The 108,639-nt window shown below is 37.1% G+C and overlaps 5 protein-coding genes across 6 annotated transcripts; 1 reads left to right on the forward strand and 4 right to left on the reverse strand.

The window, feature by feature from the left end:
- Positions 1 to 6,830: 6,830 nt before the first annotated feature.
- On the reverse strand, positions 6,831 to 8,168 carry LOC149948063 (uncharacterized protein F54H12.2-like). The gene is made up of 2 exons (XM_090171009.1): positions 7,449 to 8,168; positions 6,831 to 7,286 (listed from the first exon to the last, which is right to left on the reverse strand). The coding sequence occupies exons 1-2, from the start codon at positions 8,166 to 8,168 to the stop codon at positions 6,831 to 6,833; spliced, it is 1,176 nt and encodes a 391-aa protein (XP_090027135.1).
- Positions 8,169 to 31,179: 23,011 nt separating this feature from the next.
- Positions 31,180 to 32,571, reverse strand: LOC149948064 (uncharacterized). The gene is made up of 6 exons (XM_090173545.1): positions 32,545 to 32,571; positions 32,337 to 32,463; positions 31,721 to 31,941; positions 31,547 to 31,660; positions 31,333 to 31,484; positions 31,180 to 31,270 (listed from the first exon to the last, which is right to left on the reverse strand). Exons 2-6 carry the CDS (start codon positions 32,437 to 32,439, stop codon positions 31,234 to 31,236), a joined length of 627 nt encoding a protein of 208 aa, XP_090029671.1. The 5' UTR covers positions 32,440 to 32,463; positions 32,545 to 32,571; the 3' UTR covers positions 31,180 to 31,233.
- A 7,600-nt stretch (positions 32,572 to 40,171) lies between these two features.
- sona (sol narae metalloprotease) lies at positions 40,172 to 107,197 on the reverse strand. Of its 2 annotated transcripts, none has more exons than XM_090172788.1 (13): positions 106,958 to 107,197; positions 61,876 to 62,261; positions 47,557 to 47,620; positions 42,907 to 43,500; positions 42,664 to 42,839; positions 42,521 to 42,592; positions 42,248 to 42,455; positions 42,042 to 42,168; positions 41,815 to 41,979; positions 41,627 to 41,753; positions 41,461 to 41,565; positions 41,121 to 41,403; positions 40,172 to 41,036 (listed from the first exon to the last, which is right to left on the reverse strand). In XM_090172788.1, the coding sequence occupies exons 2-13, from the start codon at positions 62,008 to 62,010 to the stop codon at positions 40,882 to 40,884; spliced, it is 2,211 nt and encodes a 736-aa protein (XP_090028914.1). In that variant the 5' UTR covers positions 62,011 to 62,261; positions 106,958 to 107,197; the 3' UTR covers positions 40,172 to 40,881. The 2 variants fall into 2 exon arrangements, with proteins under 2 accessions (XP_090028914.1, XP_090028915.1); XM_090172789.1 differs by lacking the exon at positions 106,958 to 107,197 and adding an exon at positions 70,705 to 71,106.
- Positions 80,224 to 81,850, forward strand: LOC149948066 (uncharacterized). The gene is made up of 3 exons (XM_090172779.1): positions 80,224 to 80,237; positions 80,405 to 80,420; positions 80,590 to 81,850. Exon 3 carries the CDS (start codon positions 80,755 to 80,757, stop codon positions 81,490 to 81,492), a length of 738 nt encoding a protein of 245 aa, XP_090028905.1. The 5' UTR covers positions 80,224 to 80,237; positions 80,405 to 80,420; positions 80,590 to 80,754; the 3' UTR covers positions 81,493 to 81,850.
- LOC149948067 (uncharacterized) lies at positions 81,470 to 85,088 on the reverse strand. The gene is made up of 4 exons (XM_090172778.1): positions 84,702 to 85,088; positions 82,188 to 84,638; positions 81,996 to 82,122; positions 81,470 to 81,822 (listed from the first exon to the last, which is right to left on the reverse strand). Exons 1-4 carry the CDS (start codon positions 84,957 to 84,959, stop codon positions 81,518 to 81,520), a joined length of 3,141 nt encoding a protein of 1,046 aa, XP_090028904.1. The 5' UTR covers positions 84,960 to 85,088; the 3' UTR covers positions 81,470 to 81,517.
- Positions 107,198 to 108,639: the final 1,442 nt, after the last annotated feature.

A 108,639-nucleotide genomic window follows, 5' to 3' on the forward strand; every position in this document is an offset into this window, starting at 1 on the left:
ATCAGCCGGAGCGTATGTATAAGTTTTACGCGGTTTTAGCCCGAGTGTTAGTTTTCTACTTAAGGCTATAAACTTTGGATTATTTTTTAATATCCTAGATTTTCATTTATTTAGGACATAGTCTATGCGCGAGAACGTTTAGGAATGTTGATTCCTACGAGAGTTTGAGATATGGTATAAGATTTTGCCAAGTGAAGGAACGTTTTTTGATTAAGAGGGGTACGGATTGAATATTGAATATGGCGCCCCCTTAAACGAAATTAAAAATAAGCTTTTGGCACCTATTTCCAATTGTTGCAGCCTACTTCCATGGGCTAGTAGGTCACAATTTGAAGCTCTCTGAGAGGGGCTGACCACTATCCGTAATCGGTGTACGAGCCCATAGCTTTGATTGCACTACAGTGATTACGTAATCGATTACAGATTTCGCACTACCAAAGGCTGTACTCGCTGTAATCGGTGTACAGAATTTAAGGTAGTGGTTAACCCCTTGACTCACTGGTGCTCTTTTAACTCATCGTAGGGAAATGGGACAAAAACAGGCATACTTCTCAGTAGGGTCTTCGAGCCGGTCCCAGGGAGTATACAGTGGAAGGCCTCCACCCAATCCTCCCATTCCTCCTATTCCCCCTGCTCCTCCCATTCCTCCAATTCCTCCCGCACCGCCGCACCGCCCGCACCGCCCGCGAGTACCGTGGTGGTGAACAGCCAAAGGTAGGGTTAACTAGCAAAGTTATGTTTAACGAAAGAGTGACGCAATACTTAGGTGGTGAACGTACAAAGGCAGAGCGGTGTCGGCAGTGAACAACCAAAGCTACAGTTGAGTGGTGAACGTGTAAAGGCAGCAGCCTTTTGTGTATTAATGGTTGACGCTCATACCTTTACCCCCTCGTCGAAAAGAAGGGTTATAATCCTGACTGACAGACCCCGCTTCCGTTGGGTGGTGAACTTGTAACGCTATAGAGAGTGGTGCATAAGAAAACGTACAGGCTGTACCCCGCTAAAATGAAAGGTTTATAGAAGGTAGCAGCCTTTCTCTGTATTATTAATTTCCTACCGAAAAGAAGGGTTTTAATCCTGATTGACAGTCCCCGCTTTTAGTTGGGTGGAGAACGAGTAAAGATAAGACATCAGAGGTGGTGTACGTGTAAAGCTATAGAGAGTGCCAAAGTGTCCCGAAGAAACCCATTATCCTAACTGGACACCTTAATTTGGAATACGTCACTTTCAGCCAATAGGGAAAAAGAGAGATGCTCCTCAAAAATTGCTCAATATTGTGTTTGGGGTAAACATAGAATTCACCGCCTTCTCGGACACCGTTTAGGTATACGTCATTTTTAACCAATGAGAATCTTGGTGGCGAACTGGTGGTGAACGCGCAAAGGCGGGGTGAGGGTGAAGTTTTCAAATCTAAAAAGGGTATAAAAAGTCCTGGTACGAGGTGAAAAAGGTATATTCAAGATGTATTCGTGTAGTATCTGTTCAACCGTTTTCTCCCAAAGGGGAAATTTCAACCGTCATATGATATCAGTTCATGGTAATACCAGGTTAAAATGTCCCGTGTGTGATAAGTCATTTTCGAGACGCGACCTTTTAAATCGTCACCAACGTAATTTTAATCACGGGGCGGTCCCCGTTACGGTACTGAATTCTCCGCATCCACCGCCGCCGATGACGTTTCTCCAACCCGGACCGTCTTCGAGGACCCAGCCGTCCCCGAGATCCGAAACGTTTTCCCGGCCAGAGCTGTCCCCGAAGCTAGAGACGTTTTTACGGTCCGATCTGACACCTCGTATCGTTGCCAACCCATCATTCACTCGTTCAGGCGCACCACATGAATTACCACCACCAAACTCGCCTGTAAAAAGGGTCTCATCACCCGAATCTTTTTCTCGTAAAAGAGTTAAAAATGGTAAGTTTCTTCAAGAAAATTTTATTATTTGTTACATAAAGTTTTTTTTTTATATAGATTGTCAAGAAGACAAAGTGATTCAACAATCGGATCCCTTAAACAATCTATTAGAGTCTCAAGCGGATGACGAGTGGCTTGGTGAGCATTGGGATAATATTCAAGCCCAACACCAACAACCAATCGCAGTTGGTTCAGCCGTTGTTGTCCAGCAAGCCGTCGACGCTCCGAACCCATTCACTAACCCATCCACTAACCTACCTACAAACCAACCCACTAACTCACCCGCTAACCCACCCGTTAACTTACCCATTGCCCTTCCAGTTGGTCAACAACCACCAGTGCTACCAGCTAATCCACCAGCAGTGCTACCAGCTGACCCACCGGCAGTACTACCAGCCAACCATCCACTTCAAATAGAGGAGGTTAATGCGCTTGGTGACGCAATTTTTTCGGCTCGTATAACGGCACCAGATGGCGTAACCGACCCTGTGTTATTTATAAATGAACACCGTGCTAAGGTTGAAACGTATCTTCAAAACAAACTAAATACCAATAAAGGTATCAAGTGGTATATGGTGGTGCGGGCACGATATACCCGTGAACTTGGCAATACTGGTACGGACGTTGAGGCAATGCCGTATTTCAGGGGTTTTACACACGCGACGCTTTCACCCGAGGTAATCCATGAACAAATAAACTCTAGTCGAGACAAAATTGCCGACTCTATGAACAATTATGAAGGGTTAGGAAGTGGTTGGGTTTTAGATAAAATTTTGTATTTACAAATAAACATTATTCAATATTTGCCTCTCGTAGGTGGTACATATTTTCAATTATCGCCCGTGATTGAAAATAAACGAGCTACGGTAAATGTGAACCCTGAAGACCCAAGTGACAATAAATGTTTCTTGTGGTCAATTTTAGCACACCTACACCCAACCAAAGACCACCCTAGCCGTATTTATAATTATAAACGATACGAGAACGAACTCGATTTGTGCGGTATTACTTTCCCATTCGAACTGGATGCTTATAAACTTAAAAAGCTCGAAGAGGCGAATAACCTATCAATTAACATTTTCGCGTACGAAAAGGGTTATTTCCCGCGTTATGTAAGTGAAAAACGTGTACCCGAGTCTAGGGAAATTGATTTACTTTTGGTGACAAACGGTAAAAATAAACATTACGTCTTGATCCGCCACCTAAGTCGTTTGTTCAGTGGATTCACCAAACGTGACCACAAGACGTTTTATTGTCGACGGTGTCTAAAAAGGAGTAATTCTGAAGACATTATCAAAGTTCATATGCGCGACTGTAATGTTCACCAACCACAACGCGTGGAGATGCCAACCAAAGAACCAATTTTAAAATTCAAAAATTTTGGTTGGAGACAAATGGTAAATAATTTAATACTTCTTTTAAATTCGAAATATTTATTTATTTGTTTCATATAGGTTCCTTACACCATTTTCGCCGATTTCGAGTCGATAATGTCAAAAATAGCGACATGTTTGCCAGACGCAACATTGTCATCGACCACGACCCTATCCGTACATGTCACGTGCGGATTTTCATACGCAATTGTCAGTCCCACTGGTACGTTTGATCACTTGAAATTCTTTTAATTCTTTATCTAATATTTATTTACTATGTAGGAAATCTCGTAAAGCACGAGACCTACAGGGGACAAGACGGTGCGTTGAAGTTTTTGAATATGCTTTTGGAAGAGTCTACGGCTATATCGGAAGCGTTGAAGGAAAACATTCCTATGCAACTTTCTGAAGCTGAAGAAACATCCTACCAAACCGCAACTCATTGTTACGTCTGCGAAGAAGCATTCACCAAAACTTCAATTAAAACACGTGACCATGACCATTATACAGGAGCGTATAGGGGCTGCGCCTGTCAGAACTGCAATTTGAAAATGAAGGCGCCAAAATTCATCCCGGTTTTCCTTCATAATCTGAGCAGGTAAGTTAAATGCAAATATGCTTAAGGTATTTTTTACTTATGACATGAAACATTTGTAGATATGACGCACACCTCATTATGCAACAAATTGCAAAAATCAAAAATAAAAATATAGACTGTATCGCTACCAACAGTGAAACATACATTTCTTTCACTTTGGGCAAACTACGGTTTGTTGATAGCATCCGATTCTTGCCAGCTTCTCTCGAGACCCTCGTCGGAAATTTATCGAAAGGTGGGGCTGACAATTTTCCGCTCTTAAACTCGGTTTTCACACCTGAAGAGGTTAATTTACTTCTGCGAAAAGGGGTTTATCCGTATTCATACATGGATTCGGAAGATCGTTTTAAAGAAACACAACTACCACCTATCGAGTGTTTCTTCAACGATTTAACCGATGAGCCTCTGAGTGAAGCCAACTACGTGCATGCGCAAAACATCTGGAAAACTTTCAACATCAGAAATTTGGGTATGAACACTATTAAAATAATAAATACGAATAATCTTCAATTGAAAATTTTATTTTTAAAGGACGTTATCACGATATTTATGTCTTGTCTGACACATTACTTCTGGCAGACGTCTTTCAAAGTTTCCGTCGTATGTGCATGACGTATTACCGACTAGACCCCGCCCATTCCTACACAGGTCCGGGTTTCGCGTGGCAGGCGGCCCTATGTATGACTAAGGTGCGTCTAGACCTTTTTCTGGATGAGGACATGCATCTTTTCATAGAAAAAGGGATACGAGGTGGAGTTTCAATGATCAGCCATCGTCTCGCACAGGGTAATAACAAGTACCTGGAAACACACGATCGTTCCAAACCAGATAGTTACATCTGTTATCTCGGTAAGAATAATCAAAATTTTAATAATAAATTTAATTATACAAAAAAAAAAATATATATATATATATATATTTTAAAAATTTTATTAAAAAAAAATAAAATAAATCATAAAAAAAAAATATTAAAAAAAAATTATTTAAAAAAAAAAATAAAAAAAAAATTATTTAAAAAAAAAAAAAAAATATTTTTTAAAAATTTTATAAAAAAAAATAAAAAAAAAAATTTAACGATGTTATTTTAAACAGATTGTAACAATTTGTACGGTACTGTCATGTGCGACGCGTTACCAATGAAAGGTTTTGAGTGGATTGAACCCACCCCTGACTGTCAACGCGAAATTCTAAGTTGCCCCGACGACGCCTCTGAGGGATATATTTTGGAAGTGGATTTGGAATATCCGGACGCATTACACGACGAGCATAACTGCTACCCGTTAGCTCCGGAGTCCATGTCCATTAAACCGGAAATGCTTTCCGAGTATTCCAAAACCCAGATGACTGAACTGAAAATCCCTGTTAAAGAGAGCCTACCGAAACTGGTGCCCAACCTAAACAACAAAGATCGATACGTTGTACACTATCGCAATCTCAAGTATTACGTGGAAAAAGGGCTAAAAATCACGAAAATCCACCGAATTATGAAATTCGAACAAGGTGCCTGGTTAAAGTCATATATTGACTTTAATACAGATAAAAGGAAGATGGCAGCCAACGATTTTGAAAAGGACTTTTTCAAATTAATGAACAACGCTGTCTTTGGTAAGTAATTAAAAATTAAAATTAAAAATTTTATTTAAAATTAATTTTTTTTTTTTTTGCAGGTAAAACCATGGAAAACTTACGTTTACGTAAGGATTTTAAATTGGTTACGACACCAGAAAAGGCTGTTAAAAAAGCTAGCTCGCCCGCGTTCGAAAAGTTCACCATCTTCCAAAACGACCTTGTTGGAATTCATTCCGCTAAGAAAAAGCTTATTCTAAACCGGCCCATCTATACAGGTTTCGCCATTTTGGATCTATCGAAACTTTTAATGTATAGATTTCACTATGACGTCATAAAGCCGCAGTACGGAGAAAAGGTCAAACTTCTTTTTACCGATACTGGTACGTATACCCTCTTGTATATAGTATAGCTCATTTCTAATGATTATTTGTAATTTACAGACAGCCTCACGTATGAAATCCAAACACCGGATTTATACGAGGATTTCGCCCAACAGAAGGAAATGTATGATTTTTCTGGATACCCCAAAAATCACACTCTGTTCGACGAAACCAACAAAAAGAGGTTAGGCAAATTTAAGGATGAGATGGACGGCACACCGATTGAAGAATTTTGCGGACTTAGACCCAAAATGTACTCTATATTGTCATCTAAAGGCGAGAAAAAGACTTGCAAGGGTGTGTGTAAACGCGTTGTGCAGAAGCGCGTCCGTCACGCGGAATATCGCGAGTGTCTTCTGAACCGTAAGTTAACTATCGCGGAGATGAAGCGCATAGTGAGTAATAAGCATATTGTGACGACTGTGCGACAAAACAAATTGTGTTTAAACCCGTGCGATGATAAACGTTATATTTTAGACGATGGTATATCAACGCTCGCGCACGGACATTATAAAACGAAACAATAAAATATTTTTATAACAAATTTATTGAGTATTTCTTATACATAAATTCTACAATCATACGATCATTAACATTTTTGTTTTTTGAAAATCTTTCCAATATACTAAACATTTTTATTCCCTGACACAAATTAATTGCAAAATATATACAGTAACCACCGCAAGCTTTACTAGAATTTCCTTGCAATTGAGCAGAATTATACGTGACAGTTAAGCTGTTTTTCTCTATAAAATAGTTAAATTTAAATAAATCAGGGCTGTTCCCGAAACTCTCGAAGAATGTACAATTGAGTGACCTTGAGAGATATATCAAACACCAATGTTCTCCTACCCCATTGGACGTATCAGTGTTCACGATGTAAAGTGAAGGATACGTTTTCACATTCTCGGGAAGTTTGTCGGCAGGGAAGACTCCTCTGAACAAATATTTGGTATACGGATCTTTCTTGAGTATGATTTCAAGTTGTTGCGAGTCCATTATGAACTTTGATCATATAAAACTGCTCTGTTCTTGTCGATCTCGACCAAAGATTGATATTCGGAATAGTAAATCACGCTAACTGTTGACGGCAACGATTCTCCGAATATTAATTCGAGACGAACGCTCCCGTTCTTTACCAGGTTGAAACAGTCAGTTGAACTTCCGTTGAGATCGGGAGTTAAATCGAATACGAATAGTGCGTTTCCATTGGCGAATTCATCACGGTCGATAAAATTTCCTTCGTCAATATTCCATTGCCCAGTTTGAAGAAAGAGATTAACGTATGATCGCATAAACAACTTATCTTTGAAATTTGGGTTTAACGGTTTTGCCGGGACACTACTACCATCAAGGTATAGGGCGATTTGAGTTAACGAAAAATTTTTAAAGTTAAAAGGTGACATTTTGTAGTCTCCCAAATACGCATTCTGGTCCACAAATCCGATCACCACCTTACTCGGTATTTGACCATTATATAAGTTGTCTTTGACGCATATTTTGTTGCCTTGGGAAATTGAAAATGAATTACATTCCGTACGGGTGATTGGATATTTCATTGTTGCCAGTTCCAAAGTTTTAGCGTGGGATAACATAATCTCTGGCGTCAATCTAACTTTTCTGACAAACATTGATGCGTGTGTGAAAATGACTTTGCATTTTTCACCGTCTGTGTGTAAACAAAACTCGTTTGAGCTTTTGATAAACTTGAAATTTAGATCTATCAGGTTAGGAATAAGTCGATTTTGTTGACAAATATCGGCTCGTACAACTCCTATCATGTCAATAACACCTTCTTGAGCAAATTTTGCACGTTTCTTAAATCCGTCGTTATTGGAAAATTCGTCAAATTTCCCGGCTTTGTCTTTATAGAATAGAGACGCGGTTAAGAAACTATCCTTGGCTGGTCCACCATATGTCAAGAGCGTTTGAATCATACTCTTGTAAGGATACTGTTGAGGGCATGACGTAACTGATCTGTCACCCAATGATACGTGAACTTCGCCAAAGAGACTATGTAAAAACAAATTTTCCGGACCAACTTTGTCCGCGGGAGTTGTGGTTTTAGATACAGCGTCGTAAATATCGGGTTTTGGTAGAGTTCCATCTGCTTTCACAATTTTCACTTGAACTTGAAGTAAAGTATTTTTCAAATCAATGTAAGTCTCCGAGTTTCCAGCGATACTAAAGATAATTGCTTGGTTTTCATTTATGTTCGATGTTGGATTATATTCAACCCATTGACTTCCTATTATACCAGTTTGAGTATAAGGTACGTGAAATAAATCAAGTTCCGAGCTAATGATGTTTTGTGAACTGGGGTGAGCTAGGGACATGGTTCAATGATTACGAGAATATATCAGACTGAAGCAGAGAACGTCTTTTCTTCTTCCTGGTTCGAACTGAACTGATGATGGGAGACGTTTTACGTTTCCTTTTACGTCCATTTCCACTAAGTTTACTCACTGCTTCGGCGGCTCTTCTTAAGGTTTCTTTCCCCGCCTCTTTCCCCCGAGATTTTAACGCGTCTTTAATAGACACACCACTCGAGACGTCGGAAGCAATTTTTGCCCCGGTATTTAAAAATTTTCGACCAAGGAATGTGGCACCCTTTTTGAGTAAAGGCATGGCAGACCGAAATGCCGAGGCTAATATATTTCCAAGACCATATCCTCTTTGCACGGCTACTCCACGGTATACCGGAATTGATCCGTGTCCAATTTGATTTAAGTAATAGTTATTATAATCGTTTACAGAAACGTGATCCAGATTACGTGGAGACATGTTTCTCCTTTGACCCGCTAACCACAAATGAACAAAAGAAAGATTTTACACCTGATTTTATAGATAAGTCCATGTTCTTCGGGGTCTAAAATGAAGAGTGACGTGAACTTTTCCTCGTTCGAAATGTACAGGCTGACCCATTTCACTCATAATATTAATTTCAATGGTTTGAAAATGGTTATGCGCAATAGGCATATAATGTGGTCGTGAAAACTCTTTCTCAACAGTGTCTCCGTCTTTTCCTTGAATACTTATAATACGTAATAAGGGAACATCCGAATCTCCAACCGATCGACTTTGTATAATGTCCGAGTATATGAACAGAGAATGTAACCCAGCGTCCATATCACAGCTAAAAGGCGCCGTCATGGAAGTCACTATAGTTACGTCTTTGCCTGGAGTTCTCGTGAATCCTAATATGATGGCGATTTCATGTGGTATGTAAACTTGGTTCATTTCATATAGTTCAACAATTACACGTCGGTTTGGTTTGTTGTAATATAACTTGACTCTAGAGCTAATATTTCGCCCGTCGTCATCAGTAGTCATGATTTCTAGTAAATCTTCAACTCCGTAATATCCTGGTGGTATTACTATATTAACGAAATCCATTATGTCGTTGAAATTTTCTATGTCAGTGTGTTTTCTCAGTGTTTTAGTTGTTTTAGTCTTTGATTCTTCTAAGGAATCCGGTAGAGAGATAGTTTTCCAAATTCGAACTACACATTCTTCTTGAACGTTATTCCACGTTCTAGGATAACTGATTTCAGCAAGTCCAACTTCGTAAGCTCCCTCAAGTTTAATGGGTTCTGGTAAATACGTTCTAAACTTGCTTATAGTATTGTTTTTGAAATAGCGCATAGACGAGTCGGACGGTAACGTGATATAGAAACTCATAATGTGACGATTTCTTGCACCCAAGAGTCAAAATCTGGACCGTAACCACGCCAACGTACTAGTAGTTCTTTAGTCCCGTCTGGTTTTGTTCTTTTCCTTAGAACTTTTTCGATTTTGAATAAGCAGTTTTCGAGGTCTTTCCCAATTTTCTGTATTTCCTCCTTGTAGAACACACCCGAAATGAGCTCAGTTTTCAAATCCTCCAGTTTATATACCGGAGGATCTCTTGGTATGCACTGAACTACTTTGAATATTTCCTCGGTATAATTGGCTTTGTAACCCTTTTCGAACGTTGTTTTATTCTTACTCATGCGAACCAAGTCACCTCTTTCAAAAGGGAACGAGACTGGGGGTGAAAAATTGACTTTCCCGTATAAGTTCTGCCACACTTGCTTCGAATTTTCATTCTTCACTTCAACGGGTTTGCATTTAATAGATTTGTGGTAGTTGTTATTATAAGCTTCCAATAAATCTGGTAAAACGTCGATATATTTGTGCGTATCTTTCTCCGTAAAATATCGGTACATTCGAGACTTCAGTGTTCGATTGAATCGTTCTATAATACTAGATTTTACTTCGGAGTGCGTTGCGAAAAACTTGATTCCTCTACGTTTTAATTCACCTTGAACTTCTTTGCATAGAAACTCGTTACCATGATCAGTCTGTACAACCTTCGGCTGTCGACCTGATTCTAAAATAGATTTGAATGACTTTACCATAGTTGATCCTTTCTTATCCTTGGTAGCCACAGCGAATGCGTATTTGCTAAATACATCGATACAACATAAGATATATCGGTATCCACTATTGTGATTTTTTATATCTTGCATGTCTGCCAGATCTAGTTGCCATTGTTCGTCTATTCCATACACTATCGTCTTGTTTCTTCTGAATTTATGTTTTATCGGCTTGTGTAACGTGTACGTATCTTGTCGTTTTAAAAATTCTCTCACATCGTTTATGGTCACTTTAATCCCCTTTGCCCGGGCAGCACGATAAAGACCGCGAATGCCTCCGTAACTACCGGCGTCCTTTACATTGAAGTATATTTCTTCTAACTTATCCATTCATCGTACAGTTCATTTTCCGTTCGTGATACCAGTACGCGAAATCAAATAGTTCAAAAACGATAATAATAAATAATAACAAAAACGCCGTAATAACTTTGGGTGATTTCAAGTATGATATCGATAAAGAGGTTATCAACCCAGACGGAGTAGGATCGATGCCACCTTCCATGTTGAGGTATAATTCGTGAATGAAAGAACTGAAACCTGATATATTATTATATTATTTATTTCAAATTTATCCAACTCAATAAACCATTGCCATACATTGATTCGGGACTTGGAGGTAAATAATCTGAATCATCGTACACCTTTTCTGGTGAATCGTTAGAAATAATAGGTACATTTTCAATAGGGGATTCAAAGGGGAATTTATTTTTTACAAGTGATTTGGGTACATTTTCCTTGGCCAACAATTCATAAAATTTATCCAATCCAACAATTTCATGTTTCGGTTTGGTTTTGTATCCTTTAACTGATTCGTGTAAAATGTCCATGATATTAGATCTAACTATAGGGCGTTCTTTATAAATAAGTTCACCACTGGTAGACCAATCAATTTTACTGTTTCGTTCAATCCACTTGTACAAAGCAATGACGGGTTTTAGATGTGAATCTGGTATCGCGATAGCTATTTCCGAATACCAGTCTTTCTTTCTTTTCGGTTCTTCAACGAGTTTCGCCTTCTTAGTTCTTTTGTTACGTTGTAATAAATGGTTGTACAACTCCACTTTTTGTGATTGATTAAGTTTCTGATTATTTAAAACAGTTTTCGTATCCAAGTTTTCGTCAAGTTTCGGTTGCGAATTGAGTCGTCGATAAACGTCTTCGGGGACTAAGATCATCTTCCTAGCCATTTTTGATAGCTCTACTTATAGCCGCGCCTGCCGCACTGCTTACAATTGAAAGAAGTGGTGCTAATAGTAACGGTAAAAATCCTCCCTTCTGTAATAAAATCTTTTTCCGTTTTGCGATGGTATTGGGTTTAGATATCTTCCGCAAAATATGACAATGCCGCTTCAATCGCTTCTTATGATCATCTGACAGTTTTACATTGCCACGCAGAACATTTATACAGCATTCCACAATAGCTTTAATCGCGTCGTTATTAGCATATTTGATGGCGGCATTTCTTTGACACGAATTACACTTAGACAGATATTTTAAAAACTCCTTATGATTATGAATTCTCTTCATTTTGGGATAAAAACGGCAGCCTCTTCTCCTGGTATAAGTCCGGTTCGTAGTCTGTGATCGTCTGACGTAGTTGGTTTCAAATCCACCCATAAATACCCAAAGTCTCTAGTGATTGCTTGATGAAAGGCGTCGATGACGTATTTACTGTTAGTTGGGGAAATCTGTCTAGCCAAATGAAATATCGCCGATTTGTCACGTGGTGTCTTGAAAATTATCAGATAGTGCGCGTTTAAATTCAACGTTCTAATTTCCTTCCCAGGATAATACAAATTTTGCATAAGTACAAAAACCGACGTGTTTTTATGATGAGAACCTCTTATAAACAAATTCGTGACATCCTTGTTATTTGATATTTCACAAAGTAAATCATCAAGAATAACAAAATTCTTGACATTTGGGTCTAAAATTTTAACGTCTAATAACCCTTCGTGAAATTCAACGGTGGGTGTATCATCTAATACCGAATTAAACAGTTTGGGTTGATATTCCGTATAGCACCATATAATTCTCTCTGGTGGGGGTGAAATACACGTATCTTTATATTTGATAAGACTAGCCACGAAAAAGGATTTCCCAGACTGAGTCGCACCCGCGATCAGACCGTTAAAAGGATGTTGCAACCTGAAATCCATTTTAAAGAATGACACATTTTTCTCAAATCAAATAGTTTTTATTCACAAAAGTTGTTTAGCGTTACAGACTATTCTGGCGACCATGCATTTACAAAATTCTTCATTTAAAAAGGTTTTTAAAGTAAAAATTTTATAAATCTCAATGTAGTCAAGATTTCTTATCGCAGTGTCGTAGTTCATTTCAACACGCATATCCCAGTCTTCTAGACAGTTGTGTTGAGTCTGTGACGGATGGTCCACGGTACATCCGTAGCAACACTGGCGGATATTAACACGCAACTGTTCCAAAATAGTGTCCTTTAAAAGGTCGTATATCCTATTTGCTTCATTTAGGTATGTTACAACGTCTTTATACATATCCATTAGCACTTTGGTGAGAGCGTAACCAATGGCGAAACCCTTCTTGGTTGGGAAAAACTTGCCGTACAATTCACCGTACCCCGGAACCATCTCCCGGATATCCAAAATTTTTCGATTCTGATACGTTCTTAGTTCAACACGTTTCGTCTCGGAACCGCTGAAAAAGCACGATGATCCTGGGGCGTCATCCTTCTCGAAGAAAGCTAGTATTTCATCCTTCTTTTGGTATAACTCATGAAAATCGGCTTCGTCTAAGGTGATTCCCGTAGCACTATCTCGAAGTCCTAGACGGACATCTAGTGTAGACGTAACCTCGATGAATTTCTCTGACGAGACGGCGAACAAAACTTGGGCAAACATGCTATGAAAATAAATATGTTAGGAACATATAAAAAAAAATATTTACTAAGTAAAAAAAAAAAAACTAATATACTTACATAGATGATTTCGTGTTGATACTTGTTCCTTAGAATGTTCTTTTAACAAGATCCCACCTATATTTATACTATAACATTACGGTGGAGATGCAACATTGCACCACCCTGCCTTCACCACCCACACCGCTCGGTGGTGTCACTTTATTAATTCACCACCTGTACCACCCCTGCATTTGTACGTTCACCACCTAAGTATTGCGTCACTCTTTCGTTAAACATAACTTTGCTAGTTAACCCTACCTTTGGCTGTTCACCACCACGGTACTCGCGGGCGGTGCGGGCGGTGCGGCGGTGCGGGAGGAATTGGAGGAATGGGAGGAGCAGGGGGAATAGGAGGAATGGGAGGATTGGGTGGAGGCCTTCCACTGTATACTCCCTGGGACCGGCTCGAAGACCCTACTCTTCTCAACTCACCCCCTACAACTAGATCTTTAGAATTTTTTCAAATAACCTTTTGAAACACCCTGTATATAGTTTCTAACACGAAGATATGATTTCATAATATTTAGCATTCCCTTCTAAGATAAAAAGAAAGTAAGTATACGCAACGCTCTAATGATTGCATTGAAAAGGAGCGATGTTGCGCGTTTTAAGCGAACAACATTACACTAATATATAAAATGGAGCAGTTTTAAATCATAAATCTGCAGTTAATTAATTAATTAATTAGGAAAGCAAGCAGTAGGTTTTTTACTAGAAATAAATAGGAAATTTGCTAGTTGCGCACAATGCAGCTAAAAAAGTGAATACGTAAGTTACAAAAATTATATTGTCTCTTAAAATTAAAAACAAACTTTTGTTGGACGATTAAGGCCCTCTAAAATAGCAACTAAACGGACGTAAACTCTCTCAGTACTTTTGATATAAATATCTGAACGTTGGAATTCAACGGAAGCCCGAGCGTAAAAGATGTCTGCTGAATAGCGACCGCCATGTAATAATTTGTGAAGAATTTCACTATAAATTGCAATGGACTGCTCACATATAGGGCACTCTGAATGTTTATTAGTTTTACTGATATCGGCAGATTTCCTAGGATAGCCAGAGTTCCTACACAGTACTGACGAGCCCCAAAAGGGTGAAACCGGTCTACCGTTGGAATCTCTTGCTAAAATTTTGACTTCTGATAAAGTCGGTGTGTTATCGGACAAGGTTTATTTTTATTATTTATACAAGTATTACCAGTATCCCACAATGCAAATCAGTAAAAATTCACCAAGAAACTAAAGAAAATGAAAAATAAGATAAGAAATCGAAGGGATATAATAATAATAATCGTCAATTGAAAGCGCATCGCGGCCCTATTTGTTTAAATTTTATTCAAAAACGGTAGAATGTGGAAACCCGGCTTTAACGCCTACAAAACATCAGATAACGCTATTTTCGCTGTGTTTTATCTGTAAATATTTTGTAACACTCACACCGAGTAGTTAGTTTGACAAAGATAATTTAGAAAAATAGGACAGGTGGCGGAGCGATTCACTTTTGAATTCATCTGTTGGTACTTGGACTATTTAAGGCTATTGTTGATTATTGCACTGTTATAGACTCCTCCCTACAATATCAGAAAGTCTCCTGGATATCCGATTTTAGTCTTAATATCACAGGTAGGTAATGTCCAAATATTGAAGATGTACATCTAATAATAATAATCTACTAGGCTAATACCTAAGGCACTACCTTAAGTCATCGAAAAACTATTAAAACCCTTAATTCAGGTCCGAATATCGTTTGCTGGTAAAATCTAAATATCCAAGCTGTATACCAATGCAATTATGTTCACTGTAAATCCTAATATGCTTTGCTAAATTTATCCGAATTTTGATTTTATCATCAGCCCCACGTTATCCAAAACGCATTAAAATCTAGGAATTTAAAGAATCGTCCTAGGGAAAATTCACTGCAAAAGGCCAATGTTTAAAAATTAATATCTTTGTAAATATTCATTTCCGGGAAAAAGTTATTTAACAATAAAATAACCCCCTACTTGCCCTCTATAAAAAAATCGGGTGGGGGGCAGCTATTCTACACTTTACCCAAAATTTCTGGCAAGTCACAATAGATTCCCCTTAATAAGTACGTTGGTATGGTGTAACTAAAAAGTGGAAACTAGGTGGCGGGCTATTGTTCAAAATAGCCAAGGGGAGGTAATGGTGCAAAAATTATAAGCCGCAAATAATTAATTTTAAAGATATTCTAATTAAAAGATGTACGAACCGAACGGTTCGGGGCGTAGAATTCACTCCACGACGAAGAGAGCTCTCCGTCGCGCCGTTCTTTCCCGGTCGAAAATCAGCCTTTCTTTATTTATTGGGAGTGGTAATGGAGCCAGTAGGACTGCAATATTCGCGAAATATGCTGATGGCGCCAGTAGGACCACAATATTTTCGAAATATGCTGCTGTAGTAGACGTGGGGTCTAAGGATTAAAATGATGGTGCCCGAAACAAAGCTTTTGTTAAAGGATTAAAATGACGGCGGGCTACTATATAGGTAGGATATATAGACGCCAAAACATTAATCGGCATAATCAAAAAGTTTAAATCGCAATTTATTATTTAGAAAGATATGATAAATATAAAATTGTTACTTGCCAGAAATTTTGGGTAAAGTGTAGAATAGCTGACCCTCACCTGATATATATATATATATATGTATATTTTAATGTTAAATAACTTTTTGCCGGAAATGAATATTTACAAAGATATGAATTTTTAAACATTGGCCTTTTGCAGTGAATTTTCCCTAGGACGATTCTTTAAATTCATAGAATTTAATGCGTTTTGGATAACGTGGGGCTGATGACGAAAAAGTAAAATATGGACATGCAAAACTTACTATTTTGGGTATTTTCGAGGTATTTCAACGAATTTTAGGGGTTTTGGTGGGGAAAATAGGTTAGGTTATTTATATTATTAGGTTAGTTGTATTAATATCGGGTTGACGATACTTGATGCGTCAGGCTTGGTGCTGTCCTCTAGGTTGCTTTTTTTAGTATGGGGTTGGGGAGGCGCCGCGCACCCCAGCGCTCGAGCGAAGTGAGTGCGCGGCGCCGTCAGGCGCCATTACTTAGAATACATTCGACGTTGTATAAGTCAACATCACACAGAAGCCATATAATATGACATAGTACGATTAAAAAAGCCTTAAATGCGTTGAAATATGGGGAAAAATCCCAACCCTTAAAAGGTAGTACTGTTTTGCATTTCAGCCTTCTTCTTTTTCGTCATCAGTCCTACGTTATTCAAAATGTATTAAAATCTAGGAATTTAAAGAATCGTCCACGTCATTAGTCCTACCTCATCCAACACGAGTGCTCGGCGCCGTCAGCCGCCAAGTTATAGTCTTTGGGCATTTTTTAATTAACTTTATAAATAATGCTTTGCGGGGAATAATTTTCGCACCATTGGAATCTCCTTAAAAAGTACTATAAGGGGGGTCGAGAAAGGGGGGCAAAGAGGGTGGCGGGGCTATTGTTCCATTTCGCAACTAACTTTTGTTCACAAAAATTGTTTAAATAAATAAATGACTCTTGTTATATTTTATATTGCATATCTACATCTATACTATATTATAAATAAAAAAAAGCTTCATGCTATGGATTGCGGCGGTTCTTCGGGTCTTGTCGGGTTTCCGGGCCTGGCAAAATCGATTTTTTAATTTATCGGGTCGGGCAAAAATAATTTTCATTTTTTACGGGTCGGGTCGGGTCGGGTCGGGCAAAATTTTATTTTAATTATTTTGGGTCGGGTCGGATGGGGCAAATTTATTTTTACGTTTTTCGGGTCGGGCCGGGTTGGGCCGTAAAAAAAGTGGGCCCGAATCGTCTTTAGTATTAGCCTAGCTGCTTATTATTAAATATAACGCAATAGTTGATTTTATAAAATAAAAAGTGGTCTTGCCGAACTTGTTAAAATGTTGCTCTTACGTCACAAGACTCAGCTTTATTAGTATATTTTGTGCACGAGCGATTTTCACGCGCGCTAAAAAAACTTATATTCCTCGCGACTGTAGCGCGCGCTAGTAGGCTTGTGAAAGTAAGAGACTGTGACGTAAGAGCAACATTTCAACAAGAAGGCCACGTTAGTTTATAAAAAGAACTATAGACGGTATTTTCCAAAATTATATAACGTGCGCGGATATGCTTAGAAATGCAACCGTAAACAGACCAAATTTTAAATTCCCAACGCCGATTTAAAGAAAATTCGTGGTAGGATCTTTCCGCCAAATGTACTAGATATTTTGCCTTTCTTAAAATGGCGTGTTTTAATAATTTGTTATACATTGTAAACGTTTGAGTTAAGCTAGAATTATTTGGAGCCCATTCGGGATAAAAGATTTAAATATTGCCTCTAAAAGACGTTATAATGTGTAGAAATGTTATTATAACTGGTTAAAAATATAGAACTTTCTGACTTCCAAAAGTGTATAAAACATTCTGGGGAGCGTGTGGGGGTTTTTGTCGCTGGTTGGTCGTTCAATACTTGAATGTTTTTTTTGGAACGGTTCAACCTCCTTATAAGTGAAGTTTCCAATTAAAAAAAAATCAATCGATTAAAAATGTGAGTATCATTTTTGTACTTATTTCTTATCTTCAAATTAGTTTTTATTACCTCTCCGGGGTGACTATGTCTCTTAGGAGGGGTTATACAAGCACCGTGTCTGTGGGTGTGTGTGTCAGAGCTGCGAACGCAGTTTCTTAGAATTAGGGAAAAGGTTTTTCCAAAAGCGCCATCTTTTTGTCATAGGATGTTTTAAATATTTTTATTTTTATTTGCGGTAGTATCGGGCGGGATTCGAACCCGAGCCCTCCTGCACGACAGGTGAGCGTTCTACCACAGAAGCACGGATACATATTTGTTATATTGTTTAAGAAAAAATATAACTAAAATAGGTATAATATAATGTAATGTTATGTAATATGATATTATATTAAATGTTAATTGTGCAAAATTATAGCCGAATAATACATATTTAGTACCGATTAGATGACAAATTGAAAACTTACATTAAAGGCGAATTTTATGGCTATTATTTGTTTTAACAAAACATCTGCACATTTACATTATTTCTTCCTTTTTCTATTCAGAAAATAAAATACATTAAATTTTTTTTTACCTGATCTTTTAGGACTTTGAATTGATATTGATTGGTAAACGACGCAACTATAGCAAATTTAGAGGTCTCTCCGTTGTGGCTTAGAGTGAAGCTAACGCGAAACTATTATTTCGTAAAAACCCGTCACATATAGCGTGACTTACGCCATAAAAACCCTGTTGGTTTTTTAACGTTAATTAACCCGCACAACAAAACTTTTATAAAAGGAAATATCATTCTCCTTTCATATTATTATAAACAGGGTCTTTTTTTTGCTCTGTATATTAAGTAAATAAAAATTTAATTACCAGATAAGTGGATCAATCTTTGGGACATTTATGCTTTAAATGTGTTTGCTTTCATTGCCCGAAAAGCTATGGCCTCCTATGAACAACTTTTTTCATGACCTCACATCTACATGAAACATTTTACTTTTTCGACCGAAGCAATATTGTACGTACGTTTTCATGTATACTCTACACCTTCTCATTGAACGTTTTCGTTTATCACATACCGGTCGAAAAAAATACATTTTTCAAAAACATTTTCTTAAATTATAAATAAAAATGGTTCCTTCGTCATACGTTTACCCTGGAAATTTCCAAACTTACGCGATGTCTGAGCAGAATTAGACATTCTGTATACCACCGAATAGCATATTAATTTTCAGTATAAATTAATATGCTATTCGGTGGTATTTCGATAAATATTTGCAATTCCCGTGTTTAAGTTAATTGCTTAACTAACTTCAACTTCCATTATTAATGGCAATATGTTTGGAAAAATATACGTTATTAGTCTAAGGATTTATTTCTAAATTCAAAACCACCATTTTAAAATTTTAATGAAGCTAGTGTAGTTCTTAATTATATCTCACATTGGTAAAGATTCCAATTTTTCTAAGGAACCAAATAAAAGTTTTAAGATGTTTGAGTTTTGAGTTGGATAGAAAGAAAGTTAAAAATTGTTATAAATTTCAAACTTAATATTAAATCTAGAACGAAAATAACTATAAATTGTTCCAGTGACAGCACAAATTTTACATTGCACTACAAAATTGTATTTTTAGAAAATAAAATTTAACGAAATGCTTACGGAACGTAATATTAAAGTAGGTTCTTTTAGAATTTTCATGATATAAAGTGGAATTTATTCAAAAAATACTAAGCGAGTGATATTTCAATCTATACTATAATAATTGATTATTATCATAGTAACAAAGTAAACTACAAATTTATTACTTTGGATGAGTTATACTTGAATGCTTTTAAATTAGTCTTTCAATAAAAGTTACGTCCCCCTTCCATCCCGCCCGCCGCGTAAAACCAGAAATAGGTGATTTAATTTCTGTTACACGGCTACCAGATTTTATCGGATAGTTGTACAGCCAACCCTCTTTGAAACAGCCAACTTCAATCCAAGATTTCGCTTTAAACTGTAAGCCTCGGCACACGTCACACGTGTTAGCGGCGTTACCGTTCTCTGTGGTCCTTCGTTAAGATATTTAACGTTTGGTAAGTTAAAATTTTAATTAAATGAAATAATTTCTAGTTTTCAGTAAATAGAGATGATATGCAGCCACTAGACGGTAATAAAACCCCAAAACCAGCAAAAGTAAAGTTAATGCTCAAATCAAAGAATATAAAGCCACAGGAATGGAAGGATTGATATTATTGGCCGCGTGTTTTGGTTGCGTTAGAAACTTCCGGCAAAGCAAAATAAGAGTAACCGGAAACTGTTAACCCAAACCGGTCTCTCTTTAAAAACGAGTGGCGGAAAAGTTCCACTATACCTGGGGCTTTATATTCTTTGCTCAAATCTCCGAATTGAAGGAAAATTCAAAACGAGAAAAACATATCCCATTAGAACTCAACTTATTACTTTCACAATCCGGACTGCAACAAGTGTTTCCTTTAACCCACGTAGCTTTTTTAGGCATTTTAAAATAATGAAATCCCGAATTCCAACTTAGGCCTAACGTTTACAGCGTTAAAAATATTTCCTTATATCAGGCACCAAGCGACCACAAGTGACAAAGACTATACAAAAAGTAATCTGTTAGTCCAGGCGCGGAGTGTTAATACTCCTTGGCGAGTGCTGAACAGGTTTCATTGAAAGGCCTATTGCTCCTGCTCTAGTTGATCGAATTAAAAAAAATTGTGCGGGTTTTGTGTAGCAAAATTATAAAAAACTTAACACTAACATAAACTAACGTTACCTAACTATACCCTAACAATAAACCTAACCTAACCTAACCGACCTGACCCGGCCGGAATCTTACCGAACCTAACCTATTAAGAACAGGATTCTCAATGAAGTGAAAACCGCCAATTGGGCTACATCAAAAAAACTTTACAGCCAAAATTCGATCAAATGGTACTCCTCCGTAAAATTTCACATATTCTAATTTTTAAAAAATTGGTACTTGAATTTTTTCACCCATGAAAGTTCAACTGTAATACCTTAGGTCGCCACTCGCGAAGAAGAACAAGGTGCTTATTAAAACCTTAAAACTCAGTGATTGTCTGTTCTTATTATTTGAAAATTATAAGTAAGTTGGATCTCGCATTTTTTGTCAATTAAGTTAAAATTTATTGAAATTAAACTTAGGGGAAAAACGATCTTGGCGATTTTAACTGCTCTCAATTAGATTTCAACCGTAATTTTGTTTACCCAATAGTGTCAAAACACGAAGCAAAACGTCTATATTTTTTCCGTATATTTTGGTGTGACTTGATAAACAGCACATTTTCAAATGAAAGCTACGACTTACACATTTTCGTAAATGACAATAGCAACTTTAAACTGTACGGTTCTTTCATTGATATCGCCTACCGCAGAAATACCGAGTAAGAAAAATAAATGTAGTTTCTAGTTTGGTTATCAGCAACAAAAGTCAGTGATTTATCGAGTGCATAAAGCTACAATCAATCATTCTCAGAAATTATTCCGTTAAATTATACACTCTTAAAAAGGTTGGGTTGTTTTCAACAAAAAATGGGTAAAAATTCAATCTAAACCTTGGTCCGCATTTACCAGCCCAAAATTTGTGTTGTTTAGAATTAACCCATGAAAGATTAAAAATGTAACTCGACTTGTTGTTGAAATTTTACTAAACCCACTTTAGGTTAAAACATTTGGGTTAAAAACCACCACACCTTGGGTTGAAAACTACCCCACCTTGGGTTGAAAACTGCCCCACCTTGGATTGAAAACTACCACACCTTGGGTTGAAAACTACCCCACCTTGGTCGGTTGAAAACTACCACAACTTGGGCTCTTCACGACAAGTTAACTATCTTGTAGAACCTTTTTATGGACAAAAATTTGCCGCCAATTTGGTAATGATTCAAAACAAGGCTAGTTAAAATTTTCAATTGAAAATTTATTTTAGAAAGACACATTATCCCAAAACTTTAAAATAGTACCAATGATACGATTAATCACCTTTCCAGGGAAACTATTCCCTAAGACGCGATTCACCTTGCCTGTTAGAGTGGGAGTCGGTGGGTGTCTGTCTGTTCGCTGGGGCAAATTGTAACAAAAGCTGCGCTCGCAGTTTATGGTTTTAAAAACGCTTGAATTCAAATGCGTTGTGTGTTGATTGTGTTAGGCTTGTTGTGTGCTGTTTGCGTTGACCGATTTGGTGTTTTGATTGAGTTGGGCGTGTTGGTGTTGATTGTGTAGGGCTTGTTGTGTGTTGTTTGTGTTGGGTTTGTTATGGGTTGTTTGTGTTGGGCGTGTTGTGTGTTGTTTGCGTTGGGCGGGTTGTGTGTTGATTGTGTTGTTTGTGGTTTGTGTTGTGTGTGTTTGTGTTGATTATGTTGGGCATGTTGTGTGTTGTTTGCTTTGAGCGGGTTGTGTATTGTTTGCGTTGGGCGGGTTGTGTGTTGTTTGTGTTGTGCGTGTTGTGTGTTATTGGCGTTGGGCGTATTGTGTGTTGTTTGCGTTGGGCGGGTTGTGTGTTGATTCCATTCCAAAAATTTAAACAACTAAAAGACTACCGTTGAGCTACCGTTAATTGACTTTTCTTAAAATCTACAACTTATTCTCAACTATAGACAACCAAGAAAATTGTCTAAAGAAAATCTTTCGACGCGAAACAACATTTACCCGATTTCCTGGTTGTTTGCAAGATGAGAACAACAAATAGACAATAGTGAATAAGCCTATTATTTAAATAAAACAAAATAAATGCTTGGTTGCGTGAAAAACATAATTAAATAAGTTAAAATGATATTCTTTTTACCAACGTTTTTTAAATAAATCGGAAAATTTGTGGATAATGAATAAACAATTCCGAGCACTAGTTGAGAACAGCAAATAGACAATTGACTAACTTCTCTGAGTTGCTATGACACTACCCAAAAAACCATTTTGACATTTAAACGCCAATCTAGTTCATACATTATGGTTATCAGCCAGTTGACAATTTATAGGTTCCTTGTAGATTGAGAACAACAAATAGACAATTTACTTACTTCTTTGAGTTGCTATGACAGTCTACCCAAAAACCCATTTTGACATTTAAACACTTATTTAGTTGATATATTAATGTTATCAGCCAGTTGACAACTTTTAGGTTGAGAACAGGAGCTGAGAACAAGGAAACTTACTTCTAGAAGCTGCTATAACACTCACCAGTGGCGTAGCTAAGAACTCCGAGGCCCCCTCAAAGCAATGTTCGGGACTTTATCCGTTACTTAGCATATAATTTGATAAGAAATTACAGAGCCCCTGAAGCCCTGGGGCCCTCCCGCATTGCGATGTTTGCGGTGGCCTTATCTACGCTACTGACCCTAGTTAGTTAGTAGTTGGCGCAATAACTGGCGCCAATTACTAACTCACCAGTCACTAATAATTTTAAAATTACCTTACTTTTATAAACAATTTTTGAATAAAGTGTAGAAAATATTTTTCGGGTGATCGTAGAAATTAATTTATGAGTATAGTATTCGTTCTATACTATCGTACAGCTTATCAGCTTCTTTGTCATGTGGCTAAGATCAAGGTGTAGTATCTTTTCGAATTGCTCTTCTCCAAAAATCAGTGGAATAACAATTTTTTCCCCGGAATCACATACTCGCACGGTTTAATCAGAGCCGTTGTTAGCTTTTCTAAAGTTGTTTGAAATGCATGATAAGACTTGCCGAGGTTCCACGCAGTTTAAATTGACCCTTTTGGAAATCAGCTATGAGCTGAAGAGGATATACATTCTTAGAAGAAGCCTTAATTATTATTATTAATTATGATCTTATAGCAGCAATTGTAGTAAAAAAATATTCTAATAGATATCAATGTTTAAAAAAGCCAGCGGTTTACTATGAAGCATTTTTTCAAATTAATACCAAATGCTATTTGCTTTGTTATTCCAGACGACGATTATTAAACTCATCTAAAATATTTATTATTGACATGTGCAATTTGACAACATATTGTCTACTTTTGGTTGGTATTACTCAGTTGAGCTATCTCTTTTTGAAATTTTTTAATGAAATATAATTTTTTTGACCATAATGAATTTTAAAAGCCGTCAATTTCAAAGTGGCAAAGGCTTAGTGTTTTCAGTTGGATAAATTGTGTTGGTAAAGGAATTAAGAACAAAACTGCCAATAATTACCTTTGTAAATCTAAAGGAAAGTGAAAAAAGGATAATTGGGAATTATTAATAATAATTCTAGAATTTTCGCAAGAATGAGCCGCGCATCTTTGCGTATTCAATTTCGTCGGCGATATGGAGTCCGCCAATTTAAAGCCTAAATCTGTTTCCGTCCAATTAAAAAATTACAATTATTGAATATGATTTTGTAGTACCAGATCTGAATAACAGGTGGTCTAGTCTCCCCCTTTTTCTATTAAGTTCCCCTTCCTATACTCATTCCATCCTTCTTCCATGCTATAACACCGAATAGAGAAACTAAGCCTAAATATTAATAATTTCAAAACGAGTTGCATATCAACGGAAAGCCGAATATTGGGAGAGTGGTGGAGATTAGTAAATACGCAATGTTAAGTTAAAAGGAACCACCTATGGACTGCATCGTAAAGGATGATAAAATTAGCGAATAAGTAGATTAACATGAGAAGCCACCAACGGTCGAACATTTACAAAATACACATAAACTTGGTAGAAATAACCGTTTTTTAATAAGAGAAAACCGCGGTACTTCGGCAATATATGCCTTCAAGGCGGGTACAAGATTTAAATCTTGTACCCGCCTTGAAGGCATATATTGCCGAAGTACCGCGGTTTTCTCTTATTAAAAAACGGTTATTTCTACCAAGTTTATGTGTATTTTGAATAAGTAGATTAGTCCATTATGAAAAGGGATAATAAAGCTAAACCCTAAACAAATTTGAAGAAATTTAAAAACTTACTAATAGCTCGTACCGATAGGTCTTCGAGCAAACAAAAAGACGCGAAACTCGTCCTTGTCGTGAAGTAATTCCGAAATCAGATGTTTCGGAACCGAAAACTCGATCTTTAGTATGTGTCATTTAGTTGTAAAAATTTCGTTACCCGGCATTTACCAGTACCAAGGATTAAAAGATTATCCCGCAGATTTGTCAGTCCTTACTCCTTAGCGACTATGGCCATTGGGAGAAACAAGGATTCATTAAACGTATTAGCCATGGGTAAAATTCAGTGTCGTACATATGGGTATTACTTTGCGTTACCTTTATACATGGTGTTCACTAAAAAATGAACCAGGGCGAATATCTCAAAATCGGTTTTAGGTACGATTTTGAAATTTTCAAGTCGTATACAATATGTAGGGGGAATCCTACTGCGAAAATGTCGATGACCTTGAACCATGTCTTCAAGGTCATACAAAAACTAACTCGCGAACCGTAAGTGTTAGAAAGTTGGTTCCAATTAGAAAAGTGTTCCACGTGACTTTCTAAGTACCAATAGCTTTGACCGGATCGGATTCGACCAATAGGAAGCCGAGGAATGCTAGATGAAAAACAAGAGTTTGTTAAGTTGATAACGTGTCGCAAGTGAGGTTCGGGAGCTGATAACTCTAAGATACTCGTGTTAGAGTACTGAAATTTGCTACACATCCTCATCAAGATTGAGGGTCTTTAGTTTAAAAATTTCAATGACCTTGAACCATGTCTTCAAGGTCATCCAAAAACTAACGCGAGAACCGTAAGTGTTAGAAAGTTGGTTTCAATTAGAAAAGTGTTCCATGTCACATTGTAGGTCTAATTAGCTTTGATTCGATCGAATTTGACCAATAGGAAGTCGAGGAACTGTTTTTCCAAATCACACAGGTCGTTTTACAAAAACGACACAAAGATGTATCTCTCTCTTTACATCTCGAGAGCCAGGAAAGTAACGGTGATTTTCTAAAATCTTACGCTATACCCCCCAAGCAAGTTAAGAATATAACACTATTATCAGACCAGCAATTATGCTTTAAGCAATGCATGGTGGATTTAGTGGCTGTAGGCGGCCTTCCACTTTCTTTCATTGAAGAAAGGCTTTTCGATCTTTCATTACCATGTGCCTTCGGTAAATTAATCTTCAAGGCCGCCGAACAATAACAAGAGATTTAAAAAACTTCGTTTCGAACGACATTAAACCCACGCTAAAGTAAACACTGCGTGACGTAGCGTATCTTCACGTGACGCTAGACATTTCGAGTTCACGGACGAGAGAATCAGTGATAGGGGTAAAATGTCAATTTCTGAATGAGGCATTCCAACTGGAACATCACGCCCTGGCTTTTACACAATTCCGTGAATCACACACTGGAGATAGCATACTTTTTAAACTTAAGGAAATTCTTGGCAACCTAGGCGTCTTGTCAACCCAGGTAGTTACGTATTGATTTAAAATACCATCGAGTTTTATATCTAGCGGATGTTTTAGCGTTAATTGCTTACTTCCATCCCATAGACCTTGATAAAATCATTCACACTAATACTATCTAAAATTATTATAGATTGTCACAGTTTGTGCTGACAACGCAAGCAATGTGATAAAGGCGTTTAACCTACAAGCGCTTTATGCCGATTTCTGGGAGGACAAAGAGTCTGATGACGAATCCTACGAACAACTAGATTATGGTAAACTTTATTTCATTTCATATTCCGTTAGATGAGTTAGTTGAACCGTTAAATCCTTGTTTTAGCGTGGAAGGATGAGTATAGTCCACGATACAAAAACACACACGTCAACGAAGCCAGTGTGCGATTACGTCCACGGAATTTTGTTCTTTTGGAAGTCGACAAAATCGAACGGGTTGGATTTAGTTTGCCCAGTGCAAACACGATGGAATTGATTATATTTTCTCTTGTAGCTTGGAATGAAGGCATAATGGAACCAATAAGTTCTAAAGATAGTTCTTTGGCGACCCATAGCGTTACAAATGCACCTTATTTGCACAGATTTTTTACAAGGAGACGGACCACAAATGGCACTCGTCGTAATGAAACGATGGACACTGTATCTCTAACCGGACGGGAAAAGCAGCCTAAAAGAGGTACCCCCTTACTGTCCGTTTGCGTCCTACTTCGTATTAGCTGAAATAGTCGGCCGTACTCGATTCGCAGGGCCGTCAAGGTCATTCGGAAGAATGTAAACCCCCATTTCGAACGGAACGTTTTGTCGACCACGTGACGAATTATATGGCCTTGACAGCCCCTTACTTTCAAAATTCTTGAACCTCCCCCCTTTACAGAGAGACGGTGGCGGCGGCAAGTGATTTTGTATAGTGGAAGCTACAGCTTTTCCCGTCCGGTTAGAGATACAGTGTCCATGATGAAACTATTGGAGGCTTTCGATACTAGGATAAGACATTGTGTTTGATTTTAAACGTGTGATCTGCTAGGCCTGATTTGCTTTTTCTAGCGTGATCGACATCAGCTATATGTTCGTTAAGCCCCACTTCTAATCTTCTTTCCGTTTGACCTATGTTAATAAGAACCACCTATGGACTGCAGTAGGTGGTTTTTATTAACTTAAAATTTCGTATATATTATTCTCCGCCACTACCCCCCTATTCGGCTATGCAACGTGTTTTTGAAATTTGTAATGTTTAGGTTTATAGCTTTTTCCATTTGGTTGCTCGAGATTCGCTCCGCATCTGTCTCTGACGTCATAGATCTCGCCCCAATCGACCGCAAATGGTACATTCCATTATCTGATTCCCCCGCATTGTTGTTTTTCGTCTTCGAGTAATTTTAATTTTCGCGTCTTGGTCTGCCATTTTGCCAAAAAATCTAAAAGGAACACTCAAAAATTTGCTCAGATCTCGATCTCGATCCGTTGATCTGTCAAAATAGGCAGATCGGTTAAGGGCAATCTTGGAGCTCGTGAAACTTGATCGGAGCAGATCCGAGCACGCAAATGGAACATAAAATGTTCTAGAGCGCTCAAGAGCAGTCAAATGGAAAAAGCTATTAGATTCTCTTTTCGGTTTAATAGTAGCGAGCCAGATTTTCCGCACGATACTGATCGTTGGAATTTCTGGCTACTTTATTTAGTCTTTCCCTCGAGATTCGCGTCTTTATGTTTGATCGAAAACCTATTGGTACTGCCGCACTCCCAAAGAATACAGTAGATTCCGCATCTATCTGTTACATATAGGGGATCTTTATGTTCAACTACTTCGTTTTAAAATTCCTCTAATTGTTTCTACGTGATATTACACTTAAGGTTTTTTTTTTTAATTTGTACTTTTCGGGTGGTGTTTATGGGATAATATGGTAGAGTAATATATTTTTTATTTTCAATTATATGTTCCCAAATTGCTCTTAGAGATATTTTTTTGCATAATTTTCTAAAATTATTGTCAACCACGATAAGGGAAAATCATTTATTTTTTATATTAAAGGTAAAAAGGTCAAGGCCCCGTTTACCATGCCAATGCGAAATTAAGTTTAGTTTTTAATCACTTCCTAGTGGATATGTAAGAGAGTTTTAAGCAGTTTTAGGGTAGGCTATAGCTTACGTGGAATTTCCAAGGCCACTGATGTGAGGAAATTGGGTCACATTTTTATGAAATTTACATAGGTACGCAAAACAAATTAAAAAAATAGAAAACACTGAATTAAATCGACATTTAAGGTTAATTTGTATACCTTATAGTCAAAAATGAATCTAATAATCAGCTAGGCTAATCTTAATATGAAAGTCAATACAATAAAAGAATACAGGGGCCACAAACTTTTGGCATACCTTTCAAAATTGAAATAATAGTACGGGTAAAAGAGGCCCAAAAAGAGGTCTCCAGCGGCAAAATTTGTCCCAACTTGCAATGTGGCCCTACGATGCGGGGTGGACAACACAGTTTTTGGGGGGGGGGCAAGGGGGGCAGGAGGGGCAGTTGCCCCCTAAATTTGCTTTCACCGAATTGAGCCGTGTTTGGTGTTGTTCCCGATGGTACATTTCACCCTGAGTCGAATGCGACCAACCACATGCCCGTAAAATGAACCGTTTCCGATTTATGGCCGAATTTGTACTGAATCTCGTGGTTTTTTCTCTAATATGAAAAAAAAATCCCCAAATGTTAAATTTAGCAATCCGGTCAAGTTGGGTATCGTTTCCGTAGTATGTTTTAACGTTGAGTCGAATGAGACACGCCGCGGATCGCTGGGACTAATAGTTTCGGAGGTATGACCAAAAGTACACTAAACAAAGGTTTTTTTTCGGAATTTCACTAAGTTATCCCCGGACGACCACAATGTGTTCATCTTACATACTACTAAGTGCTGAATCGAATGAGACCAACCGCAGTGCCGTGGAATGAATAGATAAAGAGTGATGACGCAATTTACATTAGATACATTGTGGTCGTCCGGGGAGAAATTTGTAAACACGGGGGGGTGGTTTAAATGAATATTTTCGAACTTTTTGAAAAAAACACCATTTATGGTTCGCACATGTTTCGTTATAGCTCGGAAACTATTCATCCTACGGAATTGCGGTTGGTCTCATTCGATTCGGCACAAAATAATACGTACGATCCGAAAGTATGGTTGGTCCTGGCCAAATAGTTGATATACCTTTTCAACATTTAGTGAAATTCCAAAAAAAAACCTTTGTTTAGTGTACCTTTGGTCATACCTCCGAAACTATTAGTCCCAGCGATCCGCGGCGTGTCTCATTCGACTCAACGTTAAAACATACTACGGAAACGATATCCAACTTGACCGGATTGCTAAATTTAACATTTGGGGATTTTTTTTTCATATTAGAGAAAAAACCACGCGATTCAGTACAAATTCGGCCATAAATCGGAAACGGTTCATTTTACGGGCATGTGGTTGGTCGCATTCGACTCAGGGTGAAATGTACCATCGGGAACAACACCAAACACGGCTCAATTCGGTGAAAGCAAATTTAGGGGGCAACTGCCCCCTCCTGCCCCCCAAAAACTGTGTTGTCCACCCCGCATCGCTGCGGACTCATCGGATCCTCAAAGTAGACATCAAAATAGAATTTTTAGGCCACATTGCAAGTTGGGACGAATTTTGCCGGTGAGCTACCCTCTTTTACCCGTACTTTAATTAAATAAATCAATTTAATACTTTAATAAAATAAATTTCTTGGTAATAGAACTATTGTCTATGAATAAATAAGCTTTTTAAATTAAAGTCTGAGATTTATTAAAGGGTCACTGAATCGTTTGAAATACGAGGGAGGGGCTACATAAATTACGTAGAAAGGATTTTTCTGTTAGAGACTAAAAGGCGCGCTCTTTTTTAAATGTATATATATGCCGGAATCGTGGCATAGATACCGCCACGGTCTCGGTCAAAGGAACCTCTATTTTGATATAGATAGGCGGGGCTCGATGAGTCAAAACTGAAAGTAAAACTTTGTCTCTCGTCTCTGTTATGAAGTGTATCTCGCTTCAGTCTTTGTTGTAAATAAAAGCATTCTGTTATATCGTAACTCGCTCTTTCAAACTTTTATTTAACTCATGTAGTTTTCTATAACATTTTCAGTTGAGGGGGCCCAGAAAATTTCTAAGGGGCACCCTTAAAAATAAATTTGTTTCCAAAGACCTATGAGGCTAAGACTACTTTAAAATGAGCTTAAAGGTCCACACGGGCCACCCTGGCGTTTGACATTGGAACACGTGTTTTAAATAAATATAAATTAAATTCATATAAAACGTAAATTGAAGTTGAATTTACAATCACATTAGTTGGTTTTTATTTCTTTGTGTTTTTACCACAAATTTATCCATACCTGAACTTACAATAACTTGATTAATCTCATGTGGGTTGATAGCGAAACTGAAATGGTGTATTGGGCGTTACTCCTGGTTCCCTCAAGCGGCAGTTTTCGGAAGCTTTCGTTTGGAACGTGGTGAAGCAGACGCTATTTTAATAGGGTTTCCATGCATTTTTCTTTCTAAATTATTTATTTCGCATCGAAAATGTATGACAGCCCTGTTTTCCAGCGACTTATTAACAGGCCCGCGATACATTATATCAATCGGGAAATTAACCCTAGTTAGTGTAGTCCAATCAATATTTGTACCTGATTACGTGCCATATTATTGTTTCTGCTACAGCTAAAATTTTCAACTTCCAACGGCGGAAGTGATACTAATATAGTAAAGCAAGATACACGAAAGTAAATAATATAGTTTGGACAGTTGAACTTAACTAAATATAATATGTGAATAGGATATTTTTTATTGATTTGGTTTACTTACTTTGGTATTTTTCTAGGGGCACAATGATATTTTTAAGGGGGCACACGATGGAGCACTCTCAGATTTTTTTGAGGGGGCACAAATTATTTTTGAGGCGTACGGGGCCCCGCAGGCCTCCTCGTTGGGTACGTGATGGAAGAGGACAAGCTATCCGAAATTCGACCCGAATTTTTCAAACTATTCTGTTGACCTTTTAAGCTTTATTCAATAAGAATTATTCATCAATTACATCGAAACATCTTTAGTAATTTTTACTTATAATCTATATCGTTATCCTCCTCAAGGCATCTGTTTATAAATAAATTTCATTATGAGTTTGTAACTTTGTAAATAAAAAAGATAAGACTTACTCGCAGCTATTTTCATCGAAATATGTTCCAGTTGAGCATTCCTTGATAATTGGGCATTCACATTGGCATTTATTTTTGTTAGCTTTTTTGGGTCTCGGGCACATACTTGGCACTAGGTTGCAGCGACATTTGCAAGCTCGGTGGTCAAAGTGCTACGATGAAATTTAAGTGTAATAAAATTTATACGCTGCCATATTTAAGAATAATTTTATACTTGATATTGTTTGCAGTCTTTTTCCGACATGACGCATTGGCAGGCACATTTTATGTGTTTTACTACATCAACCATTTTGCACTGGTTAGTTTCTAGCGTGCTTATAACTGAAACCTTAATATTTTTTTCTTTGTTTAGTACTTATCCGTGTTTATAATATAATGACAAACATACCGCGACGCTGACAGTTCTGGTGTCTGTGGCGACGCATTTCTGGTTCGGCATAGAACACGAGGAGCTGCATCGATCAATTGAGATGCAACGTGGCATTTGAAGGGTACTTCCGGAATGGTCTCCGTTAATCATGGGCAACTCCACCATGGTTTTAGTAGGGCCTGATTGGCACATACACGCTGAATTCGCAACATATTGTTCCTCTAACTCGCACTGATTAACTGAAATTATAAGGTGATGTTTAATTATATATGATTACGTACTCTCAGAAGTAAATGAACCGAAGTTATCAGACTGCTATACTCCCCATGTTGGAGGCGTTTTCCTTATGACGTTACAATTTACCTCGAATTTGAAATTTTGCAGGGTTTTAGGCCAAAAAAAAATCGTTTTGGGTTTTTTTGAAACCATTATTTTTACATATAAATAGCTATACCCACAATTCCCAAGTGCAATTTATCGCGTCAAAAGACGGGGGTGGAAATTAGCTCTTATTTGACGCGATTTTCTCGTCATTTTCATAAGGAAAACGCCCTCCGATTCTGATCGCTTTTTCTAAAACTTCGGTTCAATTACTTCTGGTGCTCTCAAATAAAATCAAAACAGTAGGTATTACGAGATCGTTTCCGGCGCTTCACCTCGGTTCCGAATACCTCTTCGTAGTCTAAATTAAAATCATCTCCGTGGTCCTCTTTCATAGCGTTAAAGTAGTCTTTCATGAAATCTTCGTAATCCACCGCAGACTGCGTAATGATAAAATTACTTTATTCAGCTACTATTCCTAGTTCAAAAAGAATCCATGTTATTATAAAATATAACCTTACGATGAGATTACGTATCTCGCGTTTTGTTAAATTTGATCCATTACTGTATGAAATATACAGAGCTAAAATCAGCACCAACTTATAGAACATTTTGCAAGTTCACAAATATCTATTGAGTGACTCTGATTTGTCTTCATCCTGTTTTATACCAAAAATCTTGACTTCCTTTTTGAGATCATTTCCCAGAATGTAAGGCAGGAAGTCATTTTTTCCTTCCGTTTAAATTTTCATCTTTTTACTGAATTTCCCAATAAACTCTAGATTCATACACGAGAAAATGTTTCATCATAAAAGTTGGGAGGGGAGAAGGGAAAGTATGCCTTGGGGAGGGAAGGAAGTTAAAACCAACGAATAACGCCTTGTAGTGAGGAACGGAGGAACTAAGTAGCACTGGTCAAAGTTTTTGTTTTTATTTTTTATTCGGGATTGTAACGTGTGGTAAAATTCCGTCAGCTCGTCCACCTGATTAATCAGGGCGAGATATGTGTAACGGCCACGCCAACGGGGGAATACGTGGGGACAGGGGTGGGGACACCCGTGGCGGAAGCATTCCGACCACCCGTTGGGGGGATTGGTGATCGTCGTCACACGGCCATCCACAAACTCAGCCTCCCAGATGCTTGGGATTACAGGAGTACGCCACTACTCCCGGCCATTGGTCAAAGTTAGTGTATTTTTTTTATTTTTCGTCATTCTGTGGAGATGCTATCGCCATCTACCCGCGATATGATACCATAGACTAAAAAAAAGATCCAAAAAGGTGACAATAAATAGTCTTTTATGTGTTCGATCTCGAGTCGAGCTTTCATTAAACCTTTAGCATACGAAAGTACAGGGATTGTCACACTTTTGGTAATTATTTTCCTTTTGCAAAGTTATAATATACCTCTTTAAGTAGTCGATAATATCTAGCGGTACGAGTAGTAACGCTCATCAAAAACATCGACTAGTAATCGATGCCAACATTTTGTTACTGTACGATTTTTTGCGTTTCAGATTTGACGTCACGATGGGCATCCGATGCTCATCAAAATAAAATTTATCGGAAAAAAGGTTTTTTGGATGTCTTGACGTAAAACGCGTCGGTATTTACAGTTTAGCTGGCGGGTGAGTTAAAATTATACAAATGTAGTAACATCATTTTCTCCATGCAGAAACTGCCCTCAATTATATATTCTAATTGTCTGTAATAAGATATCGTTAAGGTATATTTTGATTAAAAAATACTAAGTTCACACCCAACTGAATACAATTTGATTTGTAGTTTGAAAAGGTTTATCATTGCTGTCTGTCATGTCATTTTCTAATAACTAAATTATACAGAACCCTTTCTTAATCATTCCATTGAACTACACGAATAATAATATTGCGCCGTTCGAACTGTAGTTATTGGTTTCAGCATTGGCCATGCTGAGAAAACCAGGTTAGGATTCAAATTATAAATAACAAAATAACAGTATCTAACACCTTAACTCAAAATTTTCAAAGCCTCCTCAATTTGCAAGGCCCAAGTTAGGTCACCTCGCTACCTTAAATCCAAAACTAAGTACGTCAAAAATTAAATTTGATAAATAAAAATACTTAAATATTAAAAATTATTAGTATTGCGTAATACTTTTTAAAGATGTAAAAAAATCGAAAACATTTTGAATATTTGTAGTGCAAATTTTACTTGCTTTTGTAGTGATCAACCTTCTGTAAAAATTATATAAGTCTAATAATAGGCCTACTTTTGAGACAAATATTAACCTATACCTTCTACGATCCTACCGTCGCCACTACTTGATCCATGGAATAGCGTATTATGAACTTTTTAATCATTGTGTTTTGTCAAACCTTAATTAAATTTGAATCCCAATTACGACAAAGGTTTCCCTATTTTTCCAATGCCCTTTTCACCAGAGCCGAGACAACAAAATTTTCCGCTTAGAACAATTCAAAAACAAAATATATTGGTTAGGAAGTAAACCCACAAATAATTGAGATTAAATGTGACTATGAAATAAATGTGATCACCTATTTCTTTTCGAAAATTTCTAAATAAAAAAAATACCTGAAACGTTCTGCGGTGAAGGGGGTGTATACTTTCGCCACTAGTGGCTAGAGGTCCTTTAAGAATAAATGCTTGTTGTCAAAGGCTACCAATGGTATACACGCTTGTTGTGAGAGACTACCAATGGAATAAATGCCTATTGTCACACAGGCGCGTAGGAACGTTTTGGATCAAAAAGAGTACAGCTTGGATATTGAATTTGGCACCCTCCTCTTCAACAGGCTTTTAGCACCTCTTACAGAGTGGGTGGAACCAACTTTGAAAGTGAACGATTGCGCGAAGTGCGGGTGGTGGTGATTCATCTTTTTGAAGATGGCGGACCTTATGACGATCGCAGATCAGAAATAACTTCATTGGTATGTATTCGTCCCGGGATTCCCAGGGGCACGGGGTCTTGATTGGTCCAAAAGGGATTCAATTCCAACAGACCACGTGACCCCACTCATATTTAAACTGAACTCAAACGATTCCGAGAAGACGTTGTTATAGGTGTGACAAAGGAGACACTTAAAAAATATATAAATTGAAGACGGGTGTTAAGACAGCGTGGTTCCCGTGCCCGGTCTAACTAGAGCTCTGGTCCCTAAGACGCGTAGTGCGCGCTTTGCCATGAAGTTAGCCCGCAAAAGGTAACGGCCACCGTGGCTGCGTGTACATTTCTCGCGTCACCGTCAACACACCGATCATCGTTGCAACTCAACGCCATCATGATCAGCGCCACCCGGACTGACTTAATGTTTCTTTCTTGTATGTAAATATGTAAATAAGACTACTGCTGTCAATATTATTCAGTTCCCTGTAAAGCTGAGCAGCTACTGCTCGCTCCCTCCCCCTTATGTGGGTATGATTTTACATCAGTTTCTATATTCATCTATTATTTATTGTTTTACCATAGACGTAGAACGGGTAAACCCTTGACACGCGACGTACGCCTTCCACAGTAGAGAGATATATTGTGAAAATTGTTACGCTTGTTTTCCACTGGCGCGCGCAACGACGCGTTTCTCAGCTTTGAAACGTTCAAACGTTTTTACGCTTGTAAAGAAAATAACATTATGACGTGCGCTAGTGGAAAACAAGCTTTAGGAATTTGCTGGTGCGCGACGCTGGCGCCTCTAGTGGCCGTCATCAAATTAACGGCTACTTTTGTTTATCTCTAATTTTTTCCGGTCTCGTGGTCATAGTCGACAAGTCGAGCAAGGTTCCTAGAAAAATCCCTTATGTGATAGTCAAGGTGAGTCGCGCCGTTTTGTTAGCCTAATCCTGTCAGTTTGAATCAGTCTTGCATTTAGTGTGTTATTTGTAAATAGATTATTATAAATAATCAACCATTTACCGTGTGTTTTCCCTAAAGCAATAAAACATCGTGGATTTATAATTTTAAGTATGTTTCTATATTTATCTTGTGTTGATTGTAGAAAGTGCTTATTTTTAGAATCGCATGATTTTCAATTAATAGGCCTTTGTCACCTAACATCTTTACAATGCCTAAAGCCATCACAGTATCAATTACGCTACTCCCTAAAATTCATAGGTGGCATAGTTGGCATAGTTCCGGCATAAGTCGATTTCCTACCGTAAACGTTGCTACTATAGCAAGTAAACCAAGGAGTTTATAAGGCATTGTTGTTTTGTATCAGGCATAGCTCTTTTTGCAGATCGGCATTGCTCTGACATAACTTTTAGGATTATATATCTTTATATATGTATTCTCTGGCATAGCTCCCTAAAATCGACCGACGCGACATCGGCCCACGTGGCGGTTTGGATTCGCCGGACTTAGCGCGCGATTCCGAGGGGGGATCGAAGTCTTCGCCGAGTAATGTCGCCTGACGGCGACGCGCACTCACTTCGCTCAGCGCCCCCCAACCCCATACTAAAAAATGCTATGGGCCATCTATAACGCAACCTAGAGGACAGCACAGCACCAAGCCTTACGCACCAGGTAAAGTCGGGCGTGGAATGTATTCTATCCCTACGAACTTGTCTGACTAAGGAGGAAACTGCCTCTTACATTCTTTGTAGCTGTGATTATTATGCGGCTCAAAGGTTGGTGCATCTCGGTATGCACCGGTTGGAGACGCATAACTTCTTCAACATGCCGGCCAAGCGGATTCTTAACTTTGTGTCGGAAATAGGACTTTTTACTTAAAGTCACAAGTTGGGCGTTGCACAATGGACCTTGGTTCGAAGTGTGCGGCTTATTTCGATAATAATAATAATTATAATAATAAGACTACCAATGGAATAAATGGAGATAAAACTGGAATTATAATGCGCTTTCTGAAAAGAGAACCATTAACGCCAGGGGCGGTGAACGTTTCTTCAAAGAACCCCTGTAAAATAGTTAGATCGTGTGCGCCGGGCCTAGTGGCGTACTCCTGTAATCCCAAGTGTCTGGGAGGCAGAGTTTGTGGATGGCCGTTTGAGGACGACCACTGATCCCCCAACGGGTGGTCGGAGTACTTACGCCACGGGTGTCCCACCCCTGTCCCCAAGTATCCCCCCGTTGGCGTGGCCTTAACACATATCTCACCCCTGAATAATCGCATAGCGGTTAGTGGGCTGTATTGTCGCATCTACTCTAACAAAAAAGTTAGATCATGTCCCCTCCTTTGCCGACCCTCTCCCACCCCAATGATATATAAGTTCAATTTGTAAATATTTTTTAATATTGTATAGTTTTAATCAGTAGTATAATATCCTTTTGATTGTTTATAATTTCATTGTCTATTTTTTTAACCGTTCTTCTAAATCTATAATGGTAAAGTTGAGGTTTTTCTATATGTATAAGGAATATGGTGACATAGGTAAGGCAGGTTATTGGGAAAGGGATTAACACTTCGCACGTTTTCTTATTTGTATTAGTGGCGCCAAGAGGGTTAACTTTCTCGAAACCAAACATTTTCCACGAAAAAAAACCCCAAAGGAACGGAATGTTCTAGCTTAGTAAAAAAATAATACGAGGGTCGAAAGTCTGATCACTTTGTCCAATTTCGGTCAACGTAGAAGCTCCAAAAATTAAAACTTAATATTTGTGTAGTAAAACGCTGTAGCGTAATTTATTGTTAAAATTAAATATAGTTTGTTTTAGTTTTCGGTCTTGTCATTGAGCCCAATTCAATAATTCCGGAGTTTTTTTCAGTCGGCATTGTCTATCACCACTCCGTCGGTGACGCCTTCGTCGTAGCCAACCCTTACGTAATAAATAGTGCCGCGTAGCGGTCGTCGAAAGTGCGTCATGGCAAACTTTGTCTTGCCTAGTATAGTAATAATAATCAGCTAGGCTAATACCCAAGGCACCACCTTAGGCCTAAGTCATCATGCGACTTTTGAAGCCCTTAATTCAGGTGGCCGGGTTAGAATGCGTAGGAGGGTGGTGACAAGCCCTGCATGCCAACAGCTCCCTACACTAACTATTACCGTCCCACCAACACGATGACTTTCTCGGCGAGGAGGTCATGCGGGAACGGTGCTCAGTTGAACTCTCTGATCTCAAAGAGGGGCCTCTTCGCCGACGCGAACGCCGCTCCAAGGGTCTGGACGACGGATCTTTTACGCCTTAATAATAAGGTCGGAGGGAAGCCTTACTCTTAGCAGTGGTGATGACTGGCGTTCCTCCAGCTTCAAAATACAATTTCCAGGGATTTGAATGTCTAGAAGTGGGCCTAGGTCTCACTCGGTTAGCCAATCGCCATCCGCAAATTATTTTGAGAACAGAGACTTCCGTCTCGGGTCAAGGCGTCCTGTTCCCGGTGCCATTCGACGTCACTGGCTCGGCTTTCATTAAACGGTCTTGATGCTTGGCCTACACCAAAGCGTAAAAAGTTTTCGATTGGACCATGGTCGGTGTTGCTGCGGAAGAAAGACACGTTGTTAGTGTTAATTACCTCTGGGACGGTGGTTCACCTGACTTACTACAACGGTAGGATACCAAGGGTGGTGAGACACGGAGGACGGTAACACGACTCTGATGGCGAGAGAGACAGTTCTATCAGCAGACGCTTTGGTGACAGGAAACACGATTAACTGACAGCGTCTGACTGATAAGATTCGTCGGAGGGGTTAAACTACTTAATTAGCCTTTTTTAGTGTTCCCTTGGTCTAAGAAAGGCTACCCGCGGATGTTTATTATTGAAAATGTAACGCGAGCATGACTGATTTAAGTCTAACGTTAACTTTTCGTCGGAAGTTTAAGCTTAATGTACAACAGGAAGGAAAAATAGTGCTTTTACGACAGTAAACTTCGAGGCGAGGGGTTGCGGCTTTGATTCCAGAGAAGTTTAATTTAAAATTTGAATTATCGTTGCCCAAATTGAAATCAAACAGCGCAGACGTTAAATTGGTTGAATGTCAGGAGTAAACAAAATTCTTTAAACTCAGCTAATCGTGCTTTCGAGTTAACGGCTAAAGACTACGACTCGATTCCAATTGAATTTTCATACATTCTAAACTTTCTGCTAAACCAGGGTACACGACGAAAACCAAATGAGTTTGAACAAAACTAAGCAAAGTTAGGCGTATTTGGTAATGGCATGAAAGTTCCAGTGATTCCAATTAATCTCCACACGGCTTCTAAAAGCCACTAGCGAAATGAATTTGCACGTGATGCCGAGTGGTCGAGTGTTACCATTCACTTTTGAAAATGTGCCATCTTGTTCTAATTACTATTAGGATAAGAGGCCCTTATTTTCAAAAGTGAGTTACTATTTTCTAAATCTAAAAATAATTACATGTTTTTATAGTTATCTATTTTCTCCGCTAATTACTGCGTCAGGAAAAATATAGATGGTTCAAAAACATTTAATATGTTACTTTGAAATAACTATCAAACCTTACCACGTTATATCTATAACTATCGTGTGAAATTCCACTATAAATCACGCAAAGTAATATAATATAACAAGTCATAGAATTAAAACGAATGACAACTTTCCATATTTAGTAAACTGTAAAAATGGCCGCGGCACTTGAAATAAACTGTGCTTCGTGGGAGCTAGGAGCAACGAGCACAATGAGAACGCAGCTAGCCTTTAAACACGCGAACGCAGTGTTGTGTACAAATTTCATTGGACGAATCTTTAAGATGATCGTTTTACGGAAAGTGGGAAGACCATTTCCGAATTTTCCCCCTCCGTCGGCAACAACGATAATGCGTCTAACCAATGAAAATTGTACACAAGAAAATGCACGACTTTTGACTGGTTGCGTTCTCCTCGTGTGGGGTGCTGTGTTTGCTGCTCCTAAGTGGGAGCTGCTATTTAAATGAAATATAACCTCTAGTATTTCTTTCACCTTCAACGGGGTTCATTATTGACTACCTTACCTATGACTTTGGACATTTTGAGACCTGCTTAGTTGTTGGTTTGCGGAGGTAATTATTCGCTTGAAATTATCTGTGCTTTAGGGAAACCTAATGCTTCTTGAGAAATCGCCCGTTTTTGTGATCTGATCTTTAAGGATCTGCCCATTTTTGGGATCAACAATTTTAATAGCTGCTCTGTAGGGAAGCTGCCTATTTTAAGAAATGGGAATATCGTAAAAACGTATTATCCGTTGAAAGGATGCGACGCGTTTCATCAACATTTAACAGTTTTATTTTAGAGTTCTTGTAGAAAAAATGTGAAAATGGAACACTTTACATGGTGTATAATCGCTATTTACATTGTTCTTAAATACATAGTCGAGAAAGACATGTTTTTTTCTTGCAAAAGATTTCAAAGGCGCGGTGGTTATTTGACCATATCGGAAATATAACACACCTAATGTTTTCAGTGCTTGTTGTAAAAAAATATAATGTAAAGAAGTAATTTTTGGCATTCCAAAAAATAAGGAATTATTCGCGAGTCTAAAAAAATAACAAAAATACTTTTATTTAACTTTCGGCGATAGCCAAAAAAAAATACTTTCAATAAAAAATTATCTAACCCTAGCGTCATCGTTGATGACGGTTTTCAGTTCAATTCATAAAAAAAAATCTAGGGACAACTACGTGTAAAAGCGCAAAAGTCGATTCAAAATTGGGCCTGTTCATTTAGAAAGTCAGTGTTGATTTTTTGTTGGGTGTATTCAATTGAATAAAAGTCTTAAGGGGTTCGTGATAAAGGGAGAAATCAAAGGCACTTCATTGAGATTATTTCATAAATATATTTCTACGTTACGCTCCAAAGGCGTTTCGAGGCAGACGCGTGTCACGGTCACTTTTCGGCCACTGACCATTTGGCCGTCCGCGCGAACGAGGTTCGTACACTTGAAAATTGGCTAAATCACGCGCGTCTTCCGCGTTAACCCTTGTTGCACATGACGCTGTGGGAATGACAACAGTTTTTCTTGACGTATTCGTAGCTACAATAACGGTAACCGAATTGATCGAGAAATTCTTTGCAGTTCATGGAGCCCCCTAAGTTCTGAGCTACGTCTTCGCAACTGTCTGACGCCACTGCAAAAGATACAAAGCCATGTTAGGGCTGACTGTATCGCCGCTTTATCCTCTCCGACTGTCTCTGCGAACGCGAGGCTTTACCTCTTTGGACGGCCTTCGCTGGTTGGGGCTTCGAGGTGGATCTTTCGCGCGGAGGTTTGGAAGGTTGTTGCGGCCGACGTCCGTTTCTTTGACGCGGCGTCGGTGTCGATTCTCGTTCTCTCGTAGTGGCGGTAGCCTCGCTGTCCCTGTTTGTGACCTGCGCATTGTCGCTTCGGCGGATGAACGTGTCCGTCGGAGGACGAGCCGCGAAGGTTTGAGTCACGTGAGTGTAGTCCGGGATGATGTTCTCCAATTCGGTCAGGCAACGGCCGTTCTTGCATACCTGCGGGATAATGAGTTAAATCGGAGGGAAAAATCGCCAGTGAATTTGGCGCCTTACGTGTCCATCTCCACACGGTGAGCCCTCGGCGGCTGGTCGGTACGAGACGCAATATCCGGAACTGCTGTCGAAGCAAAACAGCTGGGCGCAAACTCTTTGGTCCCTCTGCGTAAACAATATCTCGTTAGATAAACTCTTTAACTACTTCAACCGGTTCAAATCTTACGAAACAGGCGGTGGTTCCCCTGTCCCTTTTACATTGTTGATCCAAGGTCATCATTGTGCCTGGTAGGATTCGGGCTAAGAGATCATTTTCATGAGGAAAGTTGAAGAGGCAAGTTGCAGTTTCTCCACTGTTCAATAATACGTATTATTAGAACAAGATACGAAAGGATTATTAAGGGGGTGACTAACTTGAGAAAGTGTTTGAACTGTTCGACGCTACAAGACGACCATCTGAAACCCCTCTCGGTGTGACGTAGATCACTCATGATGAAGCCGTCCTCCCAGGGACAGCGAGTGGCTCCTGGACCACCCAAATAACTCGGCGGCGGAGATCCGTCGTGAACGCAACCCAGTCTACGGAGCGGTAAGTATTCAAACTAACGCTTGCAAAAAGCTTTTTTTAATTTTCAACTTACAAATGTCCAACTTCGTGGGCCGCGACTATGATACCGCTGAATCCACCACTGTCTTCGATGATGGCCACGCTGTTGACTTTCTCCAGACGCTTGTTGACGACGCAAGCTCCACCGACGTAGGCGAACCCTACAACGAATCTTCGTGAATTTTCGAGCTTATTTACCATATTTTGTTGACTAAGGGCATTATTGGCCCAGTGTCTCACCGGCCGTTCCTCGGTTGCACCTCCCTCCTTGGAATCGCCTCCTGCACATGTCAAGCTTCGTGATGACCACGGCTAAATCGTACGTTGGCAACCTGTCTTCCCGGTACAAGTATTTTCCTAAGTCGGTTAAGGCGCCAGCGGCGTCCACCGCGTCCCCATTAGGTGGTCTCAGTCGATTTTGTTCCAAGTAAGGCGTGGCGTCACGGTCCTGCAAAGAAACGGAAAATGAACCCTGGTTCGTTGGAGACGTAGCAAATATCCGGTTGATCTTACCTTGGCTACTATCATACCAGCTAAGCTGATCTTTATCACAGGATGGGTTAGCAGTTTGTACCTGAGGTCAACCTTGCGAAAAATTACCCGATAAAAGCGGTTAAATCAAACTCGCGTACTTTCGAATTTTAGGTATCACTTACTCCGTTCCAAAAGCTGACAAAGTACTTCTTAATGTCGTGACTATTTCCGTTGTGCAGTACGTACGTGTCGTAGTCTACTACCAGTAAAACTTCGGGCCAAACCGTCTCCGGAGCTTGTCTCTTCCGTCTGCTGTGTAGAGTGCCGTTAAGGGGTAAACTGGCTGGTTCCATAGCGACTGCGGGGAGGAAATAGAATTGAACACATTCCGCCTTAAAACGTCGGGGAAGTCATTTTTATCTTACGGAAATCGGAATGAGATTCGACGTCTGATACGGGTTTCCTCTTAAAGACGACGTGGGAATTATCCGTTAATTTGGGGATTCGCCTTCGAGATTTGTATTGTCTGTTCCTATTTGACGCGGGTGTTCCTCTATTGACGTTGGAGGTGGTTCCGTTTCGTTCACCTTCCTTGAAGGCCTCGAATTCTTCGTCGTCCAGAAACATTTCGTCGTCTACGTAACTGTCGTCGGTTTCGGAGGCGGACGGCGATAGCGGCCTGACGACCAAGTCGTTTCCTATCGTTCCATCCATGGCCAGTTGCCCGTCCGACTCGGTCAGCATTACGGCGGCCATGTTCTGGTCATCGTGAAAAGACGTTCCCAAGTTCGATGACGTGTCGTTATCCTGGGGCATCACGTGGTACTTGAGACCGGTGGCGGTGCTTTCCGCCTCTATCACTTTGAAGTTCTCCAACTTCTTCTGAAAGTGGTCGTTACGTTTTAGTTTCAAATTCATGGAACGTCCAAAAGCGGAAAGATGGATCTCCTTGACGTCATCCGCCGCGCTCGTGTCCCTCTTTGATAAGCTCCTTAACTGCACCACCTCGTACTGAGGAACTGAAACCAAAAAAGCTTATATTTATCACGTTCAAAATTCGCGCTTCTCGAGGGATTCTTGTTTCGTTTTATTGTTAGTAGATGGCGTAAGTGTCTCGAAAAACGGAAGATTCTAACAGGTTGGTGTTATCGGACTTTACTTACGCCTCACTAGTATTCGCGCTTATTATATTTCTTTTAGTATAAGCGCCATATTTGAAGGAAAAATTCACGGGACGACCTTTAATGTTTCGGGTTTCTGATCACTTCCCGAAAACACTCTCGTGTTTGGTCTAAAAAGAGTTTCCACACTTTTTAGTGGGGGATCTAATTATAGATATTCCTCGTTCGCTTCACTACGCGTAACCTATGGGCCAATCGACGCGATAATATTGTGAATTACTCTACTTCGATATTTTATCATTTAAAACGGGCTATCGTTAGAAATTCAAGGTTTATTTTTGGGGTAGACAAGGTTATCTCGGAATCAATTTATGAAGCTATACCTATCATTTATCCACCGAATATGAGCTTTCTGCAGTCCAGTTATCGTAATATTATCCTTGACGTATTTAAATACATCATTCAAAGGTTTCTTAGTGTTTTTTACTGCATTTGTTTTTTTTTTGAGAATTGTGTGGGCATTTTGCCCTACATTATTTATTAGAATTTCCATTTAATAAAGCGGAAAAAGAAACAAAAGAGGAAAACGTGAAATTAGGGACAATTCGAGTAGGTTTTATTACTCGAATAAGAGTGAAATTTCACGCCCATAAACGGTATCTAACGCTGGTTTTCTAGCGGCTAATGAGGTTGCAATTTACCGTCTGTCTAAACGGAACAAGTCAATTTAGCGGAGTTTTAACGGGGCGCCATTTATTGTACGCATAAACTGCACTTTTTACTGAGAAACGTTTTTTTTTCGTGTTAGCGTATCTAAATGGTTAAGCGTTTGTTTTTCCAATTTAAATATGTAGGTTTTGGGTCAGTTTCGATTGCGATTAAAAGTGTCAAGGCTAATTGCTCTTATCACAGGCCGAGCAAATTATATAGGGCACACTCCGTTTAAACGGCTTAACTCTCGTTAACGTGTTAAATTCAAATTTAACTAATTTTAATAGCGTTAAAGTTAATTGGACGTAATCCAATTTAACTATAAATTAAGGGTGGTTTACGATTGTAACATACATCCAACGTTTATTCGTCTTGGTAAGAAACTTACTAATTTATTTTTTTTAAACCATGGGTAATCTAATGAAAATCTTCTAATATTTTTCAGACCTTGGCAAATGCTTTGCAATATTTATGAGGAGTATTGCGCCATTGAACCCATACAGAAAGTCTTCCAGTTAATGGTCAACGAGTCATTACTCGTAACGCTATCTATTTGTAAATCGTTCTTGACCAACAAGAGTAGAACCTTGAGAGCGAATTCTTTATACAAACGAATTACAAAAATTTAAAGAGTTTCGCTGTTTCAATGGTGATTTCACCACTGACCCCTTTCACCGTGAAAACGGGTGGCTGAAATAGCGCCTCTCCCTGAGGGGCTAATGGTCGGGCCTCCGTTCTGCTGCCATCAATTATCGCCATTTATAAAACATGAAGAGATTTCTGTATCGGAGGATGGCGACCTTGTTTTTGAATTAATTAAGAAGTAGGGGTCCACGGATGATGGGGATATCGATGGATACGGCGTCGAAGGGTCCAGTCAACGCGTTTCTTTCCCCGATTTGAAAAATGAAAGCGCTTTGCGTCTACAGGTCAGTTACCCGCGCGTCAGCTACCCAAATATACAGGTAAGAAAAAACGCTAAATCGGGGTTCTCGTTTTTTTTTCGGGAAGCGAGTCTCTCAGACGCCCATATCCCACACCTCGCGCCGTGTTAAAAATCAGAGATTACGCTAGATTTGATCAAATTTATCTCAGGAAATTAATTTTAATATTGAGATAGTTTACGTTTTGTTTTATTGTTCAATTATAAAAATATTATGAACGTTAAATTCAAGCATAAAGGTACGAAAATAAACTTTAAAATCTTGACTAGCTCAAAAAGTTCTTAAAACTTTCAGAAAAGTTGACATTTTTTAAATTTTAATCTTACAGAAATTGGCTAAGTTTTTTCAATTCTTCTCAACAAATGCGTACACAAGAAAATAATTATCACAGAAGCCGCAATTTACTTAAACACTTCGAGAGGGTATTACGTTAGAAATTTTGCCTTCAATTGTTCAGAAGAATAAGACACTAATTTAGTTGATTACCGCAATATCTATTTCGAATTATTATCAACCCCTAATAACCCATACATCTGTTACGACTATCGCTTCGAAAATCGTACTAGATTGGTACAGTCTTGTTTTATCCTCAGATGCCAATGGCGCTAGCGTGTCGCGTTGGGAGCTTGAGGAAAACTCGGATTTTTCGGAGACTATACTAAGCCATGTTAATTCGAGCTTGAAGACTAGTGACAAGCAATTTCGGATAATTTCCATAATCGGGCGTCCCAGTATAGCTTCATAACGGTCAAATTTCGTCGTCAGCCGCGATGGAGGAAGACTTTCAATCCTTTCTCTCGTTTTGGGTTTGTCGCGGCCCGTTCTAAAAATATCGTCCCTAATGGGAAATCAATTTTTTCACCTTCCAGCCATACTACGATCGTTTCTCGTGTTTACGCTTTTAACTCGAGGATGTGAAACGCTCATTTGTTGATTAACCGAGATTAAAGTCCTCACGTTTTCGATTTGTTTTAGCTCTCTTCGATTCTCGAGAAAGTTACCTTGAATAAACTGTTTCGGATCGGATAAAAATGGTAAAATCCCCCCTTTAGGTATCATATAAAATCCTCCCAAGTATCATTCAAAATCATTTATCACGCTTTTCTTAAAATTTCCTAGTTTGACATAAAATGTATCGCTGTTGGTCGTGTAGTAATATAGAATTCTACTTTTCGAACGTGACGTTGAATATTCTAAAAAACCAATGGTACCTTTCAATTAAATTTTAAAAATCGGCAATATCAGGGTTCAGGGGGGTTAAACACGTTGGTTACTGAAGGACCATATGTAGGACCCGGTTGGGTTATATTCGCAACTGGTGAGGAGCATTCTGGAAGACCGTAAGGTGAATTGGTAGAAAATACCCCGAATTTATCGAAAATGAAATGATCGGCACAATTTTCGATCAGACTTTTAATTTTTGTAGAATGGATCTAACGTTCATTTGATCGAATGGTATTTAAATACTGTTTTGGTCGATATTTAAGTAGCAATTTTGTAGTAGGAAACATTTTTTAATTAGATCGAATATTCATTTGATCGAAAGTAAAATGGAGTAACCATTTTGTTTATTAAAAAAGTGAACGATTAAATAAAAATTTTAAGTATCTCTCGAACCACCGTGGCTTGGTAGATGAGAGAATCTCGTTAGAGGAAGATAAGTTAATAAATAAATAAATAAATTGAAATGTGTTTAATAATTGATGTTTGATGATGTAACAGCTAGACGTCGCAGTCGATGCAAATATGGGATAGGTTAGGTTATTTTTCGGTTTCCCAGCTTTTAATTTCAGTTTCCTAGCTCTAAATTTCCATTAGACAGTATTTGTTTTTTTTTAAGATTAGGCGCCATTATTTATCAATTTTTCCTCCCAGTTTATTATTTTCCATAGTTTTCCTTACAATATTAGTTTCGATCAAATTCCATTCGATCAATTGCACTCCGAATTTTTTTCGATTATTTCTCGATTCGATCTTTCGCACCAGCTTTCGATCAAATTCAATTCGATTATTGATACCAAACCGATTAAGAGACTTGCTCTACGGACGAAAATATCTGTGGGAGGACTGGCTATTTATATAAAAAACTGGTGTTTATATGGGGGCAATTTTAGTTCATTTCCTACTAGCAAGAACTCTGCTTAAAATACAGCGTTAGAAAATTTCCTGGACTTTCTTCTAAATATTTTTCAGTTCGTATTCGCTCGTATTGAAATTTCATTTTAAATATTCGTTCCCGTTATTTATTTTTATCGTAGGCGAATATGCTTATATAAATTGAGCAATCAGTAAGTCGTACCTTCTTGGTGGGTTTTCACGTGGAACACCCTCATAAGGTCTTCGGAACTCATGCTCTCGTGTATCTGCAAATAGTACAAAATAAACATCGTTAGCTCTCCACCAATTTTGAGGTCAAATACAAAAGAATTTAATGGGGGAAAATTCGTGAAAAAGAATACGTATTAATTTGGGCCTTTGAAAAGCTCTTTTAAATCGAAGGTCGACCAGTAACTAACTGTACAAGTACCAGTCCGCTATGCACCTAGCGCCGCTCACCGTCGTTTTATACGAATTCAAATATCACTTTTCGTGTAGGTACGAGTTACTTTTAGCCCGCTCCGCATTTTCGTGGGAACGAAAGTATTATATTCGTCCCGGTGTTAGTAAAGGCGCTTTAGTAACACCGATTTAGTGGCGTAGGAACGTTTGATAAGTTTGGTTTTTAAAAAAAAATAAACCCAAAACGGACCAGATTTTGAATTTTTTGAATTTGTAAATTTTATAAAGGGTTTTAAATTTATAATAAACAGACAAATAGAAGAGATTTTAGTAAGTTTGAAGTTTATTTTGTTACTAAACCGGTATTTGTTACGAAAATTAATGACCCTAGTTTAATATTTGCTCTCTTAAGCCGTTCTTACCGCGTTTTTCGTCCGAGGTGTTTATTGCCGATTTTGTTCAAAGACGTTGCACTACCCGTTCGATTTGCCATGGCAACCGAAAATGTTTTGACCACTTAAACAAAAATCTCCATTTAAAAAAGCATGGAATTTTCTCGGTTTAATTTGAAAATCACGAAATTGATACTTTGGACCACATTTAGGTAAATTTCATCAAGTTGGGGTAAATTGGAACATTTTTGTGGTAAAATTGTAACACTTTTTGGGTAAAATAAGGAAAAAATCTTATTTTTGTTTTAAGTGGCAAAAACATTTTCGGTTGCCATAGCAAATCGAATGGGTAGTGAATGGGTAGTGCAACGTCTCCTTTTGGGAAATTTCATATCTCATATAGGTTTACATTACGCCCGACTTTAAACCAAATTATGGCAATAAACACTTCGGGTACTCTCCGTGTTAGTTTACTCGCTTTGACTTGAGTATGGATTAAAGTTGTCTTCCAGGGTTAGCCAGACAAATCTGGTAACCAATCAAGTGAAATTATTTGGTAATTGATAAGAGTAGGAGAAGCGTAAGGTAACATAGGTTTATCCATCTTGTTTATCAGTAAATTTTGTCGAATTTCGTCTCTTTATCGTGGCGATGAATAACGGTACAGGTTTCCATTTATTCAAACTCTGAACGGACTCGTTCTTTTCGAATAACCACTTTTAAAATAACGACCCGACTCGCAGTTTTATCACCTTTACGCTAAAATACCGGTTATTTTATCAAAACGGTATTATAATGAATTGTTTTTTAAAGGATATTTTTCAAAGGCCGCAATACGTAAATCAAGTAACCTCAAAGTGTGTCTGCGCGTTATTTTATAGAGAGTTTCAAATTGATTTTATATCAATAAAGTCCTTTATTATCATTACGCGATAAATCAGTCATTTTAGAAGTACAACGGACGGATTTCTGAATGCGACATTTCAAGCAAAAAATGACTCAAGGGTAATTAAAAATTAATATCAACTTCATAATATCATAATTTACGTTCATTAAGTATACTACTTCAGCCCTGGACAAAGAAACTACAAGAATCATAAGCAAAAAGCATCGCCCGATTGCACTCCTGCAACTTTTCCACTCAAATACAAAGCGCGTGTTTAAAACCGTTAGATGACCAACTAAATATTTTAGGACTAACGTTGTTCGCTTATTTCATTTAATATTTGGGTGGATATCTTTACGGTATCGGACACCGTGGCGTTACAAGTGGCGCTGCTTTAAACCACTCCTTCCGCGTTGAGTTTGTAAAGCCGCGTTCACGCTAGACACTTTGGAAACTTTTTGAAACAGTTTCGGAAAAAAAAAATTGAAACTTTTCGGTGTCAACTGTATTAATAGACATACTATAAATATATTCGACACCAAAATTTTACAATTTGATCTTTCGAAACCGTTTCAAAACGTCTAGTGTGAACGCGACTTTAGTTATCTCCCTGTTGGTTAGATGGATTTTCCCCCGAGCTCTTCAGTTTCTCCTTTCCACAAAACCTTTCTGCGATTAGCGGTAATAGTAAGTGTAGGGAGTTGTTTGTTCACGTGGCATGAAGGGCTTGCCACCACCCGCCTACGCAATTTCACCAGGCCACCGGAAATTGTCTTCACAATTAACTAGTTGACTTGGGCATGTGTGGTTTCTTAGCCGATAATTATTTTTATTAATTCATATTAAAAACAAGCGCCCTATCTAGATTCCGGCTCCAGTAGTTTATTTGTCCAAGTTTCATCTAAAGAGACATACTTATGAAACCTACATTATAATCTTACGACAACGTAAAGAATGATCCTAGAAACAGGTACTTTCCGACGTAGGTGTGAAAATTTATAAACCTACGTACTCGTTCGATTTCTTCCAAGGACATATTCAATATACATTCTTCGCTGTCTAAATATTGCTAGTAAAAAAATCAAAGGCCTACTTTCTACACGAATTCCGACGAATAATTTCTAAACACGAATCTTCGATGTGGGTCAAGACGGTCGGAAGTATATTTCAACTTTCTCCTCTTAATAATAAGCCCGGGGTAAATTATCGCTAGCCGAATCGTGAACGAAATTGGGTAATTCGTCGAACATTAACAAAAAAAAACGTGCCAGTGTCTATTATTTTGGAAATAAAGAAAAAAACGCGAAATGAATTGACCGAAACAATGTAAAAACCTTTCGATATTAGCCTGGTCTTATTGGTTAGACACGCGCCGCAGTGTGTAACTGGTTTTGATAAATCCAGGATTACTTCCTCTTACAGTTAATATGATTAGTTTTTCTCTCTATCAGCTGGGCGAATAGATCCATCTCCCGCTGCCACACTTAAACTTTAATACAATTAGCGCTATTTTCCTCTTATAAAAACCGCTGCAAACCGCTTCGATTTCCTTTTCGATGATTTTGGTCTTGGTCGCGAAAACCGGATGTTTTTCGAAACGAGATTCAATTAACTAGACCTATTTATTTCGAAGCCGAAATGAAAAAATTATAAAACCAAAATATTCAGCAATAGCTTCTGCTTCTCCACGTTTTATTTAAACAGTAGCGGAAATATTTAGCGTGTACCTCGATGGGCCACGAATGGGCACAAACTAACTAAGAGTCGCGACTATTCGTGACTTGGTTGGCTCGGGTAGCAAAATTTGAGGTGACTATCGTGTTTTTTAAGAAAGATTATTAAATAAATTAATTTATTTAGTAGTTTGAACTTTGACTGTACGTGGCTGTAAGATTTTACGTAAAGCAAGCCAATCAGCTTACAACCTAGGTTTACTTAAGGCAAGCCATTCTCTTACACCCAAGGTTTACGTTAAACAAACCCTTCAGCTTACAACCTATAGGATTACATAAGGCAAACCATTCTGTTTACAGCCTAGGATTTCGTAAGGCCAATCATTCGCTTACAACCAAGGTTCACGTAAGGCAAGCCATTCTGCTTACAACCAAGGTTCACGTAAGGCAAGCCATTCTGCTTACAACCAAGGTTCACGTAAGGCAAGCCATTCTGCTTACAACCAAGGTTCACGTAAGGCAAGCCATTCTACTTACAACCAAGGTTCGTGTAAGGCAAGCCATTCGCTTACAACCAAAGTTTATGTAAAACAAGCTATCCTACTTGAAACCTAATTTAAGCCCTGTTTAGATCAATTCCGAAAGAGGGTAGGTGAATATTTCGTTCCCTCTATCTTATTAAGACTCCCCTACATCACAACGTCGTCTTCTCTCCAACTCTTCCATGTTTAAGAGAAGACGACTTTATGACGTATAGGGGAAGTTAATCTAAACAAGACCTTATAGTGGGTTAAAATTTCGTTCCCCTTGACTTTCGGATTCACTTTGTTAGAAATCTAAAATTTTCATGAATTTGCATGATTTTAGTTGCTAAGCCTTTCGATTATTACGACAATAAAAACAAAAATAAAAAGGTTTATTATCTAGCGTCTTTGCCCTTGGGTTTAAGGCGGGTCTTTGCCCTTGGGCCTAAAGGCGGAACAGCCTTCTACTGGGTCTTTCTGCCATTAAGTTTTTCAGCGTCTCTAGTTAACGAAACTGACGGTAATTTATATAAAGGTACGTTGACATCGTTTGTCACGCGTTAAATCTACCCGATGACCAACCGTGGACACCATTTCACGTACTCGACGTACGTAATCAAAGCTAAAATCCGTCGCGTTTCGGGACGGATAATTTTGTTCGTAAATCGTTTTGCAAGACGCGGTAATAAGACAAACTGGGTAAAAAAGTTCTTTTTTAGGATCTCTAATTTCCATTTTTTTTATATTCGCCTGTTAGTCAAAATATATTTTAATAACGAGCACGGTGAACACGGTATATCATGCGATGTCCATGGTTGGTTGAATTTTGCGATTTTTTTTGGGATAGCCCTAACAATAGGGCCATGCTTTCCTCAAGGTTTTTTTTGCAAACTAAAATAATCCTGAAATTGCGACAAAAAGTTTTTGAATCGATGCAAAAAGTGTCGGAAACAAAATTGAAATCAGCGACCACGAAGCCTTTGCGCGGACGCAAATACGTAGATTTGGACGCTTGAGTGACTGCGAGGCGAACCAAGTGCCAATCCCCGGCAGTACCGAATTTCAATTGGGATCTTTCAATTAGAACGAGTACATTATTTTCCACTTTAAACTGCGCCTTAATTTAATATATATTATTTTTTTCTTTCGTGTAATGTCTGAAATTAATTCGCTCCCGCCCTCGTAATTATGGAAATTTCTTCTCAATACGCTTCGTTACGCAAAAGCCCGTTCATAATTTTTTTTTCAAAAGCCTTCCTAGTCTGGAGGCTCGAAAGACATTTGGTGCCCTCCTCTCGTTAACCTCATTCAACTAGTCGACACTCGGTGTCCATGAAGCCTCCAACAGGGTGTCTAGGGGGTTCGAAGGTTAAGTGACCTTGCAGATTCTATTCGGTGCTAAACCTATCTCCCTTTTCAACTGAATTATTCAGAAATGAGTAAAAAGGACTTAATTTTCTAAATATATCAAGAACCTTACTTCAGTATGAAATAGTCAATGAAATGGATGATTTTTAATTTATATTTATCAAAATACGACATCAAAAAATATTCAAAACTGGGGAAAAATAATTTGAATTTCCTTCGAAATTCCATTTCAAAAACAAGCAATTTTCTCCTTCACAATTAGCATTAAATAAAAGAAATTTTTGGCAAATCGAAAAGGAAATTTGAAAGTTTCCTGAGTTTAAGCGCTGCTAAAACCATCAGACGTCTCGGGCTATAAACGTAAAATTCAGAAGTACTTAAATGGTTTTTTTTCGATTTTGCTCCTTATCGAGTCTGAAATTGTAAAAGCTCTAATTTAAAAATATTGGTGACTTTTATGTAATTGCAAAATTTTAGCCGTTGTAGTTAAGGTCACAAATTAAACCCGCAGTAGGAGCTGCCGTTATTAATTTTCGCTTCACAGCTAGTCTATCGCAGCACTGCGTGGCTAAAATAGCCTTCAAAACGTTCAAAAGCCAAGTTATCTAAACTATGCACAACCATTTAACGGTCAAAACTTGAGTTTTCTCTACATTGCTATAGCATTTATCGGTGAAAATCCGTTTTTCTATGCTATATTATATAGCCTTTTGGATAATTTAGCACAATTTAGCATTTCAAGACTTTTTTTAAACAGCATAGGGCAGTTTAACATTTCGAGACGGTTTTTAAACAGCATACTTTTAAGATAGCTATTATTTTCAGAAATGTTTGATAGGAGTGGTTTGAATGCGAGATCTATGGTGGCTTCCCCGACGGAAGAAGCATTTGACGTCTTCACCGATGAGTGACCTCCGTGAGTTCAACAAATCTTATCAAGGTCAAATAATTACGATCATTGCTTTTTTCCGCCGTTATAATAATTCAGAAGCGCTCTTCATTATAAACGTCAATTGCCAACCCTTAAAAGCTCGTCTCGCCGAAATTGGGAATCGAGCCTTTCTAACCCAGATCGACTGAAGGTGGCAGAAGTCCCGTTTGAGGCTGCTAATTAATTATTCCATCTATGACACGGTGACTTTACACCTTTCGACGAGTTTTGTGGGTCAGCGCGCCTTACAATTTGAAGGACAATGTTGGCCTTTTAAAACCAGAAAGGCTTACTTTGTTTCGTCGTTTGGAGATAAAAGGGAATTTAATTTTCTCTTTCTATTTTCCTGGCTTAAATCGACGATCACGAAAACTCCATTATCACGAATCGTCGTCACTCCTCCGCTCGCGGGAAAACATTTCGGAGCACCCTTTCCAGATTTTTCGGTTACGCAAAAACCTTAGCCTCACGCGGAAAAAATAGTCAACATTCTCGAAATGAACAAAATGACCATCCCCTGGAAAAGGAAAACTTTGCACCGTGCCGAGGGTTTATTTCTATCTTAGCTCGTGGCACCAATGTCATTAGAATTCTAGTTTGCTTCTGCTTATGGTCTCGTGACGCGGACTTGGTCGATTACGGGCGCCTTTTTCCCTTTTTTCTTTATCGGTGTCCTCTAAGAGACACTTTCGCGGCTTTCAAAAATCCTTACGCTTTCGTCCGTTTTTTGATTAAATGTTATTTAAAAATAACTGTGGAAATGTTTCTAGAGGAAGTTAACCGGGTAATGTTGGAGGAACTTACGCCCAAAGTTCACACGAGAACAAATTTACGGGCTAATTTTTGAAGGTGACATAATTTAATCAATTTGTTTGATCAGATAACTTTTTTCAGTATCTTTACTTTCCTCGTGTATTTATTGCGACTAGATTGCCGAATTCAAACGGATTAACATCTAGTTTCCTATATTTTGCTTAATCTTTGTTGGACAAAGACTCTGGCTAATTCTAGCATTCTAAACCCGGGTTTATGACATAATTTTTATCTTGTAATCACGAACCTTAAAGATTTTAATATTTATAATTTTGGTCATATTTTCTTCACGCCTTATATATTTGAATTTTTTTCAACGAGCTTCTTTTACCATTTTGATGTATTAATAGTTCTAGTAATTACCATTTAAAATCGAAACAGCTAAGCAAACTCCGCTAAATATTTAGAATTTGAACTTTGCTTTTCATCCATTCGAATTACCGAATCATCATTCCGACGAAACTTTAAAATAAGCTAATACTTCTACGCGTAGTTATAAATAAACTATACGTAATATGTGTACACTGGACTGTTCCTAAGCTTTTTAACATTTCTCGGTAGTGGAAAGTGTTCATTTGACTTATTTCACCGACCATCTGATCTAGCGCGAATGTGAAAGTAAGTGAAGCGCCGTCTATTGTCCGTTCTCAGTCTTCCCTCGCCGCGTTAACTCGCAATTCCAGCGGTTATTTACAATTTGGGTCGGTGAACTTGGGAAAGAGAAAAGCAAACTTGCACTTTTTAAGAGCAACTGTGGCAAAACCTAATTTTATTTACCTCTTTTTCGAGGTGGTTACTTTTTGAAGTTTCTGACCCACTTCGTGGTCGTTTCTTTTCACCGATTCGATCTTAATCAATCGATCAGAAGTACATTAGTAGCCGCCCGTATTTCAAAGTATTATCTCCGAGTTGTAAGCCTTTTCCCTGACTTTCACTGAGCTATCGAAGAAAATAAATTATCCCTTCTAATAATACTCGATTTGAATATATCTTCGGCAAAGAAAAAACGCGTGGAATAGTTTTTTTTCGTTCTTTGTTAGTTTTAGCTTTTCGTGCGTGCCATTCTTGGAGATTATAAGAGTTTTGTTGGAAAGTGTTACGCCCCAACGAATTTTCGCTGCGCGTAGCAATTATTCTGTTTAAAACCCATTTTTTCTTTACTTTATATTTATCCGAAATTTGTGAGTTAAACAAATTCGAAGATTTTTTCTAGGAGTTCTATTCGAGATTAACTTGTAATTTTTTTTTTTAGCATCTTGCTCTCAAAGTAAAAACCGTTGTTTAGAGATAACTTTGAAAAATTCGTGTTGCAAGATAAATTAGTCTTTTCAGTTTACATAGAGACATATAGATAATTAGCCGCGGGATTTTATATTTTAAAATACAGCGTGTTAATTACCACTTAAAGGGATAACGAACTTCCATATTTATGTTGGATCAGCGAATTTAACAAAAGAAAGATGTGATTGGCGATTTTTCAGTTTAGTTTCTACTCCCTATAAATATTACAATAATAATATATCGTAACAATTTATCACGTAAATAATTGCGTACCAATAACCATATTTAAAATTTTATTATTTCACGAACATTTTAATTGATGTGACTGTTCAAATGACGCGATTCTGTCTTGTCCTATGGACGGGTTTCTTAACAACCACACCTATCAAAATCGCGAAGGCCAAAACTTGCAGTCTTATACGGGCGTAAACCCTACCAGGATTTTGTCTAGCGCGTAGGTAGACCCAAGTGTGTTTCGCGTTATATTTTTTAAATATCCCGGAACCCCGAAATTTTTGATGCTATTTTTTGAAAACGCGGAAACACGCGAGCGCGATCTCACGATTCTCTCGCAAACTTTATTTTCCAGATATGGTCAGAAGTGTTTTTATTTTTTTGTTTCGATTTAAGTAGAGTCGCGGGTGCATCTCGCGGCGCTTTTCGATGGCAGAAAATGAATATATCTTTTTATTTATTTACTCGACCTATATACGAGGAAAAGAACGTAGTCGCCACAATAGAGCCCACTATATTTAGTTGTCAGACCCAAATTTATTCGGTGTAGGGCAAGGACGTTATACATTCTCCGCAGACACGCGTTTAAATATAAATACTTTTACGCGTTCGAAACTAGTTTGGCCGCTCGTACGGTTTTTTGTTTGACCTTTTTTAATAGGTGCCTTTCATTTTTTAAAAATTATTTATTTTTGTATAAATTTTTTGTTCGAAAATAACAAATCTGTTCTTTTGAATGTTTTAGCGAAGCTCGCGTCTCGTAGGTTACTTTTCCCAACGCGGAAACGTGGCCTTGCCTATTATAATGTTTGGGTATCACGGACAAGACACGACGGCGTCCCGTATGGAAGGGAGAGTGTAATTTCGAAGGGGTTTTTTATTCTATTTTTAATTCGATAGCCCACTTTCTGGAAGACCTTGTATTACACTTTGAAAATACAATATTGCCCGATACTTTATTTATATTCTCGGTGTTCTGGTTATTCATTTTTTATCTTTATTTCGTGTGTTTTTTTATTTCGGAGAACGTTGTTTATAAAACTAAATATTTGTTCCAAAATAAACCTCCTTTTTAACGTAGGACCCGCGCATTTTAAAAGGTTTTTTTGAAAGGTAAATATTTTTACAAATTGTTCATTGTTTAATTATCGTAAAAGTTGACCAAGATCAGCGCTCATACGCGGATAATCGTTTAACTGTAGTGGTCAAATGTACACGGTTTGTTCTGAGATTTGACAAACGACAACAATTTCTTATAAGTTGATTTTTATTTTTTCTAAGTCGGCAAGTTACAATTTATTCCCATTATTGCCCATAAATTTATAAATTAATATAAATTGACATTCATTTTAAGATGCCTTAATTTCTGGTTCTTTTTTTTTCGAAATATAGTAATGTAGTTGTTAAACGTATCTAAATCCGTTATATTTGCATGGTTGGAATATAACTCTTGACCATATGGAAATAAAGAAGAGTCGATTCGTATTTTGACGAATGTTTGTCATTTAAGCTTAATATTGAATATAAAATTAACGTTGACCAGAATTGTTAAGGTCTAACTGAACATATATTTTTCAGTGAAATCAACCTTATTTTAAGAAACACTATCGATTGCCATTACTAAGGCACTTAATTTCCTATCAATTTAACCCTAACGGCAGAGGTGGAGGACCACGCTCTACGTGAAACTAAAGCCCAGTTCACACTGTACAATTAATTGGGCCACTTAACTGTATCCAACTAATTGTAAGCAAGAAAATTGTATAGTTTGAACAGAAAAAGTGGGAACAATTGTTACAATTTGTCTGTTTACACTATACAATTTTCTTGCTTACAATTAGTTGGATACAGTTAAGTGGCCCAAATACTTGTATAATGTGAACTAGGCTTAATACATACAAATGCCCTACGTAATAAGAATAAGAATCATAAAAATTGTAAAGGCGTAAGGAGACAACCCTTATTCTATTGAATTATTTCCAAATAACTCTTTTAATTCTTAGAATAGCAAATGTTTGGTTAATTCGGCTTCTATTGGAAAAATATATAACGTTCAAGGTTCGTTTAACGACATATTTATTATCTTTTCTAAGATTTTTTTCATCCGAATTGTTTGTGATAAGTACGGGCTGCATTTTGCCTGCTGGCTGCATTCTGTATATACTCTGCGGAGAGTTTCGCGCCTAAGTTATTGATAAGATGCCCGTGGAAACAAGCACGTTTCTCGTAAGGTCTCGCTCGTTGTCTGCCCCTAACGGGTTACGCTCGCCCGCTGGCTATTTCCATCAGATTCTATTCAAAATGATTAAAGGGGAGAGACTGGTTTTTACTTTCACGAGCCGCCGTAGACCCACTTTCGACGCAACTTTGACTGGTTTTGAGGAATTCCATCTTACTCCGTTCCCGCCCCCCCCCCCCGAGATTAAATATAATTCTTAGCACTAAAAAAACCGCCTTATTACAAACAAACACGCGCGAAGAAATATAGACACCCTTAATTTGAAAGTAATGATTTATCAACAAATTTTGAGCGCTCTTTCGTCACCGGTCGCGATTTGCGAAACAATATTTCCTTAAAAGAGTTATTTAAAACGCCCAAATTTTGGTTTCGAAGGATTTCGTGAATCGCCTACTACGAATAAAGAAATATGATTACTCTAACTTGGGTTTAAACGCATTCTGAAGTTAAAGATAGAGGTTTCAAAATCGGAGTGTCTTATTTATCTAAAACTAAATTTTTCTAGGAATACGATATTATTTATCTTAAGTTACGTTAAACTTATGAAACTGAATTTTATTTATCGACTTTTGATCCGTATGACGCAAAACGTAAGCTTAACTAATTAACTTTTATTACCAGTTTTTCGCTGTCTGGTTTTTTTGTTGGTATCGAAAACCAGTTTGAAACGTCGCTAGCGAAATTGAGCAAAAATGTTTTCTTTAAAGCCCTCGATGTAAACATTGCTCGGATGAGCGAATTTAACGGCATCGCCCGCAAACCAGCTTCTCACGACTAATTAGACGAAGTAATTACCTTTTCTATGCCGGGTTGCGGCGGCTCCGTTGCCTAACAACCTCATTTTTAGTCTCGATTTAAATCGACCCCGCCTGGACAAAAGCGTAACTAAACGGAAGCCAACAATCATTGCTACTTTTCCCCGCAAATTATCTACCGTTGTTATTTTGGGTTGGATGGGTTCGCGAGACGTCTCTGGATTGTTCAATTTGATTTTGGGAATTGGAATTTCGAGGAATCCGGGCCAAGGCCGCTTCCAAATAGCTGCAATTACCAACTCCATTGTTTAAATGGAATATTTCATCGCGCATTTCGGAGATTTGGAAATTTTAACAGGCTTATTCGTATATAATGTTTTAGTCCTATCAATTCCGTGCTTAAACGTATTGTATATTTATTTATATGAGTTACCATTAGATTTCCAAATTTTAGCATATGTGAATGTTAGAAATATGTACTCAATCGGAGTTCACGCGGATCGCGTAAGCGTTGTAGGTTAAAGGATCCATTCCTAAGCTTGCCTGTTTTTAGAAATGAAGTGCCCTTATTGCCAACTTTTCTTCTCGGAACGATTTGCTATATAGCGTTGCTTGAGAATGGAACGAAAAATTTTGTAAGAATAAAGCGAAAGCTCGAGTTCTAACCTATAAATTCCCATTGGGAGATTGAACAGTTGCATTTGGGAACGACATGCTTGATATGTTTCGAAAGTGAAATGAACTACAGCGCGTGACTTTCCGAATAAGACATTAGCAGGAAACGCCGAGCAAAGACGGAGGAAGTCTTTAGTATCGAATATTTTATATAATTAATCTATTTTAGGCGATCATTTTGTTGCTAAAATAAACCGTCAACGTTTCTGTATAGGCTTAAAATCAACAAATCTCCGGGTTGCGTGTATCGGCAATTCTATCCGCATTGTCTATTTGCAACAATGAAGTTCATGTTAATTAAGCGCGAGAAATAGTCTCATTAAGGAACTGATAACTATTCTTGATCCTTTTAGCAGATGCTTATCGAACTGTAACACTACGCCCCTGTCGGTTTGTTTTTGGAAACAAAGGCTATTTAACGAAACGAAAGTGTCAATCTCAGAGTTAATGGTGTGGAATGGGTGCCTCTCTGTCAGGGTGTGAAACAATAAGTTTTGAATTTTTCCTCGTTAAAGGCTGATATTGATTTGTTGTCTTCACCACAAAAGAATTCAACACGGATTCAACTAGTCACCCTCCCAACCTCGACAATATTTAAAGACCAATGTGTGTCCTAAAGGTATAAATTAACAGCGATTTGGGTTAAATTGTATTCTTTATAGAGACGCGGCTTTAAACGTTTAGCTAATTTTCTCGTCACACGCGCTAATTAAGGTTCGAATAATAGTTCTATTATCCTAAAAATGATGTTGATTTGATATTTATCATTTCTATCTACTGTTTACCTCTTTATTTTTAACTAAATTCTTTAAATCGCATGTGTAAAAGAACATTAAAATGAAGTACCACTGGATTTATTCTGGGAATGGTTCATTAGCCTTTACCAAATATTGAGACTTTATTTCTTAATTTTCAACATTTTTTCTTAATTTTCAACATAATTTCTTAATTTTCAACATAATTTCTTAATTTTCAACATAATTTCTTAATTTTCAACATAATTTCTTAATTTTCAACATAATTTCTTAATTTTCAACATAATTTCTTAATTTTCAACAGAATTTTTAGTGACGTTTCAATATTTAAATCACTTAAACTGCAAAACGGTTATTAAAATGAAAGTACCACTTTATTTAAAGTTGGGAAAGTTTCACGAGCTCTTACCCAATCCTCGCGTACGCAAGCTATCTAGTTGACAACAACGTTTTACCCAGTTGAATAGTTTATGGCGAAAAGGAGGAAGTCTGCCCGTATGACACCCTTACACAAATTTTCTTCTTTTTCACCGCAATTCGGAGGGTTATAAACAAATTTCGGGTGTAGGAAAGGCCACCAGCGAATGTTAAAGAAGTTACAAGTCGCCCTGCTGGAGGAATCTTCCGTGACTTTTACTCGCACGACCATAAAGAAGTCACGCTGTGAGCGGGATACCTAATACCAAATGTGTTTCCGGGAAAAAAGTGGCGTATTTTCGAAGCGGGTACTTCCGATCGGAATATCTACGCAGTCACTTTCCCCCGTTTTCTGGTTTTTCTAAAGGACACGTTGCGGTTTCGACAGGAAAGTCGTCTTTTATCAGGACGAATCTAACATTCGAAATGTTCCCACATCTGGCGCCGAGCTTAGTTTATGACATTTTTTTTTATATTACCAATAGGAATTTTAAGTTAAAGCCACCTATCAGAGTAGTAGTAGTTAGAAGAAGTGCTGGTGGCAGTATAATAGATTTGGACCACGACAGATTTAAGCTTCGATTGATGCGGAATTTCATTTTGTTTTGACACGTTAATAAATTAATTGTGTGAATTTTTCAACGCAAGAACGTAATTCTATTATTCGGCCGATTTATTTTTGATTTGGGCGTAATTTGAAGATTAAAAGGTCCGGAGTTTGTTTAGTTAATCTATTTTATTGAATAAATGGAAACTTTTTGCTCTCTTTAATTCGCGATACGGGTTCGTTCACTACCGGTATACTGATATATTTCGTAATAACATTAGTGACAATACGTCAATAAGAGGAAACGAACAAATGATCCTTTATCTTCTCGCAAGGATGGTTTGAGTGTTTATTCATTCAATTCGAAACGTAAACAAGCGTTATTTTGATTTTTAAAAAGGTGTTTTAAGAAAAAATATACGGAAGTCTTTTAGTCACTTTCGCTTTTTAAGTCATTCAGTCAGTTAAGTATGAATTCCTAAAATGTAGGTTGCGGCTTTCCCAACCATAAACTGAGCATTTCGAAAAGGCATTAGCGACGTAGTGTACGCCAACAACGAAATCACACTTTTAGGGGGGGGGGGGTGGTATTAGGGGAAAAGAAGAAGAAGAAGAATGCGTAAACTTACGTTTTGTCGCCCTTGGCTGCTCGTGACGCACAGTGCGAGGGCCAGCCAGATCACGGTTGTCCTCATCCAACATGGCGGCGTTGAAGATGGCTTCATATCACTGTATCCGCGATTCCTTCTAGTCCGAAGGTTCATTTGGCAACAAAGTACGTCACTGGCCCGCTATTCGACGCAATCGACAAGCTGGAAATCGGCTTTTCTCTTTGTTCTGGCGATTACTTTACGCTCTAGAGCTAATTAACCGAGAGTAATCCTTAGTTGGTTTCGCCAGGTTGCCCTCGCCGACGATGTCACTTGGCACCGAAGCCTTGACGCGCTGGCTTCTCAAAATGTCCACGCTTGACGGGCCAAGTGGGTCGATGAGCTCTAGCGCTGGACGAGTCAACCTGAGGATGAGAGAAAGCGAAATTCGAATAAAATACGTCAATAACAAACATTCCAAATTCTGGAGAGACCAAATAGTCGATATCGAGCTAATTATTAGTTAATGAAAGGTTTCGTCAGTTGCGCTATTTTTAGTTTTTATTCTGGTATCGCTAACTAGCCAAGCGTTAATCGTTTCGCAACGCAACGTTTGACAGTCTCATTAAAAGGATTAATTCTAATAATAATTTGGAGCGTTATACCTGTGGCGCGAGTTACGTATTGGAGGTCACTTTAAATTGGCATCCCTTTTAAAAGATGTTTTTTCCCTCCCGAACTTATCAGTTTCACATTGCTACTGATTCATTTAAGATACCATTCCTATATTTGACTCTAGCACTTCATATTCAAATTTTGTTAGTGGTTAATTTGTATCTAGAAAACTATTTCCTTAAATAACGTTGAATATGCTTTTTCAAGAGTTGAAACGTTTATGCATAATTATTAGGAATAAATAATAAATAGTTTATATGATTATTTAAAGATCCAATATATCACGATAGCAACTAATATTATACATTATTATTATTATAAATTATATAAATATTATTATTAAAATATCATATAACAACATGTAAATTAAATATTATTATTAAAATATCATATAAAAACATGTAAATTAAATATTATTATTAAAATATCATATAAATACATGTAAATTAAATATTATTATTAAAATATCATATAAATACATGTAAATTAAATATTATTATTAAAATATCATAAACCATAAACATGTAACTATGTATAAATTAAATATTATTATTAAAATATCATATACATGTAACTATGTATACATTAAATATTATGGATAAAATATAATGAACATGTAACTATGTATAAATTAAATATTATGGATAAAATATAATGAACATGTAACTATGTATAAATTAAATATTATGATTAAAATATAGTTTTAGATATAGCTATTAAAATATAGTATTATATAGCTATTAAAATATGGTATTATATAGCTGTTAAAATAAAGTATTATTAGATATATCTAATAATATTATATTTTAAAATTTATAACTTATATAAAATATAATATTAGATATAACTATTAAAATATAATATTAGATATAACTATTAAAATATAATATTAGATATAACTATTAAAATATAATATTAGATATAACTATTAAAATATAATATTAGATATAACTATTAAAATATAATATTAGATATAACTATTAAAATATAATATTAGATATAACTATTAAAATATAATATTGGATATAACTATTAAAATATAATATTAGATATAACTATTAAATTATAATATTAGATATAACTATTAAAATATAATATTAGATATAACTATTAAAATATAATATTATTAGACATGACTTTTAAAATATCATATTATTAGACATGACTTTTAAAACATAATATTAGAAATGACTATTAAAATATAATATTATTAGACATGACTATTAAAATTTAATATTATTAGACATGACTATTAAATTATAATATCATTAGACATGACTTTTAAAATATAATATTATTAGACATGACTTTTAAAATATAATATTATTAGACATGACTTTTAAAATATAATATTATTAGACATGACTATTAAAATATAATATTATTAGAAATGACTATTAAAATATAATATTATTAGACATGACTATTAAAATATAATATTATTAGAAATGACTATTAAAATATAATATTATCAGACATTACTTTTAAAATATAATATTATTAGACATGACTTTTAAAACATAATATTAGAAATGACTATTAAAATATAATATTATTAGACATGACTATTAAAATATAATATTATTAGACATGACTATTAAAATATAATATTATTAGACATGACTATTAAAATATAATATCATTAGACATAACTATTAAAATATAATATTATTAGACATGACTATTAAAATATAATATGTTATATTATATTATATTAGACATGACTATTAAAATATAATATATTATAGTATATTATATTATATTATATTATATTATATTATATTATATTATATTATATTATATTATATTATATTATATTATATTATATTATATTATATTATATAAAAATCAAATATAATTTATTACTGCTATAAGCGAGATCTAATAAAATAATAAAATTTTCTACCTTCATTTTGCTCTATTATTATTACGAAGACCTATTGTTTGTAGATATCCCCGACGTATTTTACATTTTAATTTAAAATTCCGTTAAAGTACGGAGAGCTATATAATTGCTACGCATTTCCAATTAATTACCTTGATAACCATTATACCTTTTCTCGGTTTAATTTCGCTCAAAGGTGAGTTTTGGTTGAAAGGGGCGCGCCTGTAGAAAACAATGAACCTTTCGGTTTTCAGCTCGGGGCTAGGTAACCCCGGCAAGGCCGTTGCCAGAAAGTAGATCCCCGTACGCGTTTATATGTGAAAGTATTTTTGGATTCTCGACCGAGGAAGGTTTTTCGTATTATCTTCGATAAATATTAAAGCGGCTTTTTTATCGTAATAATAACGTTTTGAGGGCAACGCGGAAAGAAAAGCAATACCAACGGGGCGTTTTCAGTTTCGCCTTTCGTCCGCCAGGTTCGCCCCTGGCGCTGCCGCCCCCTCTGTTTGCACCCCCCGCCCAGGTTCCCTCCCTGACAAGTCCAGAAACCCGCTTCGCCGCGAAATCAACAACGTGCCGTTAACGTGGTTAGATCCCAGTTTTGACTAATATCAAAAAACGCCCAACACCGTCTCTTTATTAAACTACTTTCTCTTAAACGTGATTCGTTTGCTTGTGGAAAAAATGACAGCGCTGGACGAGGCTTATAAAGTCAGCGAAGTAATTTGACTTCAAACGTTGTCTTTCCTCGCGGTATTAAACAACCTTAGTCACTCGAAGCTTGCAATTCGTTATTACTTCGCGCTAGTTTGTTTTGTTTTTTTTTTTTCCATTTTTCTATAGTTCCGAGAAGGATATTGTTCATTGTTATCTTTCTTATTTCTAACAAAACCCGTATTGTTACAACTGGACGTGTATTTTTTTTAGTTTTTGTGGAGATTTCTGTGTTTTTTCCCTTATAGACAATACAAAAATGGCATTGCGGTGGCCAGATTGAAAGGTGAACTACAACAATGGACTGTCCGCGCGGTGGCCGCCGTACTGGCCGGATCTAGGTTCCGTTTTTCCCTCTCTTGATTGTAAGCGCCTGTTTTAAATTGGAAAGGGTGGCGAGGCGGAGTCTTCTCATTTAATTATCCACTTTCCTTTCGGAAGAAACTCGGAACATAAATTATCCGACCGAAATATGTACGTTTTTTACGATTTGAGCCGTTGCGTTGTCTTTGAAACGCGTCGGAATCTGCGCTCCTAACCTATATTGTGACAGTCAGTTTTGAGAAACGCGCGAGCCAGAACTGATCTAGATTGCCCCACCGACTAATTATTCCGCTACTGATTGATATTAATTTAAAGAAAAACTTGATTTGCATAAGGCGTTTTCTCGGTTTCAGGAATTTGCGCCGTCAGCGACACGTACTTTATATTGGCTCTTGCCAATATTGACAACTAATCTCTCTATCTCGCGTCGGGTCAAAACTATTAACATTTAATTATCTCGCACCCTTTTCGTGAAAATTCAAAAAATTTTAATAGTTAGTGATTGTTAGGGTACCTCATTTTCTTTGCAAATTGCTAACGAGCTCGGTTAAAATTAGCTTTTTCGGTGGAGCAAGACGCTCAATATTTCAGAAGGTCCTTTATACTTTTTAATAGGTAGTTTGTTAATAAAAGTCTAAAAATTTCCGGTATACTTTGTAAATTTGTTGGGTGTTTTGAGTTTTCGAAAACACGCTCGAAAAACACATGACACGTATACGCAAAAGTCGCCAACGGTTCCGTGTTTTTATTTTGGCCAACAACGTGTCTTCTAAGATTATATTTAATTTTATTTCGGGGATCCGGATGATATTTGTTCCAAGTTTTCAAACATAATATTTAAAATAAAATCAAGTAATGTTTAAACGCAATAGATAAGTTGATTCCGATTAGAAATTAATATCCTGGAGCTAGAATGTTTGTGGAATGAACGATTTATCCGTGATAAATCACCGACGTCGGTCGTTTCGGTGGAGCTAAAATACTTTTTAAACGCGCTTTTAATTTCTGCGTGCTGGAAAGAAGAGGAAATATTCAGGGAACAGTTTTAAGCGGAGCTTTTCGAATGACCAATTGCTCCTATATAGAGATAAATACTATTTTTAAAAGTTGTAGAACCTGAAAATTGTCTTGATTTTTTTACAGCTTCGCGAAACTCGTGATTTCTTACGCTATTTAGAATTTTTTTCACTTCTCGATCGTTGTTATAGAGTTATTTTTAAATGAAGTAGTTAGCGGGATGCGTTGTTGAAGAGTGGGAGATGATCGTCGAGTAGCGCGCTCTAATGATGCTTCTTTTTTAAATATTAAGCAGAAGGAAAAAAAGGTTTCCATCTATTAATATACGTGAATTTATTAACTCTAGGTTCAGCTTTCTGTTTCTCAAAGTGAATTGTTCGACTCGAAGCGGAAGCCCGCTAACCCTCGGGACGGGGCTTAATTCCAAGGAAGAATTATTCCAGAATCTAGGTCGCGTGGCGAGTTTTGGGTGCTATTCTGGTATCGCCTTCGAAGGGATTGTCTTCATTCGAGGATAGGGTGAGTGTTACTGCACCCACGCGCTAGTTTTTAGTCTCACCACTGAAACCACGAGTAACGTATTAACAATAAGTATGCCACTTCCTATGGTTTTTATGCTAATTTTCTGACCGAACCTTTTTCGACTCTGACAATCTTCGTCAAGCTCCGATTTGGACTTGCAATGAACTTGTTAGTAGTAGCTTATTGCGCCTTAGGCATATTTAGACCCTAGGGGGCTCTGTGCTGAGAGATAAACCTAGATTGCGTAATTTCTCTGAAAATCAGTTCGGTGATAATTTTTCCTAATAGGTATACTTATTCGAATGGTATACGTACATAATTATTGTTATTATGTTACTTATGCTGAAACCAATTGAACAATATTGACGGAAGGTCTTATTTAGAGAATGGTGCTCACCTGTAACTGGCGGGATAGTTTTAGGGCGTGATTTTAATTTAATCTTTTGGAAATTGGATTATTCTGTCTTCTAATGGCACGCTCTACCACCCTGCAAAACATTTTTATATATTCTAAATGTATTGGGTCTGGTTACTTATAATTCTTGGGTGAACTAACTCCCTGTATGCTGTTTCAATCCTCCCCCCAATTTATTTTTATTTTTTCTAAATGGCAAAACCCACACCTTCGACATCATTTATTAAAGGCAGACCACGAAGAATTTTATAACTCGCCCAATTGGGGATTTATGGGTATTAGTTTCGCGTACAGTGTAGTCCAATACGGCCGCCGCCGTATTGTACGTAACTTTTCAACTGTCGGGCTTAAATGGTCAATGATTCATCAATCGATAGTAAATTGCGTGCCTTTGATATCTGCTTATTAATTTCAGTGATCGGGGGCGATTTTTGTTATTTGCGCGTACTCTATAGAACTCTCCACCAATAGGGTTAGAACGTTTCTTAAATTAAGCTCCATTTCATTAAAAATTATAATTTTGGTTAGGCCTTGAACACTGACCCCATTTTAACCTCCGTTTTCAATTGCATATATTCATTTATTAATTTTAAATAAGGTTTTTAGCGCATTAATTGTACCCTGTATCTCCGAACATTAAGGATTATTTTTCCAGGTTTTCCAGTTATTATGGACAGTGTGTTTTAGAATGCGCCCATTTATGAATCGACAGGGAGATTTTGGTTGAGAAAACGTACGTTTATCATTAAAGGCCTAGGTTTTCTTCTGCCGGTCACCCTTTACATTTACTTTCCTTCCAAACAAATACCCTGGTGGTAGGCCAACAGCAGAACACGTTGGCCTACCACCAGGGCATTCTCAAACCGTTACGAATAGACGAGTTAATTATAATTAAATTTCAAATCCTTTATGTCCTAAATAAAGACGTTATACAGGGTGGTTATAAAATTAAAATTTAATGTGTAAGATATACTTTGCCATAACACGAGGGTTGCGTGAACTCAAATGTCCGTGACATCTTGTTTCTTTCTCGGGCAATTGCTAATTCTTGCTAACGGTTATTTAATTTTAGTTTGAGGAAAATAATTTAAACCGTTGCAGTTACCATTATTTTCCAGTTACTCAAATTCGTATAAATCCGTTAAGCTCGGAATTAATTATTTTATTCCCTTTTAATATACTCGTACAGAATAGTTGAAACGATGATAATTATATAATTGTATTTTCTTGCGCAAGATTCATTCGTTCTTAGTACGTAAAGCGCTGTCATATCTGATCAAACATTTTGCCTGTTTCTAAAATGAGCCTCAAAACGCGCGCTTTCTGAACATTTCGTCGACGAAAGTAGCGTCATGCGTATCCGCGTATCCTGCTTTTTTGTAAGGATATTGAAAGTGAAATTATCGCGCATTTTATTGAACTCGAATATTATCGTAACGGTTTATGATCGCGGGTCATTCGACGAAACGAGAAAAGTTTTTGTGAATATAAATTACCGCGAGAAATTATCTAAAATTATCTCTTCACACGAAACAGCCTTTTAATAATCCTTACGTTGTTTGCAAAATCAGACTATATAGCGATAGATAAGTAAACGGCCAATTTAGCGCCAATCGCGAGTACTTGTATGAAACTGGCTTATGATTGTTTACGCTTAACGTCGTAGCATGATTAATAAGGCATTCTTGTAAAGATTAAGTTAAGCTTCTCGGTCAGTCAAACGCTTATTAACGACAAAATTATCGCCCTAAACATTTCTCATTTGATAATAGATTTTGTAAATCGACCTTGTTAATCGCAAAATATTGGTCAGCTATTCTCGGTCCAATCGCCCTTTGTCGTCTAGAACAGTATGATCTGACTATAATCCGCGCTAAAATACTTTCGCGTCAATCAAGTTTGTGTTTGGCTTTTAGAAAGAGAGCTCTCGGTCGAAATTATGGCGAACATAATCGTTGTTTCACAACGAAACCCAGTAGCCTACATAATAATTTATAGTCCTTAATTACAAAACAACGCTACGTAGTTCGAGGCTAAGAAGAACGCGTGTCGAGCAGAAAAGGGGGAGGACGAATTTAGTTTTTGGCTCGAAAGGGGGAATATATCAAATCAAAAGAGAAAGGACTTTTTTTTGCATCTCGGGTTGCATCTCTCATTTTGGCAAGGAGAAGATGGCGATTTATTCAGTGGCAGGGGGGAACAGATAGCGCTGCGGAGGGGGGGGGGGGAGACGCGTCCATAATTCCTGGTTTAACGACAACCAAAAGGAACTCGAATGACTTAAAAAGAAAAATAAGTTTTTCGATGTGGATGAAAAGGTCTTTGTCCCTTGGCTGGCGTCTCCGAGCGCTCGTCTGCCAGAATATATTGAAACTTTTTGCGTTTATTTGTGACTGGATAATGAGTAAATAAGTTATTTATTAGATGGGAGGTTTGCCCGTGGCGGACAAAATGAAATTATGTCGATTAAAATAGAGCCTGCTTATTTTAATTCGCTCTATATTCGGCCCACCATTACTGGCTGCCTAATGAAAAAGAATGATTTTCCTGACCGAAAACAAAACAATTTCTATTTTAATTTTATATTTCAGACTTTTTTTTTAATTAATAACTAATAATTTGTTCATTACGATTGTTCCCTTAATAGTATTAAAATGATATTTCATCCAAAATAAGAAATAAATAAATAACAAAATAAACTCATAGTTTGTTTGTTATTTCATTGCATCTTAATATAGAATTATTTCAATTATGAAGATTTTGAAATGTGTTACGTCACAGTCATACCTTTAATTTGTTATCATAATTGTCAAATGGCATTATTTATAATAAATATATTATATATATAAATATATATATATATATACATTTATATTACATACATTTTCGGTGAAGCCGCATTTTAAATAAATATAAATTAAAATTTTCAGACATTTGTGATTATTTTAAAATTAGCGTATCTTTCCAAAACCACGTAATAATAAATAAGTATAACTATTTTCCGTTTTAATGAATTAAAAAATAATATATATTAGAACGTAATTGCTGTATAGCGTGCAAATATAGCCTGATTTAATTTCCGTTGTCATTGAGATCAACTTTACACTTTAAGGGCTTATCATTGAATTTGTTTTTTTTAATTTTTTAAACGATCCATGGAGTAATTATAAGAATAAAATTTAAACGGACGAAACACATGGCTTATCATTGAACATTTACTGAACAAAAGCGCGCTTCTAGCGTGTGCCATTCGACGGTCAGCGCGACAACGGAAGAAGGCGGGTGATCCGCGGGCCAAGTGGACGGAAACGTTTACCTGAAACGATGGTAAATCCGAGATCGGCGTGTCAATATACGTCCATGTTGTCGAGAGTGGAATCCATGTCCGTCGCTGCACTGTGGACTAAATGAAACGTAACACGCCGCCACACTAGGGTCACTGTCCGTGCGTACCTGGCCCGGGGCATTCAGCTAAACCTGTCCGGTGTGTCGGTGGCGCGCGAGATCCCCGCTGGTTAATCGCCGCTAACCAGAGCCCCCGAAATTCGACGTCCGATACCGACAACTTTACTTTCTCAACTTTCTCGTCTAGAATCGAAACGCGGGATTATTCCTCAAAAAGCGTTTTTTCCAATTTTTTGGTTCCCGTTTCGGTCAAGTGTTGCGCGCCGCCTAACGGCTTACTCGCGACTAGTTTCGAATCGAAAGTTACGGCACCCGCCATCGCCACGAGAAAACACTTTTTTTCTTCACTCGTTACTTTTATTCCTCGTATCAAAGATTCGAATGTGGAAAAAAAAAGCGCGCGCGGGCGGGGGAAAGGGGGAAGCGGCGTTGGAGGTTGGAAAGCTGACTTTTTAGTATCTCGACCTGGTTAGACGAGAAACTGGCTGGCTAGACCTGGCGTTGCTTTTTGGCTCTGGGCAACTAGGGCAACGGAGATAGCTACGAAATTTTCCTTTCTTTTACACGTAACGTATAATATTAACTCCCTCAACGCGTTTGGAACGCTCTTTCTCGTAGAGTGTACGTTTTGAAATGGAAAGTATACCAAGCGATATATCTAACTTACGGAGAGCTTGTTCGTTTAATTCTTCTGGTAGTAGACCATTTTCCCTCCAGCTGAGATTTTTCTCATTTATTGCGGCTCACGTTTTGAGCCCAGAGAGCGTGTTTCTCGCGTTCCGAGAAATGACTTCGCGTGTTGCACCTATTCCAGAGACTGGTTTGATTTCTCACACGGTATTTTTATTTTCTGGTGTTATGAAACTAAGAAATGCTCTTCAGTCAGCCAGTTCAAAATTTCGCTTTTAAGAAAATAAGAAATGCTATTGAGTCAGCAAGTTCACTATTTCACTTTCTACTGTTAGGGATCTAAGTAATACTTTTGAGCCACTAAGTTCGAAAACTTTTATTTTCTATTTGAAAATTATGAAACTAAGAAACGCTCTTGAGCGAGCCAGTTCAATATTTCGTTCTCTAATTTTAATGAACTACGAAACGCTCTTGAGCGAGCAAGTTCAATATTTCGTTATCTAACTTGAAGGAACTAAAAACGCTTTTGAGCCAGTTCAATATTTTGGTCTCTAATTTTAAGGAACTAAGAAACGCTCTTGAGCCAGTTCAATATTACGTTATCTAATTTCAAGGAACTAATAAACGCTCTTGAGCCAGTTCAATATTTCGTTCTCTGATTTTAAGGGAGTAAGAAACGTTCTTGAGTCAGTTCAATATTTCGTTCTCTAATTTTAAGGAACTAAGAAACGCTCTTGAGCCAGTTCAATATTTCGTTCTCTGATTTTAAGGGACTAAGAAACGCTCTTGAGCCAGTTCAATATTTTGTTCTCTAATTTTAAGGAACTAAAAAACGCTCTTGAACCAGTTATTTTGTTCTCTAATTTTGAGGGATCAAGAAACGCTCTTGAGTCAGTTCATTATTTTGTTCTCTAATTTAAAGGTCCTAAGAAACGCTCTTGGGCCAGTTCAATATTTAGTTCTCTAATTTTAAGGAACTAAGAAACTCTCTTGAGCCAGTTCATTATTTGGTTCTCTAATTTAAAGGGACTAAGAAACGCTCTTGGGCCAGTTCAATATTTCGTTCTCTAATTTTAAGGAACTAAGAAACGCTCTTGAGCCACAAAGTTAGAAATTTACTTATTTACTTTTAAGAAACTAAGAATCGCTCTTGAGCAAGTTTCAAATTTTGTTTTCTACTTTTATGAAACTAAATAACGCTCTTGATCAAGCAAGCTTAAATCAGGTATCAATACGAAATATTTCTCGAAGGTTAATCAGCAGTTCAAAGTATTAAATGGATTCACCGATAACGCAACAATTTTCGGACTGGAAATTATCAACAATATCTTAAAAATATAATATTGTATGATTTTGAAATTGGCGGTCGTCGTAATTATGCAAATCTCTTTTTACCTCGCCGAAAGTTTTTGTCCTCAAAAATGAAAAACCTCCCAACTCGTAGAGTAATTAGTTGGAATAAAATACTTGCGCCAGCTTAATCAGTATAATTATCATTGAATTATATTTATTAGTTAATGAAGGCTTCGAACAATCTTTTAATTATCTTAATTGGGGTTTACTTCCTGCTGCGACTTTGACAGAAGGGAAACCCCGGATGTAACTCGAAATTTAATTGAATTTATCCAGGTAAGAAACATTATTCGCAAATAGCTTTTGACAGTTCTCGATGGATTTTAGTTTAATTTTCAAAGTGGTTCTCATAATGAAAATCGCACCTAGCGTTGTAGAAAACATTTCGTGTCTGCCACTTACTTGAAGGCTTTGAAAATACCACTGTCTGTCTTACATTTTTCTACATTACATTTCTTTCATCTTACAATTCTCGTTCAAACAATTGATTGGCGTAAAAGGGGTGCTTTCTACTGCAATAACTTCGGGCAAAAACTTAAATATTAAGTTAAGCCCGCGCTCTTAAACGCGTAGAGATAACGTTTAGATTAAACAGTATGTACGCGATAAAGCACACTTCAAGACGTTCCAGTGGGCAGTTTCTAGCTCCCGGGATTAACCCCGTATATTCGCGTTAAAAAATAAAAAAAATGTATTACGAAACCTTTTTTTTATTTTTCTCAGTACACTAAGCATTAATTTATTCAAACTCTAAGACCGAAAATTGTAATCACACTTGGATGAGCATTGCCCCTTCTGGTAATAATATTAATGTTTACTCGGTTTAATTTTTGTCATCTCAAGCTTCGTTGTGTTTTTAAAACACCAATTTGAAATTTTAATATATTTTTTACTCTCCGGGGCTAGTGGTACCGAGTGCAGTCCCATCCGCAGTGCCTTAGTTAAAAAATTTTTTTCAAAGCACAAGTCCGTGAAGTTTTGGCCCGTCTGACCACGTTTGCGGCTCGACGTACATTGTTAATTCCTTGACGTGGAAGTTCCTTCAGGAAGTATTTCGCTTTTTGTACCACTCCCCGAAAAACCGTCATTCACGCTGGTGAAAACCATCACAAAATAATGGAATTATAAGTATCTTTCATTCGACGTCATCATTTCTACGACGGAAGGCTAGTCTCACCCCCCTTTTCCCCCTTCACACTCCGCTCTTAGCCATGGCTGCCATCTTGAATTAATTTATTGTAAAACTTTATTATAGGCCTGCCGGATTACCTTTAAAAAACCGTTTTCTGTAGCGTGACCGAATTTGGTTCAATTTCAATGTATTTAATTACGATCGACAATTAATTTCGGGTTACGTTTCGCCCCCCCCCCCCCTGAAAAAAACATATATCTTTTTTTCCTATCGAAGGTAACAGTCCCAATGTTGAACGTATAAATTTTTTTTTATATTTTTCCGCTAATTTGCCGAGTATCGAACGAGTTCGAATCGGTGGTTTAAAAAGCTAAAAACAGTGGCGTGAAATTAACACGAAAGTTTTTCGCATGAATAATTCTGACGTCTAAAATAAGAATTTCTGAAAGTTAATAGCTTTTAAATTTCCAAGAGGTGTTCGATAAAATATACAAAAACTGGCCAAACGTTTTTCCCTCGCGTTTAATTATAATTTTATCGTAAATTTATTTATAAAAGCGTTTTATCGAATTAATTATCCGTTGAATTATTAGTAGTATTTGAGCGGACTGGATTCTTAACAAACGTATCGCGACCTATTGGCATTTAACTCTGACCTATTTTGTTGAAACGGAAAAAGCAATATATTTAGTAGGTTCTTACTCAAATCCTCGAATCTCGTTTTACAGTGAATAGGATATATAAAGTAAAAATTTATCTGGAAAATTATTTCAACATTTTTATACGAACTGGATTTTTTCTCTTTGGGATTGGAAAAACTAGCTACAGGCGTGGTTCTCTTATATATTTCGCTCCATATAAATGTTTTTCTCTGATGGCTGAGAAATGTAGCTTGCCCCAGAATTAACCTTTTTGCGAAGTCGCTTTTGTTACAACTGATTATAAAAAGGGAGAGACCGGTTTTGATCGGTCGCGGTGGCGCGTACACCGCGTTACTTTTCAATTGTCTTTCGTAATTAAGCGCTTTTTTGGCTCGCTTTCGGTATGATTTTGTTTCGGCTAATTACGCGGAGACCTCCGACAGATGTCAGATTGTTGCGTAGAGGTTTCGCGTCGAAATTACGGCTTTCGCAACTGTCGGAAATTATATAGAACTAATTTTTCAAAATTATACCAATCTCGTTAAATGTTTGTGAAATTGTCTAGAACCATCTAACGTAATGGCGGCCATTACCTATTTCGCTTTCACTCGGTGTTCAAATGTTTTAATTGCTTCGAATCTTACGACAACTCCAGACTTACTGAGCGGAACGCGTATTATATATTCAAGCCTGTCTAATTTATACCATGGAAATACAACTATGAAATCGGCGTTTTAATCGTGATTGATAGTAATAATTATAGCAATATGATTTCATGATTCTGTTTGTTTTGCCGTAAAGCATCAAATATTTATTTATAAATTTAGTATTACAGTTTAAAAATATTAATTTTAGCGTAATCCCGAAAATATTTGAAATTTTCCTCAAAACCATCAGACGGATTCGGTATTTTATTAATTGCAGGTGTGTTTTTGACTATATGTTTTTCATAATTTAAGTATTTGAATCCAAAAATAATTATTTCAATATAATCACTCAAATATTTTAGGGATTCTGTAAAAAAAATATCATTACATAAATAAACATTAATTTCGGAATAAAAACAAAAATATTCAAAATTTCCTTTAAAACAAATATTCGTCTTTAACTAATCTCAAGGGTACTATAGGTTTGTTTTTATTAATAATGAGATTTTAATTTTGACGGGTGCAAAAACCGAGGAATCGGATGTTTAAATCCGGAATTGCTTGAAATTATTGTACCTGAATTGGGGGTATTTTTTATAATTCAACTGACTATAGTGGAAATACGCGAACGTGATTAAGGTTGGAGGCTTCCCCCGGGCCGGCTATTTATGGTGTTCTTTTCTCTTGACAGTTGGCCCAGTTTCCGGCAGGGTCCGCCTCTTCATTATCCTGGCGCACTTTTGAAAAACACCGCGAGCGCAACCCTTTTAGGAGGATAAATATTCTAATGAAACCGCTAAATGGGGAGGGATTCGAAGAAGTGGGGCCGAAAGAAATTAAGCTATTCAGAGCCTCTATTGTTTCCGCTTAATTTGAAACCGTGAATTATTCGCTATATCGAGTTTTCAATTCATTATACCCGTGAATTATATCTGACGAATTAAGGAATAAATTTAAAACAAAATAAGTCAGGAAATGTTGGCAAATGTATCTCGCAATTGGCTGTTATTTTGTTCCTTATTTTTATATTTAGATCCACCGCCTTTTTTTTAAATATTATGATGATTTTTTAATGGAGGAAAGTAAGTTCACTTTTACTTTTAGACCGCAATGAGCGCCTCGCATTGTTCCGCACCGGGTACAGTCCACACTCATTTAGGCAGACTGATTCGTATCATGGAAAAATGTATTCTTAGAATTGCGGGGGCCCTATAGGTAATGTCTCTAATTTCAGACGTTTGATTTACTCGCAACATCGCCATCTCTGTATCAAACTTGACACTTGAAATTAGAATTTTAGTGTAACGGGTCTCATTGATGCGTTTCTTGCACCGTAACGCGTAAAAATTTGAATTCAGTTAAATATTGAACATCTTTCCTTATATTTTGTTAAAAGACAGTGATGTCATCTAGAGGTTTCAATGGAAACTTGAGATTGATTTGGCAGCACTGCCATGTTATTGAGCCTAAACATTCAGGGCCGGACTTAGAGATCCTGGGCTCATAGGCAGATAAGGAATCTGGGCCCAATTTTCACGCGCTGCATTTACTCTTATTCCTGGAACTAGGCTTGCCTGAATTTCCCTGATTCAGCGTAGAAGTCTGAGCTCTACGGTTATATTACTAAATAAAAGCTCTTAACAATCGTCGACTAAATACGCGATAATTATGCAACATTGCGATTTAAGGCTGCGTCCGTAAACTGCCAGGCAGACATTTTGGTAATTTTAAAACAAAATCTTCTACACAGGAATTTCTCCAATATAAATTACGATTGACATTATAGATTTATGCCTTCGAATACAGTAATTACGGTCACTGGTGGGCCCCTTCCAAGTATGGACCCTTAGGCCACGGCCTATAGATTGGCCTAGGCTTAAATACGGCACTGTAAACATTACATTTCAACGAAAGACGTTATGAACGGCTTTAGTCAGTGCTAATAAAAGTTCTGACCCTAGCAGGGAAAGTTTCCATCAATACCCACTCGTGGCGCGACAGTCTGGAACGTAGTAAAAAAATCTAAATGCCCATCCCGCTGTTAGGTTTATACGCTTCCTTGGGTATTAGCCTAGCTGATTACTATTAAAAACAGGATTTTCTACTACATTCTAGACTGTCGCACCACGAGTGAGTATTGGCGGAAGCTTGACTATCCCGGCTGGTGTGATACTGCAAAGCAATGATGTTGGAGAGCGGGTATCTCAACTGCTGCAGCATGCCAAACACGGATTTAAAAGACAATATTTTATCCCGTAGCCTAAACAATTTGGCTTATTATTTTTACTTACCTCAGATCGTATCGGAAAATAAATTGGCTTTCGCTTTAGATCTCTCGACCGTTATCCACAGTTTATTGACCAACGTTGGTAGACTTGTTTCCAGCGTATATTTGGCAGATCAGTGACTTTGGGATTGGGGGATAATGCCCTTGAAGAAGCGCCTTTATCTCTCTGCAAATTACGAGATTTTCGAACAAATATTTGTGAAAGCGAGGATCTAGGCGGGTACGCGGATGTACTGTGGCGAAACATCCTAGCCATTTCCATAATGTGACGTAACAGAAGGTTATTAAACTACGTTCGGCAATCCATTAGGACTTTTTTATACACGCTGTCAAAGATCTTTTGATGGCCCACCAGGAAAGTATCAGTGAAACGCTCTTTTTACCCATTTTACCATTCAACAAAGTTTTTCTACTCTCTCTCTCTCTCTTTCTTATTGTTCAAAAGAAAATATCTTTGTGTACGCGTCAATGATTTCGGGGAAATTTAACTGTTTAGCTACAAAAATCGCGCCTCTAATTGAAATTACGATATTCAATCTCGTCAATCTATTTTCGGACCAAACACTCCATTTTTCTAATTATAGATTCGAAAAACGCGTATGGGCTCCTTTATTTTCGCAAAGATATTTTCAGGGTGTTGTTTTATAAGCGCATTTTACTCGTTGAGTAAATTACCGAATGGTATTGTTTAACAGGTGACTCGCGCTCTTACGTAAAGTAGGTAAAATAAAAATTTAAAAGAAAACTATAATTTTTATAGTTCCTAGCCATTTACTTTTTCTTAATAAAAATTAAAATATATACAATGTAGGCCTATAGCGTTATTCTTTGAAATCAGTGGAATTACTGAAACGAAACGGCCTAGTTTTCACTAAACCGTTACTTTTCTTTTTAAATTTATTTTGAAAAAGTAGGTGTTAAGTATCGCCATCTAGTGGCAAACGAGGGAACCTCTACGAAATTTTATTTAATAACATATTTAAAAAAATTAATGTAACTAAAAGTTTACATGACTGTTATATTTTTTGGTTTAAAATTTTTAATTGGTATTGAAAAGATTAGAGCCCCATTTCCTTTCTTTATCAAAGTAGATGGCGCCAGTAGAGTTACTTTTATAAACATTTGTTCAAAATTTTCCTTATTTTTTATTAGATATTATGACTAACAGGATTTCAGAATTTTTGGCACTTGAATCTTCCCAAACGCCGTATTTCGGTAGAATATCCCAATTTTTTAAACTAAGTAGCCTAGAACTTTAGAGTTTCTTTGCTTAGAGACTGTTTAACCCAATTCTCCAAGATCAACTTCCTCATAGACCCATTCCATATTTCGTAACGATTTAAGAGGTGAAATACGTTTGACCTTTTAATCTCTCGGCGCCATAATCTTCCGGAATTGATGATATATTTTTTCCCTGTTTTTAGATTCGAGGGGTTTCGTTTACTATCGGCGTGTCCCTCAGATCGAAAGATATGTATTAGTTCCCTACGGCCCTGCATCCACAACTGAATGTTCTACTAAAAGCGTTTAAGTAATTATTGTTTAGGTGTTGCGTGTTATCACGACCCAACCTTACCATTGTTTTAGAAATTACCCCTTAAAACGTCCGTTTGTAGAAGCAGCCGAGATATATAAGAAAATGTTTAGGGATGGTGAGTATTTACCATGAGAAACATTTTCAGAGAATATCCTGTTTACGTTAGATAAGATAAACTTCAGTTTTATTGTAATCTACAAAATCTAGGTTTATTTGGACGTTGATGTAGGGACTGAATTGGGATGTATCCCATTCAAACATTTGAAGATAAATATTTCCAAATATTGTTATGTAATAGGTAAGAATGTGTAGAGCTATTGACCGATTTCAAAATTACGTTTTTGCACGCGACAATACCTTTACATTATGAGGTATAGCAGGCTTATTTACTTGCTTTTATACCATAACATGGCGGCGTATTTTCACGCGCAAAATGAATCCACCAATTCCAAATGTAATGTAAATGAAGACGTGTAGGATTAGGCTAAAAGTGATATTTAAAAACAGTTCCAGTCGATACTACGCCACAAAAATGTCATTTCCTACTTGCAAAGCTGCACATTTATACGGAAAACGAAATACTTTGAATCTGACAACATTGCTATCTTTATGGCAGGCTTTTGTCTAGCCACGCTGTTTCTCCACGCCGAAAACGGCTGTCGCCGAAATAATATTACTAAACTGGTCGGCGACTTTTTCGACTACTATTTTGAATTATCGATACTTCGATACTTCTATTTTGGCAGAAGGTAAATGGACTTGCATTTGGGACTCGTAAAATAACTTAAGGACGCTAACCCAGATGCCGCCACAGTCGCTTGTTCGAGGCGGGTTCCAGTGGCCGCCGATTTCCCATAGAACGTAGCAAGAAGGATTAGACAAGGAGTGGTTATTTAAGAGGTTCAAAAATCTTCTCCGACGGCCAACACTCCCACTGTGGGGAGAAAGGGGGTGATACTTTAAAGGGGGAAACACTTTGCAAGTTATTAGCACGTGACCAAATTGAAACACTGTACGGCTCCCTCTACAGGCAGGCAAAGAAAGGTATCTCAAAAATAATAACGAAATGGTCTCCTCGTGTAAATATTAGTTTCAATTGTTCATTTTTCACTGAAATTAAAGCGTAACTGTGATTATGGATCAAAATGATCATACCTATTGCAAAATTAGAATAGTTAAAAAGATTACTAAGGTGCAGCGGAGGAAAATCGATACAGGTAATTAAAAATGATAACTAAATATTTCAAAAGTTTCAATGCTTATTTAAGCCTTTGCACGATTATTTCTTTTTAGGTATTGGTTTCAATAAAGAATTTTTAATGGAAAATCTAAATGTAATACTTGCTAATGCTTCCGAATTGTATAAGGTTACTTTTGTTGGCAGACCAAAACCAGTGATCGTAAGTATTAAAAATAATAGGTAATTGTTCTACTGGTACCTATGTTCTTAATTACTGATTGTTACTAGCCATGTTATAACTGATGATCAAATTCCGCAAAGGGCATAATTTACTGTGGAAACAGAATGAATTATTCCTTTTGGTTTAATTATTCTAATCTTTTCAATAGGATGCATTGCAAGAAATAAGGAAATCTAAATGTATTAAGATAACAGACGAAGCTGTTGACTTTCTGTCTGCCTTTGCTGATGAAAAAACAGGATTGCTGGACAAAGTGAAATTTACCACCAAAAGGCACAAACTAATTAACAATGCTGATTTTCGTTCAGAATTAATGAAATCTTTCTCAAATATGCCACCATTTAAGGCTCTAGAAGAGAAGGATCAGTACCTTGTAACATCAATATTTTCCAACCGTTTATTTAATGAAATTCATGTGAACTATCTTCAAAAAGAAGCAGATTTAGTTGTGCCTAACGAGAAAAAAGAACACCCTAAGACGATAAAACTAAGCCCGAAGGATGAAAGAACTAAAGAGCTACAAGTTATACACCAAATGGCGGGATACACCGTTAATCAATTAATTGGCCTCTATAATTGTCAGACATTTTGGGAAAATTGCCTTGTAAAAAAATCCGAAGCAACGAAAGATTTTCACGAATGGAGTAGTAAACAAGATAGGGGAGGACTCCTTTTTCTTTCAACCGAAGCTATCAAATTTTTTAAGCATATTTGTGATGTTATCAGGAATTTTATTAATGCAGATGATCCCTTCAATTTAAATGAAGAAAGAAAAGCCAAAATAATTTTGGCTTTAGGAAATGATTTATATGTTAACCAAACTTGGGATAATCTGTGGGGTGAGGATAGGGAAAATTTAAATGCTGCAAAGAGCAAGTGTTTTACGATTCTCATTAATTGTCACTTAAAGGGGTTAACCAGAAGTGTGAAGAATAAATTTCAGGCGTTAAAAAGAGATTCCTTAAATAGCAGTGGCATACGCCAAGAACTCAAAGTTTTAACACAAAAAACTACCAAAAATAAGGATGCTTTAAAGAGATGTTTAATGTAAAAAAATTGCAGGAAGCTGGCATATTTTAAATGATTTTAATATTTTGAGGACGATCTTGAAAAGCATCACGGGCAGCTTTTTTTCTCTCGAGTCTTTTTGTTTTTGTGGCAGTGCAGTTACCATTAGTTACTTTTTTCAATAAAGATTTCATAAGTTTTATCCTTTTAGTTCCTTGGCCATACTGATCGACTGTTGGGTTGGCACCAGAACCACAAGCCCCACGCTGGGTGCCAAAGTAGTTTTCGAGGCAATCTTGATTCAATCTGGCTGTTAAAACAAAAGGCGCTCCCTTTTCCAATAAAAACTTAATAATTTCAATAGTTGAGAAAACTGAAAAATAAAATAAGAGTTTAACAAATTATGAATGCATTCATTGCAGTTAAATTATTAGGGACATGCAGGGGGGGGGGCAGCCCCCCCCCCCAGAAGATCCCATTTTACACAAGCCTTTGCCCTCCCCCAGGCAAAATGTCTGGGTGCGCCACTGAGGACATGTAACGTACCAGTTATTCGGATACCTTCTCTGGTTTCCTTGCTAAGAAGCATTTGAGATTTATCTTCTTCCGTATCTAGTTGATTGACTTCTTCTTCCCACTCGTCCAAATAGGCAAGGAAGTCATCTACCAACCACTAGGGAGAAAGAAAATTGTTATACTGCAAAACATTATTCATCAATTTATTTATTTATTTTATACCTTTAATCGCCAATCATCTTTGCTTGTAAAAGGTGCCAAGGCTGGTTTTCTTTTGTGAATACATGCTGAAACATTTGATACATTCAAAATATCGAAAAATGTATCGAAGTAACGCAGAAATTTGACAGTCTCAGAGGCTTCATCACCGACTAGCACTTCCATTGCATTAGCAACACTGGAGCTCATTACTTGTGTGGCAAGTTTCACTCTCATGCAGCTGAATGCGTTAGGATAGACATGATTATATGTTAACTTTGGTGCAAGCCGCAACAGAGAACTGGTATCCTTTTCGTAAGTTTCAACTACATGCTTCCACAAAATAAATTTTCCACCTTTTTTTAGTAGCCTAATTTGTTTTAAAGTACCATCTTTTTGTTTTTTCATCTTACCACTGTTACTTAAGCCATTTTTAGCAGTTTTTACATTGTGGCAAATGTCGGATACAAAATAAAGAGGGTCTCCATTATTATATGGGTTTTCAGTTTGAAAACCTACTTGGTGATTGTTTCGGTCACTTTCAGTACATATTTTGATCAATTTTTGGTTTGAGGTAGCCTTATCACATACAATTGCAAGAATAATAAATCCAACTGCTTGCAAATGTTCAACTGCATCCCAAATTATAGAAAATAAATCTTCGGCATTGTTGTTTCCAGATGGGAAGTAGGCAAATGGATATTTGAAATTGGTGGTTATCCCTCGAACCATTAACTGAAGGATATGCGAAGCTAGGTTTATTTTATTGCTTAAATCCTCAGAAGTTCCTTTAATTCGCCTCTCCATGTCGTTGACCTTATTCCTGAAGGTATTCAAATTCGTTGCTCCTATCAATTCCCCAGTACTACTATTAAACACCAAATCTTGTTTTACTTGAATTTCATCTATAATCAGTGTGAAATATTTTTGGTGCTCTTCCAAGTTGTTGATATCAATTTTTTGGCTCATTTCTTTTAATACAGCTTCATTGAAGCCACTTTTGGTATTTAATTCAACTGAATAATTAAAGAGAGTTCTTTGAGAAGGTAAAGGAATGGCTTGTCTTAGAGCTTCGTAAGTACTAGCAGATTTTGCTTTGATTGAAAGACACCATTGAACTATTGCCGGATGCCATTTTTTGGGTCTGGATTTTTTCGAGGTTAATATCTTTAATTGCTCTCGCATTAATAGCTTTTGAAAAATAGTTCTGCTCTCAAAGGGATTTCTTGCAATAATGTTTTCAAAATCTTTACTTTCTTCTTCCGACATAAAAATGGCTTCACTTCTAAAGGTCTTTTTAAGTTTGATTTCCATTAGTTTAGCCTTTCTTTTTAAAGCAACATTTTTCTTATTCAAAATAGAAAACTTTCCTTTAATTTGATCTTGAGACATGTAACGGATGTTGGTATTTTTATTGGTGCCTAATCTAACTTGCTTTTCCCTTTTTTTTCGACATTCCAAAACTTTTTTAGATATTTGACAAGCCTGACAAATGTTAGCCGTGATGCCCATGAATAATTGTTTACATTTTCCTGATCTGAGTGCCTGGCTTGGTAAGCAGACATTGGTCGATTTTAAATACTTGTTTCTAAAATGGGTGTATAACTCCCCTTGTATACCACCACAGGCTCTCCAGTTTTCAATTTCGTAGAGAATACTAAGTAAATCTTCAAGAGAAACAATTGGTTTGTGAAAATCAACAGAACTTGTAGAAAATAACATATGGTCGAAAGAAACTGGTTCGTTGCAAAATTTAATAGTAGCATATAATGATTTTAGTATTTCAACCATTACTAAACAACTATTTGATACTTTCCTTAACCTCAAGGATTTTATAACAGATTGATTATTTTGGAGTTCTTTCAAAATTTCAATTGACCAATCACATTTCTCAATATTATTTGCCTGATAAACCAAAAAATCATGGGCTACTTTTTTGAGAGGGTGTACCTCAATATTTGACCTTTCTAGGACTTCCACAACCAATTGAGGATTGGAAGCCAGGACTGTATCCGGGTTGGAAGCCACGACTGTATCCGGGTTGGAAGCCACGACTGTATCCGGGTTGGAAGCCACGACTGTATCCGGGTTGGAAGCCACGACTGTATCGGCGTTAGTAGTCACGATTGTATCGGCGTTAGAAGTCACGATTATAGCCGGGTTAGAAGTCACGATTGTAGCCGGGTTAAAAGTCACGATTGTAGCCGGGTTAAAAGTCACGATTGTATCCGGGTTCGAAGCCACGATTGTATCCGGGTTCGAAGCCACGATTGTATCCGGGTTCGAAGCCACGATTGTATCCGGGTTCGAAGCCACGATTGTATCCGGGTTCGAAGCCACGATTGTATCCAGGTTCGAAGCTAATTTTGCATTACACATTAAAACTGGAGAATCTAATTCTCCATGGTAATTGGGAAGAGCATAATCGTTTTGTCTTGAAGAATAGGCATAGTTATGATCCAGTGTTATTGAAGGCTAGTTACAAAATTTGTATTAGTTTTAAACAGTAACAAAATAATAAAATATTAAATAGGTTACCTCTTTCATCTCTTTAATCGGGTCAGGATTTTCTGGGGTTGGACCAATGCCGTTTATGAAATGTTTGGAACATACATAGTGGTGCGATTTTATATCCACTGTATTGATATCATCACGGTTAATTGCATTAACCCATAGAACACATTTTTCATACTTTGTACTCGGCTTGGGAACCGAGAAAAAACGCAAACCCTGAGCGCGTGACACTTTTGATATATCATTGCTTTTACACGATCGATATAAGCAGTATTTTCCCATTTTAATGAAAATTTGTGAACATAACCAATTTGTTAGTTAAGCCTTGGCGGTTCGCGCGTAAAATATAATTAGATGTGCTCAGCTCACGGACTCGTCAAGAGAGGGAGCTACGTAGGTACGTTTAAGAAATGCGATGACTCCAAAACCACGTGATAAAACTTTACCATTGCTATCCCCTCTCCCCTTTTACTCCCGGTTGTGGGTGGTTGGAATTACAGTCAATATATCAGCGCGACTTCACATAACCACTCCTTGTCTAATCCTTCTTGAACGTAGGAAGCATTCAACACATCACGGCTTAAAGTTAACGGCGTGAGTTAATCCGCCTGACGGTGTAAAGTGTAAAAATTACGTTTTGTAAAGATATTTAATTCTTTATGAACTATGTTTTTCCTCTGTAATACTTTTAAAAAGTCACTATTATGACGCATTTTCGCGCGCACTATTTTTTTCTTCGGTCAAGCAATGGGAGCTTTCGAGGTTAAATGTTATTAACAATAGCAGTATTGGGATAATGTATACTTCGCTATAAGAGGTATATATTTTGTTTTGTTTCATAAGTAATATAATAACAATAAGTTTGACAATTCCTATTCTTTTAATGGTAATTTTCTTACCAAATCCTTTCTCGACACTGACACTCATTTCCGAACTTAATAGTATATTATCGGTCCTGTTATTAGTACCATAAGTCTATAATATTATTCTATAAGTTTGTCACTCTGGGGAATATTTTACTGGCAGCTACTAACGGAGTGACGTCATCACAAGAAGAAAATCTCCCCCTAGCGATGCGCTGTCAAAGGCTACGTGTGATGCGTTTGCAGCGGACGCAAAACGGCGACGGATCCCGTAATGCAGTCTGTCTTGCGAATAGCTCTCAGTAACACTTTTGCACGCGACTAATAGGCAGTGTCACACTTATTTTATAATATTATACACTTATGGTAGGACCATATGTAACATAAGTATGCCTCTATATAACATTCCCATTGAAAAATTTCAATGAGACCTTGTTTTGCACGAAGCATACAATGATTGGACCAAAAAATGGCAAATTCTTATAATCCTTGTGATATTGAAAAATGTTACGAAGCCCGTAATGAAAAGCTATCAGTAAAACTTTTTCACGTGAAGAAAAGGAAGTGTCACACTTGTGTAACAATATTATACACTTATGATAATATATAATGTTTTTTTAGTCACTTGGTAAAAAAGAGGGTTGGAAAAACCCAGTAGAAGTTCCAACTGATATGACAGCACTACATATTTAGCTAAAGTTACAATGGCTACCAAAAGCATCTCAGAGAAAAATCAATTTAAAACAGCAGTAACAATTTCAAGAATTTATTTAATTAAACGTTGGAGAAAATGACTTATGTTGAGACAATACACGAGTGTTATGGTGCAGGCCCGTACATGGGGGGGGGGGGCGCCAGGGGATGCTCAGCGCACCCAAATGAGTACTTGAGCATCCCCAATTTACTAATTTCATAGGTGGGGAGATAAAAATGACTCAAGGCATTGGCACCCCCAAAAAGAATTTGAGCGCCCCCGAGTTTTGGCGGCTGTGTACGGGCCTGTTATGGTGTAATTTACCCCGGCACCGGAGGGGGGAGGGAAAATGTCACCGGCGTTTGCTTCAATCGCGTTGGTCAGTTTTAGGGTAAAGAAACTTAGTTTTCGAGCGAAAATTCATGGCATTCTCCCTAAGTTGAGATAAATACCAAAAAACATTACGAATATAAAAGTAACTCGGAACGAAGAGTTTGCAAGTTTTACCCTGAGCTCTTCCGTTCCATAAAAACGTGTAGAGGCTAATGAAGGGCTTGCCACCTAGGAGCAACAAACACAGCACCCCACACAAGGAGAACGCAACCCGTCAAAAGTCGTGCATTTTCTCGCGTACAGTTTTCATTGGTTAGACGTTTTAGCTCCAGCTGCCGTCGCGTCGGAAGGGGAAAATTCGGAAATTGTCTTCCCCCTTTCCGTAAAATGTTCAGCGTAAAGGCTCGTAAAATGAAATTTGTACACAACACTGCGTTAGCGTGTTTTAAGGCTAGCTGCGTTCTCCTTGTGTTTGTTGCTCCTAGTTGTCGCGATCCTCCTACGCAACTTAACTCTGCCACCGGGGATGAAGGCATTAAAGGTCGCTACGTGACTTGGGCTTAAGGTGGTGCTTTGGGTATTACCCTAGCTGATAATCAAGTGGAATAATTTTAATTACTCTTAAACACAAAAGCCAATTATTAATTAAACCATGGGTGGCACTAAAAATAAAAGGTAATAATTTATGGTACGAAAACGTGTTATTAAGAACTAGTTTACCCTGTCCGTTCGGGAAATTTGTCACGTAGCGTGGATAAAATATGGATAAATATTATCCTGCTCTTTATTAAATTTTGATGGTTTGGTTTTCTAATGAATTTCCAATTGGATTTCCTTTCCCTGATAGAGGTATTAATGAATGTTTAAAAGGCGTGTTCAATGAAAAGTTGGTTTATTTGAATTGGGATTTCGCTAGTTCCTTAGTTTATGGACGTATTAGTTTCACTCTGATAAATGATTAAGTTTACTTTTTCCACCCTTAATAGTCGCTTATAAAAGTTTTCCTTTTAAAAGTAATATTGTCGCTGTAATGAGACGAAGTGGTAATCGCTTTCACGGATTCGGCCTCGAAAGTCGGCCTGCAAGAAGAAGCTTCTTTCCGATCGAATAGCGGCAAATCGGCGCAGTTTTCTCCGCTTGAACGGGCATCTTTTGGTGGCTTATGAGTTTCCCAAATTTGTCCGTCCATGATGTTGGGCTCATTCAAATGCAGTCCCATCGATGGCCGAAACTTAAAGGGGAACGGTCAAGCTTTAACCAGTTAAATAGCCCTATAGCCCATTAAAAACTAAAATTTATGGCGAAAACCGCATCAAAAAATATTGAGTGGTTAATTTTTAATAAAATAAAGAAATTTCGGGAAATCGAAAAGCGCGCGTCCGCCGCGACACCTGGTGAGAAGTCGGTGAGACAGAAAAACAACGTAAAAGCGCGCGCTGCTGAAGACGCGAAAAATTTGTTTTGCACGCGCGGCGCGTTCCAGTTATAAGAGACTTAAAAGTTAGGATAGTTCGCAAATCGCTCATACGGGGTTAGGGGCGCTGGCGGCAGCCCCTAAGATGGCGGCGAAAATTCAAACCCAAACACCTGGCGTTATTTTTCGTTTCAACTTTTTGGGCCAAAAGCTATTTTTTCAAGACAAAAAAGGTACGTGTTAGTACATTGAACGTCTTGTTAATCTTTTGATACGGAAATAAGGCCATATTTGGAAAAGCATGGCCGTTCCCCTTTAAGAAATATAGGAAAAGACGCTTGGAATGGCTGTATGTTTAATGCCCCTTAAAAATACGGTCTTGTCTACCATTTCTTCGCATATTTCAAACAATGATAACTCTGTAATAATTTCCAATGTTAGTTCCCTGGTTCGAATACAATAGATTGATCACAAATTTCTAGAGGGAAGTTCTTGGAAATTCTATTCTATTCATTTAATTTATTCTAAGCGGTAAGGTAATATATACTGATTTATCATAAAAATAACTTTTTAACACTATTTAAAGAAATGTTTTATGTCAATACTATGTACAAAAGTTAATAAATTGTATATACAAAAGTTAATAAATTGTATATACAAAAGTTAATAAATTGTATATACAAAAGTTAATAAATTGTATATACAAAAGTTAATAAATTGTATATACAAAAGTTAATAAATTGTATATACAAAAGTTAATAAATTGTATATACAAAAGTTAATAAATTGTATATACAAAAGTTAATAAATTGTATATACAAAAGTTAATAAATTGTATATACAAAAGTTAATAAATTGTATATACAAAAGTTAATAAATTGTATATACAAAAGTTAATAAATTGTATATACAAAAGTTAATAAATTGTATATACAAAAGTTAATAAATTGTATATACAAAAGTTAATAAATTGTATATACAAAAGTTAATAAATTTTATATTTTTCGCTGTGTTTAGATAATTTCAAATAGTTGATTTTATAAAATGTCTTTACGCTTGTCCAACTTGTTGAAATGTTGCCCTGGAATAGTTCAGCAAATGCCTAAGAATGAGTTCATAAACTCTTTAGTGGGAGAGAAAACGGATCCACAGCTGAAGCGGGGAGGCAACATTTCAACAAGATGGTCAAGATTATTTTATAAAAAGAACTATTTCGATTTTTTGGCGGCATCTGGTAAGACTTCGGGAATTTTAAAATTGCCCTCTAATGCCCCATGTGAAATTATCTTCTTGTCAAATATTTATCTGTCTATAACATAAATATGGAATTTACATTGCATTGTTTATTTTAACCATTAGAAGATGTTGGAATAACTTTAATAATTTACTATCAAGGTAATTTCGTAGTAGTCAACGCCGAATTAAAAATAAATACGTAAATTAAAGAAATTGTCCAAGAAAGATGTGTATTTGAACTTTCTAACGCGAAGAAATGGGTGTAACGAGGCGACAACTTGTTGAGTCGGTTTGTGTCGTTTCTTCGGTTGATCGAGATGAGAGTTCAATTTTCAGGAAATCGTTCGAAATCAATGACGCGTCGCGTATCATTTCGCCGCACGTTTCCAAAAAAAGCCTCAAATTGTGTGTTTGAACTAAACTAAAACGGTGCAGTTTTCGGCTTCTCCTACCCTTTTTTTACGCCTTTTTTTTCTTAAATGGAGCATCGATTCTTATCAAATGCGCTCAATACGGAGCGCCTGGCGCGTTCTGTAGACGTTACGGATTTTATCGCATTTTCCTTCATTTGTTCTTCAAATTTTCACTGTTTCGAAATTCTAATTATTTGTTACCCTATAAAAGATTTTATTCGGAACGAACTCATTTTCCGTTTATTTCTAGCATTACGTTCTCCAAAATCGAACGAAGATATTTTTATTGTTATTGTTATTTCAATTTTATTTTAATAAAGCCTCTTTGCGCTTTAACGTTAAAAGTAGTTACGGTTAATTATAACTTCAATAACAGATATTTAATTTCAACAGTAACAATTATAATTGATGTCGTTTGTTTAAATCCATTGAAGTGAGATTCCAGAGTTAACAAAATTAGCATTTTAATAATTATAATAATAAAACATATTTACGCCCAAGTTAAATAGCGACTTTTAACGCCAGGGATCGTACACGACCTGGAAAACCTGGAAAAGTCGGGGAATTTGAAAATGATTTCAAAATTAACGTCAGGGAAAAGTCGAGGAATTTGAAAATGGTTAAAAAAAGTAAGGAAATTGGAAAAGGGTCCAAAAAAGTAAGGGAATTTGAAAATGGTCCAAAAAAAGTAAGGGAATTTGAAAATGGTTCAAAAAAGTAAGGGTATTTGAAAATGGTCCAAAAAAGTAAGGTAATTTGAAAAGGGTCCAAAAAAGTAAGGGAATTGGAAAATGGTCGAAAAAAGTAAGGTAATTTGAAAATGGTTAAAAAAAAGTAAGGGAATTGGAAAATGGTCGAAAAAAGTAAGGTAATTTGAAAATGGTCCAAGAAAAGTAAGGTAATTGGAAAAGGGTCCAAAAAAGTAAGGGAATTTGAAAATGGTCCAAAAAAGTAAGGGAATTTGAAAATGGTTCAAAAAAGTAAGGGTATTTGAAAATGGTCCAAAAAAGTAAGGTAATTTGAAAAGGGTCCAAAAAAGTAAGGGAATTGGAAAATGGTCGAAAAAAGTAAGGTAATTTGAAAATGGACCAAATAAGTAAGGGAATTTTATAATGACCTCAAAAAAATCAGTCTTGATAAGTTGATAGATGTATTAAAAAAACTTAACAAATATTTTTAAAGATGTTACCTCAAACCATTCATTTATTCTAATAAAATGGTCAGGGAAAATTTGGCAAATTGGTCAGGGAAAACCTGAAAATGTCAGGGAATTTAATTCGAACCCTGAAAGCGTAGGAGGGTGTAGGCCCGCCTTCACGCAACGCGAGCCAAGAACTCCCTACACTTACTTTTATCGTTAACCTCTACGAATTTTTATGGAACGGGGAAACCGAAGTGCGCGAGTGAAAACCCCTTTAATCAGTGGGCAGATACATTGCAAACACAACGCGGAACGAGTTGTTTCGAGTTTTCACACAATGGCACAAGTTGGGATTGAACTCGACTACTAACTAACACTGCGAGGCGAAATTGCTAACCACTCTTCTACTTATATTAATTATATTTAATTATATGAAAAATAAGTAATCTATTAAAATTTAAATTGAATATCTGTTACATTATATTTTAAGAAATTCTCAGTAAATAAGCTTCAATTAAACAAGTGTCATTGAAAATATATTCATTCTTTCAAATTTAATTCCATTTAATTGTAAAAACTGGCGATCAGTAACGTGAATATTTTATGAAAATATAAAAAATAGCTCAGTAGTTTTTTTTTAATAGGGCCGTTAGTAAGTAAATGGGGTAGGTACATTTGTTCGAATTTCAATCGTCCGAACGGTGGAACAAATGTTCAAATTTCATTCGTCCGAACCGCCGAAATAACAAATGTTTCTATTGTTCGAATTGGTCAACTTGTTTGTTTCATTCGTCCGAATCGGTAGCATCACTTGTCCGAATTCTGTCGCTAAATTAGTATTTCTTATTGCTGTTTTTTTAGTCCGGATTTTTTTAGTGCAAGAATTAAAAATAAAAAACTACATTGTAAATATCGTTGTTTGTTCAAGTTGTTTTTTCTTAATTGCTGCTATATCTATATATTGTATTTTTACTTCATATTCGTATTAATATCGATCAATGTTGTGGATATTTTTGGTTAGGTTAGGTTAGGTTCACGTTAATGTTACTATTTTCTTATATTAACAATATTAAAAAAACAACCAATTCCTAATGTTCGAAAAAACGGACAAACGATTATTCGAACAAATGAAATTCGCCAGTAAAGTTAACATAAATTGAACGACTAAATCACCAACAAATGTTGTGATAAATTTTTCGGGCAAATGAAATACGTTTTCGGACATACGATCCTGTTTTCCAGCATTCGGACAAATGATCATTCGGACATTTGTACCACCGTTCGGACGAATGAAATTCGAACAAATGTACCCAAATCAAGTCTTTAAAAAAAATAAATTTCGAAATCTACCTGATTCTCGTATTTTGTTCGTAGTGAGAGTTGATACAATATTCCAAGTGTCGTAAATCCAATTCACCGGCCATAACTCCAATTTGGGCACAAATAAAAGGTTATTCCGGTTATCCGGTATTATCCGAAACCGGTTGGATACGCGACGTATCCCCGTGTTTTATCTATATTTCACACAGACTGCCATAATTCCGAACCGAACTGAACGAAATAAGCGAAATCCTCTCAAAAAGCGCGCGATGATTTCAAGGTTACTTGGCGAACAGATAGAAGATGATTTTTCCTCACGACCCACCTCCACACTCCAACGAAACTCGGCTTCGCCTTTCTACGCCACCAGGGGGGGCTCGCTAATAGCACGCACCGCTGATCATTCTCCCTCGGAACCCGCAAACCCTTATTTTTTTCCTTCTACATTTCATTATTAAATGGACGAGACCGAATAAAGAGCTAGCTTAGTTCTATATGAATTAGATTCAACCAAGAATATATATATTTCAACTTTGGGAGAATGACTTTGTCCCAATGCCTCCCCCTCATACTCATACTCCCCCCCCCCCAAAAAAAAATCAGCCCGGTATCTCATTGGTTCCGGACAGCTTACGTCTTCCGACGCGATAGATGCGCGCGCCGGTTACTTCCCCCCCCTCCCCCCACTCTCGTGCCCGGGGAAAATTCGACCCATCTAAGCCTTTGAGCTATTGTAAATAGTATAAGTCTGCAATATTGTTCGACCTAGGAGCAACAAACGCAGCACCCCACACAAGGAGAACGCAACCCGTCAAAAGTCGTGGATTTTCTTGTGTACATTTTTCCTTGGTTAGACGCTTTAGCGCCTGCGCCGGCAGAAGGGGAAAATTCGGAAATTATCTTCCCCCCTTTTCGTAAAACGTTCAGCGTAAAGGTTCGACCAATGAAATTTGTACACAACACTGCGTTAGCATGTTAAAGGCTACCTGCGTACTCCTTGTGTTTGCTGCTCCTAGGTTCCACAGTTTGTCACTTTGGGGAATATTTCAATAACAAGGAGAGTACCCGAAGTGTTTATTGCCGATTTTGTTAAAAGTCGGACGTAATGAGATATTAATTTTCCCAAAAAGAGACGTTGCACTACCTATTCGATTTGCCATGGCCACCAAAAATGTTTCTGACCACTTCAAACAAAAAAATCTCCATTTAAAAAAGCATGGGATTTTCTAGGTTTCACGAGAAAATTTAAAAAAATTTAAAATCACGAAATGAGTAATTTGGACCACATTTAATTAAATTTCATCAAGTTTGGGTAAATTGGAACATTTTTTGTGGTAAAATTGTAACACTTTTTGGGTAAAATAAGGAAAAAATCTTATTTTTGTTGTAAGTGGCAAAAACATTTTCGTTTGCCATGACAAATCGAATGGTAGTGCAACGTCTCCTTTTTGAAAATTTCATATCACATATAGGTCCACATTACACCCGAATTTGAACAAAATCGGCAATAAACACCTCGGGTACTCTCTTTGTAAGAGCTAGTAACGGAGTTACGTCATCACAAGAAGAAAATCTCCCCCTAGCGAGACGCTGTCAAAGGCTACGTGTGACGCGTTAGAAAGCGGACGCAAAACGGCGACGAAGCCCGTAATGTAGTCTGTCTTGTGAATAGCTCTCAGTAAAACTTTTGCATGCGAATAATGTAACAATATTATTCACTTATGTAAATAGTAATCCATTTAAAAATGACGTTTTGCGCGCGAGGTATAGCAGGCTTATTTACCTGCTTTTATACCCTAACTTGGCGGATTATTTTCACACGCAAAATAAAAATTGAGTTCCACCAATAAAGACCCGGTCATATGAAAAAAGTCGCCTGATATTATTAGCCCAGGGGCGCCTGAAAGGTAAAGACGGCCCTGACCATGATGCAGTTATTATTCCTTACATCAAATAAATACAGACTTGGTTCAACTTTGTTCGTGTGAGGCTTAAATATTACTTGTTTTTTCCTAATAAAATTTCGTCTGTCCTAAATGGAAACCATCTTACCCTTTCGCGGTCCATGTTTTCATTTAGGACACGAGCGGAATTTAGATATATCGGTCGACTTCAAATACCTGGTTTTTACAATTAATATAGGGTGGTTTGAAAATAAATTTTACCCCAATCTATATGAAAGTATCTCAACAATTCATCATACAGGTTTGACGCGAACATTACCAAAGTTAAACGTAGTCGTGTATCAATGTAGATAATTTATTATTCTGATTATTATTATTATTTTTTTGGTATATCGGCTTGAATTGGTTTAATTTTGGTCCGCGGCCCAAATGGCAAACTTTCTAAAAAAGTCCTACATTTCAAGATCCAAAAAAAAATGATTCCAAATCCGGGTAGGAGGAAAAACGGATTTCGCATAATTTATACGTATTAAACGTAAAGACAAGGAGACATCATCTTTTTCTTATGGCACTGACAGGAAGTATTTTCAGATGGCATTGTTTCGTGGGAGGTTTTGCTCGATCAAATAAATGGGAATTGGATGTTTTCTCCGGAATGGTTTTGCCGCGATTACTTTCCTGCTGTTTTGAGGTCGATCCTTGTTTCGTGTACTTAATCAACTTAATTAACTTCCAAATACCGGTAGAAGGAATGGAAGGATATGAAGTTACCATTAAATTTAATTTACTGGTCGGTTTTTTCAGGAGCTAGTTTATTAATTATTTCTTTTAATAAACCAAAGTTAATTTTTAATATATCTTTCAGTATAAAAAGATAACAGTGGTTTACTAAATGGAGTTTATTAAGCCTTGTCTGAAAAGAGTAAAATGAAAACATATTTATCTTAGAATGTCATCAACAATAGAATAGCGGCCACTATCGGAACCTTTTGGACAGGCTGTCCGTTTTTTTAATATTCAAATATGAGTATCGAATCTATGGAGTATTCCTTTTGTAAACATCCCCATCTGGAATGTACTTTCAAGTAGGTTGAACGCCGCGAGAGAGTCAATCGCGTCAATTTCTGCGAATTTAATTTAGCCGCTCCTCCCCGTTTTAACTGGAGCGTAAAATCTTTCGGCGTTTGTTGTTGGTATTTTTTGCGTCTTTCTCTCCGCCATTGAAGTCCCCTTTTACGTTGTCTATTATTATTACAATGGTTTGAAGGTAGCATTAGCGAGACGCCTCTTTTTGGGGATCCGTTCAGGCTTATTAGAGAGAACGCGTTTATTACGCGCGCGTTCGAAATTAAGGTCGAGACTTTTTGCGTCCACTAAATATAACGTTCCTTTCTAAAAATGGTGTAAGCGCTTCGGGCCTTGGCGCGATAATGATTGAAATTACGAGTTCCCAAGAACAAACAATGTACGTTTGACGAAGTATGGTAATTCGGGTGGGAAATCGGCCGCCAGACAGACTTCATCAACCGGTAGCTTTTAATTCGATCCCTCTGGGTTCGCCTACGTTCTCCCGTTCCGTTTTAATCGTCAGATCCGTCAGCTAGAATTTTACCCCCTTTCTCATCGAGGTTAATGTTAAATAGCGGTTCGATCCAATGTTTATTTTTGAATCCTCGCCGTTTCGTGAGAATTAACTGTCACGTTTATTTTACGACACTATCGCTTCGGGACATTTTCGAGTTCTATCTTAATTAAAAAAGAATTCCTTAATCTTCAAAATTTTTAAATTGCGATTAGTTTTAGGTTTGTTTGATAAGTATAATACATTAATTGAGGAAATTTTTGTGGTAATTGAACGCAATACCTTTCGGGGTTTCTAAAAATGGTACGCATCTTTTAAAAGTAAATAAATTTGATAATCAGAAATACATTTTCTTTAAGTGTTTTTGAAATGTAGTAGTAGATTGTAATAAAATAGCCTTACAACCGTTAAATTTAAAGCAAAGTTAAAACGCAACCCTTATTAAAATCGCTTGTGGTCAAACCAAGATTTTCTCGTAACACGCGTGAAATTCGTAAAATTAACATTCAAAGTTTCGTGGATGAAATGAAAGATTTAGGCGAGTAACCTTAATCGTGTCGTTTGAACAGCTAGTAGCGAGAGCACTTTCTGCTCCGAATTAAAAATATCGCACAAAAGGTTGTAAGTGGAGCAAACCACCGTGTTGGGCAGAGACGATTTTATTTTTATTTTTATTGTAATTATATCGAAGAGAGAGAGGAGTAAACTTCATTTAATTGTTTACGCGGCGTGCTCGTTTTCTTTATGTTTCAATTCTGTTGAAAAGTACTTTTGTTCAAGATTTCGTTTTCGCGAAATGATTCCAAGCGTGGGATCCACTTGTTTCCAGTTGTTTTGTGTTTTTCTACGCTCTAGCGCCCTCTTTGTACAAACTACAAAAGCTCACGCGGTACTCACCATTAATATGTATCAGAAATACCATTTATTGTTGTCGAATTCGAGATCACTAGTTTTAGAGTTTTTTCTTTAGCAATTTCTACATTATTGCGTTTTAAAGGGCAGCTCCTCGATGCGCTTTCCAATAAAGCCACAAACACGGCACCCCACAGAAATTGTCTTCTCCTTGTGGTGAAACCATAAGTGTATAATAATATACATAAGTGTGACACTTCCTATTTTTCACATGCAACAATTTTTCTGAAGAGCTATTCGCAAGACAGACTGCATTACGGGCTTCGTCGCCGTTTTGCGTCGGCTTGCTAACGCGTCACACGTAGCCTTTGATAGCGCCTCGCTAGGGGCATATTTTATTCTTGCGATGACGTCACTCCGTTACTAGCTCTCAGTACAATATTCCCTAAAGTGACAAACTTATGGAAATAATAATAGACTTATGGTGAAACGTTCAGCGTAATGACTAGGAGCCCACAGAAATTGTTTACTCCTTTTGGTGAAACGTTCAGCGTAAAGACTCGTACAATGAAAGTTGTACACAACACAGCGTTAGCGTGTTTAAAGGCTAGCTGCGTTCTCCTTGTGTGGGGTGTTGTGTTTGTTGCTCCTAGGTGAAATCAACTAAACACGATTCTGTTTGTGAAAATCTCTCCAAATAATACGTTATATAACATTCTTTCAATAAATGATGATAAATTATTAGAGAAATTGAGAACGTAAAGGAAAACTACGTTCAATCTGCCCGCGCTAAGACTACATGTATCTCTATTATCAAGCGTCGTATAGAATCTCTGGAAACCAGCCTAAAATTCTACTTCCTCCCCATTGATTGGAAGAAAACATTAACGCGTAATTTAGGTTAACGAATCGCGTAGAGAGCGTGTGAAACCGGTTTTGGTAAAGCGAAAGAAATAACGAGGAAGAAAACACCTTTTAGTTTTGCCCGTCGTATTAAGTCCGTCATTAAACGCTTTTCCCCTTTAACACCTACTCCCTCTCGCGGATAAGACGAGAGTTAAATAACGGAGATGAGTAAATAATGAACTGCCCGTTAATAAGAACGGAGTTCTCTCAAATATTTAAGGTGGACTTCTAGCGAACCCTTCGCGTAATCATCATCTCTCTCTCTCTCTCTCTCTCTCTCTCTCTCTCTCTCTCCGTGGAGTCAATGTTTGTCGAGTTTCGCCTTTTTAATTAAAGGGAGTTGACTGGATATATTTTTATTCATCTAATACTTTTTTCGGAAAAGTTTGCGCCCAGACACTCACGTTTAGGCGCCCACCCCCGTTAAGGCTAGTTTTCACTAGGATAAAAACGCTAGGCCGGTGAACGTTGACGCAAAAAATGCCCGTAAGGCCTAATGCAATTTTTTTGCGTCAACGGTCACCATCACGACGTTTTTGCTCTAGTGAAAACTAGCCTTTACCCTTATACGGACGTTTCAAAGGGGTGAATCGCGAAACGAGGTTGCGTCTATCCATCACTTATCGCGCGCCACCCATCATAGAGGGCGCTTTTCTCTCCCCCCCCCCCCTCCTCCCGCGCTATCATTTTAATGGAGGCGGAATTTGCACGCGCGTTGATATTGTTTCTTTCGCGGCCGACGTCATTTTGATGTTGAAATTTGGGTTGCGCCGGATAGTATATTTTACACGCAATTCGGACGCACGTTGCGCTATTGTCAATTTCAATTTTCGGATATTTTTCTATTATTTTCGAACGCGTTTTAATCATTCACGATATCAAAACAATGTCGCGGGTCGACACTTGACGTTATTCATCATTCAACGCCAAATATTTAGACCTCACGTAGTTCTTACTTCACTTATTTTGGTGATTGCATTTACATAATCGTTTTCTGCAATACAAAGGAAAAACATTTTCAACAAATTTTCAATTAAAAATGACGTTCAAATTGATGTAAACTGTAGCCATTTTACACTATTTTTCTACATATTTAAAAATTCAACTAATGTATACTAGTGTTATTGTGTTAAAGCAACTTCAACTTATTTGCAAAATACAAGAACCACAAAAATCATCGAGTGTAATTTGTTTGTAAATGCACTTGTTTTTAGTTGCACTTATTGAACTGCGCCCTTAAAGAGAAGGGTTCCAACGCCCTTGGCTCCATTACTACGGGGTGGAGATGACTAAGGCAATGTAAGAATATAGTTGAGCCCAACGCAAACAGAGGGCGCCAATAGCGTTTGTACCCCTTCGATATGCTTTAGATATCCAAGCACATATTGCGATTTATAGCAGGCGTATTGGTCATTAATCCCGTGAGTCTGTTAGGCACTTGAAGACGATCGCCTACTCCCTTACGGGTGGTTGTCGTACCTCCGCCATGGGTGTCCTGCCGTATCCCTTAACATTCCTTCTGGGAGTGGACATTAAGCGTATTTATATTTGGCAAACCCACAGAATTTGTCTTTAGTTTCTTTAAATAAAACAAAATAAACTTTACGCTAATGTTCCATATTTTAATTAATGTTGACAACTTAACAATAAACCGCATTTACTTCAGGAAATTACGAAGAAAAGAACATTTTAAGAATGGTCCATTTAATCGAATTTTACAAGTTAGTCAAGTTTGACGCGATATTTGAGATGTCTTCGAGATAATTAGTCCCGCGCGAAGACACGTTCGTCGTTTATTACGTTTCTGATTTCCTCGGTGCCGCGCGGTTGACCTTGACATACTGAGGACGACTTCTAAATTATGGGATGTCGTCTTTAATTGAAAGCAATACGAGGTTTTCGATTTGTCGGGTTTTCCTTTTAAAGAAGGGTTCGTTTCTCTCGAAAATTGTAAATTATCTTGACCGTTTTCTTCGTTTCCGTGAATCAAATGACTTATACCGAAGAAAAATTAATTAAAATGGTAATCGCTAATTGAAAGGGTGTTCCTTCCAGGGGCTTTTGATCATTGTGACAAGGGGATATTATGGGTTTTTCCGTGGAACGTTTAATTTGTAAGCGGATTTAATGAGATAGGCGGATCCCAAAGCTATCGGCTGTCCTTAACCTTTGCCTCTTTTTACCGAGATGAATACGTCTATTGTTGTCTCGTCTTTATTGTAAGCGTATTCCAATATTTAGTTTATATTGAGTGTTCAACCTTGAAGGGCTTCTGGATAAATTTTGTTTTCGCGGAGATGCTTTAATCAGAGAAACGTTTGGATTGGCATATTCATTCAACAGGAACCCTTCAAAAGTACATAACCTTAGCTCCTTCGCTAAAACTTGTAAGCAGAAAGCGTAGAGAAGGGAAATTTCACCACACTAATGATTTTATTCCCATTTCTACGTTTATCATTACGACCAAAAATACATTTCACTTTAAAATTCATATTCAGAAATGAAGCTCTTCTACGTTTTAGTTTTATCTATCAACTGATTCGATGATAGTTTTGGTAGTCTCAAGGGCATTTCAAGGGCAGAAGTTAGATTTTATCTGTTTGGTTCCTCTCTATAAAGATGGGGTGGCGGAATGGTTAGCACCTTCGTCTCGCGGTAAGAGGAGCCGGGTTCGATCTCAGCTTCTGGCACTGGGTGAAAACTCGGAACGACTCCTTCTGCGTAGAGTTTGAAAGTTCTCTCTTCACTGCTTATAGAGGTTTTCCCTTGAGCTCTTTCGGTTTCCATTTTCCATAAAACTTGTAGATGTTAACGGCCATAGATAGTGTAGGGATCTGTTGGCTCGGGTGGCATGAAGGGCTTGCGACCACCCTCCTACGCAATCTAACCCAGCCACCTGTGATAATGGCATTAAAAGTCGCTAGATGACTTGGGCCTAGGGTGGTGCCTTGGGTATTAGCCTAGCTGATTATTATTTCGCTGTCCTGCGGAAGCCGTCAAGCTTTCTCATTACACTTATGGACTCTTGATTTAACGAAATAAGCTGATGAATCAGAGTTATGTGTCTTATGAGAGATAACGGATAACTATGAGGGATGATTGGATAACCACTTATAAATGCGGTTATTCGTTCTGAAATTGGTCATAATTTAGTTTGCTTAAATGATATGCCTGCACATTTTTTCGCCACTTTATCTGCTTGTTAGCTTTAATAGCACTTTATTGCCCAAATGGACGATCTGTAGTAAGTTTTAACCTTGAAAATGGCGATCCTAACCTTGAAAATGGCGATATTTTTCAATGTTGGATCTGCATGTGTAGCGCAAATTCAGAAAGACATTCCAGACCGCGAAACACCAGCAAATTTGTAAGTGGATTATAGCTAAACTTCCAAAGTAACCCGACTTCGGACCAAATTCCATCGTTTTCAACAATAAAACTTTGTTCCATAAACCCTTGTAGAAATATCTGGGTGAGCTAGAGATTTCGATATGAATTATTAAATAATAAAGTGTCTAACTTGTTGAATTGACGGCTAATTCGTGCGTTTCTTCAGCCTTGAATGGAAAATATATGGGTAATATCGGGGCAGGAACTTTAAACCAGATCCAATTTTACGAGGAAAAACGAGTGTCAGACCCACCACGGAGACCCCGGAAATCACGCGAAATTATAAAATATGTAAAGGAAACGATACAGTTGAGGATGACCTGACTAATATCATCTTTTATAACGTCTGTGGCAGCCTAAAAGAATTTCTAATGGGCGCGCGCCCTTGACACGATAATTTTGTGTTTTTTTTTTTCCTGTCGCGATCGGCTATCCCGACTTGTATCGCGGGGTATTGAGCCTAGCTTTGGACCAAACTGAGTACTTGTTTCGGGTGGCTTCCCATTGTGCTGTTCTTTCTTTATTTCTTTATTCTTGTTCGGAGATCATTACTGGCTGCTCGCGACCTCGAACGAGCGAAAACAATAGCCAACACCCGCGCTCGTCTAGATATCGAAGAAAAACAAGACCGTCGCCGAAAGGGGACAACTTTGCAACACCAACTTCACCGTCTTTTGAAATGGTTTCCACCGACTCCGTTGAACATATAGAACATTATAGGGTATGGAGCCATCTTGAATTCCGACACGTGTTATGGTGCACAAATTGATCGATTTCTAAATTTCTGTCACTCGTATTAAAGTCTTTGAATGTTGGTAAGTAAGGCTGCTTAATCCAAACTAGGAGCAACAAACACAGCACCCCACACAAGGAGAACGCAACCCATCAAAAGTCGTGCATTTTCTTTTGTACAGTTTTTATTGGAAGGGGAAAATACGGAAAATGACTTCCTGATTTCCGTAAAACGCTTAGCGTAAAGGCTCGTCCAATGAAAGTTGTACACAACACTGCGTTAGCGTGTTTAAAGGTTAGCTGCGTTCTCCTTGTGTTTGTTGCTCCTAGATCCAAACGTGGAGAGGTTGTGACGCCCGACAAAAATGAGTTTGTGATGGTTCATTTTTAGTTTTTGAGTTTGGTGTACAATAAAATAAATTTACTTAGAATTTTGACAGTGAGTAACGTATTGGCTGGGGTGGCTCGCTTTTGGAAAAATTTACTATAAATAGTCTTTCCTATTTAAATTAATTTCCCAAACCATTTTAATTAATATTTATTATTATTATTCAGTTTAAGCTACAGAAAATTTGGAACTCTATTCCTATTATTTTCCAAATTATTAGTAATAATTACTACCCGGAGTATAGTTTTGAGCAGTACATCAAAACCAAAATTTAGGGACTTTGGGATCAAAATCTAATTTTGTTGTTGGAGATGACTCCGAATCATATACTTGTCAAGAGAGTCTGTAGAAACATTTTCAGAGATTTACCGTAAAAGTAATTTTATTTCTAACGGAAATACGCCATTTCTGGTAAACAATCGAACATGAAGCGTGTAATGCAAAACAAGTTAAAATGTTGATATAGATAACGTGTAAGGGGTTACTTATTGGAATGTATATGTATGTGTACAGTTTGCACCTCTTACGTTTTCAGCTCAATCTGTCTTATTAAAACTTTATTCATAGTGTTTTCCGTCAAATTCCACTAATTTTCAATTCATTTACGCAAGCTTTTAAGTTCAATACAGTATGGGAACCGACGATTACATAGAGGTCGGGGACGGTTAATCATTATCCATGTTTAAATTGATTTTTTTCGGGGAAAAAATGTAAACAAAGAAATTTACCGGTTAATATTTCGGAAAATGATTAAAAAACATGTATTATTTTAGCTTTTTATCAAAAAAAACGTCGTTTCCGTTTTTCCGATGAATTTTACAAATATATCAAAAAATTAATCGGATAATACAGAAATATAAATTACTTGATCAAAACGTTTTACGAATAATTTTGAGAGCTTTATCTATTGAATAAAAGTTAACCATCCCCGACCTCTACGATTACGCGTGTCTCGATTTCACGAGTTACGTCTTAAATTAGTATTTGAAAGCGCACCTGAAAAAAGAGCTAGGCTGGTTTGGGTGTAACGGGTCTCTTTCTCATTTTCGGGGTGATTTGGCAAGCAGATTACCTCTCGAGACAAAGGAAAGTGGAATAAAATAGAATATCTCACGTCTTTCTTTTGGCGTTTTTCACGCCGTCGAGAGTTTGTTTTTGGGTTTCTCTCTCGGTACAATATTAATTGATCTTAGAGGTCGGAGGCGACGTGTAATCGTGGTACTAGCTGCCGCCATTCTCCGAGCCATCGCTAAAAACTGTTTTTGTTGTAAATTCAAGGCTATAGGTATTACGAAGTAAATTAGCCTTCATTGTGGCTAATGCGTAGTTTATTCGAGAAATAAATATTACCACTTATTAGTGGTTTAGAAATACGAGGGTCATTTAGCCTTCGACGGTAGTAACGGGTAAGGTGTATTTCTAGTATGGGAAACGCGTCTTATTATACGCGGGGGTGCGGTTGTACGCAATGCCCAAATCGAGTCTTAATTGATACCCCTATCTTTGTCTACGTACGGCGTTTCGAAGCGATTGTTCATTTTTCTTCGTACGAGTTAACGTAGTGAAAATTACCTTTCCATTCCTTGAGAACTGTTGTAAAATACTATCTTAGATCTATATTGCAAAAAGTTCTAGTTGCGTAAGGTTTTTTTTTCCATAAAATGACCTTCGTTACGTCAGATTTGATAATTTATAGGGTGCAATACGATTATAGAGGGTGGTATTTCCCATGCTTAGGAAAGATTCTAGTTAGGTAATTACAACAACTTTAAATATATTGTAAAGCGTCTAGATAAGGCTTTAAAGATCTAACCTAATAGTTAATAGTTTGTAATAATCAGTTAGACTAATACCCAATTCAGCACCTTTGACCCGAGTCATCTATAACGACTTTTAATGCCATGAATTCAGGTTGCCGAGTTACAATGCGTAGGAGGGTGGTGCCAAGCCGTTCATATCACGCGAGCAGCGTTGCCAGACATACGATAATTATCGTACACGTCGATAATTTCGAGAGAATTTTTGGGACGTATGATATTTTCAATGGCGTACTATATAGTACGCATTTTTCGATAATTTAGCTCACGCGTACGATAATGTACGATAATTTTTAAATTAGCTGAAAACCAGTTAAAACTGCGATTTTGAAACATACGTTTTCAATCGGTTCAACTTCCAAACAAATACCCTGGTGGTAGGCCTACAGCAGAACACGTTGGCCTACCACCAGGGTATTTGTTTGGAAGGAAAGTAAAATTTAAAGGGTGACAGGCAGAAGAAAACCTAGGCCTTTAAGTGTTATTAAAAATTACGATTTCACAAGTTTAACGTCACTATTTTACACACAATTTAAATTTACCGCCAGTTTCCAGGCATACGATAATTGTTTTCTGAGATCGATAATTTTTTGGCTGTGGTACGATAATTTGTGTTTCAGGAACTGGCAACGCTGCACGCGAGCCAACAGCTCCCTACACTCGCTATTACCGTTAATTTCTGGCAGGTTTTATGGAAAGGGGGAAACCAAACAGTTCGGGGGAAAGCCCCTTTATTCTCTCGCCATACGTCAGTTTTTCTTCTTTATTCAATTACCATGAATACATTCACGTACCAAAGAATATGCGATTGCAGAGATTCTATAAGCCACACCCACGCATACTTTGCAAGTTGCAACGAAAGTTCGTCTGCTTTCGATTTTGTGTAACACAGACGATCATTTTGTAATTGAAAGTAGACCAGGGCCTAACCCTAGTGCCTCATTTTCTTAGGTACCTTGATTGCTTTCTTGTATTTATAAGGGACGCTGTTAAAATACTGTTAATACACTTATTTAGATTTTCGAAAATGATTTGTTCATTTTCTTTGGCATTTAAATCCACTTGGTGATAATCAAAATTAGTTCTCGAATTTCAACCCCTTCTTAGAGAAAATTGCATCAACGAGCCTGTTTAAACTACCAAGAAAAAATGCCAAACTGTCCATTAAGGTAATTTTCGTCTACACCCTTCATATGGGTGGCGACATCTTAAGAGAAAACGTATTACTACTAAAAAGCAAACCAGCAAAAAACCCATGATAAACTATTAAACTTTTTATTACTCCGTAATTTACTGGGTGTGATTCTAATTAGGACACGTGATATTGTTGCACGAGAAACGGCGTGTTTGTGAAATTCCAACCTGACCGCGCTGAAGCATTTCGGTCAAGCTAGCCTCCGGTCCGGTCACGTTTTAGCCCCTCTACTCCCCCTTTCCCCCGAAGTACCGTTAACGGAAATTATTATATTTAAATATAATGACTACTTCTATTAAAAAAATATCCACTCTGAAAGTAATTTGCCTCCTTCGCATCATTTTCATTGTGAAAGTGAAACTGGTCGGAATGTTTGTATTAAATAAAACGACTGCACTTTTTTTCGCTCGTAACAGGTCTGACCACTCTATCTGCGCCTTCATTTGTCATGATGCCAAAACAGAGGACCTCACCCCAACGGGGAAAAGGGCATGGGAAAATACTTTTTCTCTAATGCGAAAGCTTTTAACGGAAAAATTCTAATAAAGGAATGTTAACGTACGGTTTTGTGGCTTCATGAATATTAATCAATTTTTATTTGGATAAAAATGCGAAGCAAAATTTATGACCGATTTGAAATGATGTATTTGCCGTTTAGAAAAAGTATACATTTACAACGATTTCATTTTGGGTTAGTCTAAATAACAAACGTAGACATTTAAAAATATTTTACCAAATTATTAAAATTATTAAGACATATATTGAAATAGGAAAATATTTTCTATGCTTATCGATCAAGCGAATATGTCGAAACAAATTAATAATGGACCACTAAATTACTTATAGTCGCTGTTGAAAGAAGTATTGTTATTCGTTATTTTCATAGCGTAAACAAATTCGAAGTCATTTGAAATTTTTGGTTTTTAGGTGTGGTTTTGACGCTTCTTCAAATGAGTTCGTATTTTAATTTTCATTAGTGCGTCATCGCCCTTTTTTTCTTAAAAAAAACAGCTGCTTTTTTGTAACAATTAGTCAAAATGTGGGGGTTAGCCTTGTCAAGAGGTTAATTTGGTTTCCTTCCGTAAATTACTCTTACAAAAATACTATTTGATGAACATTTGCAAGGATAAACTAGTTGTTAATCGTGTAATTAGACATTTCTGGAGTTGGGTCTTGAAAATCTAATCGAATTTTTAATTTACACGAACATACACTTATATCAACTAAAATGGATTTACCTAATTGGTCCTTGTTAAGTGGGTGTTTCGAAGAACAGGCCTAAATGGATGCGGTGGCTGATGTGACAAGCTGTTTACCTTATTCTATCTTTTATTTGCTATCAAAAGATGAGCCGTTTTCAAGTTTTCTGGGGCCTCGTTTGAACATTAACAAAATTAAGCATTTGAAAAATTATATTTTCGGAGGTATTTTTGGAATAACGTATTAAAATGGTTAAATATGGGTTTTACTTTTATTATAAAATAAAATTATTAATTAAATATTAATATTGTTCAAAATAGGTATATGTTTCGAGAAAATTAATATTGAAAAACTATTAATTCAAACAAAAATATTTACATCTAAATTATCGAAATACGGTTGAAATTCGATGAATGAACTTACGAAAGTTAAATCAAAATTTTAAATTTATTTAAATTAGTTTAGTTTGATTTTTTCTCGGAACAGTAAATTTTTTAGTTAGATTTTGTTAATTTTATAAATAGAGTTAATTAATTTTTTTAATAATAATTTTACCATTAACCCATTAAATCTCCAAATAAATCTTTTGAGAACGTAATTAGAAAATTAGTAAATGGAAAACAAGGGTATTAGACGATCCCAACTAATTAATAAACTCCACGATTTGAATATGGATGAAACCATTAATTTCAACTAATTCACTCTCGCGAAATTATCTCATTTCGGAAGTTTTTTATTACATTTTAATGACTTGTTTTTTTTTGAAGAATTGCATTAAACCAAAAATTGACCCGCACTACTCCAAATTTTAAATAGGCCTTAGGTACATTAAGAGTTTCGAAATCATTAGAGGCATAACAATGGAAAGGCGGGAATAAATGCAAATAAAAGTGGACTTACGATTTCGATTCAGTCTGCCGATCAAAGTGTGGTGCTCCTTGTCCTCTCTCTCTTTCCCTCCCGTCGCGTCCAACGCGCCCAATTGTTTTTGATCTTATTTAGAATGACAATAAGAAATCGAAAGTGAGCCGAACAAAATCGAGCGTTCTTTCGCGGCGCGCGCTAAGCGTCGATAGATGGAGTGAGTGAGGGATCTGGGTCACACCGGAGATGCCGAGATGCGGATCCTGCCGACCAGAGTTTCCGAAACTACCTGTCGCATCCGCCCTCACACCCCACTGTCTTTATAAGGGAAAGTTATCACGTGACCTCTCTCTCTCTCTCGTTCGCTGGATGCCCCTCCATCATGTCCGCCCTCCCCCGCCATATCCTGTCTCTGCATCTCACTTTCCATTTTACATTCGATTCAAGCGCACGTTGGGAGGGGGGGGGTGAAATCGTCGTCATGAATTTTCATGCGTTTTTCAATCGCCTATAAAGAATTTCCAAAAGATACTTTCCAACAAATGCATCGCTGTTGAACTTTTTGCAAATGCGTTCTGCGTATTTAGGATAATTGCGTAGGTTTTAGGTGATGTATTTACTAGTTAAACGGGTGGCCTTATACGTAGTTTTCACGAAATCTTCCGCTATGTAGCGCGTTTACTTTTTTTTAATTCTTTAGTGTATTTTGGGGGTAATGCGTCAGTCACGTTAACATATTATACAACAATTTTTATTGTTATGTAATATAAAGTCAACGTTTTGAGCGGGAAATATTTTTGATTTCTATCCCGGCTTAATGTTAACTGGATACTGGTTCTGATATCCGTAAATTGAAACTTTTTAACTATTACTTATTAATTATTATTCATTGCCTTTTTGGGAATAAAACTTATCCAAATCTTAAATTGAACAACGGTATACCCATTAACGATCACTACTAATAAGGATTATCTTGAAAAGCACATTCTTTTGGTAACTCATCGTGCCATTTAGTATTTTCCTAATAATACATAATACTAATAATTATGACAATTAGCCAAAATTATCACCGAACTGAGTTATTGCGCAATCAAGATTTAGTTCTAAATATGCCCCAGGCAAAATATTCTACGAACAAGGACGATAATAGACTGCTCAATTTGGTTGCAAGTTCCAATCGTAAATGAGTGAGAGTGTCAGTATAGAAAAAAGCTCGGTGATAAAATAAGTTTTGAAACATGAAGAAAGTGTCATACTTATGGATATTATGTTACTTAGGGTATTTATAATTTACTAATTTACGACAAAATAGTTACTGACTTCTATTGGCCTAATTAAAGCCAAAAACTATACGTCAGGTGTATTTTCTAATTGAAACAGTTTCATTGTACAAACTTATCTTTATGCATTGCTTTTACCTTTATTTGTATGTACGACCATACGTTTCGGGGGGGGGGGGGGGGCATGTATACAACATCCCCAAAAACTGCCCATAAGTTCAAAAGCTTCTTAAATTATTCTTCTAAATTTTATAAGTCAAGAATCAAATAACCACCAAAATCTGTATGCCATTACCAACCAAACGCTCCCAAAAGTCATAAACCGATGAAAATACGAAAACAAGCCCGATCAAAGAGATTTATATTTATTATGTATATTTCATTAAAAAGTTTATATTAAACCATGAAGTATCTGTCTCTATAGTATATTACTTACTA

This window comes from Leiobunum rupestre, chromosome 4 (assembly GCF_980474605.1).
Source record: "Leiobunum rupestre chromosome 4, qqLeiRupe1.1.hap1, whole genome shotgun sequence".
Lineage (NCBI taxonomy): Eukaryota > Metazoa > Arthropoda > Arachnida > Opiliones > Sclerosomatidae > Leiobunum > Leiobunum rupestre.

Excerpts from the sequence above, each read along its gene's own strand:
- LOC149948063 (XM_090171009.1), bottom strand. The coding sequence starts at position 8,168 with ATGTCCCTAGCTCACCCCAGTTCACAAAACATCATTAGCTCGGAACTT. Across the intron at positions 7,287-7,448 it reads CATCAATGTTTGTCAGAAAA|GTGGTGATCGGATTTGTGGA; the intron begins GTTAGATTGACG and ends ATACCGAGTAAG.
- LOC149948064 (XM_090173545.1), bottom strand. The coding sequence starts at position 32,439 with ATGAAAGACTACTTTAACGCTATGAAAGAGGACCACGGAGATGATTTT. Across the intron at positions 31,485-31,546 it reads AAGACTGCAAACAATATCAA|CACTTTGACCACCGAGCTTG; the intron begins GTATAAAATTAT and ends ATTTCATCGTAG. Across the intron at positions 31,271-31,332 it reads TTCGATGAAAATAGCTGCGA|ATGCCTTGAGGAGGATAACG; the intron begins GTAAGTCTTATC and ends ATTTATAAACAG.
- sona (XM_090172788.1), bottom strand. The coding sequence starts at position 62,010 with ATGAACCTTCGGACTAGAAGGAATCGCGGATACAGTGATATGAAGCCA. Across the intron at positions 41,980-42,041 it reads GCCCACGAAGTTGGACATTT|ACTGGGTTGCGTTCACGACG; the intron begins GTAAGTTGAAAA and ends ACCGCTCCGTAG. Across the intron at positions 41,404-41,460 it reads CACCGTGTGGAGATGGACAC|GTATGCAAGAACGGCCGTTG; the intron begins GTAAGGCGCCAA and ends ATTATCCCGCAG.
- LOC149948066 (XM_090172779.1), top strand. The coding sequence starts at position 80,755 with ATGAAATCTTTCTCAAATATGCCACCATTTAAGGCTCTAGAAGAGAAG.
- LOC149948067 (XM_090172778.1), bottom strand. The coding sequence starts at position 84,959 with ATGGGAAAATACTGCTTATATCGATCGTGTAAAAGCAATGATATATCA. Across the intron at positions 84,639-84,701 it reads CGATTAAAGAGATGAAAGAG|CCTTCAATAACACTGGATCA; the intron begins GTAACCTATTTA and ends TTTTGTAACTAG. Across the intron at positions 81,823-81,995 it reads AGAAGGTATCCGAATAACTG|TTTTCTCAACTATTGAAATT; the intron begins GTACGTTACATG and ends TTTATTTTTCAG.